This window comes from Saccoglossus kowalevskii, chromosome 15 (genome assembly GCF_978046115.1).
Source record: "Saccoglossus kowalevskii chromosome 15, keSacKowa6.1, whole genome shotgun sequence".
In the NCBI taxonomy this organism is placed as follows: domain Eukaryota; kingdom Metazoa; phylum Hemichordata; class Enteropneusta; family Harrimaniidae; genus Saccoglossus; species Saccoglossus kowalevskii.
The window spans coordinates 15,944,750-16,088,928 of NC_140655.1; the positions used below are offsets into that span (position 1 = coordinate 15,944,750).

The 144,179-nt window shown below is 36.7% G+C and overlaps 9 protein-coding genes and 3 long non-coding RNA genes across 13 annotated transcripts in view; 8 read left to right on the forward strand and 4 right to left on the reverse strand.

Moving 5' to 3' along the window:
• LOC146734014 (uncharacterized) overlaps window positions 1-6,821 on the reverse strand; it is a 7,982-nt gene extending 1,161 nt beyond the window's left edge. The window contains exons 1-3 of the mRNA XM_085490495.1: window positions 6,747-6,821; window positions 472-800; window positions 46-132 (exon numbers count right to left, since the gene is read on the reverse strand). Coding sequence (XP_085346621.1) covers window positions 46-132; window positions 472-795 — 411 coding nt within the window. The 5' untranslated portion in view covers window positions 796-800; window positions 6,747-6,821. The remainder of the gene's footprint in view (window positions 1-45; window positions 133-471; window positions 801-6,746) is intronic.
• On the forward strand, window positions 2,306-3,318 carry LOC146734015 (uncharacterized). Its single transcript, XR_014926573.1, has 2 exons — window positions 2,306-2,647; window positions 3,141-3,318. It is a non-coding gene; the product is annotated as an uncharacterized LOC146734015 (long non-coding RNA).
• Window positions 6,822-17,064: 10,243 nt separating the features above from the next.
• Window positions 17,065-19,626, forward strand: LOC144357012 (uncharacterized). Its single transcript, XR_013421615.1, has 4 exons — window positions 17,065-17,124; window positions 17,352-17,410; window positions 18,561-18,728; window positions 19,484-19,626. It is a non-coding gene; the product is annotated as an uncharacterized LOC144357012 (long non-coding RNA).
• Window positions 19,627-24,034: 4,408 nt separating this feature from the next.
• Window positions 24,035-26,449, forward strand: LOC102808763 (uncharacterized). Its single transcript, XR_438438.2, has 4 exons — window positions 24,035-24,117; window positions 24,774-24,832; window positions 25,655-25,822; window positions 26,301-26,449. It is a non-coding gene; the product is annotated as an uncharacterized LOC102808763 (long non-coding RNA).
• A 9,093-nt stretch (window positions 26,450-35,542) lies between these two features.
• Window positions 35,543-40,273, forward strand: LOC102809341 (beta-lactamase domain-containing protein 2-like). The gene is made up of 4 exons (XM_006819857.3): window positions 35,543-35,750; window positions 38,855-39,146; window positions 39,729-39,954; window positions 40,050-40,273. The coding sequence occupies exons 1-4, from the start codon at window positions 35,611-35,613 to the stop codon at window positions 40,271-40,273; spliced, it is 882 nt and encodes a 293-aa protein (XP_006819920.2). The 5' UTR covers window positions 35,543-35,610.
• A 355-nt stretch (window positions 40,274-40,628) lies between these two features.
• LOC146734016 (uncharacterized) lies at window positions 40,629-41,677 on the forward strand. The gene is made up of 2 exons (XM_085508476.1): window positions 40,629-40,871; window positions 41,031-41,677. Exons 1-2 carry the CDS (start codon window positions 40,629-40,631, stop codon window positions 41,220-41,222), a joined length of 435 nt encoding a protein of 144 aa, XP_085364602.1. The 3' UTR covers window positions 41,223-41,677.
• Window positions 41,678-45,123: 3,446 nt separating this feature from the next.
• On the forward strand, window positions 45,124-54,256 carry LOC102808877 (beta-lactamase domain-containing protein 2-like). The gene is made up of 7 exons (XM_085508306.1): window positions 45,124-45,335; window positions 48,682-48,973; window positions 50,702-50,927; window positions 51,376-51,566; window positions 52,064-52,312; window positions 53,489-53,677; window positions 53,840-54,256. Exons 1-6 carry the CDS (start codon window positions 45,196-45,198, stop codon window positions 53,675-53,677), a joined length of 1,287 nt encoding a protein of 428 aa, XP_085364432.1. The 5' UTR covers window positions 45,124-45,195; the 3' UTR covers window positions 53,840-54,256.
• Window positions 54,257-55,069: 813 nt separating this feature from the next.
• Window positions 55,070-64,308, forward strand: LOC146734017 (uncharacterized). Its single transcript, XM_085508477.1, has 15 exons — window positions 55,070-55,189; window positions 57,048-57,313; window positions 58,046-58,308; window positions 58,819-58,893; window positions 59,225-59,338; window positions 59,548-59,654; window positions 59,978-60,086; window positions 60,952-61,079; window positions 61,281-61,428; window positions 61,878-61,939; window positions 62,387-62,523; window positions 62,725-62,781; window positions 63,352-63,419; window positions 63,501-63,628; window positions 64,166-64,308. Exons 2-15 carry the CDS (start codon window positions 57,053-57,055, stop codon window positions 64,306-64,308), a joined length of 1,800 nt encoding a protein of 599 aa, XP_085364603.1. The 5' UTR covers window positions 55,070-55,189; window positions 57,048-57,052.
• Window positions 64,309-65,212: 904 nt separating this feature from the next.
• LOC100374883 (uncharacterized) lies at window positions 65,213-75,504 on the forward strand. Its single transcript, XM_085490496.1, has 24 exons — window positions 65,213-65,307; window positions 65,471-65,585; window positions 65,877-65,977; window positions 66,095-66,166; window positions 66,496-66,602; window positions 67,084-67,156; window positions 67,541-67,633; window positions 67,820-67,894; window positions 68,088-68,180; window positions 68,524-68,658; window positions 68,945-69,038; window positions 69,158-69,246; window positions 69,738-69,896; window positions 70,030-70,089; window positions 70,703-70,794; window positions 70,946-71,009; window positions 71,177-71,248; window positions 71,416-71,507; window positions 71,599-71,671; window positions 71,760-71,808; window positions 73,617-73,693; window positions 73,939-74,041; window positions 74,258-74,332; window positions 74,704-75,504. Exons 1-24 carry the CDS (start codon window positions 65,275-65,277, stop codon window positions 74,763-74,765), a joined length of 2,058 nt encoding a protein of 685 aa, XP_085346622.1. The 5' UTR covers window positions 65,213-65,274; the 3' UTR covers window positions 74,766-75,504.
• Window positions 75,340-93,618, reverse strand: LOC102809687 (sulfotransferase 1A1-like). The gene is made up of 7 exons (XM_085490497.1): window positions 93,418-93,618; window positions 91,674-91,800; window positions 88,300-88,405; window positions 87,384-87,513; window positions 83,819-83,913; window positions 78,171-78,345; window positions 75,340-76,393 (listed from the first exon to the last, which is right to left on the reverse strand). Exons 1-7 carry the CDS (start codon window positions 93,593-93,595, stop codon window positions 76,287-76,289), a joined length of 918 nt encoding a protein of 305 aa, XP_085346623.1. The 5' UTR covers window positions 93,596-93,618; the 3' UTR covers window positions 75,340-76,286.
• Window positions 93,619-96,391: 2,773 nt separating this feature from the next.
• LOC100375036 (mitochondrial inner membrane subdomain organizer 1-like) lies at window positions 96,392-101,828 on the reverse strand. Its single transcript, XM_002737490.4, has 5 exons — window positions 101,672-101,828; window positions 99,295-99,354; window positions 98,819-98,984; window positions 97,778-97,935; window positions 96,392-97,159 (listed from the first exon to the last, which is right to left on the reverse strand). Exons 1-5 carry the CDS (start codon window positions 101,822-101,824, stop codon window positions 96,836-96,838), a joined length of 861 nt encoding a protein of 286 aa, XP_002737536.1. The 5' UTR covers window positions 101,825-101,828; the 3' UTR covers window positions 96,392-96,835.
• Window positions 101,829-104,674: 2,846 nt separating this feature from the next.
• Window positions 104,675-141,122, reverse strand: LOC100374584 (alanine--glyoxylate aminotransferase-like). 2 transcript variants are annotated; one of them, XM_085490499.1, is made up of 13 exons: window positions 140,732-141,122; window positions 128,472-128,664; window positions 128,290-128,354; window positions 127,869-127,969; window positions 127,014-127,084; window positions 126,622-126,706; window positions 125,655-125,750; window positions 124,705-124,774; window positions 123,077-123,172; window positions 111,643-111,725; window positions 107,073-107,118; window positions 105,881-106,002; window positions 105,025-105,099 (listed from the first exon to the last, which is right to left on the reverse strand). In XM_085490499.1, exons 1-12 carry the CDS (start codon window positions 141,068-141,070, stop codon window positions 105,895-105,897), a joined length of 1,353 nt encoding a protein of 450 aa, XP_085346625.1. In that variant the 5' UTR covers window positions 141,071-141,122; the 3' UTR covers window positions 105,025-105,099; window positions 105,881-105,894. The 2 variants fall into 2 exon arrangements, with proteins under 2 accessions (XP_085346624.1, XP_085346625.1); XM_085490498.1 differs by lacking the exon at window positions 105,881-106,002 and having other exon boundaries at window positions 104,675-105,099; window positions 140,732-141,121.
• Between the last annotated feature and the right edge of the window lie 3,057 nt (window positions 141,123-144,179).

The window sequence follows — 144,179 nt, forward strand, 5'->3', positions numbered from 1 at the left end:
TTATGTACTGATATGTCCCCACGACTATAATCAACTGTCACTCACCACCATCTTACAAACTAGTTTACTCCATACATCCCCAATAAAAAGCTTACATCGGTCACAATTGACAGTTGGTACCCTCACAGTTTCCTGTAGGACAGAACATATAATCTAATAACGTTATATTGTTTTTTATACCTGAGTATCTATCAGGTAATTGTTCTTACTATCAGAAATTTACGACTAGTATAATACTCCATTTCTGAAATTATCATGAGTACAGATAATTCTTGCAACGTAGATTTTAAGAAGTTTTTTTGTTCATGTTTATATCAGGTACCAACCTTATATTCGGGTATTTAATACGCATGTGGCAGCAGAAAGTGCCTTAGAAAACCTAATATCGTAAAACCATCATTATCAAACATGTGTAAGTGATATATCATTAACTACTACTAAATTCAGAATAACGAATACAATGTATCATACTTTATTCCCTGCTTCATAGGAATCAATTTGAGACTCGGGTATTGAAATAAGCTCATAATGTCGTGTTCCTGGTGCGAATGCTGCATTCCCTAAATAAAATGTTCCACTGAACATGGCTGTTTTCCCATCTATGTCATTCTCAATATCTGCAATACCATCTGGGCACGCAACGTTTTCAGTGCATACAGTATGCCAGGCTCCATAGTCTAGCATGGTATCAGAACAATCCATGCACGTGCCATCAGCAGGGTGACCAGGATGCTGTTGACCTTTTGATGTAACCACTAACATGATAAGACCCCAAAATGAGCGTGTTGAATACATAGTATCTGTCGATAAATATACAAGAAATAGCAGACAGAAGACATACACCTCAACAATGTGTTATGTTTTCACTCGCAATGACTCAACTGATTTAAATTTTTATTTGATCTCCGCTAATTTGAAAACCAATTTAAAGTATAGTTCATTTATGGTGCTCCATGACTGTATATAGATATAAACAATTTGACGAGTATTGTTTTCATGCAAGGGTTCTATTTAGTGGGGAGTCGTTGCAATTCAACAGCATTTGCTTTTGCCAACAAATTATATCACAATTACGTGTTATTGGTTGGCGGATGAGAAGTGTTCAATTTGACTGTAACCTATATCCCTTGTATGTGTATAGCCATCAATTTACCAATTTTGAGTATAGGTATTAAAAAGCGGTAGTCGTTGCGCCACAAGCGAGAGATATATGTTCTCAAATAAACAAAGAGGACGACTTTGACTGTACAAACCAACGAGTACAAACTGAGACATTACTTTAATTAGGTGATTGAAATGTATCGTAGGAGTCACCAGCGGTAATTAGTGCAAGTAGCGCCCGTGATTTCCATTAGACGCGTGCATTGGATTGTAGGAAAATCAATGTTCAAACATCGTTACAGAAACAGATAGTCAAACAGAAGGTGCTAAAACAAGTTTTTCTATTACCGGTCCGGATCGACGATGTTTAATTTCTTGCAAGATGTCACTTTTGTTGAGCCAATCACCGCAGTTCGACTTAAGCAGAACAAAATTCATAATAAAATAATTCAAATTTCATAGGTATAATTGTAACAGATCCACGAAGTTTTTTTTAATCATTGTGTAATATGATTAAGATTGATGACATCAAAATATTTGTCTCATTGCCACAACAATTTCTTCTTTTTCGAGTTTTGATGACAAAAGATGTGTTAACGGCTAACTTTGAACGTCGTATTATTTAATGTATTTAACCAACACATTATATTTTCGGGTTTCTAAATATGCTTTGGCATATACCTTATAAGAGGATATAAGAGCATATTAATATATTAAATTGTAATTCTACCAATTATAATCATAACACGCAGATATTTTCTCATAGAATTTGCGTTTAGTCTTTTAAGATCCGCAGCTTCGTTATTTAGATTGACCTTGCGTGCACTCTACTACCAATTGTATTTCATTTTATTTAATAAATTACAATAATTTACAATATAGTAAAACTTGAAATTAAAGTGCAGAAAAAAAAGCATTTGATTATATTTTGTTGACGTTATATTAGTTCTATCACTTATTACCAGCATAAATGCTTATTTTTAATTTTTAATTATGTTGAGTGCACCCAAACCATGTTTGTCACAGGTGTGTCAGCAGTCATTTCTAGAAAAGTTTTCAAAACATTTCCATCATTTAGATCATCAGATCTTGGAATATTTTAAAAACTTGGAACGAAGTAATGCAAACGAAGGTGTAAAAATATCCAACAAAGCATATTCCTGTGAGGTAATTTGTATGAGTCAGTATATTGAATACCAATCTGATTAAAATCTGATGTAGTGTACGGGCTTTAATTATTTTGGCTATAAACTTATTTTAATTTTATGTTTTATTACTTTTGTTATTAATGCCTTTTTATTTTATTATTTTACTTTGATTTTGATTTTGTGATTTTTTTAAAATTCCGCCCTACATACATCTGAGCCGATGCCTATGTAACGAGATTTCAACGAGACCCACTGTCGACGATTTTAGTCAACGAATCACAGACCTTCTTCTATAGCGCACATGATGACGTCACTGGGCAGAGTCAGGTGGCAAACACACTCAAACATAAAATGGCGGATTATACCGACGTTAGGACCGAGAAGAACATGGCTTTTCGGTAAGTTTATCATTGTCAAATGCAACGAAAGTCATTTTTTTATGTTTATATTGTGGCTCGAATGGTTCGAGTTTAGATCGTTACTTTGCGTAGTTATTCTGGGAGTGACGATTTTGTTTCCACCGGTTCGACCGAACACCGGTGTCTTTTTCCAGTCGCTTGCCCTGGAGACGGGTGATGTTTTGTTGACGATCGGGTCAAAACCGTCTACGGTATTGAAGCCGTAGCTGTAAATATTCATCAAAATGTATCAACATTTTGTACATTATACAATAACTCTTTATCAAAGTAATTGAGCTGATTTGGACTGGAATAAAATATTTTTTATTTGGAACACATCGCAATTGATCAGGAAATATTTTATTGCTCCAATTTTCTGCGTCGATGCCGTGGGCCGGTGACCGTTATACAATTTAAAATTTGCATTGTTTACTATAGCTGTTTACAGTGTTCTAATCATTACGATTTACTTATTTTTTTGCTTCCATTCTAGATAATTATGCTCAGTGTTTGATGTAAAATTGAAGCGATGACTGAATAAACGAACCTTGGCTGGCGAAGATGTATCAGGAAGTGTACACATTTGTTGGAAGTGAACAAAATATTCAATGTAATGACAAAAATTGGAAAATGCTGTGGAATTTCTTTTGTAAATAAAAATATACTAGCAATTTTCTATTAATGGTTTATTCAAGTGGGCAAAATATAATGTACAGAAAGATTGCCCGTAGAGTATCGCTACACTGAAAAGTAAGCAACCGACAGCCTCTATAAAAGGGGGCCTGTGATTGGCTGTTACTTACGCGAGATTTGAACGGGACTTACGTAGGCGTCGGATCAGATGTATGTAGGGCGGAATTAAAAAAAATCAAAATCAAAGTAAAATAAAAAGGCATTAATAACAAAAGTAATAAAAAATAAAATTAAAATAAGTTTATAGCCAAAATAATTAAAGCCCGTACACTACATCAGATTTTAATCAGATTGATTGAATACTATCACCTAATACAAAACAACAACACATATAGTTGGGCCTCAACTCCCGTTCAAACATGTTGCACAATATCAGGGTTCGAAGCTTTTGTGACTAACCCTTCAGTGCCTGGCTCGCCGTTTAGAGGTTCATCACCTTTTTCTACCCTACACACATTGGCAACAAGAACATTTCCAGTGATTGCATGTCGTGATGCATGACACACTGGGTTCTTGGAATCACGCCAGATGACAATCTGATGCACAGATGACGAATGTCTACGCAACAAAACAACGTCATAGTATCTTGTAGTTGTAGAACAAAGTAGTAGTGGCAACAAGAACTTTTTCAGTGATTGCATGTTGCGATGCATGACACACTGGATTCTTGGAACCAAGTCCGAAACTAAAGTCATTGCGATGACTATCTGATACACAGACAGAAGACGGATGTCTGCAGAACAAAACAACGTTACAGTATCTCGTAGTAGTAGTGTGGTGTTAATACATAAAACAGACAATAATATACTTTTAAGGGTCAAACTAACCGGATTTATTGGGGTAATAATACACACGAGGGCAAGAGGTGACTAGTGTCCTGTCTCTGTTGTAAATGAGCTACTTAGAAAAAATTACAATTCGCAAAGACTACTATCATTTGCATAACAAGATAGGCCAGTACACTGTACAGATTAGACTGTCGACAGTTCTCGGGCCCAATGTAATTGTGTTTTCTAGACATTTGAACGCCGAGGGCGTTTGATGGGAAATGCGAAACATTTCACGCGAGGGACTTTAGTCCCGAGAGACTATCCCAGTCTGCAGGTTTCTAGTTGATGCTGACGTCTGAAATAAATATATCAACATAATGTATGCAAATTTATTCTAATTGACCCCCCTGAATGCGCTGGTTGTTCACGTTCACTCTGCATAAAAACATGGATGAGTTCAGGAAGAAATTTCAAAAAACTAAGTGAGAGTTATTGTAAAAGTCGCGGTAATTTTTCCCTAACAGATTGGCAACTGAAAGTGGGGGATCCCTGGTTTCGAAACGAGTTCTTTTTGACAAGACGAATGTCAACATGGCACGCTGACGAATACATCTCTCCTCTCTGTGTAGTTTGCAATATTGTCTCGCTGGTATTCTTTACAAGAAATATCATGGTAGTTTAAACGTGCCAGAACTTTTATAATGCATTCATGCATAATGCGTCAGGATTTGTTTGTGTCATGATATCAAAAACTCCTGTGAAAAGTGTCGCGATCGCGTAGAGTACATTCAAAACAAACTTCGCGTAAGTCGTGGGCGATCCTAGTAGCCTGCAACCCCTGACCCTTCTCACGATTGGCCACAATAAAATGATAGACATCTGCGAGAATATCATTTGCATATGGAAGAACCCATATCTGGTAAGAAATCTTACCAGCGAATTGCAGCACCGGATCCGGACAGTCGGTCGTGCACTCATGCTTCCTGTCCCGCCGTTCGCAATTTATTCACGCCTATTACGTTTATACATAACCTTTATTAATAATAACATAATAATTAGATACGACCTACGGTCGACAGTCTACGTACAGATGTCAACTAATTTATGGAGTGTAGCATATAAAAAAAAATGATTTATTGGAACACCAGCTAGAAGGCACACTCGCTAAGTGAAGCTTATCACTCGGCTACTCTACTGTAGTGATCTCAATATGAATGCCCAGGTGTCCTTACTATTATGTAACAATTGTTCATGTATATAAAGCCTGGACTTAAATAAACACGTGTCAGTATGCTCAGCCTTCAGTGTGTGTCGTGTCTCATCTCTTGCTATACGGACGTCTCAAGACATTACATTGGTGACGAGAATTGTGAGCCCAACAGCAACTACTATTTCTCAGTAGAAGACATCAGGTTGTACAAGCTCGTTTGCAAGTTTTCACTCGTATCTCGTTGGACTGTTTTGTATTATGGCAGCACAAGCAGGTTTCATGTTTTCCTAGTTATCTCCGTTTAACGTCCATGGAGACACCAGTACATTAGCACCACATTGAAAATGTTGGTTATCACGCTTTGAAAACAGCTGTGTAGCCTGGAAGATTACTGACCCAGAGCAGAAAAGAGCTATGCTTTTGAACCGGGGTGGCGACGACTTGTTCGAGATTTGCGATACGCTAACCATGCCTGTTGAACCTGAATATGACAACGCTTACAATAAACTGATTAAAGCATTAGAATACTACTTTCTTCCAAAAATTAACACTGAATTTGAAATTTATCAGTTTCGGCATGCCACTCAATACGACATTGAAAGCATTGGCCAGTTTGTAACTCGTTTACGGAAACTGATAAATAACTGGTACTGAAGACGCAGTAGCCAAAGACGCCGAAATTAAACACCAAATCATACAAGGTGGTTAGAATAAGAAGGTTCTCCGTCGTGTTTTGCAAGATGAAGTGTTTCTTGACAAGATAATCACCTTGGCTGAGACACTAGAAGTCTCAGAGCGTTAAGCACATGGTTTAGAATATGGTAATCCTGATTCCGTAAAGACATTTTGCTGTCAACGACGAAACTCCACTACCAACCGGACGACAGCACGCCCTACTAGAAAACGTCCTCAGAAAGCCTGTAGATCTCCGGACCAAGTACCAACGACGCAACGCTCTTGTTATAAATGTGGTCACGAATATCCAGTTAATTATGTAATTTAATAAAGTTAGGGAGAGATGTAGTGATCTCAATATGAATGGCCAGGTGTCCTTACTATTATGTAATTGTTCATGTATATAAAGCCTGGACTTGATATGTTATACGGACGTCTTAAGACATTACATCTACAATTAGCAAATAACTTAGGGAACTTCCCTGACAGACGCCATTGGACACATTAAAACTTTTTGAAACCACACTAGTTCAACATACACAAAAAAATAAAAATAAAAAATAGAACACGTCTACAAATTAGCCTATTAAATAATGTCATGTGGTTTACAAATCAAACACTTATATTGCGTATATTAATCAAGTACAAACTGAAGTCTAATGTCATTTTAAAGTTCTTCTTTCATGACGAAAATACACATGTCTTTTGAATGCTTGTTCGTGATACTACAATTACAAGAACGAATTCTAACCTTTAGTGTTGTCGTAGCTGATTCCAAAACTTGCTCGCTCAGTTAATGTCTGTTGCTCAGTGCTGCATCATCACTTGAATATTTTTAGGATTTGTATTGGTATTTAAGACTACCGGCATTTGCATAACAAGAGGGGCCAGTAAACTAATTTATGGAGTGGAGCGCATAAAACAGATGATTAATTGAAACACATTGGATATTGGGTCTATTACCAGCATAAATGATTTTTTCTAATTTTGAATTATATTGAGCGCAATCAAACCATGCTTGTCACAGGGGCGTCAGCAGTCATTCCTAGAAAAATATTTTCATCATTTAGATCATCATATCTTGGAATATTTCCAAAAATTTGAAGGAAGTAATGCAAACGATGTGTGAGAATATCCAACAAAACGTATTCCTGCGAGGTAATTTCTGTGAAAAGAATAACCTTATTTGTATGAGTCAGTATGTTGAATACTATCACCTAACACAAAACAATAACACATATAGTTGGGCATCACCTCCAGTTGACATGTTGCACTATATCAGGGTCCGATGCTTTTGTGACTACACCTTTAGTGCCTGTCTCGCTGTTTAAAGGTTCATCACCTTTTTCTATCATACACACATTGGCAACAAGAACATTTCCAGTGATTGCATGTCGCGATGCATGACACACTGGGTTCTTGGAATCAAGCCAGATGACAATCTGATGCACAGACGGAACAAAACAACGTCATAGTATCTCGTAGTTGTAGAACAAAGTAGTAGTGTCAATTTTTAGTGTGGTGTTAATACATGAAACAGACAATAATATGCTTTTGAGGGTCAACCTAACTGCATTCATTGGGGAATAATAAACAAAATGGCAAAAGGTGGTTAGTGTCCAGTCTATGTTGTAAATGTGCTACTTAGAATTAATTACAATTTGAAAAGACTACCAGTATTTGCATAACAAAAGGGGCCAGTATACTGTACAGATGTAAACTAATTTATGGAGCGGAGCGTATAAACAAATGATTTATTGGAACACCATCTGGAAGGCTTACTCGCTAAGTGAAGCTTATCATTCGGCTACTCTACTATTAGCAAATAACTGAGGGAACTCCCCTGACAGACGCCATTAGACACATTAAAATACTTGAAACCACAGTAGTCCAACGTACACAAAAAGGCAAGATAGAACACTTCTACAAATTGGCCTATAAAATAATGTCTAGTGGTTCATTAATCAACCATTTTAGTGAGGCTATAAAACAAGTACAAACTAGTCTAGTCTAGTGGCATTTTGAAAGTTATTCTTTCCTGACGAAAATACACATGTTTGTTGAATGTTTGCTCGTAAAACAAAATTTATGACATCTTGTAAATATATGCTTATTAGCAGTTGTATATATTCCACCATGGTAAAGGCACGGACAAACGTGATGGAGTGCATCAGTCGTAGTTGTAGAACAACGTAGTAGTGTGGTGTGAATACATGAAACAGACAATAATATACTTTTCAGGGTCAAACTAACCGCTTCTATACATTTATTTCATTCATGGGGGCACATGCCAGGGTGGCACCTTGCTACGTCCACTCTTTGCGCCTACTCCTTCGGCCTCCTCTGAGTAAGTTTCCAAGCCTGGGCACAGCCTATGTCCCATACCTCGCCAAGAAACCCGCTCATCTGCCTCATACCCGATGCTCAAGAGTACACCGGCCGGGATTCCGTGAAGACCGAATTTGGCTGGCAGAGGCGTTGAACACACGGTCTTGCCAGCGGTACCCAAGGATTCACCGCATGGAGGTTGTCACAAAGGTGTTTAGTTTTTGTCCCAGCCCCTTAGCAAGGGAATTGAAGACTCGGACCTTTACACCTCTACTCAGATATCGCAAACGCCACACACCTTTGTCCAACGATCTCATAGCACCCTGTGCAAGGCCAATACGTCTTGCGACCTCAGCCTCACAGCTGGCAGAGCTGCTGATCACGCTGCCGAGGTAGACAAACGAATCAGTGACATCTATGTTCCCACCCTTTGCAGAGACGGACCTGACAGAGTTATCGAAGCTGTCCCTGAAAGCCTGAATCTTGATCATAACCCATGACACATGGAAACCAGGCAGTTCTATTACCAGCATAAATAATTTTTTTCTAATTTTGAATTTTGTTGAGTGCAACCAAATCATGTTTGTCACAGGGGGTGTCAGCAGTCATTCCTAGAAAAGTTTTCAAAGCATTTTCATCATTTAGATCATACTATCTTGGAATATTTTGAAAGATTGGACCGGAGTAATGTGAATGAAGGTGTAAAAATATCCAACAAAATATATTCCTGCGAGGTAATTCCTGTGAAAAAAAATAACCTCATTTGTATGAGTCAATATGTTGAGTACTATCACCTAACACAAAAATATCATGGTTTGAAGCTTCTGTGACTACACATTCAGTGCCCACCTCGCCGTTCAAAGGTTCATCACCTTTTTCTACCTTACACACATTAGCAACAAGAACTTATCCAGTGATTGCATGTCGTGATGCATGACACACTGGGCCAGAAACCAAAGTCATAGAGATGACTATCAGATACACAAACAGAGAACGGACGTCTATAGAAGAAAACAACATCACAATATTTCGTAGTTGTAGAACGAAGTAGTTGTGTGGTGTCAATACATGAAACAGAAAATAATATACTTTTATTTATTGGGGTAATAATACACACGAGGGCAAGAGATGAATAGTGCCCTGTCTTTTTAGAATGTGTATTTGTATTCAAACTTTTAAGCATTGCATCTTTTGTCTAGTCTGACGATTCAGGTAAAATTATTTATACTCCAGTGTAAATAAAATATGTTATGGTAGAGAAACTTGTTAGTAGTTTTTTACTTAATATATATATTTTTAATTTAATATACTTCTACTATAATTAAAATATGTGGTAGTACGTTGGATTACAATGCTGAAAAAATACATTTGAATACATTTTTATGAGGGTATTGGCTCTATCACCAGCGTAAATGTTTTTTTGTCTAATTTTGAATTATGCTGAATGCAACTAAACCATGTTTGTCACAGGGGTGTCAGCAGTCATTCCTAGAAAGGCTTTCAAAGCATTTTCATCATTTGGATCATCATATATCAGCGTATTTTTAAAGAATGGAATGAATTAATGCAAACGAAGGTGTAAAAATATACAAAAAAACATATTCCTGCGAGGTAATTCCAGTGAAAAGAATAACTTATAACTCGCCTAACACAAAACAGCAACACATATAGTTGGGCATACCACCAGTTGAGTCATGTTGCACCATATCCGAAGATTTTGTTACTACACCTTTAGTGCCTGTCTCGCCGTTAAAAGGTTCATCCCCTTTTCCTACCTTACACACATTAGCAACAATAAACTTTTCAAGTGATTGCATGTCGCGATGCATGACACACTGAGTTCTTCTAACCAAGCCAGAAACTAAAGTCATAGCGATGACAATATGATACACGGACAATGAACGGATGTTTACATAACAAAACAACGTCACAGTATCTCGTACTGGTAGAACGAAGTAGTTGTGTGGTGTCAATACATGAAACAGACAATAATATACTTTTCATGGTCAAGCATTTATTGGGGTAATAATACACACGAGGGCAAGAGGTGAATAGTGTCCTGTCTCTGTTGTAAATGCGCTACTTAGAATTAATTACAATTTGAAAATACTACCAGCCTTTGCATAACAAAAGGGGCCAGTATACTGTACAGATGTAAACTAATTGATGGAGTGGAGCGTATAAAGCAAATGATTTTTTCGGAACACATTGGTTATTGGCTCTATTACCAGCATAAATGATTTTTCTAATTTTGAAATAATGCAAACGAAGGTGTAAAAATGTCCAACAAAACGTATTCCTGCGAGGTAATTCCTGTGAAAAAAATAACCTTACTTGTATGTGTCAGTATATTGAATACTATTACCTAACACAAAAACAACAACACATATAGTTGGGCCTCACCTCAAGTTGAGACATGTTGTACCATATCAGGGTCTGAAGCTAAGCTATACCTTTAGTGTCTGTCTCGCCGTTTAAAGGTTCATCACCTTTTTCTACTTTACACACATTGGCAACAAGAACTTTTCCAGTGATTGCATGTCGCGGTGCATGGCACGTTTCCATTATGCTATTATATGCATATTTGTAGAAGGGTTTTGAATCTGCTTTTGGCCAGCAGGTTTAGATGCGTGGAGCGATTCTTTCCAAGAAGTTTCATATTTCCGAGCTTCTTCATATGTATCAGATTTTTTAGCCAGATCTGTAATTGGAAGCGCATGACTTAAGAAACACTCTAATTTCGGGCGTGCAGCAAGTTAGTAGTTGTTCTTTCAAGACCAACTTCTTATGTATTATATGTCTTTGGAATGTTAAACATATCCACCGCCTGGTAATATAATTATCGAGACACACAAGTAACTGTGAGTGGCTTTCAGTAATTTAGAACGGTAACCCTCATTAGTAAGATTGTAGGCATTCAACAGGGTAGCCTTTACTATATCCCATTCCAGAGCCTGGTCACAACTTAGTGTGTTATAAACAGAAAGTGCATGACAAGACAAAAGTAACTAGAGTTTTCCCCCAATCACGATGGTCCCACTTTGCCTGTGTTGCATAAATTTCAAAGCGGGGAACATATTGGTTAAGATCTTCTCTCTCTTTATAATCTTGTGGTCTAGGTCTTTTATCTTTTATTGATTCTGATTAGCTCCTTTCTGTTTTAATCTTTCTAACTCACGTTCGTGTTTTTATGCTACTGGATTTGCCGATCGCCCAGGGCACCGTCATAACATCTGACTTCATGTATGCATACACTTCCATAGATTGAAGCAGTAGTTGATTTTCGTTGGGATTCACCCCCTTCCAAAATGATTATACAAACACACTTGGCACCGACCTGTGCACTGCTAAAGGTGTTCGGCTTTTTGGCATGATACAGTTTTGATGTATTCTCTTTGAACAAATCAACTCAATGAAAACTGTCATACATAAGCAAAATTCAGTATCAACATATGATTTAGAGAGACGAATTGCGCAGTTCGAATGTCCGAATGTAACTAATAAAAGATAGTGAGTCATGGATACCGTCGCGTATGATGCAGTACTGTCGCATGTCAAATGTAGGTGTACAATTCTGAAGCTTATTTTCTGTGCAGTAAATCTAAATTCATATTGTGTGTGTTGGAGAAGATTGAGGTAAAAAAGCCGTGTACTGTTCAATGCAAATTTGGCGCAAGGGAGCGCACAAGATGGTTTTCATAATCGAAGATATGGTAGCGATTTCTCCAAGGTTGCATCTTGCTTAAACTAGTCAAACCCCACCCACAATCGTGTTGATAGTCGTTGTATAAAGTAAAGAATTGGGTCATTATAACTTTTCTGTTGTAGTCAACGTTTACTGATGTGAATTTCTTCTTCTCTTTGCAATAGCATCTACAAAGCATAATTGTCGCACAAGAGGGAACATCATGTTATTTCTTCTTTGAAAGTAGAATAAACCACCGTGGAAGTATGGGATTGTATGGGTTTCCTGGCCGTAAAGCTGTAATACAAAACGAAAAAAGAGGGTGATTTTTACCTTCACATTAGTAGATGTGTTGAATTGACATGATCTTTTGGTGTAATTTGCATTGAATGAGACCTTGCCAGTTGTAAATGCTCCTTGTATTATCATCCACTGTCGCAGCTTATCCAGATTTGATGTTAGGCATCATGTCACTCGGGAGGCTCAGTATATCCCACCACCATGTGTTGGTTGAATCTTTCAGATTCGTGCAATCTGAAAAAAGTAGTGGGACAGGTATGACAAATCTGTTCTACTATCCGCCCATGTACAGAGTTAGAAGTAAAACTAGGGCCATTGGAAACAATAGCAGGTTTAACCATTGGTTCTACATCAACAATTTTTTCATCAATAACAAGTAGCTGCAGTATCGACAAAATACAAACCAGAGAAAAAATGACGACTGATCAGTTCATTCTGGATAAGACAATAACATGTTTACCCCCAAGGATTGCAACCAAACAACGTTATACTTCATTCCAGTTAATTGAGAGAAGCCCCCAAAGTAACCAACCCCCAGTCATTCTTTTATTTTCAGTATTTATTTTAGCATTTGATAATTTTTGATATATGTCAATTCAGTGCCACAGTTTTTAAAATCACTCTCACGTGCAATCTCCATTAATAGATCAAGGCATGGGCAAACCGTGCATGCTACTGTGTATTGTGTAACAGTGGTTCAATACAAATGGGGGTATAACTGGCCAGAAAGAGATCAGCCTTATCGAATGCCATGGCTGTAATGAAGGGGAGTTTTACAAGGTCGGATTGACTTTAATAAAACTCTTGATGGCTGAATACAATGTTTTAATATACTTCATACAGTTGTGTGCAAAGCCGAAAGCTTTTAATGCAAGCCATGATAACCCCAGTCAAATTGTGTTTTGCTGGTCTAACAAAAAATGGCAAATTGTTGGCCAGATTATAGTAACAAAACGTTGCGTAGCAGGTTAATATTGTCCGAAATATTACGATCTGTGACAGAATAACTCTGATCAATATGATTTATTTGATCGAGGACAATTCATAAACGGGTAGTGATATAAGTATCTTATATTCATTATAAAAATAAGTGAATATATCAATGATATATACATGAATAGGCTAGAATGTTTCGAAAAACTCACCTGATAGTTCTTTGCTTCTTAGAGAAGTATTGCTATTGAAGTGGTTAACCGTGTCAGTGAGCTTCTCAAATCCAATGAGCGAATAAAGCGTGTCTGGGGATTATTGTGAAGTCAGACAATTTGCGCCTCAGTGGAAACAATGTCAGGTTTATATATGCTTAGAAAGTCGTCGTGCCACGCATGCGTGAGATATATGGGTATCATATAAAGAAAGATGGCGACTTTGACTTTTGCGCATGTAGCCCCAGTCTCGTCAGGCCAGCTCAGGTGGGGTCAGGGAGAAAACAATTATATTAAAATCAATTTCGGGCTGCGGATAATGCTGGATTAAGTCAACTTCTCCACTGGGATTGTTCTTCCGATGCTGCACTGTCAGGATTGGCAAGCGTCATATACCAGTGATGAGGGCGCTATTCATACTAGATAAAACTAGCTATATAGGAAATACCACAGCAGCAATCACTAACAACGCCATATACCATATATGGCACACATACGCTCAGTCACTCATCACACATCAATCACCCACAGGCGGCGACAATACCATATATTAAGTTGAACTTATTATGTCAGGTTTATTAAATACACTGGACCCTCAAGCTATTAAATGGATAACATCAGTTTACTAGAGCAAAAAGAACAATGCAGTATTACCCATGTCAACAGTACTGGTATACAAGTCTTATCACAACACAGAATATTAATGCATTAACCTTATCAACCTAACGAGTAACTGACTAACTCTATTAGCTGTTCACAAATATTAATGCATCAACCTTATTAACCAAACAGATAACTGACTATCAACTATTCTGAAATATTACACTTTTAACCTAACAGATCACTGAATAAATCCATCAGCTGTTCAGAAATATTAATGTATTATCCTCATTACCCTAACAGGTCATTGACTAATTTAAAGCTTATTATTTGACGTTGTAAAAAAATCAAGGTTTAAAAATTAATTTACCTCGAATAACTTGATAACTATTCCACCATTACTGAACAGAACAATATCACTGATCTAGAATTTACAAAGGGTGGTATATAAAACACCCTTAGTAGGAAGTAGTCTGTGTTCATGTGTTACCACAGGTTACAAAACCAAAAGTCTGTCTTCTAATTCAACGGAGATCAATTTCAGTAACTTTAACAACAGGTCGTAAAATACTAGTATATATCGAAACTCACAACACTATCTGCGGGAATGCGAGTTTGCATGTGACGTATACGTATATGACCACCACTGTTTTCACAGCCACTAACTTTCTGTCTAACTAACTAACTGTCCCGTAAAATATTTGTTATGATGGAAACGAAACTAGACGAAATTCCATCACAATAAAGTATTACGATTGATAATAACCAGACATGATTCACAATCTTACCCGCTCATCCATGGGTAGTGCTGACTGTAACAACCACATGGGTTGTTACGTACATCATACTTAGAAGTGCTCATTGGATTGTTGAAAATCAATGTTTGTCAACACAAATGTCGCACATACGCAGCGCGAGCAATAATTTGAAAATTGGGGGGGGGATTCAAGTTGAGTAATCGTCTTAAGGTAGAAGCCTACTCATAATTTTTGAGAAAATTTGTCATAAATCGCATGACAATGTTTTTTTGTTTATTATGTAAAATCATGGAGCTATTGGCCCACGGCACCATGACATAGCATTATTTTGTGTGTTACAGTGATGTATTTTGAGAAACTGTTCCTATTATTTTGCAAAAAATGCTATTTTTAGAACAATTCCATAGAACACAGTGTTAAAGAAAAATTGCGTTTTTTTACACTTTTTAAAACCCAGAATTTTGAAATAATTTAGGGCAACACAAAGTACCCCATCATTGACAATATATAATTTTTTCAGCCTATTTCACCAGGTTACAATTTGAGATATGGCATGATATCTCTGCCATAGGAACCCATGGTAAAATCACTATAATACTGCCAAAATGGCCATTATCCACTAAAATAAAATCATTTTCGGGAAAATTAAGCTGGTGACCCCATTTTTGGCTTTCGTTCAGTTGTTTCAAACGAGATTTAATACCACCTTGTACCTGGGATTTAATGAGGGTTGTTACTTGTTCGTGTCCATATTGATTATTTGTTGAGTTTCTAAGCTCGCACTCGAAATTGATTTTAGCAGTATTGCTGTGAAAGGAGCTTTATATTTATATTTATTAAATTATTAAAAACACAGAGAAAAGTTGTTTCTTCTTTATTAATAGAATAAGTTATTTATGCCCGTTTCCTTTTAAGCGTATATGTGAATTATTATCGTCACAAAGAATAATCTCACGTGTTAATATTGATGGACACTTTTTTTAATTTCCAGGGAGTTAAAATTAAAGCATAACAGGATAAATTTTAAGTGACGAATAACCCTTAGGCTCAACCAGCAATACAAATGTGTAATATTAGGCAATAACCTTTTTACTCAATTAATAAATCTGGGTGATAATTTATGCTAATAAGACGGAGCAGAATTTGGTATTATCCGAGTATACACCTACCGACGACGGGTAACGACACTATAATTTGAATCACGGTCATGAGGTATTCAATACAAATATATATTGACTTTCGCCAGGCATTGATTTCCACCACGTTCCCGTTACCTTTGTAAATGTTACAATGCCTTTCCATTTATCAGTTGTATTAATTTATCGTAACGCAAGTTACACTGGAGTTCGGAAATACTCGGGTCGGAAATAAATGGATCTTTCTAAGTTTTTTTGGATAAACCTTGTCATCACAATTCTCTTTCTATACTACTTAGTAAAACATCTGTATTTTTGTTGCATCAATTCACGATATATTAAACCCATAGCATTAGTTGGATTGTATTCTGATAGATGCTCGATTAACCATTGACAATATACTCACTTGTATTTTACAACTTGACCGACAAATTTCTAATATGAAAACGCCTCGACCTCAAACAATCTAGTTTTTGGTAGACGATTATGTAATATCATCACTGTGACCGAGGTTCCTTGCATATTCACACCACCAAGACGCATCGTCGCTTGAGAGCTCTTTTACACGGGCTGTAATGCGTGGGTAATTGGGAGATGGAGTGACGTAAAAGACAGTTCACGATGAATACAAATAAATACATAATATAAATTACGGGCGCATTACAAACATATAAACACGCAACACGAGATGACATTTACGAGAACAGGACACGGTATACCATTGTTGTCAAATCGCATGTAAACGTGTGTTGATAGTAACAATAGACATTTTAGCATATATAAGTGAATTGCTCTGATAGTTGTTATTGAAACATTAGAAAACAGAAATTACATTCAGTCTGTTAATAACCCTTATTGTGAAGAGTCATTAAAAACTGTATGAAGCTATTAACTGTAGAATAATCTACTGATTCGCTTTGTGTCATTCAACAAACTCGTTTGAATCTGAAAACGATTCTACTGGTCACACAACGGTGATATAATAGTTTGTACTAAACAAAATTACGTCATTTGTACGCTTCACTTGTGCTTTGTGATTTAATGGGTATAACAAAATTTATATTTTTGACATTGTGTCATTTGTTCTTCTCTGTCACGGAATGAAGGTGTATAAATAGCGAGCCCATTTTGTCAGCGTATTACTCGTCAAACAGACTGGTTATCGAAGTTGTGTAAGGTAAGTGTTAGATCCTTCATTTCTGAATCATTATTACCAAATAGTTGGTTATAAATCATGCATATAATCAATTTCACATGTAAAGAGCGATCTCCGCACGTGAATGTGAACATCGTGACATCATGGTAAAACTGGTTCGTATATTATTCCCTAACGAATCAGTAATGTGTTGTATAGAATATTGATGGTAATAATATTGTAAAAATATATTTATTACTGTTCTCTAGCATGATGAAGTTCCTGTATTTGTTGGTATTATTTTGTGTTTTTGAAGAACGTGTTAACGGTGAGTAAATATATATATATACATAAAATCGGATGCGGATTAACCATCTGTAAATAGTAGCAAACTTATGTTCACGTGATGAATCAATTTGTAAAGAGCTCCGTAAATATATAAACATTGTGTTTGATGTGTTGTAAATGTTTGTTCTAAAGATTCACGTTTGATAACTAATGATGGAATATAAAATGGTAGTAACCAAATATTACACCGATATCTAACTACATAGGCATATGAGATTTTACAATTCCAAGAACACGCATGACAATAACTGATAAGCAAACAATCTCACAACACAAACTTTTGAATGTTAGAAATAGTCATGCTTAGCAAAAGCTTTAGTTTAATATGTTGAACGAAATAAAACGGATCCTAGTATGACAAGTAAGCTGTGAAGAGCATATCACATACATGAGATTCCTCACAGTAAGTTCCCTCATGTACCTGTTATTTGCATTGCGAGCAGCGCTGTCTCAAATAAAGCCTCATGTAATATATTCACACTTTTACATTGACGCCATTGCTATTTAAGTGTCATAGAGTGTGATTGATACTGTGATATAATTTAACTGCGTTTTGTGAGCACTGCGTACTAGTACAGATGGTATTGGATTTTGCGTGATGCTAGTTTATTTCTGACATGAAAACCCTCGTGAGAACTCAGCTCCGGATAAGTAATTTGGCTCTATTCTTGTTGGTCGAGGTAATACATAACTAAATAAATGAGCTAATAATTGTGAGATCGCCTCGTATATACGATTTCCCCGTATATATTTCTCCACTTATAAATATCTTGAAATTACCAGAGCGTCAGTATAATTCCGATAAAACGACTCAGCAAGCTAAATCACAATGTTACCCAATTAAATTGTGTGAACGTCAGAGGAGTTTTTGACACATATGAACGCTTTCCCAATCAATGAGGGGGCCACTAAAACACCATACATCATCTAAATATCTGAGTACGAAACGAATTGCTAAATTAGCCCAAATTTAGATCTTGTTTTGCGATTACTGTGTTTGAAGGTCTTTTCAACTATGATGCCATACAGAGACAAACTAAGTAGCGTTAAATTGTGAGTACTAATTCTGAGAGAGCTCGAATAATATTCATAAACTGCAACTGAAAATTGTTTTTTTTTTTTTTTTACAGGTGTTATTCAGTATAAAATGAATATAAACCTTGATTTAGACAGTGGTGACTGTGATGGAGCCTTGCAACTCATCAGTGGGATCACAGTACCCTCGCCTGCTGCATGCGGATGCGATTGGGTGTCTTGTACTGTAGGACAGGGAACTTGTCCACCTTGCTGTGTTCTTTGTACGTATTATCGGACTTGTAAAAGTACCATTGATATTTGCCAATTTTCATCAAAATATCAGTATTTTTTGTTATATGTGCACTCGGTGCTTGATGTGGACTGCGGGTATGAACATGGATGTTGTCTCGTATGCCGAAAGTCGGGCAAAATAGGCAAGAAGCCAGATATTTTTGAAAGATTAGGGTCATTACACAAACATTCCGTGATGTTGCGTCGTGTTTACGAGTTATCGTATAGTTATCTAAAAGTGATTAAATCGGAGCAACATCTCAGATTTTCCGTGAAATAATCATACATGGCTCTATCTAATTCGCTGTGCTGTGAAAGAAGTAAAAAACACAACCCACATTCACATCGACAAATAGCTATGTACACTTAAACAGACATGTGCGCTGTTGTGGGGAATTCCGGGGAACACTATAAATTGCAAGGGAAAACGTGACACACGCGTATTCAATTCATAGGAACCACATGAAAACGATCATCTTATCTATGATAATTTTCAAAAAATATTATTATTACCTATTGTTATTTTTGAACTGACGAGGACCTAATGCAGCATATGGTTCTCATGAAAACTCAAAACCTACTTATTACGTACGAACTTGATGGAAAACGTGAAGGTGTGACTGAGGATAGCCGAACCATGGCTGACATGGAAAGTTACTAATTATAATATATTCATTAGACAAACATGGAGTGATTTTCTTAAATGACAATACGATCTGATATCATGTTATATATTTTATTTCAGGTAACAAATGTTAGGAAAAGACATTGAAGTGAATATATCAGCGGGTATTTGGTGACGTCAATGTACATAATCGATCATGAATAGTCGGAGTCCAGTAGCAATTATAGTAAAATTATATATTGAATAAATCAGACTAAATCAAAGTACGGTTCGTGGTCTTATATTTAATTATTTGTATTTCTAGTGAAGATAGAAGAGTGTTCGATTGAAAACCCGTGTTACTTTGGAAGTTAATCTAAATAATTACTGCCAAAAACCCAAACGTATTTTACCGGAAGGTTTATGTGAGTAACGTTTATTGATCAAGAAAATATGTGGTTTGAAAACATTACCAATACTGATAGTATTCGTCTCATGTATGTAATTTTTCAAGAAGAAAAGAACAGTAACTTTTAGCCATCGGTGTTCCCTGTGGTCGGAATAACTGCACTCTCAAACTGCCACACTGTAAATCGTGGGGACACTTTCATTGTTTTCGATAAAACACATTGTTTTAATTCAAAAATAGGCATGTCTTATTGCAAAACATCTGTATTTTCAACAGAAACAAAATTCCCACACACATCAACATTGTCAGCAGCCATACTGTGCAAGCTATAAAGTCATCGATTTTAGTATTTTTAATAATAAACAGCTTCATATATACATGTATATTGCACGTGTTCAGTAACAGGTGAAATTCAACATGCATGGTATTGTTATCAATACTCGAGTTAATAAACTGGACGACGAAGCGCTGGACGGGCGTTGATTTACTGTAAACTAATCAATAAATGGAATTCACTTTATAGTTATTATTCTATTGCACGAGCCTCAATGTTGAACATACACACATGTGTGGATATGCATAGAATCTAAATAAGCTCTCCCAAGTCTATAATAATACATAACTAACTTGCGCATGCTCATTCAACGATTGGTTTATATTATTAGGAGCATGTATACCTCAATCCACTTCTCATTACGGAATTTGGCTGACAAATATTGTTACGTGCGCGAAGCAAGTAGGGCGTTCAGTGTTTATGTAATTCTGCGTTATAACTCCAAGTGAATAGGTATTTGTCACAAATTTTCCCTATGGAATCCACGCGCGCACATCAACCTTTTAGTGACAAAGTTGAAGTTCACAGCATGTGTTAAACTATGTAAGAAAAACAGTTGACATACATGGCCCTTGTATGATTTGCAAGACCTTGTCACATTTTGAAGTTAAAGAGTAATGTCACAGGGAAAAAAGCCTTCAGACTTGCAAAATTGTTCCCCGTGCGACTCGCAACACCTTTCGGGTCAAAGGTTGAGGTCACATTACAGATTTGTGTATGTTGTGTGTTTATTGGTATTGAGGAATAGCTAGGAACTTCAAACTTGGAAAACATGGTTGTAATGTAAGCCATATGGCAAGACAAATTACACTGATAAATGGACACAGATCGAGGTCACAGTGTGTGTTTGTGTACTAGTACGGAGGCGGCGGCACAGAGTTTTGCATGAGGGGGCAAGATATGCTAACCATTCAGATGCGCAACCTTGCTAGGGGGTCCAGGGGCATGCTCCCCCTTATTATTTTGAGGGACAAATCTTGCTGACACAAAAGGTTTCATCATGTATTTGGAGGGGTGACGCCCTCCCCAACTTTTTTTCGAGGAAGCGACCCCCCCCCATGTGCCGCCGCCATGGTAATAGCTAGGAACTTCAATACAAATTTTTGTGATCCCATACTATTTTAAGGTCAAAGATGAGGGTAACCGTATATATGTGTAGCAGGCCTGAACTGTGGCCCACGAAACTCATTTCTGCTTGTTTGGTGAATTTAAATTACAGCCAAAATTATCTAATTTATGGAAACAAATGACGTAATTCTCTCAATTGCTTGCTATTCATTAAATGCCATTCAAACACATTATTTGCATAAAAATAAATGATAAAAAATTTAACATTACTGCATTTTGATAAATAATACTTTTCCGATTAAAGGGGGAACACAAATGAATGGCACGGTGCCAGCCACCTGTTTATAGTGGATGGTAAACAGATAGAGGGCGTACTTGGTAGTTCCTGTTGATGTACATGAAGTTTGTGAATGGAACAGAGCCAGCGACGTGTTTATAGTGGATGGTAAACAGATAGAGGGCGTACTTGGTAGTGCCCGTTCATGTACATGAAGTTTATGAATGACACAGTGCCAGCCACCTGTTTATAGTGGATGGTAAACAGATAGAGGGCATACTTGGTAGTGCCCGTTCATGTACATGAAGTTTGTGAATGAAACAGTGCCAGCCACGTGTTTATAGTGGATGGTAAACAGATAAAGGGCGTACTTGGTAGTGCCCGTTGATGTACATGAAGTTTGGGAATGACAAAGTGCCAGCCACGTGTTTATAGTGGATGGTAAACAGATAGAGGGCATACTTGGTAGTGCCCGTTGATGTACATGAAGTTTGGGAATGACAAAGTGCCAGCCACGTGTTTATAGTGGATGGTAAACAGATAGAGGGCGTATTTGGTAGTGCATGTTGATGTACATGAAGTTTGTGAATGACAAAGTGCCAGCGAGCTGTTTATAGTGGAAGGTAACAAAATAGAGGGCCTCCTTGGTAGTGCATGTTGATGTACATGAAGTTCGTGAATGGCCGGTGCCAGCCACCTGTTCATAGTGGGCGGTAAACAGATAGAGGGCGTACTTGGTAGTGCCTGTTGATGTACATGAAGTTTGGGAATAACACAGTGCCAGCCACGTGTTTATAGTGGATGGTAAAAAGATAGAGGGCGTAGTGCCCGTTGATGTACATGAACCTGAATATAAAACATTACGAAACTGATTACCCAAGCAGTTGGTTATATATACTATTTCGTATGTGAAAAACTATAACATATAATAAGCATTAACATATCATATTCAACCTATTTCCATGATAAAAAAAAAACTAGGGCCACATTGACACCGATATGATGGCGGTCTGAGACATCAAACATAATTAAAAGAACATTTTTCATTTCCACCAACTTTTAACAACTGACATGTTTATTTTAAAATGTACTTTTCCTTTTTGTGTGATCTGGCGAAAACCTTACTCTGAATTGTGCAAGCATAAATGCCTGGGTTCTGTGCACTTAAATATTATCCGACAGAATTCTGAATAAAATTAAAAATAAGCACCATTATTAAAGTAAGCCGTGCAAACAAGGCTTTGAGTGATTATAGCAATGTTTATGTTTCATTTAGTGACTAGGCGCTATGACCTGGTTTTTGTCAAATGTAGACTAGCTTTAGTGCTTCAATATTTACACTATCATAGATAAGAAGGGTGAGCCTGTCACTTCCACTGGGTCTACCCATATCTCTGCATCTGACCGCTTAACTAGTTAAAATGGTACTATTATCTGATATCACTTGTCCGTAGTGCAGGTTGATGCGAGTAACTTCGTGGGATCTATAAATCTAGATATTAGATTTTTGAATGTTTGAATAATGACAATCACAGTTTCTTTGCGAGACAGTGTAAGCTGTGGATGTAATGTTACGTACAGCTACCACTGCGTGTATTTTACATCGGTTTTCGTGTACACTAGAGTTCAGAATTCGACCTTCTGATGGATAGTATGAATTTCTACTGTAGTCACATATTTAGTATAATTAGTACTTCTTCCTATTCCGCATTGTAAAACATTTGTATTCGTGTTGCACCAACTCACGATGCGTCAGGCTCATATTATTAGTTTAATTGTTTTCGGATAGATGCTTGATTAACCAATGAAAATAAACTTACCTCTATCATATAATAATGTATGACGACAGCCCTCTGAAACGAAAACGTCGCACCCTCTTACATTCAGACTCCCGAAAATTTATAAATCTCCTTTGATGGGCGATCACACAATGTCGATGTTGTGAACGCCGTTCTTTACATTCATTTAAGCGAAGACGCACCGTCGCTTGAGAGCTCAACAAAGAAGAGTGGAACATTGCATTATCCAAACTAACTCACGTGGTGCATACCACCATACATGGCTTGTGAAACGTGGTTAATCGAGTACTGATTGAACGTTAAAGACCGTTCACAGTGAATAAAAACGCATACCTAATATATATTATTTCGAACTTATTAACACGCAACGCGAGATGACATTTAAAAGAACAGGACACGAAATTACGTTGTTTTCAAATCACAAGTAAAATAATAATAAAAATATACCAGTGACAATAACTCTTGGGTATACGTAGGTGATTTGCTCTAGTAGTGTTCCTGTAAAACATGCCGAACACTGTGCTTTTCTAGTTGGTACCATGTAGCATAACTGAAACTACCAACTCTTGGATAATCCACTGATTCTAATTCAACAAAGGCGTTTGAATCTGAACCTTGATCTATTGGCCACATTACAGTGAATTAATAATAGTTTGTACTAAATACCCAAGAGCGTGCGTTCAGCCGCACTCAAAAAAACTGACGTCATTTGTACGCTACACTTATTTTGTGATTTATGGATATAACAATAAATATAGTTTTGTGACAATCATGTCTCATATGTGCTTTCCTGTCACGCAATGACAGTGTATAAGTAGTGAACCCTTTTTGTCAGGGTATTACTCGTCATACAGACTGGTCTTCTGAAGTTGTTGATAACCTGTACAGGTAGGTGTACTTCATTATAGGTTTGGCATAAAGTTAACAACGCCTGTGTTATCCATGTGTATTATTCTCTGTCTATCTGGCAAAAGTACTAGTAAGCTTCACATGTGCATATTGTTTGTAATTATACGATGATACACGTCCTATTCGGGTCCAACACTTTTCTTAATGTTAGTTACGCATTAGAGGGATTTCTAGAAAAAAAACTCCTATGTTCTAAAACATTAATAACAAAATTGCATGATAAATTACCTACACAAATTGTCACACTGTAACAGAAAAATTCTACTCTCCTCGGTCTTCCCCTTCATTGCTGGGGAGATGGCATGGAGTTCATAGTGTTATTATAATAACTTGTCCCTAAATTCAAGGTATTTTGCTGTAAAACACAGTTAGCCTCTCAGTATGATGATTTCATTTAAAAAACTGTGGCGGGTACAGTATTTCGTATTATAAAGTGGCACACTTTTCGATTATTTAGCAATTGACGCATTGCGTTGTAAGTATAACGTGAAAAGATTTGCTTCCGAGTAAACTACTAAACTACTGCGCACTAGGTAGCAGTGGATTATGACTCGCAGTTCAACTATAGGTGTATAAATGTACAACGGATGTTTAAAATTAAGTAAAATTAATGTTATATTTCTGTTCTAATTTAGTATCATGAAGTTCCTGTGTTTGTTGGTGTTATTCTGTGTTCTCGGTGAACGTGTTAACGGTGAGTGAAAGTACATAAATATATATATATATATATATATATATATATAGCAAACAGGCTGATGATTATTTATACATTATACAAATGTACACATAATGAATCGATTTGTAAAGTGTTCTGTACATGTTAATGCCTTGCGCATGGGTCAATGCAAATGGTGTTATAAAAATACGCGTTTGACACATATGACGGCATAATAAACTAATATTTGTATGCATAGTGAAAAAAACAATTCCAAAAGTCCAAGAATACAAAACGGACTGACATAAAGGAACCATTTAATATTATATACCAATCACCCGTATATATATTTCTCCACTTTTACATATCTTATAATTTCCAAAACCGCCAGTAAATGTCCGCTAAAACAACTTAGAAATCTTGGTCAAAATATTGCCCAATTAAATTGTTTGAGAGAACGTTGCTGAAATTGTTTATCGACGCCTTCGCAATCCATGACGAGATGACGGGAAAATGTTTCAGTTAGCTCAAATTGCTGAAAATTACCCGTATAACGACGGACGGTTTTTGCGACGAAACACATACTACCGGTCATCATCGGTTTAATCGCTTATATCACATAGAGAGACTGTAACAATGTGTTACATGTAAATAAACAAAAGATGTGATACTCGTTGATGTATTTGTACACTGTAACTATAATGATGCATTATGGGTTAACTGTGAATTCTAATTTTAAAAGGATACCTCGAATAATTTTCTTGAATTGCAACTAAAATTTATGATTTATAGGCAATGAAAGAAACGACGAATGATATTTGTTGATTAATCTATCTCAATTAATTTTAATTTTATTCACAGGTGTTATTGAGTATAAAATGAATATAAACCTTGATTTAGACAGTGGTGACTGTGATGGAGCCTTGCAACTCATCAGTGGAGTCACAGTACCCTCGCCTGCTGCATGTGGATGCGATTGGGTTTCTTGTACTGTAGGACAGGGAACTTGTGCACCTTGCTGTGTTCTTTGTACGTACTATCTGCATTATATTGTCTTATGTGCTTAGTGCTCGGTGTGGGGTGCCCGTAAGAATATGCATGCCCGTATGGTTATTCACACATGCCAAAATCGCACGTTCGTGATATTACGTCGTATTTACGATTCGGTGCGATATCTAAAAATTGCCCTGGTAAAAACCCTTCATTATACACTGTGCCAACTTATTCGGTATGCAGTTGGCATATAAAGATCACATAGCTAACTATTTATTGTTCATTCGAAATCGTGTGAATTAGAACTTGCAGCATAGGGTTCCCATGAAAATTCGAAACTTATTGATTACGTACCAAATTTAATGAATGAACAAAGGTGTGAATAATGATAGCCAAAGCAATAATTGACATGGAAATATACTGATTATATAATAATTATATTCATTGGGCAAACATGAGGTGATTTTATTAAATGACAATACGATCTGATATTATATTATATATTTTATTCCAGGTGGCACCTGTTAGGAAAAGACATTGAAGTGAATATATCAGCGGGTATTTGGTGACGTCAATGTACATAATCGATCATGAATAGTCGGAGTCCAGTAGCTTTCACACTTAAATTATATATTGAATAAATCAAACTACAAACAAATCAAAGTCTGGTTGGTGATCTAATATTGTATCTGTTTGTGTTTCTATGAAGAAGGGGATAGTGGTCGATTAAAAATCATTGTTACTTGGGTGATTATTTCAAAAATTTACAGCCAAAGAAAGTTATTACGAGGACATTTATGTGAATAACGTATATTGATAAAAAAAAATCAATTATGTAGTTAGGATATTATTTTAATCCAGTGTGGATTAAAATATTTTTTGGAAAAGACGGTTTTTGATGATTATAAGATATAATTGTTACCATCGGTCAGAATAACTACACTCTTCACTTACGGCAGGCAAGGTTGGGTACATTTATGAGTTTTCAATAACAGGTTTTCAATATAAACAGTTATATACCCGTATATCATTGAGGATTCCTCGAGTGTTAATTGTCAAGAATGCGGGCAAGGTCAAAGCGATATATGAATTGGTTATCTGTAGTCTTCCCGTCATTAAAGTTCAATTACACCTTTTGACACGACTAATATATATTGACAAAGTAATATTGTATTACTGACACAAAAAAATCCCAATTCTGAAATTGGTTTAATGGTGCAGAGACAAATTACTCGTCTTCAAACAATTTCAGCAATGTTCACTCGATCAATATTGGTTTATTATGTTTTCATATGTTACATGCTCTCTGCAAGTAATAAGCTCGCTTTGACTTTCACTTTCTATGAATTTCCGACAAATTTACAACAAAACGGCCTAGTATAAATAAAATGAATCTTATTCCAAAAATAACACGCAAATAGACTAGCTGAAAATGTTAAAACCCTTAGCAAAGCAATTAGATGTTCTTTAATTGGAAGAAAAAAAATACAGAAAATTAGAAATGCACAAATTCCTAATGAACTGTCATGCAACTCCTCGTCCTTGGACAGGTAAGAGACCCGGCTAACTTTTAGTTGGTCATACTGTCAAAGCTAAACATGACCAAAGTACGGATAGAACGAAACTCTACTGTGATAGTCATGGCAGAATTAAAAATTTACATTCGTGGAGAAAAAACAATTAATTTGAACGAAGATCTACTAGGATTAGAAAACTAAATATTAGGTAAGATTTTAATTATTGCAGACCCTGGGAGCTACTTATGTCATGGTTGTACAACCAATGCTTCAGCGTGTTTTCAGGGGTGGGTGATACCAAGGTGGAAAATTGTTGTACATATGGGGGTAATTCCTGGAATTACAATAGAGAGTGTTCAGGCTGAAATACAATATGTAGTGTTTTCATGTTTTGTCTGATATTTCTGTGGTATTCTGCTGTTGTAACTAATGCGAGATTTGTTCCTAAATTCAGTGCATTGTATGCACTCCAGGGTTATTTGTTTGTTGTTTTTTTGCTGAAAACACCCCTATTTTCTAATGACAGATTCGAACCAGTTTCACTCCCACTGGGAAATCTACATCGACGCTTAAGTGAGAGCTAATTAAACACATTTTCCAGACCATCGGAAGAGTATGTAACAGCCACTTTTAACAGCATAACACGTGGTTTTACTAAGAATATTTACGTTGAAAGAGGGTATTCCATTTTACGAAGGAATAATAGGGAGTAGAATATGTGCAATATATATCCTTCATTTGCATCGTTGAGCATTTCTGTTTTAGTATACTGGTTTGAAAATATTGAATTTGCATGCTTTGCGATGTTTTTTTTTTACCGAAACGCCCCTAATGGTTGAATCCCGGGTTTGAATGAGAATGTAACAGCGCACCACGTGATTCGTTTGAATACAATGGTGAAGAATTCAGTCGTCCGTAGGCCATCGTCGAAGTAACAACGTTCATTTTACAATCAGATAAAATAATTGCAGCGATTTCTTTACAGAATAGTCTTCAATAAAACATGGAAACATAATATAGTAACCGGCTCTAAAATTATGTCTATTGCAAAAACAAATCAACCGACAACCAGTTTGACGCCACAATTTCTTTCTACGCGTGATTGTATTGCGTTCAAAAATTTTCCATTTTAAACTGCGCATACACACAGTGGTTTATCGAAATGCATACGTATTAGGAAACTTGTCACTGCTAAAAGTTACTGAAAACATTTGAGCAATAGTACTAGAGTGAAATATATACGTTCCTCTGCATTCTTCTTGAATTTCGTGCCTTGCTATGATCACGGTAAATAAAAAACCTATGGTTACTTTCAACAGTTTAAATCAAAACTGTGTCTAAAAGCACTTTTACATTAGTTTTTCGTTTATTTATTCAGCTCGTAGCGATATAATCAGTCAATTTAAAGCTATTATGCGTGCTATCGGAAAGTATTTTGCTCTTGAATATTAATTTATTTATTTCAACCAATCGTGTCATGCAACTCCCCCCGGTAAAAGCAGTTATTTATTGAAATTGTCTCTTATGTTATATACTGTAACTAGCTAAACATTGTATTTTGACACAAACAATTGTGTCAAATTACACGTAAGCTCATTCGCTGCTAATAGAGAACATACGGTATCAAAATATTATTATTTAACATTGCTATATATGACAAATCTTTTCATTTTTTGCTACTTATTTTTCACTCATATCAGGATTATTATTACATATCCTCTCTGGCCTAATCTAATGAGTAACCTCTTAGACTTGTTTATCATTTTAAGTGGTATTGTCTTCCAATTTTTATCATATTTTTTGCCATCAAAAGCCAAGACAAAAGATCGGACTACAACATCAGCAAGTCTCTTCCGTGTTGCGTTCAATAATATTAACATATTTAAATGAGCTATGGTAATTTGAACACGTTGACATCATCCAGCTTTTTGATTGGTTAATTAGCGATTAGGTGAACTTATGCAAGGGAACGACCATAGAGTTTATCTGCGACCGGAATCGTTCGCTTACGATGAAACTAAGTTGAATTTTATTTGCATTTTATAACAATTCAACGAATTTATTTTGTGTACATTATTATAATCACTATTGAATTATATTCAACAATTATGGAACGACGATCATTTGCTGCTACGCAATGCAGTTGTGTTCGTTTTTATTTGAAACTTCGTTTAGAATATACATTCGTTACTCAAAAAAATAAAGAATAAAATCTCTCAGTCAATCAGAAACTCGGATTCACGCCTTCAGAGAAAGTCACGTTTGGACGCTCACGTCGATTTTGTTTTTCGTTCGGCCGAAAACCAAAACTGGTCGAACTTTTCGAGTAAGAATAAGTCCTCAGTTTCCGAAATTTTGGACGCCAACTTCATCGTTGTGCTGGTCATAAAATGATCCACGGTCTGATGCCTTCAGTGTAGCTTTTGCTTCTTCCGACACAGAAATCTTCTGGATCTTCTTTCTACCTCTCTTTCGTTTCACACTACGCATAATATAATGATAAAAATTAGGAAAGAACGCCGAGAAAATATAATGTTGGTTTGCTAGCGAACGAGAATTGATTTGAGAATAATTGCACATGCGCGTGATTGAATGTACTATGACTCGTACAATCTCAATGTGCATATTGTCAATCAAAAGTTCTGTTCTTTGCTTACTCGTGCAAATTAGGCAATTGCAAATTAAGCAATTGGACATAAACATTGCCACGTGTGAGTGTTTTTTTTTATTTTTAACCAGAAAATAACCAGCAATTTTAACGGTGTTCCAATAAAAATTCATTAGTCAATTTTTTAAAGAATGTTCTTCAGATAAAAATCAATATAAAAAGCGAAAAAAAACTATTTTTGATTGAAATTCACAAATAAACTGCAGCTCTACCATATCATTTTCTCTTTCAAAAAATATATTTTATAATATACAGTGTGCAGTATCTCACTTGAATTTACATAAGAAGATTCACTCAATCTTATTTTCAGTTTGAAGTCATATTTCAAATATTTATTCAATATTTTGTCAGTTGCGAACACTTTGCAAACTGTCGGTGTTAATCATTACTGTAAAAGATTTTTATTTTTCCACTCACAAATAAAATGTTACATTTAAAACTCTTAGTTCTTCATTATTTGTACTTGTATATGTGACTACTGATTAAAACTAACAATTGTCATACACAAATATACCTTTCGACCCTGAAAGGGCCTCTAAGTAATAACTGTGGAATAGTACTTCATTTTCACTAAAAACTTTTTTCCATTCCAGTGAAAATGCCATTTCCACAGCGCAGTGAAAATTAGGTTCACACGTAATGCCTGAAAACTTGTCAGCGTAAATAAATTAAGTGAAATTCTATGTGACTTCATGAGAGTTGGAAATGAACAAATTATATGACACTACCCCAAAACATCCTTTCACCAATGTATTCTATGTGACTTCAGGAGAAATAAACAAATTATATGACAACGAACGTAATTATAATTTCAGTCTCTAGTTCAGCACTGATTAAATAAACTACCTCGCCTTTATGCCAAGTTATCTATTGCCTACATCAGTGACTTCAAATCTATATATGTTTCAATCCAGGAATTTCACTTGCTATTAATTGCATGGGAGTGCCAGTCTTTTATTTTCCGCTGTAATGTCAATTTCTTGCGATTACTTGGAACATAAATCTGTAACCACAGTCCGTCTTGGTGCTGTAACTAAATCCTGGTATAAGCACAATTTAGACAGGCTTGAACTATGCATGTGAAGCCAGCTCAGGTGTATGTTCAATCTTATATATTTCTCATTGTTTGATAACTATTTGCTGCAAATGCAACAACACAAAACATTCACACAGCATTCTACATGTTACTTGTTCATAATTAGTCTTCGTTCACGCACGTTATGTGATGTGTTAAAGCTAGGTCACAATCATAACTAGTGTACTTAAATTACTGAACAACGAATTGTTAAATCAGGTCCCATAAACACAGCATACTCCAAAAAAGAATGTCTTGTGTGTCTTGTTGTAATGTCACAAATATGTGACTGGTAAAATGAGACAATGTAGCATATAGAGACGTAATTGGCTTTACTGAGAATATTGTTGATATGTGCACCAACGTTACGTTTGATTGTATAGTGACCCCAACAATGTTGAGGTCGGTAACCCATTTAATAATGTGGTCGTTACGCTTGATAATTGGAGATTGTGGCGCATTTGTTTTACAATCAGCGTGTATAACGTGACATTTATAATATTCAATAACATGTTCCTACCTTCACAAAAATAATTCAGAAGTCATCGGTCAATTAGTCATCAATTTTATGGTATATATTTATAATAGCTAAATAAACTGATGCATCAGCTATCGACACTTGGGTTCAAGAACATTTGCCCATAGGCTATCATATATTGTGGAATTAATCACGACTGTCGTTCTTTCAGAGTATTTAATCATACAGTGAACACTACGATAAAGAATTTCCGTTTTTAATATTGTGAAATTCTTACGTTTTTATGCAGAAAAATGCAGTACTTTTACCAAGTAAAAACATATCTATTAATTAAAAGTCGTTCTTCATACACGAGTTGTTGAACACACTACATAGTTTTTAATTTCATTAACTTTCTTTCAGTCATAATTCAAAACAAATAAAAGGCAAAAATATAGAGAATATAGCGAATATCCTTTGTTCTTTTGATAATCGTGTGCAATCGGTAATTATGAAAATTATCAATTTAGCGCATAGAGAATACGTTTCGTCATGAATTCTTAATATCTTACCGAATGTCGTAAATTTGTTATTTGTTAGTGTGATATATATTCTAATCGATTGGAATAGTTTTATTATCAACGCTATTTTTTTAATACTAGTACTTTCAATCATGTTTTTCACGTTGATGTGATCAGTCAGACCAGTCATGCTTGTGTGTATTAGTATATACATCTAGAATCAGAACATATACTACTTGCAATGTGATCTAGAATTATTATTATGCGTGTTCAAAGTAATGTTGCATATTCATGATGGTGAAATACATAATTAAAGTGACTGTCATATTTAGTCACAGGATTCAATGTACAAAATATTGTATTTTCATTTAGATTTGAAGAACTGAAGTGGTGGTTATTTCTATAATGACTGCTATTATGATTTAAATATCAAAATACAAAAGAAGTGCACTATCTGAACATATTCTTCTGTTGCTAGTAACACGGATGTTATACAAATGAAGACGAGTGACAATTGCTGGCAGGCAGATACGACTTTTATGTTATATTGATGATTGTATAGATAAGCGACATGCATTGTACTAATACAAAGCATAATGTCATTTGCCGTAATATATGGATTATTGTGTTTGTGTACGTCACCATGTTTTAAGTCTGTACACGCACGCAATTAAATTTAAAAACACGACAAGCGATTTCCACGTGTCATGTCAGCGTTTGGTGATCCAACGCCACTGAGTTTAGTGTTGATTACACTAGCGTTCACCACAGTTGTTGATGCGAGACATTACGATCAGTGTCATTCAGTGTCAGTGTTGAGATACAGGAATAACAAAACATAAATATCAACATTTGAAATGTGTAGTCAAACATGTATATGCGTATACTATACTTTCCCTTTTTACCTTGCCCGTACCATCAAAGATGGAAGGGAAAGGTATAATAAGGGAAAAAAATTGTCCGGCGTTGTCGTTGTTGTTGTTGTCGTCGTCGTTGTCGTTAATAATTGTTATTGTGTGCATAATAACTTTACTAATTCTATTCAAAACTTTATCAAACTTGGTAACCTTATTCATCAGTATAAAGTCTTCCCTGAGTTTGAACAACAGATGTCTTTTATGAAAATATCATGCAAAAATTGAGAAAATCTGATAAAATATTTTGACTGTTTCTACTTGACTGATCACTGGTGATACACATCAAAGGTCACGGATCTCAGTGGAAATATGCATTGTTGTATGTGTTCAATGAAGCAAATGATTTATCTTGTAATAATATCCTTGGTAATGTATCTCAGAATCCCATACTGGGTTTCAAAACCAACTCATGGAGAGATTGCACAGTCTGATACACATTTGCAAACCTACCAATAAAATCTTTACAGAAAACAAGATGTCAGAAAATCAATATAAGCACTCCTATGAACTGGGTGCCTAACTTTGATCAAGATCTGAAGCTAATAGAAAATCTGTTTAGTTCAAAGTTATCAAATCAAAAACAATACATAAAAAATATATTAAAAGCAAAACATTTCATCCACATTTTAAAAAGAAAATTATTCTAAAATATAAGTAATCTGTTTTTGACAAACAGTTCTTTCGACAAATGAAATCTCACAGGAATATGTTTCAGCTATTAAAACAGAATGATAGAGTTTTTATAATACTAGTTTATAAACGCACTTCAAAGATTGCAGTGTTTGTAGATTCTCAGGAGGCAACAGTACTGTTGACTTCTCCCTCCACTAGACACCAACTAACTATTTAAGTTGATTTGCATACAAAGCAGAGCTTGCAACATGATAGCTATTCATAAAGGGTGTTTTTTTTTACTTTTCATATAATACAGTAGTCACACAATGAGGCAGTTCATATTTGTCTCAGTGAATCATTAATTTTTGACAGACACCTGTACACAATACTTGGACTAAAGCCAGCTAAAATTTTCTGTTATATTGCACGTTTTATGAATCTATTCACATCTAAATGCAGCACTTTTTTTTTGCAATGAGACATTTGTTTTTATACTAAATATCTGAATTACTTTGAATAAAGCTATAAAATTATGTCCCTTAAAATAATTAAGCAAATAAGGCACCAATGTTTTTGTAAGATATTTACATCTTTTAAGGACATTCGGTAGACTGATTCTCCACTGTTGGTTCAATTCCAAAACTTGTTTGTATTCAAAATTAATTATGACAATGCATATTCATATTGAAATAAACTATGATAAAGGGAATTATATTATATAACAAAGGGCAAGGTCACCAGAGTTCAACTATGTTTAGTATTACTAACACATGGCTCACGGTGTACCATACATAGTTTATTATTTATGGCAATTCAGCGTTCATTATTTATAAATGGTCTTAGCATTTCCTCTACTCGACGACGAATTTTCATGCGTAATGTCCACATCAACATACATTAACATTTACACGCAAAATCAGTGAAAGTAGGGTATGTTATTTATTTATTTATTTATTTATTTATTTATTTATTTATTTATTTATTTATTTATTTATTTATTTATTTATTTATTTATTTGTCTGTCTGTCTGTCTTTCTGTCTGTCTGTCTGTCTATCTATCTATTTATTTATTTATTTATTTATTTATTTATTTATTTATTTATTTATTTATTAAATTTCGAGTGTCAATAAATACACAGCGATATTAATTTTTAATTTGCATAATTATAATAATTGTGTGAAGTTGCCATATATTATATTTAACAACCTACTATGAATATTGCATCGATAATTAAACAAGTTCCGGGGCCATTGATATGTATATATCGTAACCAGTATTTTGTAAAGGTCAGATTTACTTAAGAAGCTGTCAAACTAGAAATAAAAAATGTAGAAATTACAATTAAATAAATTAAAAATAAAATAAATATTGAGAATGAAAATTTACAAACATCGTTAAGTTTACAATGCGTTGTGACGATGTGAGCGTCTTGGTTCGGATTAGCATACTATTTCCGGTGGCCGTCTTGCCTCTATTTATAGTCACGGTTCCCCTTTAATGAATGAGTGTTATATATACGATAATTACGTGGGGCACTCATATAGTTGAAGTTTGGCCACCGTTTTGACCCCCCCCCCCCCCATTTTTACCGCCGAGTTGAAAATGTTGACTCCCATTATCAAGATTTTGTGTAATTTTGTTAGCGAAAAATTATTATTTTTTTATCGAAAAGCGTGCTCTAAAAGTCGAAATTTTTGGCTTCAGTTTTCCACTAACTGTGCGGCACCCAAAATCTAGGTGAGTACCCCCCCCCCCCCCCGATATATAGCTTGTAGGGGTACATGAAAGTCGATACTCAAAAATATACATAAACATATTCATTCCATATATGGTTGCTGATGGTCTGGTTTATAAAGTTGTCTATGTAATGGTCCATATGAATCCACTTTTGATGTGGGAGTGAGAGGCTTAATTGAAAAACTACGCTTCCGTAGAAAGATGACCCTTGACAACTACCAGCGTTGATTAGTGCGCCCTCAAGGGTGAGGGTATTAGTTGACCGGGAAGGTGGGGTCACGCCGTACTGTACTTGAAGTTTAACACTAGACCTAAAATGATCGTTGCATGTCTTATCAGTGCTCTTGTAACAACAGTGGTGATCATACTTCTGTCGAATATTGTCACGAAGAAGAAGCCACCAAGAGTGGACGGCCATGTTGACAGCGGATTTGAAGAAGTGTTCAGAGAATTCCGGTTAGTAGATGCTTACTAGATTTGAATTGCCAAATTCTGAAATCATGAAAAGTGGTATTGCAGACCTCGCTAATGGGTCATAGAGGTGTTTGGTGTTTCCGTTGTTTCAACTGTTCGCAGCAATTCCCCTCTGCAACTATGTAGTACTATGATACAATACGGTAACTGTGTTACCTTGTGTGTATGGTAGGGGGTGGTGCCACGCGTTACACTGCTAACTGTGTATGTGAAATGAGTCTCTTGTATATTGGAAGAAACAAAAATCAGTGACAAGGTCATTCGGAACGTCGCGGTTTGACCTCCGAACGCTGACCTTTTCAACATATGTAAACAGGTGTATGTGTACGCCATTATTTTGCTAAATAGCTATAGTTGTAGTCCGTAACATGGTTATAGGGGAAGAACACATAACAAAAATATAAATTGACTGTTGCATGTTTTATCATTTTCAAATAAATGCATACACACACACAACGAGCCATGTCGTAAGTCAAAACTACCTAACTATACATGCCGAACGTATGGTTGTCACCCGCAATCGAGCGTGGTTTTGGCATCACCCACATTTTACATGATTGCACAATGTATCTGTAAAACATATCAACCAAAATGTTTACGATCTTAATGATTGAATTCATGCCACCAAATATCACTGCCTCAAAAGTTGATGTCACCACCACTATGTAAGTGGCGATTTGATTGGTCAATGCAGCATTTATTCGGATTTATGTAACCAATGAACATTGATGTATTTTGTTGGTGGTGGTAGTAGTATGTTAGAGAAGCTACCTGGTGTGCCATTAGGACCATAATTAAAATATGACAATTTAAATTTTAAATATGAGTATTCAAATTAAAAATACGAACGTTTAAATTCAAAGTATGAGAAACTGAGGCTGAAATATGAACATTTAAATTTGAAATATTTGAGATGTTGAAAATAAAATATGAGAAATGCACTAATTGCCAGTTAGTTCATTCTTATTTTAAGTTTGTACGTAGGAAATTTGAACATAACTCTCAGATAGCGCTCTAATAATAACATAATAGATAATTTGAAATCACATCATAAACACGCCTTGGGTTACTGTGTTGACCGACTGTACAGCGCGCAATAGCACCAAGAGACGCTGAATTTTTCGAGTTACAAACACCGAGTTACAAAAATGACCACGCCCATATTTCAGAAACCACGCCAAAATTGTAACTCGATGTTCAATTAACAGTTACCGAGTACACTCTCGGATGATGTTTCTTGAAGTTGATCAGTGTCTGACATTACCCCGCCGGTATACTCGAGACGGGTAATTTTCCAGTCTGGCTGGACATCATTCAGACCTTTGTGATTTGGTGTTCTTGCAATAGGAAGTATTTTAAACTTATCTGTAATAACGGGCTAGTAACCTTCTGGAAGAGCTGGTGCTATTGTGAAGTTGCATACCCTGGTTTTGGGTACACACAACTCGCAAACACTGAGTTGATGTCATAATGTTTGTGATTCCTGATCAATATCGGCACGATATGGCACATTATTTTAATAAAACGATATCGCATGTATGTAGTCGCAGAATATCGATTCCCATAGAACGCCAAGGTTTACCATGTTTTAGAACCAGGTTGTAAAAATATTGGGATAACCACCCTGACTTTGCTAATATGCACATCGGTACTGAACGACATTATACAACACTGTCAACAATATCGGACAACATAACACAACGCACTCACTCCGGGGCTTAGTCTAAGAGAATGCCCATATACCCATAGACATCGTCTTTAACGTTATGTTTTATTTTTGAGATATGAATATGTTTATTATATAACCCGCATGTAATTATAATCTGTAATTTAACAGAATTGACGGGGGCTATCAATGATTCTACCCAAAAAATGTTCAACCGTTATTAAAATAAACTCACAACAATTTGATAGATACTTTGATGGAAATAATTGGAATACATGTAACATTGATAGCTATTTTATTTTTATAGATTACAGGAGTTAGATGAGCTTCTCTTTATGCACGTTGTATAGTGGTATGTCATTTATGTATCTGTCATATAATCTATATTAGGCATAAATGAAATTCACAACACCTAAATTAGGAATGCGTAGACCTGAACCACCCTAGCTGTGGTCCATATCACTCGTGTTTGTCAGTCGTCACTCTCATTTAATGAAAGTTGGACCATTGGAAACTCTGGGAGGAGCGATGTGAAAAAGGCCCACCCCCGTGGTAAGTAAAAAGAGGGGAAAAAACAGTTGGCTGTCGCACAGTTAGCATCAGAACCGCAGCTACACGCCTCGATACACAGCCACATGGATCGTGATTATGACGAACTGGATGTTTTTAAAAGCATGCAGTAACTTCGCTGTGATGCAGTGTAATGTTCTGTTACCCAAATTGGTTCTTTCTTTAATATTTAATATGTTTTCAATAACATTGGCGTATGTAGCATTAAATGGATAGGGTCCTATCCCAAGTCAGACGGGCGATCGCGCACGTCTTTGCGTTGGATTTTTACCCACTTATGGCCATCTTGAATACGGCTTTAAACTAAAAAAAAAAAGAGTTGAGAAACGGGGTTTTCAGATTCCTACAAATCGGGGAAAAATAAACTTTCACAGCCAAATGATCCGTTGGGGGTGCATTAGGCCAACCGTTAACGCAATCTGGCTGAATTCATAGCTTTTGAGAGGAACAACCCCTTGCATACGGACACCTTATTACATGAAGAACACTTAATTTCCAGGGTATTTAAATCCAAAATTATCGTTTAACTGCAAGACTGTCGCTGATTGTATCCTATACCTGAAATATTAAAAATAGACAGAGTATTGTCACTACGCACGTACATAAGAGTAACTAATAATTAAAGTAAATTTAAGAGATTATCATACCTGGGTTAGCAATTTTACTGCATTTACATCTTTTTGTCCACGATATTCAAATTAACTAGTAAATTAAGTAATTTTAATAATTGGGTTGTGTCACCGTCTTGAGGTTAGTTAAAAGTTATACATATTGTGAAGTTGCAATGTGGCATGATCCGTTTTTTGTAGGTTTATTGTTATTGCCAATCACTTTCACGCTTTCTTTTCAGGAGGTGCCATGAACAGAATTTAGATGTAGGTTCGGCCGTCGCTGTATATTACAAAGGAAAGAAAGTGGTGGATCTATGGGGTGGCTATGCAGATTACGAAGCAGAGGAACCATGGCAACAAAACACCATGACAATGGTCTTTTCCGCAACTAAGGGAGTGGCGGCGCTGTGTGTTGCAGTAGCTGTAGATCGAGGCTATCTGGACTATGATCAGAAAGTGTCCCACTATTGGCCAGATTTCGCACAGAATGGAAAAGAAAATATTACAGTACGACAAGTTGTCTGTCACGAGGTAAATCAGCCTCATTGAGAGTTAAGATCCGCAGTAAATGAAATGAGTTCGATTTTAGCTGTGGGGTCATACCTTTATCTATGTCGGTCTTTAGTCTTTATTATGACATAATAGTCAATTCTCGTATCTTTATTGTTCATAAAGTTGTTATTTCCAGATATTAGAATTCTTGTCGTCACAGAAAAGCTATTTTTCTTCCATAATATCGATTATTTTAGTTTTTAATTTTAATTAATTAGTTTGTTTTTATGGATTTATATTTGGGATACAAATTTGCGTCTCATGTTCAGTTTGTAGGATGAACCATTGCTCATATTTGTAAATGCCTAAAATACTATACCAAAAACTAAAGACCGGTACAACAAGAACTATGGACCCACAGCAAACGGGATTTGAATGCAGACTCAAATACGAGTTTGTTGGTTACGAGTTCTTGATAACAACTTAACAGTCCTATTTTACGTACTGTCGTTTTGTGGTATTCTTATATACGAGATTATTCATACATTATTAACATGAACACTGCAATTATGACGCGCGAATGTAGGTTGTATACTAGAACAACATATTTATACTTTCCAGGCTGGAATACCGATGACGGCTGAACCGCTGACGTTTTCTATGCTGGAGGACCAACACGCTCTCGGAGAAACACTAGCCTCAAGTAAATTACTATGGGAGCCAGGTACAAAGCATGGATACCATTCTGTTGCATACGGTCTTCTGCTCAGTCAGTTAATACAGCGATCGGACCCCAAGCATCGAACTATTGGTGAATTCTTTCGCGAGGAGATTAGCAAACCATACGGTTAGTCAATCGGCGTTGGTACATGTCATTCGGCAACAACCTCCCTATCTTATCGTAACGACACCTATAATTTGTAATTTTGTTATCCATTTCAGGAATAGATTTTCACATTGGACTACCGAAAAAGGAACATTATCGAGTTGCCCGTATATTAGTTCCATCTCCTTTCACATTGACGTTACATTTACTACAAATGTTGACCAGTTCTCGAAGCTATAAGTTTGCAATGGCGATGTTCAATCCACGCACTCTAACATCGAAGGTTCTTCGAAGCACAAATCATATTGTGTCTGTAAGTAAACCACAATCTTTCAGTTGAATGTAAATCCCAAATTAGTTTGTCTAAATTATATATAGAGGTATTTTAGTTTAATTGAAAACATTCTCAGTCTGATGAAGTACATTTGAACTACATGTTCTGGAGATTGTTTGTTTTGGGTACTACAGCTTTCTCAACAGGGGAATATGTCAAATTGTTGTGCAATGTATTTGCCTTCGAAGGGAGGAAAATATTGGGAATTGTTCAGTAGCAGTGAGATGAACATATATGAACATAAATTTATTCATTCAACAGGCGAATCGGGTTAATTGTTCTTTCCAGTAATTGTTCATCTTTTAAAGACACTGCTTGTTGGCTGCACCAACATCTACTGCTTATATTTCAGCTTCCAAAGATGAATTCGCTCAAGTTTCGATCGTTAGAAATTCCCTCTTTAAATGGCATTGGTACAGCCAGTGGATTGGCCAAGCTGTATGGCATTGTAGCAAACAGCGGCACACTGGGGAAGACTCTATTGTCCGAGGATACTATTGAGTTATTTACTTCAAAATGCACGCCCGTTAGAATGGATCAAATTATAATGTTACAAACTCAGTGGTGTCTAGGGTTACATCCTCATTTTGACACCATACCTCAGGTGCGTAACAAATAGTTTAACATATTGCAAAATCGACCTGGAAAATTATTTGGCCAAATATGGTCAAACAAATCATTTGTATTGAAAGGCATGCCTATGCAATTTAAAGTTTCAATTAAGACCCGTTCTGAAATAATTTTTGTCACAATTATCTTTCAGTTAAATTTGAAGGGTGTGTATGGCCACAATGGTTATGGTGGCCAGGGAACTTTCTTCGACAAGGCCAATAATTTGTCGTTCGCTTACGTCACCACAAAGTTGTCTGCCTATGGAATGGGAGAGGATCCTAGATACGTTGCCATGGTGACCGCAATTTATTCAAGTATAGAGAAGCTGAAGATGAATGACTAGATGCATTTGTTCGAATTTCATGTAAACAAACACGCGTTGTTTACGTCACTATGAGTCCCATGTCAAACACGACGCGGCGCGACAATCATCGCCCGTTAATTAGTTAATTGGTTAAATGCTAAACACGGTATACTGTTGTGCGGTGTGGCCTCGTTATTACGGTCACACAATGGCGCCTACAAACAGCCTTATTTCTGCTGGAGAAACTGGTCAAACATATTATACTATACACAAAGTGAAATGAAGTCTCTGTTGTACCCTCCATAGGTAGAAATATTATTCAAACTTTAACCATTATGCTACAATACTATTGGATAACATGTAACCTTTAAGTAGCTACATATAGCAAATAGGCCACGTGTTTTGCTTTTTTAATTTGTACTACCGGTGTATTAAGCATAATTTTGAAATTCTTTCAATAAAAATTTGCGTGGCGAAGTGTATTTAATCCCAAATGCCCGATACAATTGCAGATCTCTTGCGTGCGTGCGTGTTGGCGTTTAAATTCAAATAATTTAATTTAAATTGTCAGCACAATCTTCCATGATGCAGTATATAATAATATAATACCGTGCACTGCCTATTACGTCGTTTTTGAATCCCATGTGCGAAGCACATAATGGGAGTCTTTGCAGTTAGTGCGTGTGTGTGTATGTGTGTATGTGTGTATGTGTGTCCGACTGTTCCACTGCTATCTCAAGAACCATACATCGGTTTTTGATGAAACTTGGTGCATAGATGCTCTGGGCCAATGCGCAGATTTGATTCGTTTTGGTAAAAATCCATGCTCGTTAATTACCTAATTTGCATGATAATTAGCTAATTTTTAACTGTTCTATGACTGTTCCACTGATATCTAAAGAACCACTCATTGGATTTTGATGAAACTTGGTACATAGATGCTCTGAACATATGCGCAGATTTGTTTAGTTTTTGGTAAAAATCCGTGCATATTAATTACCTAATTTGCATGATAATTAGCTGATTTTTAGCTGTTCCATGATTGTTCCACTGATATCTAAACAACCACTCATTGGATTTTGATGAAACTTTGTACATACATGCTCTGAACTAATGCTAGGTTTTGATTAGTTTTTGGTAATAATCCGTCGATACTAATTACCTAATTTGCATAATGATTAGTCAATTTTCGGTTTTTCCACTGATATCTCAAGTTCTAATCATCACATTTCAATGAAACTTGGTACATAGATGTCATATGACACTGCACAGACCTGATAGTTTTTATGGTAATATCAGTACATATTAATTACCTAATTTGCATAATTAATTAATTTTCAGCATTTGATATAAGTAGTGAGCATTACATTTCAATGAAACTTGGTACTTACATACTCAAGGACTATGCAGAGATTGATTGTTTCCGATAAATATTTGTGCATATTAATCACCTAATTTGCATAATTAGTTAATTTTCAGCTTTTCTACGGGTATCTCAAGTACTAATCATCGCATTTCAATGAAACTTGGTACATAGATCCTTTAGGACTATGCAGAGACCTGATTAGTTTTAGGGAAAATAATTGTGCATATTAATTAACTAATTTGCATAATTAATTTTCAGCTTTTCTACTGATATCTAAAGTACTAATCATCACATTTCAATGAATCTAGAATTATGCAGACCCAATTAGTTTCCGGTAAATATTTGTGCATATTAATCACCTAAATTGTATAATTAACCAACTTTCACACTGATATCTCGGGTACTAAACATCACATATCAATGAATGTACATGGATGCTGCAGGACAATAGACAGACCTGGATAATTGTGGGTTAAAATCTGTACATATTAATTACCTAATTTGCATAATTAACCAATTTTAAGCTTTCACACTGATATCTAAAGTACTAATTATTCCATTTCAATGAAACTTAGTACAAAGATGCTCTAGGACAATGTACAAACCTAATTAGTTTGGGGTAAAAATCTGTTCATATTAATTCCCTAATAAGCATAATAATTCATATTTTTTTGGTTCTAATCACATTTCAATTAAACTTGGAAACATAGATTTTCTGTTACATTGCGCAGACCTCATTAGTTTTACACTCAAATCTGTTCATATTAAGTTTCTGATTTGCATAATTAGTTTTCAGCTAAGTAATTTTGAATTATATTTAATGTGTCTCCAATACTCTCAGCACATGGGAGTTCTTTCTAAGCTTTCTTTGATTCTCATTTTTTGGCCAGCGACTCGTGTAGCTCTGTTATCATACGATAACTCATCATCTGATTCACACGGTTTTGCGAGCTCGATGTAAACATCCTCACAAAGGATTCTACGAGAAGTCGCGTATTTCAATCCTGTAAAATGCATAGATATTTCAGATCAGATATGGCGTAACATAAATGTACCGTTGTCAGTTGGTTGAACTGTTTACGTAGACTATCACTTGGTCCGGTTACAATGCGTATTTGACGCAGGTCCAACAATCGATTCCACGTATATGTTACAGCACGGAACCCGACACCATAGCATTTCTATGGCATTGACGTACTGGCATGAATGGGCTCGATTATCAGTGTTCACTGAGGACATCCTTTGACTGACCCTCTAGAGGCGAAATGACGCCAGGAAAAGCGGACGTTTGTCGTCTGCTTCACAGCCCGTTTTATACCCGATATTTAGGGCATTTCGCAGCTTATACAAGTTGTTTTTATCGACAGAATTCATTCATAGATCTCAAATTTCATGTACAGAGTTTCAAAACCCACACCTCTGCTCCCCTTTAATATGAAAGGCGCACTTAAATAAACGTTGCCTATTTAGCATTGCCAAGGTGAGGCCATGGCCGAACAAACGAACCTTGGCTGTCGAAGATGACGATAACTCGGATTGAGGTCAATGAAAGAACATACAGACAAGTATGTGTTCGGCTCAGCCACGACAAATGTTTCTAAAAATTTGTACCGATCGTTTTAACACAAAACCCTACAAGATCCTTTAAAATAAAGAATTAGTTGTTATTTATATCTATATTATAACGTATGTCACTTGATAGTGAACGTTCTACGCGTGACTGATAAAAAACAAGCGCCTACAACGTCCGTATCACACTGTCGATTTATTCATTTTCAAGGTACAGCTGCACGTATATTCAATTTTTCAATATCTTGGGGTGTTTTAATTGAAATGAAAGTCTCCTTACTGCTCATTTTGCGTGACAACATGAACAGGGTTGTTCGTCCATTATTGAACATATCCCGTTCTTGCCCTGTTACCGTGCTATAATAGGCTATGCGTTGTTCTTTATTTACTAGGTAATTATTTGTTATTTCATGTATAGTTGTGATAAAGGGCATGCACTGCCCGTACCTTTGCTATCAGTATGCACCGTATCGGGTAGCGATGTCACTATTGATCGCATACTTATACGTTTATTTAAGTCAAATTTGCTATTGCGGGCAAAGCAGTTGCACTGGATGGTCTCGCTAAATCCCAAAACCTCGAAATATCTTTAGTGCCACCTTGTTTAACGGAGATGCGAAATCTGTTTATATTGGTCTTTTTAAAGGCATTCCTATCAATATGAGTTTAACTTGTAAAGACAACATTTATTTCCTTTCGCGTTCTAACAGATACAGATTGAATGCAATATTTGTGTCGATAAAGCATGATCGTCATCGCCTTGAGAACGGCGTATGATGGGGGCGTATGATGTACGTTTCAACTTGAAGGGTCTGTACGATTTCAGTTGTGTGTTGCAATCTAAACTTCCTAACGCCTGCCCTCATACACTTTCCTGTTCACGGAAACAAGCTTGATTCGCCCTTATACATGTTTGCTGGTAACCCTCACATTTGTGACGTGAACCGCCTCCCGTTTAATTGCTGAGTTAGGCGGTCCGTGCCCCTTATCTCCAATTGTTAAGTTGATATGACGGTCCAAAGTCTAAAAGTGAGGCACACCCATACACTGCAGCATCAGTAACGTTAGCGAGCAGAGATGTATACTCCAAGCGCCAATGTTATGCTAATGTGCATATTGCTGGGTTTAGGGGTTCCCTATCTGTTACAACCCAGGGCACCTGCACGAACAGAAGGATACGCTGAAAAACAATTCGAAGACGTCTCCCGGGTGTTCAGGTGAGTATAATGGAAATGATGTGCAGAGATGATAGAGCATCTTCCATTGTATGCATTGAGAACAACATTACTCTAATCTAGCATGTGTTATCTATCGTTGACCCGACACACTCCACGATACGAGTGACATCCCGCATTTTCACCAGACTATACTGTTTGCTTGTCATGTTTACTCTTTCATTTATTTTTAATTACAATTTTTTTTTTCAAATGAGTACTTACTATTAACAACGCGTAAAGATCCAATGACCCAATAGAGAGCGCGGCCTTCATTCTTGGCTAAACGCGCGCTTTGATGAATATAGCAGTACATTAATTCAAACACATCTCATTGTTTTCTGTCAAATAAAATTAGTTCTTATTATTTATAAAATTGAAGTACACATGTGTGGACAGCATATCATCTTATCACACAATTTATTACATAAGGAGATAATTAACATTTCCATTATCTCCATCATGCTATCAAATCAATGCGAATATTTAGACACGTAACAAAAAAGCTGTTAATCACTGTGGCTGCTGTGGTAGGCTTTTTATATTACTCGTATTTGATAGAGCTTATATGAATATGGCCGCCGAGCTATCGTTGATACTGAGAAAGTCACGCGTGATTTTGCTTCCCACCAATAGTGTTCCATTCTCTACTACCATCCACTGTTCCCAATACACTGATTACGTAGTCTGGGAAAGGTCATACATTTTTTGCTCAATGACACAGGATGAACAATTCACATAATGTTTTCACTTGTATTGCTAATGATTCGTTGCTAACAAGTCCGTGATATAGCCTATTTTATGTTTACTATTATTATACATCTGTCACTGTAACGCCATTAAGTTACAACGTGCCGTAATTTTGCGGTATTTTACGGGGTATTTTCATACTACCATATTAGGAAATGCGAATTCCAAATATGGAATAATTACGCGCGTAAGCGTCCTCTAATAATAAAAACAAACATGGCTGACATGGATTTGACCGGACTCCATATACAAAGAAGTTCGCTGCGGCGCGTCGGTCGATACTGCCGCTGTACTGTCTTCGTGCATACTTTGAGGTATCTTCGTAATAACCTTATATTATTATGGTGTCAAACGTTTGGTATGTAAACCAAAGTAAAGTAGTGGCTACTTAAATTTGTTGCAAATATATTCAATCAGTGTGTAACTTTCAGATTTCCGTTCAGATTTGACCGTAGCTACGATTATTTTTATTTCGATGATTAGTTGTTAGTATAGTGACACTGGTAAAATAGTATTGGTAATGATGGTAGTTAGTAATGTTATAAGATTGAGAAGGTCATGTCAATATGTGTAAGATTATGAAGCCATACGTACAAGGCCATACTCCAGTGGCGCATCTCGTTTTGTGGACTATAGAAGATAAGGTTCAAACTAGAAAAATACAATTGAGTCGAAGCATATATACAAGACAGAATTTGATACGTCGAACAAATCTGAAACAAACAAGCTGTTCCCTGATTGGTCTGACTCTAAGGTTTAGAATTGAGCAGCCAATCAGGCACAATCTTGTAAATAGCTTCGCATTAATTCGAACGATTAGATGATATATCTATACCTATTATAATAACTTGATGTCAACACTCATTTGTCGGGTTTCCAGCAAGACGACGTGCATATTATTGGGATTACAGAAAGCTCTAATTGTAATAATTCTTTATATTAGTAGCATTATTAGACAGCAATATTTATACCAATGCTGCTGTTAGGGTGCGTGGTTTGTGTTACACAGACACACAGACGATATATACCGATAAATATTACTCACGACGATAGAATAGTGTTATTTATTTAGTCTATTCTAATGGGTGAAATACATGACAATCTGTAATTTTTACTTTATTAATATTGATATTAATAAATATTAATAAAAAAATGCTAAGAGTAGTGCAATAAATTCTTATGATGACTGCAATGTAGCAATCCGTCGTTGAGCAACATTATTTCATGGTATACAATGCAAATTAGAGTAAATCATAACGAAGACGAAGAAAAACACCATCAACAATTATCCGTGTATTTTTATGAAAGGACAGTGGCCGTAGCGACGGATCTCTGTGATCTGTGACATATATGTGATCGGGCTATGTGCCCGGTTTACACTATACTGGCGCAGTCGAGGCGATTAATTTGTTTTTTGTAGTTTAAATAAAATTTAAAAAATTCGCGAAATGGAGGTGTTAGCGCGAAATCACACCGACTGGTTTATTCTGCAGGAAATTCATTGCTATTAAATATTCATGATTGCACGTATTATAATGAGGTGGGCGCGGAAATACGTGCATAATGAGGTCCTGCAGACCCAACATGGCGGCACGTTGAAATTCGAGTTTTTCGTAGTCGTCGTTTCTGATTCATCAAAATGTGTAAAAAAATAACTCGTACTAGTTGTAGAATGAAAAAAATCGGCTGCTACAATCAGCCGACGTCTTTTCGGTCAGAGGTCAGTTGAAGATACGTTGTGATTGGCCTAGATGATTGTCAATTAAAACACTCATTAACATAATTACTCGTTGAAAAATCGACGGGTTCCTGCAGTGTCGATAGAGGACCATGCAGAATAAACCAGTCGGGGTGATTTCGCAGTTACAGGAGATTTCGCGCTAACACCATTTCGCGATTTTTTTTATTGTATTTAAACTACAAAAACAAATTAATCGCCCCGAATGCGCCAGTCTAGGTTTACACCAACTGTTATCTTTGTTGTCTCGCTATCTTTTATTTTGCCCGAGACAGAGAACTGGGTACCAGTCATTTGTCTAGCGGACAAAAGTTCAATGACCGCATGAATATTTTATCAAGTATTCGTGAAATTCTCGGAAAAAAAATAATTGACAAACTTTAGTTTCAGCGTATTTTGTTGTATTCATTTACATAGCCACATCTCCAGTAAACTATCCCACTATTGGGCCGCTAAAAGTGTCGCAAGTGGGAAACACATACACCTTTTTTATAACAACGCGCCCTCTAGCGGTGGTTCATTTATATGACGCATGGTTGTCACCACACGAATGCCGTTCAAAAGTCGATGTCGTTTTGATCTGTAGTCGTCATTCAATAAAAAAAACATGTTTTTAAAATATTTTAATTTATTTCAGATGTCGAACGACTACACATTACATTGAATTATGGACGTACTAATAATTCAATTTCAAGTTCGCTATTTCATCAAACGGAACTCAGATTTTAGTTTTCGATAATTGTGATAAGGGGAATTGTTGAGCCTTGTGGTATCAATGATTGCTTTACGTCAGAGGCTATTAGACTATCACGTAACACTAGCTCAAACAACTTTTTACGTTCAAACTTTGTTCAATTTCAGTGAGATTCATCGAGATGGACTGGATGCCGGGTCTGCATTTGCTGTATATTACAAAAATAAAAAAGTAGTCGACTTATGGGGTGGATATACAAACACTAAGACTGAACAACCGTGGAAAGAAACTACAATTTCTATGTCATTCTCTGTCACCAACGTTATGGTGGCGCTGTGCATGGCCGTAGCGGTCGATCGAGGCTATGCCGATTACAATCACCCGGTGGCGCACTACTGGCCGGAGTTTTCACAACAAGGAAAAGGCAATATTACCATAAAACATATACTTAACCACGTGGTGAGTTGATCAAATCTATAGTCAATTGTGTATATGTTACCTAATCTGCTACGGCCATAAGATAGAAGTGAAACTCCGTAATTCAAATTCAAAACTGCGTCGCTGTTTAGATATCATGACAAAACTCACTGCACCTGTCATACTGTGGAATTATGGAGTTCGTCTCTTGTATTTCCCAATATAAACACATGCAATGACGTTCTAGCCGTTGCATATGAATAGTGCTAAGCAAGTGTGTACGTAACCATTTTTGTTTCTTTGAGCCGAATTACAGATTTAATCACGTTCGTATTACTTTCATTATCATTAGTTCATGCCATCAAGATCACAAAAAATGTAAAAAATAGATCCCAGGACATTTTTTTAAGAGCCCGGAATGTCATTGAATATGGTCAAAAATTGTCCTTTCACACTGGTTTCCACGGTGAAATTCTCTATACTCCAAAAATTTGCTTGGAAGAAAAAGTTATATATTATTATTAATGCGAATCTTAATAATGTTGAAACATTTTTTTTTTATCAAAAAAACGACATATAATTTAGCGACTTTTCAGTACGGTAATACATTTCTACATCTCCATACTTTGTAATATAATCCTGGTATTCTAATTCGTTCACGTAACTAGATAGCACTTTTGACATCAGGGCCGACACTGCAGTACGCAAATATCTCAATATTACATTATACTTCTTGTATTATTTATATAATATTAATCTTTTTGTTAGTTTCTAATGTTTTCTAATGTTATATCAAGTCGCGTATATTCACAACGTAATTACAAATTCTCCAACCTCAGCTCTCCCGCGCAGATAAATTCGTTTCACCCAAGTCTAGTGGCTATTTTTAATTCACGGATTTAAAAAAAACAAGGTTTGAATTGACTTAATACCTACAACTATTGTATTGTTTCTAAAAAATAACTATATTTTTCAATTGCAATAGGATAATAATGGTAATCTAAACAACCTGTGATAAAAAATGCATTAAACTAAAACTAAAAATGAATATATTCAAAGATAAAAGTAAATCACTGTCATAATGATTGGACAGAATGCAACAAACTAACATTTACAATTTGTTCAAACACGATTTCCATTTAAAGAAAATGGCTTAAATTTCGCCTAAATGATCTCAATTTGAACTTGGGAAATAGAAAAAATCTACAATTTTGACACAATTGACCATCATTTAACAGTTAGTCAGCAGGTTGTTTGAGCTTGTTTGAGCTTGCTATCACTGGTTTAGCCCGTAGATAGTTTCGATCATATCTTCATCTTCGTTTTAGAATACCACATGGTTCAGTACTCAGACCCATTCCAATTACCATCAACATATCACTACTAGGAAAGCTTCGACCCAACTTACAGTCCCATCAGTACGACAAACAGCTCTACCTTGAATTCTTCAAAGCTTCAGCTTAATGGTATAATATATACGAAGAATATGTACAAGGAAGAATTTGATTCGTCGAAAAAAAAGAAACAATTGCAAGCTGCTCTCCGATTGGCTGCTGGGTTTAGGATTGTCATCTTGATTATAATTTGTTGTGTCATGCGCATGCGTGCGATATGATTATAAGATGATATGCACAATATATGGAAACATGGAAGTGAATTGGCAATTATAGGAGTTATAGATGTTGTAATTGTTGCTCTTTCGTGGAATTGTACACACACAGTTTCCTATGTTAATATCTTCTTTCAAGATTTGTGTTTATTTCTATAAAGGCGGGCGTTCCAATGACGTCAGAACGTATGACCCTCGCGAAGGCTACCAATCAGGAAATATTAGTAAATATGCTGGAAACTACAAAACCCATGTGGCCTGCTGGTGAGTCACATGGGTTCCACGTTCTCACTATGGGTTGGATTATTGATCAAATTATTCGACGGGTGGATCCGTTGCACCGTAGTCTAGGACAATTTTTTGACGACGAGATAGCAAAGCCGTTTGGTGAGTAAACGCGATTGTCTCTCATTCATTCCTTTTATAAATAACAGTAAGAGCGCACAAAATACTCAACTGGAATGCGGACTTGGCAAAATATGATTTACAAAAAGAAATGGCCGCCGAGATCTCGTTAAGAGCGAGAGAGCTTGTTTTCGTCCCCTAAAATAGTGTTTCATTGTTTCCTGCCATGGCGTTCACTTTTCCACTGACATTGTATACACATATAGAACAGTGGACAGAAACAGAAACATTATTTGAGGGGCAAGTCTCGTGACTCTCTCGCACTCAACGAGATCTCGTCGGCCATTTGCATCTGAGGTCTGTTTCTTGGCATGCCACTGCTCTTTGATTAACAGGTAACATAATGAGTAAAGCTGTGTTAAATAAACGGAGAAAGTATATACAAGTGATGTGTCTTGTTTCTCAATAGTATGTGTTTTCTTTTCGCCAGATATTGACTTTTATATAGGTTTACCCGGGCATCTACATCAACACGTCGCTGACTTACAAAGTACGAACAATGTAGAACTGTTTTCTTTGCACCCATTACTTCAGTCGATATGGTCACGTACGTGGAAATCTTTGAGATACGAGGATATGGCGTCACAAGTATTTATTAAAGGAGGGGACATAATGTGGACGGTAAGCTTGTACAAATTCTCTATATATGGTTAAGTGGATATAGGAATCAATATTAGTGTTTTTTTCAGTTTCATTAAAGTCATGTCAGTATTCACGTCTTAGCTATTTGAAAAATAAATCCAGGAAATATTTTATCAGTAACCACAGGATATCAGATTTATCAAACAAGTGTAGCCTATGTTTTATCTTATCTAGGAATTTGACGAAGAAGACATATACCAGTTTAAGACTTTGACATTCTAAGGTCAAACAATTAGAAACACACTACTAACTCAGGGACGCATTTCGTGAGCGGGTATTCAAGACTCCGTAGAGCGTTCATTTGCATAAACGATCACGGTTCATAAACACCGATCACCAGAACATGTTTATTTTTGAACAATCAATATTTGAAGTTTTGGGGATGTGTTGTTCGAAAGATCAATCAGTTTGGGGTAAACTGAATCAGTGTTTGTGACTGTGGGGAAAAAAACAAAAAAGCATTTTTTTTTCAGTAGATATATAAAATGAATGGGGAGGAATACAGATCAACAGAGATTCCAGGGTTCAATGGCATTGGTTCGGCAAGATCGATAGCAAAACTACTAAATATACTAGTTAACGGTGGGAAATTCGAGGGGAAAACCCTGGTATCGCCGAGAGTATTATTAAATCTCACAACGTGCGGTGAGGAAGCGTTTGACGAAATCTTATTGGATAAGGCGAAATGGTGCACTGGTATGATGTCACATCCGGTTCTACAAGAGGTAGGTCAGAATTTGACTGCGTAAGTCGAACAGAATATGGTAATCTGTTTGGTAATGTTAATAAAAAACATATCGAATACTGAGGACGCGGCACGACGACTGCCGTTTAAGGTTGGTCGATACTTCATCACTGAAACATTATATATACCCAAGTTAACGCTCCAAATACAGATGGTAACTTTTCAAATAAACTCCGGAAATGTTATTGAATTAAGTCTTTGTTTTGCCAGTCTTTTGAAATTATCAAAAGGTTTACGTAGCCAAATCAGCTACCGTAGAGAACGTAAGAGCCATGGAAACACGAAATCGCGCTCTCTATCGGTAAATAAAGCACTGCAACAAGCAACACGCCAACAATTGGTTTTCTCAACCTTTTTGGAAGGTTAGTTCCCACTTGTACCATAGATTATTTCAACATTTCACATTTATTCACAGTTTGAGCATACTACAAACGTTTAAGAGTTAGAAACATAACGACCACGGTCACAATCGGGGGGGGGGGGTGCTCCAAGTCAGACCTGGTACCTATGCTTTATTTGTGAAATTATTCCCCTTTTCAAGTGCAGAAACTTAAAATAGATACCCTATATATATACTAAACTCCAAGTTTCCAAGTTGAGGTAGGATGAATTCATGAGATTTATTTTTTCAATACTTTATATTTTCACACTTATATATATAATTATAATATTCGGCCCTAAACACGGTACACGCATATACAGTCACATGACTAAATAACACCCCTTTTACGCAGATTTACTTCAGCTTGCGTACCATATTTTATTCAAAGATACCCCCCCCCCCGGGGGGCAACAATACATTTTTAGTGTATCGTGCGATTTCACATATTATTACCCTGACAACTTGAATACTCTCCAGTTGCGTTGAGTATTTAATTAGTTTAGATGTGACATACTACAATATCAATATGACACTCTTACTTACGCAAATATGATAATACATTTTATGAATCAAAATAATGATCATATGAGTGAATAACAACAACAATTAATATTTTGTGACTTGGAGATGTAATTACTGAGTCTCAGATCGATATCCAGCACTTTAATACGTCACTTAAACGTTAGTGTATTACATACCATCCCGCCAGATTGTGGATGTCCATGGTAGGGTAATTTACAACCAATGATCCACAAATTGTTATTTGTGTTACAGATTCCAATGAATCGCGTGATAGGCCACAGTGGATTTGGTGGACAAGAGGCCTACTTCGATTTAGACAATGACCTTTCATTTGCATACACAACAACGACGTTATCACCGTCAGACTTTGGTAAAGACAAGAGATACGTCTCGCTATTACGAGCAACGTACAACAGCATTGGACGGACCCCAGCTCGATAGGTAGGTGATTGTTTGAATATTAACGTCAGAAACATTTAACGGCACTTGCTATCACAGATCACAGATATAGAAAGAAAAAAATATAAAGTTTAATCTCACCAACTTTAGATTGTTTTTTCGTTTATTCTCTCGTATAAAATGATTTTTTTTTCTCACTTTCAGATTACTCTCACAAAAAACAGCTTTGCTAGCAATGGAAAAAAATGATGTCTTACACTAGAAGCATGCTTATATGTCAACCTATCGAATGGTTAAACTTTTTTGAAGACCTATACCGTAACATTTTACTAAGACTACATCTTGTTGAGCTGATGTAATGTATGTTGGATGTTCCTACTGTAAGCATTCAATACGAAGTGGCCAAGTTGGAATTAGTGACGATGACCCACAATGATGTCTTATTGTTGCTGTGTGGATAACTATGCCAGTAGTGTGACATTTTGCAATGAATAATTTCAATAGGTGTAATTCCTAACCACGTGTTACTGTTTTTGTTTAATTTGCTTTCCCGAGCAATTGTGTTATTATTGTTTTAATATATACTGCCATCTGAATAGTGAACATGCTTTCTTACCGAGATCAACATGTCGGACTGTGTTTGTTCAACAGACTTTATTCTCAAGTGGCCGCTGATATCTCGTTCAGAGCGAGAGTGCCACATGACTTATTTTGTTTCCTCCCCAAATAGTTCCCACAAATTCTCTCTCGCTATCGCGCTTACTGTTCCAAATACCGCGGCTAAATAGTTCAGTGAAACAGTGGTCGCGATGTCGGTAGTATGTCCATAGAATATCTCAGTTGACACTAAATATCAGCGAGTTAAAGGGAAACTATTTTCTCGATTGCATCGTCCACCTGCACGGTGTTGTTCCGTTCGGACATTCCTCCCTCGACATCCCAAGACAATACCATCTATTTGTTCCGGTTAGCAAATCGCAAGCATTCGACCATCTTTGATCAGTTGACAAAATAATTGTTGTGCAATCTAGGAATAAAGTTTGAAGGAATTGATCAAAGCATGGATACAATGTTGTCTGGAATAGAATTTGTCGCAAGCAAAACGTCCAAAAATGAACAACCCATGCCCGAAATCTGGTTCCGTGTCACTATACCTGATTTTAGTGTATTTTTTACAACAAGAATGGCCACCAATCAGCCATCATTGACTAAATCACGAAATCGTCGCAGGTGCATATAGGGTAGGTTTAGGTGTTAAGTATATGCAAGTTTGATGAGTCTTATATGCAGTTGAACAGAAACTAAAAAAAAAAAAAAAAAACAGAACCAGCGAATCTCATAGCGCCCTCTTGCACTTTGCTATATATTAATTTGGTACCTGCATAAACCAGACGGATTATAATCGGATTTTGCATTGAAACGAACAACACCCTTATCCCCAGGTAAAAAAAATGCAATACGCTCTTCCTATTGACTGAAAGAACATCGTTGTGCAGCAAAGGTCGTTTATACAAGTAACTAACAAGTTAATCACCAATTCAACTTTTCAGAAAGGTAAGTTCGCCTCCATTCAATGTTGTAATTGCTCCAATACACCTATTGTGTTTAACTCCGCGGTTTTGTCGCGCCTATCACTACACATCATCCGCCATTATTTATCCAGTGACGTGGTGTTATTATATTGATAATTTTGTTTCAATGAGTGGAAAGAAAACTGCACCTGTCTCCTATTTTAATGAAAAATGCAATACACATATTACTACTTACGATAACTAAATGAATTGTTATACTCAGTAAGACCAACAACGAAAACATATTTCTTTTTCCGATTTGTAACTAAAAATGGCTGCCCGTCACGTCAAACAGGTGTATTCAACTAAATTCGATGGCAACTAAACATAGCAATTACGGCAACAGCTAGAAGCTGAGGATACTTGTATGTTTTGAATCAGTGTTATTTGTGCGATTAATCATTTTCTTACTTTTTTTTAAAATCCACACTTCGGGATACGTAAATTGACCCATACATGCTGACTACAGTGACCGAATAAACGAATTTGTGGTACACTCTTTGTTTTGTTGGTCAATTTATGATGGACGAACCGACCGTGAATTATTATATCATTTCAATGGTGATTTGAATCTGCAAATGCTAGAGAAGGATTTCACCGTCACTGGATGTGTATTTTTATCGAAAATGTTTGAAAATAACAGTGTTTTGCATGTGCAACGTGATTGGTCATGTGTATATATAGGGGGAATTTGGAATAAATCTAAATACCATGGAGTTGGAATATGGAGAAAATGGTGCACAACCTGTCTATAGGTGGCGCCATTGTTTGTTGCTTCACAAATTTTCATTCTGATAATACATCTCCAGAAATGCAAGGCATTTGTTTTCTGACAATGAACTGACCATAGTTTAACTACCTAGCCTGAAAATTCTACAAGAACAGGAAAACTATGTAGTGTCTTTATTATACGCCCACGACACCTAGGACAGACAAACTGAATCGTCTTTCTAACTAACCTGAGCTCTGAATCTGCATTTGAAGACTGAAATATCTATTTCCATAGCACAAACAAGATTTATATTTTATAATGTCAATCAATTGTTCATCAATTTCCACGCGTACGTTGTAGCAGTACCTGTTGATCATACTGCCCTCAACGGTATATGCTATTATACATCGGGTAAGTGGCTCTCATGAGGCAAATTTATAGTAGCACAGCGGTAATACGCTGGAACCGTGTCTACGTGGAGCCTCACCCACAATCAAATCATCAACGTAATATACAAAATAATCTCGGGCACAGGGCAAGAATGTAAGATATGACATCATAAATCGGGACAGATTTTTAAACATACTGAAATTTAAACAGTGGCCAAAAAATAGATAGTGGAAAAAATACATGTACACAGCCTCGTTATAACGAACTCTTTGGACGGGGGACATACATTTAGTTTGTCATAGTGAAATGTTCACTATAATGAAGCACATAATACATTGGGGTTGTTGTGAGCGGGACATATGCTATGTGTTCATTATATCAGGAAATTCAGTATTAAGGTGTTCATTATATTGAGGTTACAGTGCATTTGTTTAGTGATAATTACTATTAAAGATGTGTGGTATTATTGGAAAGGTTTTGGTATGAATTTTTTTTTCGAGTGTGAAAAAGCTACGAGACTCGTTTTTTTTTTCTCATCAAATAGTGTTCCGTTCTCTCCTGTCATCGAATCTACTATTCTATAGGTCTGTGTGATATCGACATTTGGGACAGTGAACGCAATAACGGGGGTGTGAAACGCTATTTGAGGGACACAAACAAACCTCGTGGCTCTCTCGCGCTCAACGAGAACTCGGCGGCCATTTGCGTTTATTGAAATGTTCAATAATTCCTGTTGCAGAGAAAATGGTGATACTTTGGGCGGCAATCACGGTGATAGTGGCGTACATCGTGAAAACATTGTTATCAAGAGACAGAAAGAAACTCGATGGAATTTACTCTCAACGTGGGCGATGGTATGGCATAAAACGTGTGCTTGTATTCATTAGCCTCTGGTGGAACCGAAGAACCTCTCCATTCAAGGTAAAGGACGCCAAGTGTGCAGTCAGACCAAGCAAACACGTCGGACAATTTGAAAGTGTTCAAAATTTAGACAGCCATCCGGAGGTGAGTTGGTTCGAGTGTACGAGTTGTAGAATAAATCAGAATAGTATATATATAACGTATGACTTCTACAACAATCACTAATTTACAAAAAGCCCTGTGGATGACTTTGCGTGTTTTTGAGTATATTTTAATAATTTTGTTTTTATTTATAAAAAAACAAACATAGGGTCATTAATTTTCATGTAATAAAACCTTGTTTTAGCTGCAATATTCGTTCAAATTAAAATCTCTGACGCATATGTGCCAGGATTTATCTTTCCCAAGAGATTACTAAAAACTGGCGTTTTCGTTACTTCATCGAATGAATACTGCTACACCTGCAGCCAAAATATTACTTTTGTATTGTAGTGTACGATATAAATATGTATAAATTATGACGTACTGTTTTTTTTAAGCAAGACATAGTACCTAACATTCAAAAAAGCTAAAAAAAAAATACTGAGTTGTTTTGGGGTTGTAATGTATGTACAATAATGTTTTACAATAAACCTGTCCACCAAGAAGGCATGACAAGGCTGACAAGCGTGCAGGTGACGTACAAGCGTGCAGGTGACGTACAAGCGTGCAGGTGACGTACAAGCGTGCAGGTGACGTAAAAGTGACGTACAAGCGTGCAAGTGACGTACAAGCGTGCAAGTGACGTACAAGCGTGCGAGTGACGTACAAGCGTGCGAGTGACGTACAAGCGTGCAAGTGACGCACATCATGAGAATATATATTTGACATTTGCAGGCAATCGACGCCGTGCATTTCACTGGTGCTAATAAAGACGGGGCTGGGCTGATAGTTCGGATTGGAAATCGAAACGACCATATGACTGAAGTATGGTTTCTATTGAGTGTACCAGGTATAGGTGTATTACAGTTACCCGAACACCCAGACACTGTTGTGTACCGCCAGTCGGAAACTCCGAACATATTCACTGCTGCTGGTATTGAAGTAGAATCCTTGCAGCCTCTGAGAGTGTGGACGATTTCATTTAATGGTTTATGCAGGTATGGATTAGTAGGATTCCACGTGACAATTTCACAATTTTATTGACACACAAATTTGCATTTGAACTGTTTAATATGAACCCAGATTCGGACTAAAGAAGACAGTATATTAATGTGAATATTAATAGATAAATACAGCAACAAAGCAGGTGACACAAACCTTCCATTTATTCGTATTTATTTATCGCAATACGACGTAATATGTAATGAAATTACCCACGAAGTGCACTACAGCGATTTAGTGGCACACAGAAGAACTTTGTGTAAAAATGCGCCCTCTGGTGATACGTTGAATGCAATGTCGTTCAAATCAAGAATGGTGTCTGGTTGTGTAGACTTTTGTCAACGACAATATACTTAAATATCTCATAAACATAATCTTCATCGATTGAGGACTACATATTGTAACGATATAAACGATTCGTAGGACTCCCCCCTGTTCCCTTTGAAGTGTCGCTAGAGGGCGTGGGTCATGTGAATGGTATACTAGTATTTCATTTCTCTCTACAGAATAAACAAACCAAATAGTGACAGTGGTGGTGATAGTGAGGGCAGCGCAGATCTGCACGTAAAATGTTCATTTGTGTAAGTAACGTTTGAAAAAAAATATTTGATATTACCAGATATTATGTAATACATTATGTCTTGTAATTTCCTTTACGTTAGTTACTTTTAAATTACAATTACCACACTAACGAAAAATCAATTTTTATGGTGAGAAGCGAGGCGTTCATAGAAGTCATCACCTGAGCATGCGGCAGACGGCCATATCGTGTCATTGTTTTGAAACAAGCGTCTTCCCTACCGTCTTTGCGTTTTAGCATTTGCTGTTATCGTCGTTTAAGCTGTCAAGTTGTCCAGTTAAATCGCAATGTAGTATGCTATAGCTGTGAGTTAAGGTGTGTGTTTTTTTCAGATGGAAAGGATACACGCCAATCTTTGATTATGCTACTCATCAAGATTCCGGAATGGTTTCTGATTCTATAGCAAGGGAACACTGGACCAATGATCTGTGGAACCGATTGACAAGGTAATGTTCCTAAAAACTTTTCTTTTTTTGGATTAGAATGGTCTACATCGAAGTCGTATAATTTTACCAATTAACCTAATACACACTATTTAGGTTTTTCGAGATCACGCTAAAAACATGATTAAACCAGATGATTAATACAACACGAATCATTCATAATTTATAATTAATGTGGTTTATATTGTGCATGACGTCATTATGTTTTCCAGTATGCCTACCCACTATGAGCAATGGGGTCAAATTAATGGTAGTGTCTACGTGGAAGGATTCGATGAAAGACGTATATCTATGCGAGGGGTGAAGGAACGTACACATGGTATTATATTTGTAATATTACTTACAGTAAAGAACTGCTGATTTTGCTGACGCGGGACACAATCTTACATAGAAATAAAATGGATTTACTTAGATTTAATTTTGTTGATTTTTTTGTGTTGGATTTATCATAATGTTAGGATTTAAGTATTCTTTTAATTTTATAGATTATAAACTGAAAGGTTAAATGCAACCAAGCACGGAAATATTGCGAATGCTTCGACAAAGGTCCATTTATTTGTGTACATTTATTTCCAAATGTGTGTAGTATATAGGAAGTGGTATTAATACGTATTTCACTCTATATATGTTGTTTTCCGGTAGGTGTATATGACTGGAATTCATTTCATCGTCAAGTTCGCCACCGTGGAGTGATGGAAAATGGCTCAGTGTTCCATGTTGGCGCTATATCAATGCCCGAGTCAATCTCTAAGTATGCAGTTCTATACTCACATAGTTTTGCTATGCACATGTTCGGATTGGCGGCCCATGCACCTTTCACGTCGCGCTCTCTACCGACGAAGCAATAGTGACGTAAATGAGCTAAATGATGGCCGCTCACGTTAATTCATAGATACACTCGCCAACGCAAAATAATTGTTTTGAGAGTTTTACTAAATTGCCAATGACGAACGCCTACACAGTTAAACACAGCTTTTGCTACGGACGCCGATATTATCGGTGTCATTGTGACGTCAGACGCTGTCGCTGGAGAGCGCATATCGGATTAGTGTATGTTACGTATATTGCGTATATCATAAACGTTTCACAGAATTGCTTCTACACTGAACATGATTAAATATCTTGTCCCATAAAATATGATTAACTGAGGTAGTTTGCTACTATTAAAAACATACTCAGAAATCCCTGAAGGGGGTTGGGTTATTGTAACGTTCACAATTCAGAAATACAAATATAGGGTCACCGAACTAAGTTTTCCACAATACCAACTATGCTAAAAAAAAGTGATATGCATGCAGTGTTATTAGGGCTGTCACTAAAAATTGGGGAATTTTAAATATTAGTATGAGTTATCCATGGAATAATGTGTTTACATGGTATTCTATAGAAAATGTTCCAAAATGGAAGCTTTTTTGATTATTTTACATACGTTTTCTTGAAAACACGTCCTTCTTTCCCCGCAAAAACATTAAATATGAATGACGTGAATCATCAAACAATATTTTTTGAATGCTTTACTGTGATCAAATTCTCCATATTTTAATAGCGAACTATTGTAGGAATATCATGTCATTAATAATGAAATCATTTAGACCATTATTATTGCTTATTTTCAGTTTCCACTACGGCTACATGTTCAGACCAAGTGGTTCCCGGGTCCCAGTAACAGATATTACAACAAATCTGTTTGCACTAGGAAAAGATGATAAACCACCAAAGGAATACAAGTTAAACTTTGTTGCGGGTAAAACACAATAAAATGATAATGTTACTTAAAAAGTTTCAGTAGAAACACAGGCTTTTATTGTGGGTTATAATATTATTACATTAATAATGAATTGCAGTTGTGGAAAAATGTGCAAAATGGTATAAACATATTTGAATACATTGGTAACAAATGGTATTTTTTATAAATAAAAACGAATCGTTATATATTTGTTATCAGGCGGAGAATTATATCACCTACGAACCGACGTCCAATCTTCTGTTGCTTTGAATTGCGGAGTCAATTGGAGTATGACGTCACATGGAAGAATATGCAAATTCAATTTGAATGGTACGCTAGGATGGGGTGTGAGCGACTTTGCTTACAAGTGAGTACAATACAATCAAAGTGTTATAATGTGAGTTGATCTATGCTGGATATATCGTGAACCTTTCATTTTAATTGTATATTGACAATCCTAAAAAAAACAACTCATGAACTTTCCTAACATCTACCATACTATGCCTTATTCTTAATATACCTTAATGTAAATGGCCGCCGAAATCACGTTTAACGCGAGAGAGCCACGAGACTTGTGTTTGCCGCTCATATAGTGTTTCATTATGAGACTCCCCTGTCACTACCTCCACCGTTCGAAATACCATGGTTACATGGAACGAATGACGGAGAGAAATGGAAATCTATTTATGGTGGAAAACATGTCTCGTAGCTCGCCTCCTTCAACGACTCGGAGATCTCGGTGGCAATTTTCGTCAAAGGTCCAATAGCTGTAACGTTACATCACTAAATAAATGCCTCGTTTATTTACCTTGACAGAAGGACGTCCGTTGAAAATCACATTGAAAGACAAAAATCGTTGCCGCCTTATGTGACATCTTGTAAGTTGAATAAATACGTATTTCTGACTCCTTTCTCGTTGTGAAATTATAACTGCACTTAGTGCCGTCAGTTGTGTCTTTAAGAAGTGAAATATACATTGGGAATACAATGTACATTACGCTGTATTATTACAAGAGTGTTACTTTTGAGAATTATTGATACATTTTTTTTCTTCAAAATTCGTCCAATCACACACAGTCATATATAATAAAGTAGCGCTATTTAAAACATACACATTTAATGTCATGGATGTGGAAATGTACCAAAGCGAAATGAACATTCTGTAAACCCCTGTAACAGTATAAACACCCTGGTCCATATGTACATACCAACGTCGCTAGTTACGGATTACGATATTTGACGAATTTCATATGAGTTGTCATGGAGATTTGTATTTTTGCGATGACAGCTGATATTCTTATATGTGTTGATATTGATACGAGTAGGTGCACAGACGTCAGAAAAAGTCGACTTGATAGTTGTACCACTGAACTCTGCCGATTGTAAAGATAGGACACTGGTTGGGGACAAGGCATTTCAACTAGCATGGTTAACTGACCTTCAAGACATAAATGATAGCAAGGTTGAGCAATATAGCCACGTTACTATATTATGCATGCTCGTTACTCGCCATGAACAATTTAGTGATATAAAAAGTGGAAATTTGGAACTAGATGCATAAAGCCAAATGAGCTCAAAGATTACAGTATACTAGTAGTGACCCAGTAACACTGGAAAGCATGCAGTAAAACGTATATGTAACATAGTGCTTGTTTAATTTCAGTTCATTGTCCCAAAGGGAATATGTGTCACAACTTGTGCATTTGAAGCCCAGATTATGGTAGGTATACGACATGTAGGTCATGAAGCTAAGTAGTGGATTTTAACCCATTTGGTGCCCTATTTTTTCTTGTCAATAATATGGTGCAACATTTTGCCTAATGTTAGGTAATTTGTTTTGTACGTTTCGAGCAAATTACCATAATTAACCAGTTTCTGCAGATCTTAATTAATATTTTTTGGAATTTTTTTGCCTTTTTGCCATAAATTGGTCATGGCTTTCAATATCTTAAACGACCACACACTCGGCCACACCGAACGTAGGACTCGCATTCTACAAAATTTGTAGCGTTGGAAACCCCTTGGAATCAGCCGACGGAAATTAACACGCACTGTCAAATGTCGCAGGGTCGACCATGAACAAATAACGTGTGATTGGAAATATCCAAAAAATAGACAAAAAATACATACCATTATTACAAGTATAATGTATAGATATGTGTAGCTATCAAACATGAAGAATATACCACTCGGTGTTAAATTGAAATAAAACAGTATCACAATAGCTGTCTCGTGAAACTATTGAAAGTGCTCTATTATGTAATGCTATATTGAGATGTCTCTCTCTCAGGAATACAGTGAAGCTTTGAAACCGCTTGAAGACTTAGATATAGAAGATTTCAAAGTTGCTTCATTGAGGTATGTATATTATAATTAATCATAATTGTTTTGATTTACCCTCTTTACAAATATTCCAAAACCAATGTTTGTTTTTTTCAGGATCAAAGATAACATTTGTCGTGGGGAGATTTCTTCAATAATCAAAGAAAGTATTTCAGAAAATTTAGAAACCTTATTCGGAAACCAATTAGAAGAAACGGTCTTCGCTGTACGTTCTTCCGTATCAGGTAACTAATACTTGAATATTGACAACTCTCAACGAGTGAGACTGACTGAACCAGGCATATATACTCACAAAACATTGACCGTTTTCGCCGTTCACTGTCACTCTATTTATAAGCGCAACACGATTTACAGTACGTTGGGCGAGTGATTATGATACGATAATTCGTTATTATCCACACAAGTGTGTTATCGCCCGGGAAATATTTATTGTTTTGTTTTTACAAAGAGATATGCCAACAAGCCACAACGTAATGTTTGAAATAAACCAATTATATAAGCTTATTTTATTTTGAATATATGTGACCAACAAATCATAATTACCATTTTTATTCAGTTTACATTAATATATCTGGTGCAAATTCTCTGGTGAAAATCAGACAGTAGAATATAAACGATTACAGATATTTGTCTAAATCTTAATCTAAATCAAGAACTGGCATCTATATCATCTATATCTCACACAAAATAGTATGGCAATTCATTACATGCATTACATTACCAGTATTAGACTCGTGATATGTGTCAATTTTATTTTCCAGCAGACAAAACGAACGATGCCACGACTGGATTATATGAAACAGTTCTGAGTGTAGAAGGAACACAACAGGCAAGTATGGAGTCGAGCTTCATTCTTTCATTCATTCATTCATTCATTCATGCATTCATTCATTCATTCATCTAATCAACCATTTACACATTTATTTAATCATGCATTCATCATTTATTCAGATATTAGAAGCGGTCAAGCAATGTTGGGCGTCGCTTTTCTCATACCAAGCACTGGAGTGTAGGAGGTATACATGAATTTATTTTCGTTCTTTCGATTTACAAGAGTTCGCACGGTACCGTCAATCATACATCTGTATTTAAAAAAAAAGTATGTATAGTACCTGTCGACAGTCGCCGAATTTGAATGTCGATGCAGTCTCTTTACCGATTTGGGTGCAAAGTGCCTAGGGTACATACATTTTAGCATAAACACTATATTCAGTACCTTACACTATGTCTGCCTATCTTTCTATTATCATAGTAAGTATATTCGCTATCCTGACATCAGCCAGACCCGGTCAAACACAACCAAGGTTAGCTAAGGTTTTCCAAAGTTGTACCAATTTGTGAATTCATACCTCTATTATTATGTTGTTTTCTGTAGAAATCGAGGCCAGCCACTGAAATGCAATATGGGTGTTGTTATACAAGAAATGGTTAAATCAGAGATCTCAGGTTTGAAATCACTAAGAACACTACTGTTAACTCTGATGTGTTTCTTTGGCCAAATATTTTGGTAGAAATGTGGGTGTGTTTCTAGTAAAATTATAGGTGCTCTAGAGAAATTTGTGTCAATCATTTAGATTCGAATAAATATGTACATCTTCAGGTGGGGTTGCCCTTGAAAACAAATTCCAATCACTAACAGATTGGTTGAGATTTTCAACTCATCATCATATAATACAGTCATCGCAGACCGATCTGGTTAGCCAATCGTCATTGCTGTATAATCGTCCATCCCACACCTTAGCCAATCGCTATCGCTGTATCAATATCTAACGAACTGAACAACATTTATCACATTATCCTAATTATTTTTTTCTCATGTGTTGTAGGCGTGTTATATTCACGCCATCCCATTACCGGGCACCCTGGACAGATGATGATAGATGCATCGTATGGACTTGGAGAGGTATGCCTTCTGTCAGTATATATTATGTTTAGGTTGCCTATATCGCAGTACAATATACATGATACTAATACTTCATGTTCGTGTCTACGATATTCATATATACGTCAAAAGATGTCAATGCCATGTCTTCTTTTGATCAGAAATGTAACGTTTTCTTTTCCAGAGCGTTGTTTCTGGACTGTCAAAACCAGACACTGTAATACTAACAAGGAAACGAAACAATGAAATATCAGTATTGAATACATCACTTGCATACAAAAAACACCATAAATCTAAATGTGAGTAGAAATGTTTTGTATATCTTAATATTATCAGCCATCGCTTTTGATATCTTACTATATTGAAGCACATTAACAATTGAATTATTGACGTATTGTTCGCATTCTCTCTCAAATATAATATTGGACTGTTCAAATAGTGATGAATATGCTACAATAACAATTCAGCGACCAATAAGAATGATCCCTTTAATGACTTTTAAAACCACGTACCGATAACATGCATTTTGTCAGTAATATATTACGCTATGTGCTCAAATGGGGTTATTCAATAAGTATAGTGTGTCACAGCTAAACACAAGAAGACCCCGAAGATAGCAGCACTTGTAGAAAGTGTCAGAAGTTGTATCACGGATGAGTTATCGTTGGAACTCTGTGTTATTGCAGTTATTGTGAGTATACTCTTGCGAATATTACACGCCCACAGCACAATATTACAGTTTGTGTATTTGTCGGAATATCGCCTACCGTGTCACAATTTATCAATAATATATCAATCACATTCGCAGCTTGAATCAGCCTTCGGTTATCCATTAAACATCGAATGGGCAATTGAAAACGGAAATATAGCATTATTACAGGTAATGTCAAACATAATAATGCATTTATGTAGGAATTGTTTATTTTAACGAATTTGTGTAGGAATTGTTTATTCACTCCATATAAACGATTAATGCATGCATCAGAAACCCTTGTTTAGTAAATGTGATAGTTGAATACACATTATTTTTATTCGTCCTAGATACCAACCACACTGTAAGTGTACACTATAACTTACTAATGAAGATAAATGTTGTCTAAATATTAGATGTGGGACATATTGGGAATGATGCATAAATATTTTCTCGAGATTTATTATATGTTTGTGTATTTTTTTTTCGTATCGTAATGCTCCTATTTATAATTACAGTCAAGTCCTATAACAATAGTTGATGAAGACACAGATCGTGGATTACTAGATGAGTTTGACACAGCGTTGTCGTCTGACAACGAGTGGCTCGCAAATGCAAATATTGGGTAAATATGTCTCCAGTTACGGATTGAAACAATATACATTAGATGCAAATAACAGCCGAGATTTCGTTGAGACTGAGAGCGCCACGAGATTTGTTTTTGCTTCTCGAATTCTCTCTATGTAGCAACAATATATTATTCATTGCTAACTATTAGATTCGGCGAGCTAGCACTGGATGCTGTGGAATATATCAAATTACTGCACCTCATGCATAATTATATTAATGAGTGAATCAACAATATATAATCCTGAATCGGGTAAACCTGATACGATTAAACTCGGCCAACAACTGTGTGTATTAGTTGAATTATTTTCACATACGAGTTCCGATATCGCTGTGCACGTGACTTTTAATAGAGCTGTGGCTTGAAAGATGTCGTTAAATAGACAAGTTGTAGTTGTAGCAAATATCGATATAAACGATGGCAATAGAACAGGTCCTACAAACATTCATTAATTTATCATAATTGTGTTTTGTTTCAGAGACATCTTGCCATGTCCCATGACCCCATTAACGGTATCAACACTTGGTAGACAAATGGAAGTCGCACTACAGGTAGATAATTGTCCTTTTAATAGTGATACTTTTCAGACACATAAATAATATAATGAAATGAATTGTGTGATTTGTCGTAGATACATTGACTGAATATCGGAGAGTGATATGTGTAATTTTAGATTATGTGGTATATGTGTTATAATACAAAGTATCAGTATTACTACAATCACACATTCCGAAAAAGACAGCTCGAAGTAAACACGCCAAATTGTATTGATGTACAATCCAAATATCGGATATCACAAGTAAAGCCAAACGACGGCTCTTCGACATATGGCACTCTGATACGACTCAAACCCAATCCTACGCCACAATTTATATTAACCAAATTCTATGAATGTATGTTATTTAATGGTCATTTATTACTTCATACTTTTACAGAGTGCTACACTTGGTTGTGGATTATCAAACGAACTGTGGCCTGTCAATTCGTTAGTATCTATAAGCCATTCACGAGGGTTTTTCAGCATTCATGTAAGTACCAGCTGTATCATTTCCTTAGATTGGAACGTGGAATGTCAAAATCAGTTATTGTACTTTATTCATATGTTATGTTCGTAATAGTTGAATGCCTTCGAATATGTTTGTAGTGTAATATCTCCAAAAAATGTTGTTTTCCTTATTATTCCTTTTTCTAATATTTAAATGCACAAACAATAGGCACTGGATGGCATGTTTGTTCATGACAAGTACTTTATCAACAAAGACATTACTGAGCTGGCGCTCTTTGGGCAGGTAAGAGTAACTGTACAGTGTCCAAAATTGACTCTGCACAACGAATTAAGACAACTGTAAATATGAATAATCGAAATGGAAAAAAAAATAATCGACAGGAATTATGTTGAATGTTACTGACCGACAAATCAACAGGAATTATGATAAGACGTATATTAAGTTAATGTATTGCCAACGTTCATAATTTGTTTAGATCATTCATGACCTTACCCCGGATATCTTAGGAGAATATATCGGAAGACTGCCTTGGTGGAAAAGGTGTATTCATTTACTTTCAAATGCGAAGGTAACCCAAGTGTGTCGTTTTTGTTTATAATAATAATAATATTCGTGTGATACAACCAAGTATGCTTGTAATTTATCGTACCAATCTCTGACCAGGGATGGCTACATTATATCATATATAACACAAAGAGTATACTATGAAATAAACATAAGTGTTGTATCGCTTTGTCAGGAACATATGAATAATTATAATAATACTACATTAGCATTAGAGCACATGTTATTATTTACCAGAAATAAACTTATTTTCTGTAAGAAAATTGCATATTGGATATTTTAACCACAGACACTAAATGTGCATTTAAGAATCTGGCTTAAATTACAGCTATTTTGATTTTTTTCAGACCTTGCTCTATAATCAAGTAGATATTGATAAACTGCATCAAAACGCATATTCAAATGTATTCAGTGGAAAGAAAGGAGATATGTCGTGTCTGTATATGTATAATATCATCGACAATAAAATTGAATCAATAGAGGTATGTTGCTTGACATATGTATATATTCCTTCACTATTATACATGAATTGTATAATAAATTAATCAGTGTTATATTTTCGAGTGTTATGATCTTGTTTACAAAAGTTTATATACTGCAATTTAAAATTAGATTGCCTGAAGATTTCCTAAGTTGAACGTGAAACCTTGTAAAGAACAGCACGGAGCAACGTCAAAATAACTGCTGGTCAGATTCCGACAGCACAGTCTGTTTGAACTTAACTTAGAGATGTAAATATCACGTGTCTCGAACGATACTTTATTTCAGTCTCTCAATGCCATTGTGTCGACCACGTATACCAGTTTACTATGGTTGAATCTGTTCTCAGCCTTATTATCATCCACTATGCCAGACGACAAAGGTAAAAAGCAGTGTTTTTGATAACGTATTGTCAATTCCATACTTTGGCGGTCCAGCGTGCATCTACGCTCATTCACACAACTCAAGAACACGTGGTTAATTATTATTCTTTTTCGGCAGGTTCAAATCTTGAGCTTATTGTTGATATAGAAATGATACTTTCCAATTGCAATGATGACACAGTTGCTGAGGTGCCTGTAGCTATACAGGTAAATGCGTGTTCATTCATTTGTTAAAGATATTTAGTTTTCACCATCACGGGCCAGTCTGTCAAAAATAACACATTCTGTGATGTACTGTTTTTAAAGGGCGGTGATCTTCGCGCCACGCATGCTCAAGATATGGGAATCATATGAACAAAGATGACGGCGACTTTGACTGTTGCGCAGACCACCGAGTACAAACTGGGACGTTACTAAGCTTTAACTATGTAATTTATTTGGTAATTAAAAGGTATCGAAAGAGCACCGGCGGTAATTAGCCTTTGTCAAAACACGTACTCGTGATTTCCATTAGAAGAGTGCATTGGATTGTGGGAAAATCAATATTTAGCAACACACATGTCGCACATGCGCGGCGCGACGATCACTTCAACGATTCTCAATGTTTCTAAACCGAGATTGTATTTCGTGAGGAGTTGTTTCGGTGCATACTGAACTCTTAAGTTAAGTAATATACATATATTTGTTGTTGTGTGTAGAGAATTGCTGATACGATAAAGAAGTCTGGTAATGCAGACACATTTATGAACTTGGATTCTGAATCAGCATTGGAATGGTTGAACTCTACCGAAAGTGGAACAGCCAAGTCTGAATTCAATACATATCTCCAGCTGCATGGTAACTGGTGTCTGAGAGAGGTTGGTAAAACAATATATTTTCACGAACTAAATCCATTGTGCGTTCACGATATATCCACATACGAATAGTTAAATATGAGTACTTTGTGTTACCTACACATTATTTTTTTTTTTTCATTTTCTAACTTTACAGTATGAAATGAGAGTAGCTTCATGGACTGTGATACCACAACGGACTGTCAGAATTTTGCAGGTAACGTTATTAATGGCAATTTTGTGAAGTACTATCTCATGACTAATATATACATGGAATCGAATCGAATGTTGATACTGCGGATTGGTTAAATTAACCACAGAACGTGAATATGAGCGTCCTACTGAAATAAGTTACATACTCTCTGGGTTGGAAGGTTTTGTGGGTATATTTTTCAAAGAGGTAAAAACCTCCAGTACTTTCAAAATGAAATGAGTGGGAAGTGAGGCCAGGATATTTGCAAAATAGGAATGCAACTTTAAATATTCGTCTGCTAATAAACACAACGTGTAAGGGGTTGTGAATTTGATAAACGTATATATTTAAACAATATATTGTATTTTAGCAGACAAAATTACACAATATGTAAGACTAATTTTTCTGACTGTTGGTGTCTGCAATGCAAATTGCGTCCCAAGCATCATTTTATAGAATTAATAGACACGATGCATTCGTTGTATAGCGTGTCTGTAGGGACAATTACACATACATGTACTATTTATGTTCCCACCTCGGTGTTTTCACTATAATAATATTACTAGTATAATCCCACTTAACGATAACTTACCCATTCATGGCATATTTTCACAATGCGCAATTCTTCAATTTATAGTTGGCAGTATCAGCCAATAGCAGCAATGAACGCAAGGTGCTTACTGTAGAGAATACCATCGCACAACTCAAGAATACTACTCCCGTTGTCAGGTATTGTTTTAAGGATCTTCTTAATTCTATAACATTGAGAACACAATATTAATTAATCCAAAGAGAAAGTAGGCGAACTATTCTTGAAATATTTGCAGTGTGTCAGTTGAAAATTAGGAACTATTAATTACCTTATATTTCTGTACAACAGATACATTTTAAAAAGACTAATTCCAAAAGCACGAAAAGCTATGAAAAACTGGAAGGAAACTAGGGTAAGAATATCCGACATTCAGCATGATCAAATGCACAAAGCTCGATCTTTTATATATAGCAATGGCCCACATTGACATACGGCTGGTGTAACATGTTGACATTGATTTGATCATGGCAATTATTTCCATTAATAGTAGTGTGAATACAGTTATTTTTTGTCTTGTAGTCATTGGGACTGAAGGCATACCACATGATAAAACAAGCTTATTGGCAACTTGCCGAGTGTATGGTGAAGGAGGTAAGAGGCTTTACTTTCACAACATAAATTATCGATCAACTATTTTCATTTCCTTTATTCCCATATTATAACAATTATTCAAATTATATATACATATATAAACTGTGCATATTATGATGAACTGTCTTGCTCGGTGAAACATTTTTTTTATCATCTATTTATCTCAGGGGTATTTACCAGAGAGAGACTTGATATTTTTCCTGACACACCAGGAAATAGGCTGTGTATTGCACAGAACGAACCCTAAGCTTGTTACAAGGTAAGTGTATCATTAACATTACGTTGATACAAACCTGATGCTAAATGAACCTAATTTAATGAGATCATTTTCCAAATGTTTTGACCAACAGAGCAGCACGTCGTAGAAAAGTATACCCTAACTTGTTTGAATTGCGTTTTGATGATATAAGCATTGGGAAACCAGTAAGTATCAGTAGTCAAGTCAACTCTAGCAACAATTGTGATAACAAAGACATCTTTTCTTACAATTTGTCTTTCTTCAATTTGACAGAAACCTTTGAAAGACCCTGGTCCTGTACCACTCTCTTTAGAAATGAAAGGTAATGTATATATATTGAAAAAAACTATAGCAGTGGTGTTTCAATTTAATGTATATATATATACACAAGATATCTATATGGTATAGACGATACGCTACTCCCTGTTGATTTTAACTTAGAACCAGGACTTGCATGCACTGACCTCAAAAATTCAGCATCTCATTAATGGTTGTGCCCACGTAACCATCAATACAACAAGGTGTTTTATTATTAGACCAAAACAATTTGCACATAATTAGCGACTTCAGCATAGCTATTTTGTATTGTGTCAATATAATCAAACCATTATGTTCATATGGGTATCAAATACTATCACTTATCAAATATTCAATTATTAAAATCAGAATGGAAACAAAAACACCCACAACTACCGGACACCTTATTCATATATGCCTTGACATAATACAATACAAGCTTTACTTTCATCCAATCACGTGCAGCGTATATTGCAAAAGGCCTATCAGATTTCAAAACATTCTCTACAGGTCATTCAAATTAAACCTTGGTCAGTATGACAGTGGCTATTCGATATACATAATAAACAAAGACGCCAAAAATCAATGGGCCATTCCAGTTTATATCTGCACCCCCTGTTGATGAGCTTGAGTGTTTACATCATACAGGGTATAATTTCCATGGGTGTATAAGTCATACAAAGCTTTATTTCCAAATCACCATTCACCATACAGTAATGGAAATCCAAAACTATAGTTCCTACTTATGGTGTTGATGAGTTCCTTTGTGCCACCATACAGAGTAGGATTTCCAAATATAACTCATCATATTTCATCATATAATTTACCAAGTTCTAAATTTTATATTTGATAATGGAAATTCAAACTAGTCCTGATTCACGGTGTTGATGAGCTCATTCGTGCCACCATACTTATCTAATTTCAGTAATAACTATTTCATACTGGCCCAATTTTTTTACCATATACAGTCAGAATTCCAAGTTTTTTTAGTCATACTGATGGAAATCCAACCTCATCATCCGGTATGTGGCAAGATAAACTAGGCCATATTTTATTTAGTAGCCATAACTGCCTGGATTTCCAGGAATTTTTTTTCCATACTCGTCTGGAATTCCAGATTCTGTTTCTCCATATGCAGTTAGAATTCCGGTGTATTTTCCCCATCATACAGTGCTGGAAATCCGACCACATCAACAGGGGGGTGCAGATATAAACTGGAATGGCCCAATTCCAAAATTATTTAATAAATTAGAAGTTTAACAATAAAATCACATAAGTAATCGCTCTTACAAAAATCTCTGTAATACTGTTATTATTGTGCATCCTGTACGACGTGAAACCATTTTGACCATATAACGGTGAACAGAGATCAGAAATCAATTCATATTTCAAGCCAGGAACAATGAAACCACGATTGTTTGCACACAATGGCATGGATCAGTACCCAAAACCACATAGTGGCTGTCCCACTAAAAATACCAAAGTGTGAGCCACACAGTAAAAAGCTTTTGGAAACAGGTCATATGACTCTTTTGTTGCGTCATAATTCATCATAAACTGACAATTGAATTCATTTTAATACATACCAAACAGGCCAATCAGTAACCATGACTTTCGTAATAGCATCCTTAGTGTCGAGAAATGAAGAGGAAATAAAGAAACAGAATCTTAAGTATAGAGGGCCTCAATTACAATACAAAACTATATTTATAGAAAATGATTTGAAATATAAATATATATATATTACAATTCAAATAGAAATTGACTTCCCATACAAAACATGCAAGTTGAAAGTCACTGTCTTCACAAACGCATTGTCATTTATAAATATAGGTTTACCAATGTGTAAAAGGAAGGTATCTGGACGTGCAAGGGTGGCGAGAACGCTTGAAGAAGCTGATTCTATTAAGGTTAGTTTTAGGTAACGATTATAATATAGTAAAATTCTTCAAGATGATGAATATTATTATTCAAGGTTCAAAAAACCTGTTAATAACTTTAGAAATGTGTTTTGAACTTGTCCATTATGAGCATCAGTTGGTCATATTAACCATACATTTTAAAATTAAGTAAAACTCAGTTATTTTATTATAATTGTGATATAAATACAAAATTTCCAGACAACTTACATTGTACTTTTTACGTGTGTATGTAGGTGGGAGATGTCTTAGTTGTCCGAAGCCCGGATATTGCTTGGGTTCCATATTACGCAATCATTTCCGGTTTAGTAACAGAAATTGGAGGATTACTCTCACATGGTAAAGTAACTACATTATATTTTGAAATATCTACTTTGACAGCAGAATAATTATAATATTGCAGTACAAATAACGATAAAAAATATAGAGTTCATGATAAATTCACTATTTAATATTAGTGGGTATGAGGTATAATGATTTGGTAAACGCTGTTTCATTATCCCATAATCTAAATTCATAACTGTTTAGAAAATGACGGTATTGTTATTATTCCAGGTGCGATGATTGCCCAGGAATATGATATACCATGTGTTGTGAATGTAAAGGAAGCAACAACTAAGTTTGAATCAGGTAATTTATATCATGGATTCACAGTATGTGTAATGCAATACAACTATGTAGTAATCATACAGCAATGCTGTGTGCAATGTTGAATGTCATTCACTTTGTCCTACCATAATTGCAGTGATAATATAATAAATAATATAATGACTTATTTGTAACTTGTGTGGGATAAATCAAAGTTGATGTAAATAGCAGAGTAATGAACACTAGCTAAAGTATGATTGTTACATGCATTATGTGTCTTTAATTATCAAACATGAAGTGTAACTGACTGATACACATAATATACTCATATTAGTTATATTATTATATTATTATATCTAAATTTATATAATGTTAATGCAAACTATTATGATGTTTTATTTTTTTTTTTCCAGGAGACTATATCATGATTGATGGGCACACAGGAATTGTTCGAAAACTACAAACTGACTTTTGAAAAAAAAAAACAAAAAAAAAAACAAGAAGATTACAACACCCCAGCTCAGATATTTATTAAACGTAGTATTGTCCACATATCGTTGAGCAAGAGAGCCAAGCAACCTGTTTTTAATAGGTAGATTTAAATTTGAGCAATGTCTAAGGTGATAGCCAAATATTAGTGACATTACTGTCAAATGTATGAATAACAGTAGTTCAATATATACTGTAATAATCATTGCTTTGGTAGTAAGGTTTATTTATATTTTTGAAACAATTTTCAAGTTTAATTGTCCTGGAACTCAATCAGGAGAGTAACACCAAGTCAAAATCAAAAAGTTTCACCATTGTTTACAGAAAATTTCTGAACTGATCTGAATAGCTGAAGTCATTGGTATTATTTCACACATAATGGATGCTTTGGCCCACAGTTAGCGGATTAGGAAATTATACCTGGTAAACGATAGTCAACTTCATACAGCATATAAGGCTGTGTTTGATGATTTATTTACAGAAGTAAAAAGCTCCAAACGCATTCAACTATGATTTTCAATTACGATACCATATATGCATACAATGTCAACAAATAGCAATCTGGAATAAAAGTGAATCTCCTTTATTTTTTTCTTTTATGTGTTATGAACATAAAACTAAATATAAGTTGTTGAAGCACAAAACATTTAAACACTTGTTAGAGACAAACTAGTTATTGTGAATGTTATATTTATGAAATTAATTAAACTTGATTGTTACAATAATTTCAGTTATGAGTTCTTTATTTCTGCCTCAGTTGAAAATCAAAAGTTTCCTTAATATAATTAAATTGGTTTGAGAAACCCACAAGTCTCCCACAATAAAGATCCTGACTGCAACACTGCATCTTAGAAAACACTGCAAAAGTGTGATTTATCTAACGTAATCAAATTATATAGGCCAAAAAAATTAACAACACTGATTAGGTAAAATTAACGAAAATGTTATGAATCATGTGTCTTAAACTACCAATATAAAGTAAATATGCTAAAAAAATATTGTTGCTCTAATGATGTACAATAGTTTTACAAGAAACACTGGATTAACACTGGAAGATTATTCTATTAGGGTTATCATAATAATCAATATCAATAATAAAACGCCCGTCACCAACCTCGTTTTTAAGAAAATTGTTACAAAGTTTCAATAAGAAATAATTAATATCATCTAATTCTAATTCAATTCTAATAAAAAACATTGACATTTTTTCAAAACTTGAGGTAGAAAGGGGGTTCGTAGAGATCGCCTAACTCTTTTTGAGTGGTATTCACACCTAAATACTATGTGCTACACTAATACATGTGCGATAGAACATTTCTCGTGTAAAATTGATCTGGGTCAACTTGGATAGTTTGCATCGAAAACAAAATTACAATCACAGTATATATGAAGTATAGGTCATATTATTTTGCTTTGTATCCCAAATGTGAGACAGTATTGAACATCCTTTAACAATGAGATTGTAACCATTTTTTTTAGGATATTCACAAATCCAGCAGTTTCATTATCACCATTCAAATTCCAATCCACTGTTTTCAAGTTTTTCATGATAAATCTGTTCAAGTTCTTCATTTTGTGAAACTGTGAAATGATTTTTCCAGTCTCCAATGATACCTTATAAATAAATAAATAAAATAAATAAATAAAATAAATAAAATAAATAAAATAAATAAATAAATAATTAAATAAATAAATTCTCAAGTTTCTTTTTCTCCAAAATAGTTGTGGGAGCGTTTTTTAAATGTCATAAAACATGCACTTTAATTTTTATTTTATCATACAAATGAATTTTTGTAAAAACAAAACTGACTCACACAATGAATGTATTAAGTATGATTTTTTTCAAAAATGTTAAGATTTAATTTTGAATATAATCATTCCTGTGATAAACCATTAGAGCTACAGAACATATACATTAACCCCTTGAATGACATTGTCACCATCTACAAAATAATTTTCTGCAGTCTATTCTTTCCCACATAAAGTGTTGATAAAAATTAACAAACATTTAATCAAAACTAAAAGGAATAATTGAAATCCATTATCTGCATCAGTTTATTTCTAGAAATGTGATCATCTCACAATCTATGTGACTTAAATCACAGTCAGTTATTTCATAAATCTTTAATAATAATAATAACAAGTCATTGAAAATGACACAGTCCTCATTAAATTAAGTTCTCTTTGTGCTCGTCATATTAAAGCGGAGGGGTTGTAGCGAGCGTGTCCTTGAAACTTGAGTTCCAAGTGACATATACAGCAGATTGTTTATTTACATCAAAACACGTGTTCCGTGTAGTAGTAATAGGCCAAAAATAAAAACAGCCGTTAATCGGCCATCTTTGATCTGATTATGAAACACATTGATATGTATGATGTATGTGCCAAATACGAATGAAAATGGTACATAAATTGTGGAAATATAGTTGTAGGGCTAAAAGTCAGATGGCTGTCAATCGGCCATCCTTGACCAGATTTTGAAACAAATTGTCATGGACATGCATCCTAACATGTATAAAGTACATGTATGTGCCAAATTTGAATGAAAACTGACAGAGCACGTCCAAGATACCGCATAAAAAAACAAAACAAGATGCCTGCCAGTCGACCATCTTTGATCCAATTGCGAAATAAATCGTCATGGACATGTATCCTAACATGTATAATCTATGTACCAAGTTTGAATGACAACTGACAAAGCATGTCCAAAATGCAACATTTTCAACAACAAAAAAGATGGCTGCCAGTTGGCCATTTTGAATCGAATTGCTAAACCACTGCATGTGCATATGTCCCACATAAGGTACTAGGCACATGCAAAGAATGAACGGAAACGGTCCACAGGATTCTGAAATATGACTCTGGACAGACTGACGGACGGACAGACACACGGACAGACGGACGGATAGACTCAGGAACTCACGAACGGTCGGGGACATATATCCTAACATGTATGATCTATGTACTAAATTTGAGTGAAAACTGACAAAGCATGTCCAAAATATGACATTTTCAAAAAACAAGATGGCTCCCAGTCGGCCATCTTTGATGCAATTGTGAAATAAATTGTCATGGACATGTATCCTATCATGCATAATCTATGTACCAAGTTTGAATGAAAACTGACAAAGCATGTCCAAAATAAAACATTTTCAAAAAACAAAATGGCTGCCAGTCGGCCATTTTGAATCGAATCGCTAAACCACTGCATGTGCATATGTCCCACATAAAGTACTAGGCACATGCAAAGAATGAACGGAATCTGTCGAAGGGATTCTGAGATATTACTCCGGACGAACACACTTACGCACGGACGCACAGACGCACAGATGCACAGACGCACGGACGGAGACCGAATTATAAGTCCTCGTTTTCAGACTTCACGACTCACCTTTTCTCATAAATGGACTAATAGTGTTATCTACATCAGGAGCGTTTTCACGATTCACAGCTGGATTTTTCTTCATATTCTCAAAAGAGCAATAACTTGCAATGTTATTAACAGTCTCTCTGCTCAAGTCCTTCCCAAGGAATGATGCAATTTTCATAACAGCACCTATTTCATCCTGTAAATGCAGAAAAAAAATGAAAGTTTAGCCTTTTCACCACCAGACTATCTTGCTTAAATTTTTCTGCACTTTTTTCTTATATTATTCAATATTTCAGGAAATGAACTCTAATTTTGGAGCCAATAGACAAAATTTTAGTAAATTTTTAGTTTTTAATCAAAAAATTTGGTAATTTGTCCCAATTTTTTCTAGGAAATTACACACTACCAGTGTAGGAAATTCCCGCCCGTCCGCACGACCAAGTTCAAGGAATGGCTGGTCACCAAGGACACCAGCAATCATACGGTGTAGTGCCGTATCTGCCGGGCTATTTACGGGCCATTATCAAACCGCAAAATACCAGAGAAATACGGAAAGGGATCGTTTGTAACCGAATGTACCAACTTAAGACATAATGCCCTAACATGCCATGAGAGCAACAGTGACATAGACGTCTGAGATACACCATGTTCTGAATATGCATGTTCTCTACAGCTACTTTGTTGTTAAAATAAACCGTGCATAGTATCTGGTATGTACAACTTGTGTTTATTTGTGTGTGTGTGCACGAAAATAATTGAAAAAATTTGCAGGACTGGTAACATTTTAGCAGGGCTTGTAACTTTTAAAAGTTACCAGCCCTGATGTCTGGTATGTAATCTGGACAAGTTTGTGATGTGAATTTGTGATGAATAGAGAATCTGGTGGTGAAAAAGTTAAAAAGAAATGCTGAAAATTTTTCTATTTACTTATGCCTCTAAAATGAACTCATTTCTTAGATTTAATTGGTTGTCTTTGGGCTAATATAGAACGCAGAATTCCAAATCAACAAAATGGTTATGAAGTACGGCAACCGAGGTGGCTCACAACATGGCATTTTATAAAACCATTTTTACTATTCATTTTAATTTTATAATTCCTTTTTAAACACCATTTTCGGTTCTGAAATCGATTTTTAAAACCCACTTTCATTTCTGATATCTGTTTTCATTTTAAAAAACAATTGTTTAAATCCATTTTCATTTTCAAAATCCATTTTTAATTTCAAAATCCATTTTCGTTTTTAAAATCCATTTTCAAAATCCATTTTCATTTTTAAAATCTGTTTTCATTTTCAAAATCCATTTTCATTTTTAAAATCCATTTTCTTTTTTTAAATCCATTTTCATTTTTAAAATCCGCTTTTGTTTTTACCTGACTAATCCGTTTTTATTTGAAAAATCCATTTTCACTCTTTTGTTTACATTTGAAGTATAGGTATATACGTATTTTTCACGTTGAAGCAAATTTTCCACCAGAATTTACATAAAAATCGCTGTTGTTTCCCGCCTATTGCCTATTGTTTTTTCACTAAAGATTCTCATGTGTTTTGTATATCATTTCAACTTGACCTTATAGTGTTTTTTTTTTTATTGCCACCAGTGATGTTTCCTTGGTAAGGCTTCTTTACGTAAGTTATTCTTCAGGCTATAACTTTAGCCGTGGTTCCGCGGCGATTTTGGTCCATAAAGTGTTCTTGGCTTCATCGGTCGGCTTACACTTTGGCGTTGAATGCATTTGTATTCAGGCTTGTCCACTGACGACGCTGTCTTGTTTACCGACAAAACCCTACCCGGTACCAAAACGCAGCAAAACCACGGCTATAACTTATTCTAATCAACCTTGGAGCTCTCATTTTATCAGCTTTAACGTTGATACTCAGATTAGACGAAGTTATAGCTGTGGGTCTGCTGTGTTATCGTACCGGATAAGGTACTGTCAGTATACAAGGCAGCGCCATCTGTGTATGTACAGGCATTCCACGCCACAGCGTAAGCCGACAGATGAAGCTAAGAACCCTCTATGGATCCAAAAACGCCGTGGAACCACGGCCAAATAGGTTATAGTCAATATCATGGAAACGTCACTGGTGGAAATAACAAAAATGCCAGAATCCGAGTTATAATTCCTAGTCACGCAGTATGAGGTCAGAGGGCGAGGTCACAGGTCAAAAAGTGAAAATGAAAATGGATTTTGAAAATGAAAATGAATTTTAAAAATGAAAATGAAATTTGAAAACGAGATTTTAAAAATGAAAACAGATTTTAAAAACGAAAATGGATTTTGAAAATGAAAATGGATTTTAAAAATGAAAACGGATTCCAAAAATGAAAATGGATTTAAACAATTGGTTTTTAAAATAAAAACAGAAACCAGAAACGAAAGTGGGTTTTAAAAATCGATTCCATAACCGAAAATGGTGTTTAAAAAAGGATTATAATAAAATAAAAATGAGTTTTCAAAATGTAAATGAATTGTAAAAATGGTTTTATAAAATGCCATGTTGTGAGCCACCTGGGTTGCCGTAATGAAGACAATTTGTCAGAGTTATCCTAGGAACCAAAGGACCATTCAGCTAGTAACCCAATTTCCACTGGGGCCTAAAAAGCTGATCAACATACTGCTAATACATACTGCTAATACAGCTAATATGTAATATGGATGAAAGACAGTTTAATGAAGTTCCCATATTATCAACTGGCAGTTGCCATGGCAAATTAATTATTCCTAATATTATTAAACATTTACAGGACATAGTTAATGAGGTAATATTACCAGTGATTAAAGCCATCAATGACAAGTGGGTAACCAGCAGACAGTACTATGGAACCTAGGCGAGTGACACACAAAAACATGTTACCATTTTGTGTCTCACAGATTGTATCCCAACAATAAAATAAAGGTATACATTTGAACAAGACATAACGTGTCATAGTCCCTGTACAAAATCAACAATAGATTCAAAAATAAACTTAACACACAAAAAAGACAGTAGTGAGAAATTTTGAAATGCTTTTATTGAATTTGTTGCTCGTATTCAATGCTAAATTGCAGTAGAATACATACAGTGACCCCTTGCTAAGTCATGCCTCATAAGTCGTGGGTACATACTGTAAAACATGTTGAAAAAGCGGCATGCAATTTTAGCGAATTGTGGTAAAATGACGTAATAGCGAAATGTTGATTTAGCGAATCTCTCTTGTCATTGTTGATTTCTTTGTTTGGCGGCCATTTTGAATTGATAATAAAGTCATTAGCGACATCTTGAATTAGCAAATCAGTTCTCTCGCTAAATTCACAAAAAAAGACATGTTTTACAGTAGTTGGATGGCTCCTAAAAATTCTATTGTGTTTTGACTACAGTAAAAGAACTAATGTTTAGTTGCATCGTGTATTTAACAGCCTTCAGGAGACAACTTAGCACCTACTGTCCCGTAAATTACTGAGGTACGAAGGGTGGCGGCGACCTGACTCAAGGTATCGACGGGGCTGTCAAGTCGCGAATTTATGTACTTCTCAGCCATTCCCCCTATAAAACCTGCAACAATGAGTGAGCTTGTCTAAGACAAAGCTATCCAGTCTGTACGTACGTAAAAAACTTGCAGTGATCGACTTTGTCAAAAATGCTGAAACCAAGTCAAGCGTTGCACGTGATCTAGTAGTCGGAGTCCACTATTCGTGGATGGGTGAAAAATTAAGAAAAGCTAAGAAATTTTTTTTCAAAAATTACCAAGAGGCGGACTGAACAGAAAATGTACAAAATTATTCGACAATGATGACATTGATAAAGCTGTGACGCTGTGATGTTTCATAAACCCATGTATATGTGCTTTTTACCCTTTTTCAATGCATGAACCCCCTTTCACGAGGCCCCTTGGTGAGTCATCACCCTCGATAAGTTGCGACTTTTTTCTTGGATTCCGACACCCATGACTTAGTGAGAGGTTTAGTCACAACTAAATTGTCCCATATGAACAAAACAAGCAGCCTATCGGCTGAGATAGCTCCGCTGTTAGCAATGCACATTTCAATTAAAAAACTAAAGACATCATTAGAAAATGAACAATATATGTATAGTAGTATCAAAGCAATCGGATATACAGTTTTTAACAAGAAGTTGAAAATATCACTTTTTACCAAAAATTACAAAAATATTCACCAAAATTAGAGAATTGAAGATATCATCACAAAATGAACAAATCTGAGAGAAGTCCACATGTAGTACCTAAATATGTAATATCAAAGCAATCGGACTTACAGTTTTTAACAAGAAGTCGAAAGTATCACTTTTTACCAAAAATAACAAAATATTCACCAAAATTAGAGAATTGAAGATATCATCATGAAATAAACAAATCTGAGAAAGGTCTACATGTAGTATCTATATATGTAATATCAAAGCAATTGAACTTTTGGTTTTTAACAAGAAGTCGAAAATATCACTTTTTACCAAAAATGACAAAAATATTCACCAAAATTAGAGAATTGAAGATATCATCACGAAATGAACAAATCTGAGAGAGGTCCACATGTAGCACCTATATATGTAATATCAAAGCAATTGCACTTGCGGTTTTTAACAAGAAGTCGAAAATATCACTTTTTACCAAAAATGACAAAAATATTCACCAAAATTAGAGAATTGAAGATATCAACATGAAATGAATAAACCTAAGAGAGGTCTACCCAAGGTACATATACACCAAGTATCAAAGCATTCAGGCTTGTAGTTTTCAAGAAGAAGTCGAAAAAGTAAAACATTGACACGGACGACGACTGACAATCACTCATATGACAAGCTCCGCTCGACAAAGTCGACAGCGGAGCTAAAAACATCATTTTCACAACCATTTTTGCCCCAAAATAATCCCATAGTGCCCCAAAATAATCCCATACTACCTAAAAATGTATAGACCACATAAAGTGCCAGTAAAATACTGTGAAAAAACTGAAAACACATTATTTCACTCCCATTTTAGACCAAAAATGACCATATTGTGCCCAAAACATTACCTAAAAGTGAATGTATTACCATAATATGGCAGTAAAACAAGTATCCTATTACGATTTATATTTATATACATTTTAAGCATAAATGCATGATTGATGTCTCTCCAAATACCAGGAAAAATATTATTTTAAATATTCTATTTTTGACAAAATATGTTGATATCTCCCCAAATACCAGGAACAATATTATTTTAAATATTCTATTTTTGACAAAATATGACCATATTGTCATAGAACACAATCTAAAAGTATATCACAATATAACATCAATAAAATTATATCAAAAATTGCATTTGTATAAATTTTGAATTTGTATCAAAATACCATAGAAAACTTAAATTACACTCCTATTTTGACGGAAAAAAATTAATGTACTTACAGTATGTCAGAAATATGCACAGACTGACAGGCGTATGCGACAAGACACACAGAACCCAAATTATAAGACCCCTTTGGACTTTTCGAGGGGTAGGTAAAAATTATGGATTTGATACAATGAGGTATATACCTGTGCCATGCCTACTTGTCAGAACAGCAAGTGTGCATCCCATAATTCCAAACTCTATAAATACAGTGAATTTTACCAGAGAAAACACTGTCACTGTCAGATCATGCATACTTGTGTGAAATTATGGTAATGATATGCGTTCAAAAATCATACCTTTTTTACATTTTCATATTGAAGGAATAAAACATTGGGTTGGTAACTGTACTTCCACCAACCAAGCACGTGATCAAACCAGCTACCCCATGCCACTATCAAAACAAACACAAACAAAATAATTATTACCTGTGATTTTGAGGGTCAGGGAAAATGTTATACAATCATCACAATGCGAAAAATTCCTAGTAGGGCCAGACTTTTTATAAGGCAATTTTTTTTGAGGAGGGCAAAAAAAATAAATAAAATTAATTCTTTTTTTCCATTAGATTTGTGTGATTCTCAAAGAATTGTAAGTCATTGATCGGAGAAAAGAAATGAAATAAAATTTTATTCCATGTATAACCTTGTTTCTCATCTACGCGAGACTTCGATACTTTGATCATGATACTCCCACGAAAATGCAACTTGGATTTGGTATGCGGCGGGCGGTAAAAAAATGAAGATAAAAATAATATTCTTTTAGCAAGTCGGCGGGAGCGAGAAGTTACACTGAAATAAAATGTTATTTTTATTTCATTTTCGGCTCCTGTTAACTGGGCGAGTTCGCGAAACAAGGAATAATAAAAGTCTGGCCTAGCAAACATTAAATGATTTAAAAGGTCTATCAGGGATTTCATTAACCTCCAGTAACCAAAAAATAAAACATATGTACAAGTTGAGTTCTGGACATTTGTACAATCTGATTAACCCTTTGAGCGCCATAAGCTTTCTTAACATAAATTTTGGTAAACAATTTATCTGTTTTAATGTATTTTTCTATATTTTTGGTCCAAATGGATATAATTCGGCTACAAGTTTTAGAAATATTATGCGAATTTAAAATTTGTTTATGATGAAAAATAAAATTTGTTTATGATGAAAAATAAAATTTATTTATGATGAAAAAGAAAAGTTGTTTATGATGAAAAAGAAAATTTGTTTATGTTGAAAAAGAAAATTTGTTTATGACTTAGGTCTCAAAGGGTTAACATCTGATGTACTGGTAGATAGAGATTCTTGTTGTATTTAATAAATGGATACCAGTGTACACACCTCTAACTATACATACTATTTATTAAACTGTCAGAAACACTCCAATGTAATACACTCTAACAATCTAATAGTATATCATCTAATAAAAGGGTAATCAGAGCTAAATTGCAAGATATATATTTTACGAAATGAAATGATCAAAAATGACAACAATGATGACAATTGCTAGATGTTAGCAAATAAACACAAAATCTACAAACAAGTTGGAAAGATTACAAACTTGAACACTATCTCAAGTTAATTAAAGAAGCAATTACTAAATTAAAAATTTCAGGCGCGAGTTTTACAAGCACATCCTAGTAATGCAAAATAGCGATGAAAACCATTACACAATGAATTGCATACACAATGATTTCAGCAAATAGACAGCATTTCTGTTTACAAAATTACCAAAATTAGTTTGATAAACATATAGTCAAAGATGAAAACGTGCTAAAGACTCTAAGCTTATAAAATATTTTGCAAACTATGTATATTCTATTTTTAATATTGTTGATGGTCCTATTTAATAACCATATTGCTAAATAAATGTAATATGGTGCTGTGTCAATGAGTTATTATGTTAACAGAGACCAGAGATGTTACCTACTAGTACATCAGATTTTAATAATAATAATAATATTTTTATTTATTTACCCGGTACCCAATAATAATAATAACAATAAGAAACACTGAAAACAAAAAACAAACAAAAGTAAGCCATACAGAAAAACAAATGGTAAGAAAAATACACATATATATTGGGTAAAAAGGAAATCAGAAAATAGCTTACTGCTTGTCTAGTCTGATTTCCTACATACATTGGAAGTAAACTATAATGTATAAAGTAGAGGGCCAAAAATAAGTATATTAATATGAAGATTAACTTACCAAATTAATAAATAACTAAACAAATGAAAATGAAACTTAATACAAATCGGTGATGAATAAATATATAGCTTATTAATCAATAAGTGAATAAATATGTCTGTATAGCATCGCGATTTGCAACCAACAGCACTAAACACCGCAGGGCATCCGCGAAAGTGGTACCGCCAAAACTAACCTGATGCCATACAGAACTTCTAAGTCTAAGAAAATAAGTTTTGAAAAAATCAATCAGGTTAAAAAAAAATGAATAAATAAACAACTTGGCAAACAAATGTATCAAATGTATCTAGTTTTCTGTCAATAATAATTGTTTAATCATTTTTTTGAACGAACTGCGTCAGATAATTGACCTAATTTTATCCGGGATTTTATTCCATATTTTTGCACCTGAGTATGTCATCGTAAACTGGCCAAATGTTGTACGAATATATTCAACAAAAAGATTTTGATTGTGAAGTTGTCTGGTTTGATATGGATGATGGATAGGTTTGAAATACTCATTAATATTATGGGCAGAATTATGGTGGATTAAGTCACAGATGAAAGTACAGGTGACTAATTTGTGCATTTTATAGATATCAAGGATGTTTAATTTTTGGAATAAAGGAGCCGAGTGTTCAGTGAACGAACTAAACTAACATTTTCTGGGTCATATAAATGGTATTTAAGTGTGAGTGATATGTATTACCCCAAACCTCCAGACCATAAGAAATATTCGGCTGTATAAGGGAATTATAAAGCAATATTAAAATGTTAAGGGGACCAATTAAGATGTTTATCCATTAAAACACAAACAAATGAAACTACCCTAACTTCCTGAACACATTCTCCTCTGATGTTAATTGAGCCAGTTACATTAGACAAGTTTTGCTTGCTACTAAAAATAATATAATTCGTTTTCTTTTTATTTATGGAAAGTTTGTTGGCATCACACCATATCAGGACATCATTTAAATAGGAGGTTGCATCATGTAAATTGAGTATGCAATTTTTCTCATAAGTATGAAATAAGTTGGAGTCGTCAGCAAAGAGGCGAAAATTAATTTAAAAAAAATCTGATTCAGAATGTACTCTATACCAGAGATACATTACTTGGGGTTTGCAACTACGGTGACATGATACCAAGATCCTGTTTCAATCTCGCTCTCGCATAAGCGCTCCCAACTCAGAACAATGCGAATGCGCATGCCCAAGGTAACTAGGATACTGGGAGGTAAAGATGGATCAAAATAGCTGCTCACGATATGACTAATTACGAGAACTATATTTTCTGTACATTTTCAATGTATTACACTTTTTCACTATGATAGTGGTAAGACATGTTTTATTACAAACGTTAAACATCGATATATGTCATGTCAGAAGGTCGTAGCATCAGTCTCGCTATCTACGAGATGAGACTTGAATGGGATCTTGACATGATGTCGCCATACAGTACTATGCGCGTTGCAAACCCCAAGTAATGTACCTCTGTCTATACTGATTAAAATTAGATACATGTATATACATGCTTGTATTTGAATAAATATATTTGATTGTTATAACAAAATCATGATACGACTCAAATAGGAACTTTTGTCACGTCAATCCTCTTTAAATAAAATAAAATATGGCAAGGATCAAAAAGATGTTAATTGGTCGCAACATTAGCCATACCTACCATTGCCTTTAACAAACATTTCCAGGAATTGATCCCATGATCCTTTATAATAACCAAAATTTTCTACACTTCTATAAAAATGGAAATATGACACAGCATTGTCTTTAGGATTGCGACAAATGTAAATGATCTGAAGAAAAGAAATATAAAAATAACATAAATAGGGACACACATTACAATTTATTCATTGGTTACAATTTTTCCTTTTTTTTATTTACCAGTAATTGTAAATATTACTATTATTATTTCACATATTTTCTCAAGTCAGTGAAAAACATGTCGTCTTTTTGAATGTTATAAACTCAACAAACAATTACCCAGGTCAATAGCATAAAATGTAGAAGTGGATACTCAGGTCAATAGCATAAATGTAGAAGTGATTACTCAGGTCAATAGCATAAAATGTAGAAGTGGGTACTCAGGTCAATAGCATAAAATGTAGAAGTTGGTACCTAGGTCAATAACATAAAATGTAAAGTGAATACCCAGGTCAATAGCATAAAATCTAGAAGTGGTTACCCAGGTCAATAGCATAAAATGTAGAAGTTGGTACCCAGGTCAATAGCATAAAATGTAGAAGTTGGTACCCAGGTCAATAACATAAAATCTAGAAGTGGGTACTCAGGTCAATAACATAAAATCTAGAAGTGGGTACTCAGGTCAATAGCATAAAACATAGAAGTTGGTACCCAGGTCAATAACATAAAATGTAAAGTGAATACCCAAGTCAATAGCATAAAATCTAGAAGTGGTTACCCAGGTCAATAGCATAAAATCTAGAAGTGGTTACCCAGGTCAATAGCATAATATGTAGAAGTATGCATCTAAAAATATCACAGTACATACATACAACATCTATACATAACTCTTGGTTGTAATATATTATGCAAACTTTATCTTTGATTTCAATACTTACTTTGCTTTGCTTTTTTAAACCTTGAATGGGAAATAAGTGAGCAGGTAGATGCGTTTTTATAAGTCTTGGTGGTTCCAATGTCTTCATATTTTCAACATGATCTATCCTAGAATATGAACAAAATGTGTTATTACATTAATGGTGTAATGCTCTACTAGTATTGTAGTGTTTACACATTCATGTGACAGTCAAACCCTAAGTCAGTAGACAATTTTTCATTTGTCTCCCTGGTTGCCAGGTTACAGCAGGATGAATTGTACACCTGGTCATCCTGCAGCCCGTTTGCCTCAGTTTTTTTACAAGGTTAAAAAACTTGCATATTGTTTTCTAGAAATATCTTACAAAGGTACACGAATACCAAAATGATAAAAATATATTTTGTCTAACTTTATTATTCATGTATGAATGTAAAAATGTTATTCTATATTTTGTGAAAAGTTTGTAAAATTTTAAAAGTAATGTGAATGTCACACGCAACGTAATATTACCGTAATTGGTATAGTACAGGTGTGATGGTTCAAATACCAAAATGGCAACAGTAACATAAAGACTTCCCTGGCGGCGATGATAACATACGAACACGGAGTCAACAGAGGAGGTTTCAACTGGTACTGGTATTATTATACTCTGCAAACATCAAGTACAATAACTCGGTAAACTCCAAACCTCCAATAACTAGATACTTAAACTCCAACACAATTCAACGAGATCTCCGATCTGATCTCAGTGCTGAACAACTCCCCTATATATACCCACAGTGTTTATAAATAGACCATTACATCAGCATACATAATGAGTCTGGAACTTACTGCCAATTTCTAGAATGTTCCATTACCTTCTATTGCCTCCTACAGTGTCCTATAACCTATTCAACCAGTTTCTAAACAAAATCTAGAACATTCTCAGTCACACGGAAGTGGTAAACAAGTCGTATGCGACAGTGAACCTCTACAAAACAGAATCAACATGTTCAAAACTAAACTGAAGCTGGTATAGTCAAATATCTGTATTTCTGCTGATCAGACATGAATCTATGTTGACTCAACCCTCTTTCGCATGATAAATGGTAGCCAAGCAACCAGGAATCTAAAACTCGTCAATCAAGCATTTCAGACTAGAACAGAATATCATCAGAATAGGACAAATTAACTTGTGCAAATAAATTCTTTCCTTATGCCCCAAGGTAACAAAATTCGGTCATAATAGTATACACCTGTCTCGGTATCGCTGTAAGTTACATCATGACGAATATTGCAGTTTTGCACGAGACATTTGCATCCTACCATATTAGGAAAAAGTGATTTCCATATATGGAATGCAATATTTCAAAGATTTCAGCCATTTTGGAAAGTTCATAGCAAGAAAGTGATGCTAATTTCCACTATTCTGCTCAGATCTTGATAACACAAAGTACATCTATGCACTCAAATATGTGCATATTAACACTGTTAAATACTCCTACAGAGACAATACGTGATAACACTGGTGAACACTCCTACAGAGACAATACGTGATAACACTGTTAAATACTCCTACAGAGACAATACGTGATAACACTGGTGAACACTCCTACAGAGACAATACGTGATAACACTGTTAAATACTCCTACAGAGACAATACGTGGTAACACTGTTAAATACTCCTACAGAGACAATACGTGGTAACACTGTTAAATACTCCTACAGAGACAATACGTGATAACACTGGTGAACACTCCTACAGAGACAATACGTGATAACACTGGTGAACACTCCTGAATTAACAATACTGAATGTGGTAACACTGGTGAACACTCCTGAATTGACAACACTGAATGTGGTAACACTGCATATTAACACTGTTAAATACTCCTACAGAGACAATACGTGATAACACTGGTGAACACTCCTGAATCGACAATACTGAATGTGGTAACACTGCATATTAACACTGTTAAATACTCCTACAGAGACAATACGTGATAACACTGGTGAACACTCCTACAGAGACAATACGTGATAACACTGGTGAACACTCCTGAATCGACAATACTGAATGTGGTAACACTGGTGAACACTCCTGAATCGACAATACTGAATGTGGTAACACTGGTGAACACTCCTGAATCGACAATACTGAATGTGGTAACACTGGTGAACACTCCTGAATCGACAACACTGAATGTGGTAACACTGGTGAACACTCCTGAATCGACAACACTGAATGTGGTAACACTGGTGAACACTCCTGAATCGACAATACTGAATGTGGTAACACTGGTGAACACTCCTGAATCGACAACACTGAATGTGGTAACACTGGTGAACACTCCTGAATCAACAATACTGAATGTGGTAACACTGGTGAACACTCCTGAATCGACAACACTGAATGTGGTAATACTGGTGAACACTCCTGAATTGACAACACTGAATGTGGTAACACTGGTGAACACTCCTGAATCGACAATACTGAATGTGGCAACACTGGTGAACACTCCTGAATTGACAACACTGAATGTGGTAACACTGGTGAACACTCCTGAATCGACAATACTGAATGTGGTAACACTGGTGAACACTCCTGAATCGACAATACTGAATGTGGTAACACTGGTGAACACTCCTGAATCGACAATACGGAATGTGGTAACACTGGTGAACACTCCTGAATCGACAATACTGAATGTGGTAACACTGGTGAACACTCCTGAATCGACAATACGGAATGTGGTAACACTGGTGAACACTCCTGAATCGACAACACTGAATGTGGTAACACTGGAGAAAACACTCCTAAATCAACAATACTGAATGTGGTAACACTGGTGAACACTCCCGAATCGACAATACTGAATGTGGTAACACTGGTGAACACTCCTGAATCCACAATACTGAATGTGATAACACTGGTGAACACTCCTGAATCGACAATACTGAATGTGGTAACACTGGTGAACACTCCTGAATTGACAACACTAAATGTGGTAACACTGGTGAACACTCCTGAATCAACAATACTGAATGTGATAACACTGGTGAACACTCCTGAATCGACAATACTGAATGTGGTAACACTGGTGAACACTCCTGAATCGACAATACTGAATGTGGTAACACTGGTGAACACTCCAGAATTGACAACACTGAATGTGGTAACACTGGTGAACACTCCTGAATTGACAACACTGAATGTGGTAACATTGGTGAACACTCCTGAATCGACAACACTGAATGTGGTAACACTGGTGAACACTCCTGAATTGACAACACTGAATGTGGTAACATTGGTGAACACTCCTGAATCGACAACACTGAATGTGGCAACACTTGTCAACACTTCTGCAGTACTGAATCCTCCATGATATTCTCATATTATAACATAGTAAACTTACCCTCCATATTTATCATCATGAAATTCTAAAAATGGAATTCGTTTTTCTTGACCTCCCACATTACCCGTATCTGACATTTGCTCTGGGTGCAGTACAAGATTGGTCATCTCCAGCACCCATGTTGTACCTGCATAATTGAAAGTGTGATTATGTTACCATGGAAACAAGCTTAATTATCCACTTTGCTTACTAGATTTAAAATATACATAGATAGTGACATACATGTGGGCCGAAGAACCATTCAATATTCCATTCATTCATATGCTTTTGACACTATTATAACATTTTTACCATAGGTTCTTATGGCAGGGATATCATGCAATATCTAAAAATCAAGCATGGTGACATAGACTAAAAAAATCATATATTGGTGAGGATGAACATTGATTTAACATTGTGTTCAATGGAATTGTTCTAAAAACAGCAATTTTCAAGAAATATTAGGACATGTTTTTTTAAAAAAGTTTAACTGAAACACACAAAATAATGCTATTTAATTGTACTATGGGACATTAGCTTCATGATTGTACATAATAAACTAATGAACATTGTCATACTATTTATGACCAATTTTGTCAAAAATTATGACTAGGCTTCTACCTTAACAATGTTTATATCAAAAAGTACCGATACATTCACTTCATTATAAAAACAAAACTTTTCTGATGTAAATGTTACAAGTCAAGCTCAGTACTTATACCTATCACTCGAAAAATCACATCTTTTCCAAATGAAATGTGAATCCACCTGTGCCCTAATAGGTTTCACCACTGTAAAAAATTCTTCTATTCAAACAAATGTAAATTGCCAAAAATAAATACAGAAAATTAACATACTGAATGCCTTAATTATCCCAACACTCACTAGAACAAATATAAAATAATCAATTTCAACATCAAACAGGACCAAAGCTGATCAAGATATCATTACCATTTTCAAACATGATTATTAAAATTTAGAGCACATTTTACTGACTAAAGTACCCCTGACATCTATTTTCAACCGACTGGACTATGAATATGATTACACTCAGGCTTGATTCAACGTTTTTACCAAAATTTTTACTTTTGATCGGTTACTCTACTGTTTATTTTGTAATTTAAACGATAAAAAATACGTGTCAAAACAACAACTTTAGAAACATCTACTAGTATTGTATTATTAGTGTAGATTGTCAATGTTGGTTCTAATGACACACAAAGTTCACTGTCCAATTTTGAACATGTTTGTGCACATATACCGGTATATATAACAACCTGCACTATATATATAACATATATATATATTGCTGCAGTGTATGCAGCTGTCTTGGTCGTGGTATACGTTGCGGGGCGACCATGGCCGCTAGTAACGTAATATCAAAATAGCTTAAGCGGCCAATAAGAGCTTCGAAACTGCAGCAAATATATATATAGGGTAGACTGATCGGCGAAAACAAGTTTTGGAGATTTGGATATATTTCTATTATATAGACGTCCAAGTATTGACACGGATAGATAGTTAGGGTCCTGTGATTACATAGCTGCAGTGGGGATGACCCGATGAATTCGCCACCCCAGTTCAAATTATGAGCATAAACGAATATTATACAGTACAAGGATTGCTGCCGCTGCCCCGCGCGTTAGGTATTCCCCCCTGTTCGCCTCCGCGCGTGCCCGGACACTCCCTCGCGTGTCCGGGCGTTAAATAGTAGGACCCTAATCGTGTGCTTCAATTCAGAACTGCAGCTCGTGATTTACAGTACCTGATTTCGGATAGGAAACAACAAATACGTCATCATTATGACACTCGATTTGATCACACGAGTCTAAAACACTCTTCCGCACTGCTTTACTGAACATCACTCCTTCATATACATATCCCCCTGGAAGTCTGTGAGGTTCTTCGAGAATGGATTTTCCAACCATTTCAACTTCCGCCATTTTAATCAACACTAAATATCATACGCCCTAGCTACATGTTTATAAAATTATCTTGGTCCGCCTTCAAAGGACCCCTAGAACAGTCGCATTTCCAATCAAATAGCGCCCTCACCACTGTATATTGCGTGGACAATCTACTACGGGATTTGAATCGTTTGAGTGGAAATACGATTTTAAAGTCATTATTACTGAATTCAACCACTCTTCTGAATAACACTCCAAAAAACATGTTTTTAGTACACAGCGGACACCCGGGAGCGGACATCACTAAACGTTTGACCACGGGGGCGGAGCTACGTCACAAGACGTTCCTTCGTTGCTACGACGCGCACCACTGTACTGCATTTCTATTTCGCTGAACTGTGCGTCAGATAACGTGACCCGGCTTTGAGCTTGCGCGTAGAGGCGGGGACCAGCCAACATTTCTATGCGCGCTGCTGTGGAACGCCGGTCGAGCCGGTGAAAATTCGAGTAAACAACACAAACTCAACTTTGAAGTAATTCCGAACAACCAAATTTATACATGTTACACACTTAGGGCTAATCTTGTTACACTGTTCAGAGGAGTCTCAACAATCATCCCAAAGTACCGTTTTCTGCGAGTTTTGGACATTTGTTTTCACCGCCACAGGCATCGTCCGCCTGCACGGTGATGCTCCGTTCGAACATTCCTCCCTCCACAGTGGAGTGCTTCGCCGGAACATTCACCTTGAAAATTCATGATGCGCCGCAGGTTGCCAGGCTGGCTATTATGACATTACGTTGCGTCGCCCCGCAACGTATACCATAAATTGCAGAAAGATCGACATGTGTATGTTTATTCATTGCCCGCGATTTATATTTGCGAGTTTATTATATTGTCGCAAGAATTACCACAGGGAGCCCAGGAATTAGGAACTATAATCAACTATAATACACAGTCTCTATGAGCGGGGGGGGGGGGGTATCGGCTGGTATCTAGTGTAAGAAATAGACAAGGGATGAAGGCTCCAGCCAGCTCACATTTTTTAAACTCGAAAACACAGACGAAAAGAATGAAAAATAAAATCTAAAAAAAAATACCAGGTTGAAGAATATTAGTTGCTTCTTCAAATTTCGCCAAAGCTACCTACATTTTACCGATATCTGCAGAATAAATCAAGAAAAGTACACAAATTTACTCCATTTAGGAATTCCTAACGGTTTGCCCAAACGCATGGCACAGTTGGAGGTTATCAACAACCAATCACAAGACTGGTTACGAACCACATCGAGGTCACGACTCGGTTAGCCTTGCTCAACTGGTTGCCCAGGAACTCTCGGCTGGTGTCTAGTGTACGGCGTGATACCAGCCGATAACCCCAACTCCAACCCCGCTCATAGGAGTGCGTACAGTTGATTATAGTTCCCGGGCTCCCTGTTGTTCTTCTGCCATTTCACAGCGCTGTAGATGTCATGAGGTCGGAAATACTATAAATATATTTTTTTTTGTGGCGGTCAGCATAACAGTGATCATGACCCCTTGCCAGTCCATCATGTCTGATCATGATCTTATCCAAGTCCGTTTCCAGGTGAATTTAACCTTCAAACGAATAAACAGACTGGCAATGAGGGTATTTCTTTTGATCTAACGCATGTCTCGTGTTTTATTTTTGTGATAACGTTTTAATCTTTTAAACAACTGGGGGAGATTTGCTGCAGTTTAGCAGCTCTTATTGGCCGCTTAAGCTATTTTGATATTACGTTACGTTGTTGGTCGCCCCGCAACGTATACCACGACCAAGAGAGCTGCATAAACTGCAGCAAGGGGGAGATAAGAAATGTAATACAGGATTCATGGCAACTGCACCCTCTCTGAAGAAACACGTTTTCCTTACTGTGCCATCGACATAATTATTCACGAATATTCTGAAAACACCACATTGACAATTATATATAACACGGTAGCAACAATGCTTAAATCGTACAAACATGACAGGGAAACTATTATAGTCTTGCATTTTGGAAATGTTGCAAGGGGGAAAATAATGAACAGATCGAACATAATTGGGTCAATTGAGATAACATCCAAGTCTAAAATATCTCATTTTATGAAAACAAACAAATTTAAGAGAAGTCCACCAAAGGTAAATATACTTTCGCTAATGACTTTATTATAAATTCAAAATGGTCAAGGCTTGTAAATTTGTATACAGTAATTCGGAACATAAAAAATCTGGGGCGCTTCCTAATTACACTAGACAGTTTTTCTTTGTTTTTTTTATAGTATGGAGATGATAACTGCGCATTTGTTTTGGCACGCCACAGACAAGTATTGTGAAAACAGGAAATCAATAATGACAAGAGAGATTCGCTAAATCAATATTTCGCTATTACGTCATTTCACCACAATTCGCTAAAATTGCATGTAATTTTTTTAACATGTTTTTCAATATACTAATGACAGTAAACTGCACTGATCCATTACATCCGATTTCAATAATTAGGTCATAGTACACCAGTATTTATACCAGAACATCCTGTCTTTGACATTCAAAACGATAGAAGAAAGCAAGCTAGAAAGATAAAACACATTTTTAAATCTCAAAAATTATGCATGCATGGCAGTCCAATTTGTCAGCAGAACCAGATTACACACTTTTACATATGGTGTATCAGTTTGAAATAAATCTCATGCAAACTTTTTGCATAGTTGAGTTTATGGATGACGAACGACGGACACCAACTATACCTTGCTCTAAACTTTAGTTCAAGAGCAAGGCAAAAACACAATATCTCAGAGACAAACATTCAACAATAATAAAGAATTTTGACCAATTTCAAAAGTCGAATAATCTTCACTGCATTTTATTTGTAATTTTTTCATAGTACACCAATATGTGTCTTAATAGATTAAACACTTAACATTAACATTATTGATTACATAATTATGCCATCCAATTACCGGTAGTCCAAAGGATTTTGGGCATGATCCCCAGTGTTGTATTTGGAATGTTAATTTGATTTCAAACAAATTTGCTCAGGTGGTTTCACATCATAGACCTATTCACCAGACTGACACATGGATATTGTATGGTTTATAATCGACCTGAAAAGCATACAGAACAACAGATGGTGCATATAGACATGTGTTTATGGACAATTGTAAACTGTCTATGGTACGTTTCATAAATGTACTGTTTCCACTATGTCACGGCAAGTGCACCAACAAAACAGAGTAACACTAATACTAATATGTCCAATATGAAAGCCACTGATAAATCATATCTTGTTATCACCATTATCTTTCTTTGTAAACATCTTCTTTATACGTTGCCATAGAAACAATTTTGAATCATTGCCACGGCGACGCAGGCGTGTTGCTACATTAGCTGCTGTCATATGTATACTGTTTTTAAACATTTCCCATCTAGGTGGCTTTGTCCAAATTCCCTTGCCTTTCCTTTCTGCAGAAATCTCAGCCTTTATAAGTTTTTGTGATAGTTTTAAATATCTTTTGTGTTTAGTAATTCCTTCAATAGGAGTTGCCTTCCCAAGTCCTTCTTTAACAATTGCTTCATTAATGTTGATTCTTCTAAACCAGCCCTGTGAGAAAACAGAATCAAACAGTGCTACAATAATAGGAATACCAATCAGTATAAAATTAGATGATTAATTTTAAAATATGGCCACTGATATAAATCATCTCTAACTCCAGGTGACCTCCAGATTACCTATGCAAATCACATTCAAATCTCATACAATCACTTCCCAGTCATTACAAGTGTTACAACCCTTTCTTGAGTGACATGGCCTTTGAGTGGTTGAGAAATCCTATCCGAGATGAGCTCCCAAAATATGATTTACATAATTAGATCAGATGTAGTTAGAAGGCGATTCATACCATCGACCATCATATTAAAAACAAGAAGACCATTAATGTTAGCAGTAAATCAAACAATGCAATAAGATAACAATGTTTGAAGATAAAAAAGTCTATTGTTTAGAATAACTATACTGTATATGAATGTATGTGGACAATATTGACACCACTTACACAAATAAATTGCAAATTAATATGATCTATACAGGTACACAAGTCTACTCGGGTAAATACATGTACACACTACTCAGGATTACAAAAAACATTAAACCCTGAAAATTTATATCAGAAGTTATGTCATTGCTACTCTAAAAAGAAAACCACAGAATTATTGTATTTACCTTGCTGACTGTCACGGCACAGTCTACACTGCCCTCTGTGTTGAGTTTTAGTAAAACAAACCAGATGTGTTTCTTTTCAGCATTGAGTTGGAGAAATGGGACTGCACCTTCTAATAATTCCACACCTCCAATTTTAACAGGTAACAGACATTCTGAATCTAGAATAAAGATGGCACAAGTTAGGTTATATCACAAACGAGAAATCACATGTTGCCGATCTTCATTGGTAGTTGTTCTTCACTTTTTTGGACAAAATGTTTATTACAATCAAAATGTATAGATGCATTTCTCAACATTTTTTCTATAATTTCTGTGTTAATAATACTAGACATCATCTTGCCTGAAATTTTGGAAGAAATATGAAAAACATTATGTGATTTATTCAGTTAAAGGTAACATACGTTTACTTTGGATGTACTGGTACATCTAATATTGCCATAATGGTTCATAATCCCAGGGTGGGTACTCCAAGTCAGACTTGGTACCCATGCTGAAGTATAGCTTTTCAAAAAACCCTCTAAACACGTACTTATTTTTGTGAAACTCAAAATAGATACCCTATATACATACTAAAATCATACTGTTTCCAATATGAGGTATCATGAATTCCTTTTTTAACACTTTATATGTTCAACCTTAAACATGGTATATGTATCAAATAACTAAATAACACCCCTTTTACACATTTTGTTTACTTCAGCTTGCGTACCATATTTCATTCAGAGAACCCCCCCCCCCTTGGGTTCAAAACCCGCATTATTATTGTGTCAAACGCAAAACCATACTGAACAAAATTCTTATACATAGCCAAATCTTTATACAACCCCCAGAAATGTAAAAATTAAAGTATTGCATTTATGTCTTGTATAAATGGCAAAAGTACAAAATATGCTCTGTAATACTATACCAATATGAGACCAAAATCTCAAGTTGCTTTGTGACACGTATGCGCATCTGTAATTTGTTGCATATCCTGCCTTGTTTAAGGTGATAGCGAATCAGTCACTGTCATTGTTCATTTATATTTAGAGTATCTCTCACCTTGCTTAGTGACAGCACCCATCCATCGGAACCTCTTGACTTCAATAATAGGTATATGCTCCACATTTAAGTGTTCATTTGTAACTGATTTGACATAACCCCTCAGTCTCACATTCTTCTTAATGAATTCCTTGGGTATACCTCGGACATGGCGAAACTTGGAAAACTACATGAGAGAACTGAATATTTTATTATTTGAATCGTCATGCAATGTTTCAATAAAGTTATATGGCCTATTATAGCAAATACGAAAACAAATAGTTATCTCCGGTAGTTAGACTAGACTACTCGTACTATACATAAATTCACTTTTTATCTTCACTTGAATCATTTATTCATAATCACAATCCTATTATTCAATAGTAGATTTGTTGTTTACTGCGAGATTTCGCATAATGCCCGAAATGTATGGATTGTAAGATTTGCATATAAATAATAGATTCTTACCAGTTATTTGACTATACATATGTACTTACTGGCCGTGTACTCTTTATAATATATCCAACACCTATCAACGCGATGACTGTAGAGAGTGACTGCATAAAAAAAATTTAACAAATACAAACTCATGAATTGTAATATTCCACATGTAGCTTATCAAAATTGTATTATTCTTAGTCATCAGCACAGCGAAGACCATAGCAGTTACCTACATACACATATATTCACAAAATATTTTTATTTTAACTTTTTTTATTTCCTTTTAAGATAGCGAGACTATTATTTGTGTTAAAAATTCCGATTTTCACATTTATTTATTAATTGATGAAATGCACTATAAACTTTCATCTGACAAAGTCAACGTAACCTAGAATGTCATGTAAGTTGGTTAAAATGTGGATTTTCTGAAGGGAAGCAAGGCAGCTTCAGTAGTGTTTTCTAAAATCAACAACACATGTTTAATTTGTGTGCCTATAAGTTTCAAAGATTAACTCAAGACAAAGCAATGTTAGGATGTGTTATCAGTAGCTATCTGACACACAATGTGTGTTTCCAAACATTTGAGTGGTTTGTCTCTGCCCCTGTTTATTTCACAGATTAGTCATTTGCATATGAATGTGTCAGACACAAGGTCACACAGCCACTGAAAAAAAATCATTGATTTTAGTGTTTTCATCTGCCGTTTTATCGAACTATAGCTATCCCATTCCTTTAATTTGTTGGTTTCCAATAGCCTTACACATTTGGATGCCCCTACACATGTTAAAACAGACATTGATGGGAAAACAAATCACTTGTGCAGATAAACAAGCTTGAAAATCTTTGCTGTGACTTCGACGTTTTCTAGTTTATGTTTTTCAAAATACAAGGTCTTTAACAAAAAATAACGTATACTTATTTTCGTTGAATCAACACCAAATTTTCACAACGTTAAGGTGACAATGAGAGGAGCTTGAATGTGTCCAGACAAACTATTTCATGGATTATTTACCAATGTGTTGTAGTTTGAGTTGGGGTCAATGCGACTAAAACAGAAATTAAAATTCAGGACACTATTTTTCAAAACACGTTGCTTGAATAAAACTGACCAGACACATTCAATTTACCAGACTATTGAACAACTAGGAAAAGTGAAAATAAAACTTATTATCACCAGCATAAATGCGTAATTATTTTTTTTACAAAAAAAGTAATTTTTCACTTTTGATTAAGTAACTAACCGTAGAATGCAGATACGGGCATGGCAAACACACCTTTGAAAAGCTTGAAGTCTGGCGTATCCAAAAATATATACTTTCCTGGGTCTATTTGTAGTCGTTTGGTCCCAATTAGAAGATGAAAAAAGTATGCAAATAATAGTCCCGATACCTTAATTTAATTCAGGCAAATTTTATCTTCTATTTTGACACATTAGTGCTGTATACTTTCGTAAGTCAGTGTTTTATCAACAATTTGAAATTGCTGTAGTTTTAACAGCTCCAATCGTCATATGTTGGGATATGTTATAACCAAGAAGCTGCAGGTCCATGAGCAGAGAGGGGAAAAACAAATTGCACTGGTGATGCTTTTAGAATGCAGAGGCATTCGGGGGGGGGGGGTCGCTTGCGTTTACGTGGCACATTGGCCCATGCAAAATTTCGTTTCGCCGTCTCTATACAACTACCCCTCATGATATCAAATATTAGACATAGTATCAGCATGCTCGTTTTACCTTCCATGGTATCAGTCAGTTGAGTAGTAAATGTATTAGGGTTTGACTACTTCAAATCATGGAGGTGGAAGATGTGTAGCAAGAAAACTAGGCACCGAGAAAAAAATGCATACATGGTGTGGTTTCTAGACAACTGGACCCCAAGACAACTGGACCCCAGACAACTGGACCCCGAGACAACTATACGGGGGTCCATTTGTCTCGGGGTCCAGTTGTCTGGGGTCCAGTTGTCTCGGGGTCCAGTTGTCTGGGGTCCAGTTGTCTTGGGGTCCAGTTGTCCAGTTACCCATGGTGTTGGTGCAAGAAGAACTGTTGACAAAATTCAAGAAAAACAAAAAACTACGAAAAAATGACTTACAGGTCGTTATGTGGCTCAGAATAGTCCCTGAGCTGCTAAATACATGGTGTACAGCAAATATTTTAAACTTTAACGAATGGATAAGCCTTTTGTTTTTATTGATGAAAGCCTGGCGTGCTGGGCCCAAAGACGCAAATGGCGTCCCGCAAGTTAATTACGTGAATATTGGCGTGAATATTGTATGATTGAATGTATTATTAACCCATAGGTGTATTTATGCACGTTTCTGGTCATTTTAACCAATTACAGGTTCCTATTTCGCTCGCGGGAGGTATTTAGTAATTAGTTCACAAATATATGAACACCGTGACACACACACACAAATTTTTTTGTATTCACTTACCCTAAATGCTTGGATGTGATTGTCCACGAAATTAGTGGTACTCCGTAACAATATTCTGAATGACCATGGATAGTTATCGTCCACGGATGCACTGGTTGCAATATTTTGGTCTAAATTTGTAGAACTTGCATCACGCCGCCTGGGCGCCGCCATTATTATTATTGCGGTGAACATTGACCTCTCAGAAAACTATGCCTTTCTAGAGGGCGCTGTATATGACTCCCAACCGAAAGGATTACGGTTGACTTGGCCATACACCATTTTCCGGGTTCTTTTCCAACATTTTCGACCAATTAACACTATTTCTCGATTTCTACTAGTTTTTTTTTTCTATTTTGGATATGGAAAAATTAAGAGGGGCAATTTTTACACAAAAGTGACAAAATAATTCCGTATGATATTTTATCAAAGAAACAATTTTAGTACGATAAATCGTAAAATAAAAAATATTGTTATGGCAACAATCTGGTTAAAACAAGATCCTCGTTTGAGGTTTTGTTTTTTTTTGTAAAACTCTCATACTGTTCACTACTACTAAAACGAATTCTTGCAGACAAATTCTGACACAATATTGTCACTGCACTGCTGTATGCGCTAAAATAAATTTAACAAATCCCTGACTCTGATCTTATTTTAATCAGATTGAAAAGATTCGAAACACGTGCGTGTAGAGTTTATTATTACTAGATTGTTTAGTTTATTTGTATTAAGTTCCATTTTCTAATATTTTTTGTGTATTGCCCAATGCACGGAACGAACATAGAATGATTTCATTTTGAACTAGAATTTTGTTTTAAACCTCATTGGGTAATTTGGCGTTCAGATACCCCTATTCATTGAAATCGACAATCATCAAATGTGTATAACACATTACACGAGGAAATGCCACTCAAAACCTTCCACCACATCCATCAAATCTCGCTTGTTTGGACGTCATTGCAACGTTCCGACCTTTGTTTATTCTGTTGTTTCAACGCACAACTTTGAATCCCTCAATGAACGAAAAATAGTCAGAAGAAGCAGATTAAAACTTAATCTAACTATTAAAAAGTCTGGCGGCTAATATATTTATTATCTTCAACAGTGTAAATACTCCACGTATTGAAGTTTATACATGCATAATAAAAAAAGGTCTGTGGATAATACCGAACAACTTCTATGTACAATTTTGAGTGGTTCTTTCAAGCAATACCTGTCAAACTGCTTGGTAATATTAATTGGGAAGTGATAAGCGGTCGATTAAAAAGTAGGAAGCTGGGCGAAATGAGTACTGTAGTTCAAGTGATATTAGCGTATTTCTAATTTAGTTTTAACTCGTACAATATTTATTCACTCACTGTTTACTATAGCCAGAACACTGTACGAGTCTTCACTTTCAGGTTAACTTAGTTCTTCCGCCGATTTCTCGCAACCAACAACGCGATTCTTAATTTGGCATTTCGAAGAACTTAACATGAATCGTTATGGCATTTATACGCACACCACCTCGCCATGTTTCAACTTTTAAATTGTCAGTTAACAAGGTCTTTCATAGCACTTCTTTGGGATTGACGTACTGCCATGAATGGGTTCAATTATCAGTGTTCACTGATGACGTCATTTGACTGGTCCTCTAGAGGTGAAATGATGCCAGGCAAAGCGGACGTTTGTCGTCTACTTAACAACCCGTCTTTTACTCGATATTGAGGGCATTTCGCAGCATATACAAGTTGTTTTTATCGCCAGAATTGTTTCATAGATCTCAAATTTCATGTACAGAGTGACAAAAGCCAAACCTCTGTTCCCCTTTAAGCAAATTTGAATACAACCAAACAAAGTTTGAGGATTATCCCAAAACACCTATGCACCGAGTTTCATTGAAATCTGTTGATTCTCGCAAGATCAACTGAGAAAAGCTTAAACTTGGGCAATTATTAGGCAAATTAGATGGTTAATAGGCACAGATTTACGAAAAATTGGCTAATTAAAGTAAATGAAGTAATTAATATGCACCAACATCATGATTGAATCAGTCAACACTAATAAAGTAGTTATCAATTTTCATTGAATCTGATACATGTATATCTGAAAAACAGCCAGGTAGTATTATCTACCAAGTCTGATTGAAATCTGATGAATGTTTCAAGGACAGCTGAAAACTAAAAAATTATGCAAATCAAGTAATTAACAATCATGGATTCAACCAAACACGTATGTACATGCACTATTAGTTTCATTGAAATCTGACGATTAGTTCCTCAGATATCTGTGGAACAGACACACATGTACAATATACAGAGATAGAGTAAGCTTAACATGGAGTCAATAAAATATACGAAAACACAAAGACATACTGGATGACTAAAAATCCCACAATAATTCAACCAGCAAACCAGAATGTGTTTTATCAGTTTAATTACATTTAGTTCATCTCGCTATACATTGTAAATAATTGTTGATGTCTTATTTTTGTTTTGCAACACTAAAAACAGTGACATGTAAACTAGTTTTGTATTCTGCTTGTTGATACTCGGTGTAGCAATGCATCCTGAAACCTACTAAACAGGGAGTTGGTCAGAAGCAACAATGTGATTTTGTGCGTTTTGATATCACAAAGCAATAAATGTGCCAATCCAAACATGTTTACGTCTTGAATGCTGAGGTATGCATTAACACGACCTCTGAAGGTAAACTATTTTCATTTCAAATATATATTATATCTTATCCAAAATTAATAGGTTCATTGTGCTGAACACGTCATATGGATGTCAGCACCACCGCCGCCGCCGCCGCCACCACCACCACCACACAAGAAACCACCAAGAGTTGTTCCAAATAAAGCCATTAATACACTTAAATCTTTGTTATGATTTGGTCTCAAATAAGAAATAACTACACAAGGATATATTAAGTTTCAGCCTAAAAGCAAAAAATATGATGGTCAGTCATGATTTTTAGAAGCGCCATCACAGTGAAACAACTGCCATAACTGAAGTATGGTAAATGTAAACCAGCCCAAGCACCTTTTCGAGTTATATTAAACAGCCACTTTCACAACTACCCTGTTATGTGTCCATCCCTTTTGTTGGCAGTTCACAATCTATCCCGCTGAAGTATATTTTTTTGATTTAGTAATGAATTACATGTGTTACATTTTGTAATATGAATCTGCGGGAAGACAAATTTGAAAGCTTTGATATTCAAATTAAAATATTCATTTCAAAACTGATAATGACTGACATAAACAAATTAAGAAATGATGGAACGAAAATGAATTATAACATCGAAAAGATAAAAGTTGGAGTAAATCAGGGATTCAGATTTAATAAAAGTGTTCAAATTTATTTCCCTCCAGCCTTCACAGACTCAATTCCTTCTTTTAAAGCTTTCAGTACTCTCTCTACATTTTCCTTAGTGGCATTTTCACCCATCAGACCAATACGCCATACCTGGTGATAATAAGAACCAGACTGTTAATAAAGTGTTTTGTATACAACATGCTCAGACGAGGAACGATATATTGCTCTGGCAATTCATCACATGTGCATGTGAAGGTAAACTTGTTGAAAACTACAGATTAAGATAAATAAAACTGACAATAATTAACCATAATACAAATGTACTAGCATTTTGATTATATTTTCTAGCATATATTTTACAGTAATTTAAAAGTCTTATCATAAATCGAATCCTTATTACTAACTGCACACTCAATTAAGAGATCAAACTAAGAGTGCCCAAGAGAAGAAATTGACAAATCTATATAACAAATCACACCTATCCTTAAAGTTATGTATCATAATCAAGTTATGTATCATTCTCCATTGAATGACAACCATGACATAATTGTGTTTCTACGCAAGGTATTAACAAAAGTGTGATGAAATCTTCCTTCAATCAATCTAAATTAACAAGTTGGTAATTTTAATTCTATTTTTGTAAGGTTGTAACATAATAATATTAGTCGTTTTCATGATACACCAACAAAATGCTTAAACAAATGCTGACATCATTTTGAAATAGATACTATCTACACCTACTTTACACATGTACGGTAAGACCTGTCTATTCATGGTTCAATCTACTCATCTCGCATCTAGAAAGATAAATGTACTAACTGGTGGAAACAAAATGAATTAGGTAAATATAAAGTTTAAAAAATCTCAATATGCAGTCACATCACATATTTAAAAGATATCCCCTTGTAGCTCTGTTTCTATTCTTTCCTACCATGATCTTCTTCACTATAGCTTGGATTGTTTACTATAATCTATCCCTTCTTTTAAGGCTTTCAATACTCTGTGTACATTTTCTTTTGTACAGTTCTCTCCCATTAAACCTATGCGCCATACCTGGAAAACACAAAAATAAATGATTTTTGCTTTTAATAAAGAACAGAACAGCTTTTAAAGTTATTTATGCAATAATTCTCAGTATCTGGAATACGAGTGTGTTTGGAAAGCATCAACAGAGAAAATAAACATCAGAGGACAAATTCAAAATGTAATTTCAGTGCCTAAAACACAAACAGAATGACAGACCTAATGTAATAAGGCTGTTTATTATCTTTCTTGCAGTCCTTTACAGCAAAATAAGGTGCATGTTGAATAGTGAGATGTTAAATGTGTTGCCCCTGGAAGTCTGAAACTCGCATGATCACATCCAAATCAAATAAATGCACATACACTATTTGATAGTTGCACAGCACTCAAGATGTCTTCATTGTTTGAATCAATCAAAAGATAGGCGCACTGTATTCAAATACCGAGAATTAAAAGCCCAGAACTGAATATCAGGTAAAACGTGTGTTAAAACTATATTCACTAAATAAAACTTTAAAGAATGATTGAGCAGAAAAGAATGTATTTCCTATACATGTAGGCACCCATAAAACTTAAGTTCGTATTTTAAAATATTGTCATAATAAGTAAAGTAAATGAATAAAATGAAAATATACAAGAGCGGTAAAATGACAAAGGCTAATTTGCATCGAATAAATAATTTGGGATTCATTTGCATAAACTAAACTTTTCACTTACTCTAAAAACCAATGGACATGTTGGATTACTGAAACCACATAATTTTTTTTATTTTGTCTAATGCAATGTATGTATGTATGTACAATGATAACTATGTAGTCAAACTGACAACAAAGTTCACTTCAGTTCACAATCTCCAACTTATTTATTTAACTATTGTTTCTTTTGTTGTATTGAATAAACTCATGGTTTTCAATCAATAACATTAACTTTATTATTTCTAATTTTAAGTTATAAACATGTTAATATAATATTCATACCAATATTAATATAAGGATTATTTGTGTCCAGTGATATCTTTGTAGTCTACAAGTTGCACTGTCCTTTACACAACAATAATGACCACTAACATTATAGTGTACCTATTATGTATGGTCGCTTACCTTTCCTGCACTTGCTCCAAGCCCACCAGAGATTTCAATGGAATACCTGTCGAAACATCAAAATATCAAGGTTTAGAGCTGGTGAATGTGATATTTCAACAATTATGTCCACAACTTGTAATCTTAGTTGTTAATCGTTTACAATGCTCAGCTTTTATATTGTAGTTATTTCATTTCAATTAATTATTTTCAATTTTTACAAAATAAAACTGCATAGTCTTGAAAGCAATGGAAAATTATGTTCATTTGCATGGTTCAACATTAACAAAGAAAATATAGAGAAAAAAAATATATATATATAAATGCACTAACATATTGGAGGGAAAATTATAGCATTCAAATGACTATTGAATCAGTGTAATCGCAACAACTGCTATTGTCAACAATGACCTCTTCACTGTCATGGTCTCATTTGTGACAAAATAGTCCCTCTCAGAATCTAATCAATTCCATAATTGATGTTGGCAAAATTAAAATACAATCAATCAAAATCAATAAGATACATTATCATTTGCAGTATTTTATAAACATGCATACATAATCTGAATGTGCACAAATCTGTATCACAAATAGTATTTATAAAATCTATTTTGGGAAAAATAATAAATACATGTCTTTTAAGCTGACATGAGCTTCTAATCAAATAATGTTACAATTTGAAAAAATGTGTTTTTTTCTCAATTACAATAGAAATATTTGTTACCAAAATGTTTTGAATGTAATTGTGGCGTAATAATAAACTACAAACAAGCAGCCTGTCGGCTGAGATGGCTCCGCTTTTAGCAATGCACACACATTTCAATTAGAGAACTGAAATATCATTAGAAAAGGAACAATATGTATAGTATCAAAGCAAATCAGACTTGCTGCTTTCAACAAGAAATCGAAAATATCACTTTTTACCAAAAATGACAAAAATATTCATTAAAATTAGATAATTGAAGATATCATCCGGAAATGAACAAATATGAGAGAGGTCCACATGGTAGTACCTATATATGCAATATCAAAGCAATTGGACTTGCGGTTTTTAACAAGAAGTCGAAAATATCACTTTTTACCAAAAATGACAAAAATATTCACCAAAATTAGAGAATTGAAGATATCAACATGAAATGAACAAATCTGAGAGAGGTCTACCCAAGGTACATATACACCAAGTATCAAAGCATTCAGACTCGTAGTTTTCAAGAAGACAAAAAAGTAAAACATTGACACGGACGACGAACAATCACTTATATGATAAGCTCCGCTCGACAAAGTCGACAGTGAAGCTAAAAATTGAAGAAAAGAAACAAATACAAACACATGCAACCTATTGGCTGATATGAAATGAGGTAATCTGTTGAGATCTTCCCAAGGTAACTCCTTACAACATATTAAAGCAATCAAGTTTGCCAAATACAAGATGTCTGGTACAAAGGGTACTGTAAAATCTGTATTAGAAGCTGCGGCTTCTATTAAAATGATAGAATGCAACAGAGGGGATGTGGCTTCTATTAGAGCATCTACACATATGAGAAATGGTGAATTTTTGATTCTCAATTATTCAAAAACAATGGGTGCGACTTCTATTAGGGATCCGGCTTCTAATACAGATTTTACTGTAAGTATCAAAACTATATGGCTAACTTTTTCACGAAAGGGTAAATCACTAAAATACTACTATTTTTGGATCATAGAAAAATCTTATTTTATATAACAATTGACTACATATGGTACATATGTAGAATGCACAAGTCTGGTACATGTAGTACAGAGAACAAGTCTCAAAGTTCTCTTTGTGCTCGTCATATTAAAGCGGAGGGGTTGTCGCGAGTGTGTCCTTGAAACTTGAGTTCCAAGTGGCGTGTACAACAGATTGTTTATTTACATCAAAACACGTGTTTCGTGTCATAGTAATATGGCCAAAATAAAAACAGCCGTTATTCGGCCATCTTTGATCTGATTATGAAACACACTGATATGTATGATGTGCCAAATACGAATGAAAATGGTACATAAATTGTGGAAATATAGTAGTAAGGCCAAAAAGTCAGATGGCTGTCAATCGGCCATTCTTGACCAGATTTTGAAACAAATTGTCATGGACTCGCATTCTAACATGTATAAGGTATTTATTTATTTATTTATTTATTTATTTATTTATTAACACACAACATCCCCCGGAGGGGATGAAAAGGGTTACAAATCAGATATTAGTAAAAGAAAAATAACCACATAAAGAGTAAGGGAACAAAAAGGCATAAAAAAAAAAAAAAAAAAGATAATAAGTTGAATACAAGGAATGTATTACTGGCTTAGTTTATGTAGGTGCTGCTGTCTTGTATTAAAACAGTTTTTTAAATATTGCGCTAAAGGAATTGACATTTTCTCGTCACTTAGTAATGATATGAATTTATTTTCATTACTAAATTTGTCAAAATTTGGTATACGTTTATTAGCTACAATGTAAAGTTTTGATCTTATTTCATTGTAATGAGGACAATTTGTGACAAAATGTTGTTCATCTTCAACATGGTCATTGTCGCACATATTGCAGACTCTGTCTTTAAAATCCAATCCTGTATGCCGGCCTGTTTCAATTTTCAGACAGTGGTTGCCAAGTCTAAATTTTGTTAAGGATTTGCGAAGTTCACTGTTTTTCATAATTGTTAAGTAGTTTTCTTGTTCTATTTTGGTTTTAAAAAGTTTGTAGGTTCTTAGTTTATTTTTAGAATTTGATTTTTTCCTATTGTCATTATTTATTTCATTTTTCCACTCAGTTGTAAACTCTTCTTTTAATTTCTCATCAATTGTTTTTAATTTTGATAATGAGATAATATTTGTTTCATTTAAAAGATAAGAATGGTTAATATTATTTAATATCAGATCAAGTTTTTTAAACCATTTACTTTTAATAATTTTATTGACATAGTATGCTTCTTGAAGTAGAGTATTTGTGGAATTTGCAATACGATTGGCATATTTTATCATTTGTTTCTTAATAAAAGAGTCAAGAGGTAATTTTCCCAATTCACTATATATTGCCATGATTGGTGTATTTTTTGAGATACCAAGAATGTACCGATAGTATGTAAGCTGAACATCCTCTACAATTGATTTTGTAGAGCTTTCTTCTCCCCAAATGTCACTCCCATACACAATAACTGGTCTGATAAGTTACATGTATAAAGTTAAGTATAATAAGTTAAAATAAGTTAAGTATAAAGTACATGTATGTGCCAAATTTGAATGAAAACTGACAGAGCACGTCCAAGATACAGCATAAAAAAACAAAAACAAGATGCCTGCCAGTTGACCATCTTTGATCCAATTGTGAAATAAATGGTCATGGACATGTATCCTAACATGTATAATCTATGTACCAAGTTTGAATGACAACTGACAAAGCATGTCCAAAATACAACATTTTCAAAAAACAAGATGGCTGCCAGTCGGCCATTTTGAATCGAATCGCTAAACTACTGCATGTGCATATGTCCCACATAAGGTACTAAGCACATGCAAAGAATGAATGGAATTGGTCCACAGGATTCTAAAATATGACGGACAGACTGACGCACGGACAGATGGACACACGGACGGTCGGACGGACTCAGGAACTCACGGACGGTCGGGGACATGTATCCTAACATGTATGATCTATGTACTAAATTTGAATGAAAACTGACAAAGCATGTCCAAAATATTACATTTTCAAAAAACAAGATGGCTGCCAGTCGACCATCTTTGATCCAATTGTGAAATAAATCATCATGGACATGTATCCTAACATGTATAATCTATGTACCAAGTTTGAATGAAAACTGACAAAGCATGTCCAAAATACAACATTTTCAAAAAACAAGATGGCTGCCAGTCGGCCATTTTGAATCAAATTGCTAAACCACTGCATGTGCATATGTCCCACATAAAGTACTAGGCACATGCAAAGAATGAATGGAATCGGTCCAAGGGATTCTGAGATATGACTCCGGACGGACGCACGGACGCACAGACGCACAGACACACGGACGGACGGAGATCGAATTATAAGTCCCCGTTTTCGGACTTCGTCCGAACAGGGACTAAAAATGAGCCCTACTTCAAACCCTACATTTTCTAATATTATGGTTTTCCTCAGAAATATGTTGCCATGATTGTTCAGTCTTTAAAACATGTAATCTGACCGTATTGAAAGAAGGCAGATACTCAGATATCTAGTGCTAGACAACCTTTCAGGCTAGTGACATACCGGTAGATTATATACTTTATAATTAATAGGAATTAATAATTGAAATGTGGTATAGTATAAACTGGAAAATGTCTGCTTCCCAACAGAATTCTCTTCACTGTAAAAAAATGGGGGGGGGGGTGTCGAAGAAATCTCCCCCAGAGAGTTTGAAATGTAGTCAAGATGGGTTTCACTGAATCACATTGAATAAATAAAGACAAGTTTCATCTTCTTTGTGAGAGAAACTACAAAAATCAGATACTAATAGGAGATCTCATAAGGTGTTTATTATGTCTTTGTTTTGGGACTGCTATTATGACATAATGATATGCAAAGAATCTCTTTCTCACTTACTTGCTCATTACATACACAGTGACTGCTTTCCAGTCAACACCTTCTGGTACACACACAGTGTTAACGCAAGGTAGACGACAATCCTGTAAAATAAAGGAAATCAAGGTCAAATGATGAGCAAGGTGTTTTATACACTGAACAGTATCGTGACTGGTTAACATACAAAACACCACACCACTTGTCAACAGTTTTAGATATAAATCTGAACTGTGAAGAATACTCAAAATACAAATTAAATAAATAAGTTAAATAAAGTCCTTCTGCAATTCTTTGCATGTGTGTTTTCAACATAAGTGTGTTTCTATTCACATATTCACAAGTTATGATATTGTGAAAGCCTTTGAACGTTGATTGCATAAACTGAAAGATTGCTTGAAAAAGACTGGGTTCATTGCGATGAATATGAACATGTCAATCGCTTAATTGCTATCGAACTAGCCTCGATACTTTTGGGAAATATTGGCTATTATACAGCAACAGTCCTACATCATAGCTTATCCTTGAACCTGTAGCATGTAATCAATGATACTAGGCGTCATCATGACTCGCTTGGCCGAGCTGACCTGTATTTAAATTCGGGCATGGGTGGTTCAAAAATCTGTTTTGATACTTTGTTGACAATAACACACGCAACGCATGCTTGTCCAAATAAAATTCAAGTGCGTAAAATGCTGTCACACCCAGCGAGAGCATTGGATTTGAACATAGTTTGTGTGGGTACATTTATTCTGCAAGTATTATCGATGACTTTGTGCCAGACTGACTGTGTCATTGAAAATGCGCTTTGAGAGGAAAAACAGACCTGTATTTTTTTATGAATGAATCCTAAGTTTCACACGTATTGTTTTCTTGTGAACGACTTAAAAGTGTCTGGCCACATGGGGTTGTTGGTTTTGCATTTAAAGTACAAGTTACAATGTAAGTGCCGTCGTTAACACTCAATTGATGTAGTAAAGCATCATCATTTATTTCTAAAAATATGTGAAATGGGTATAAATAGAGGTAACATTGAATGACAAACCACTCGTCTTCAGAATCACTGGACACCACATCGATTTCCACTTGCTCCTGACTTTAATTTTCCAAGTATTTCTACCCAGTTTCATAACATGGCAAAAACAGTATATATAGAATGGCCAGCAAAAGATTTATGGAAACTAGAGTATGTCGTTGCTTCAAGGATCAAGACAAATGATTTTAGTGTCGGTGATAACGTACAAGTGAAGTATTAGAGTAAAGAGTTCAACGTACAAAGAAAAGATTATAAAGTTGCCTGGTAAGTGTGTAATTTTATTTCAAGTATATTATACGTTTGTAGTTTCTACCCAACAGAAACGTGTCTTTACTCTAGGAAATTTAATTTACAAGTAATACAATTTACCCCCGGTAATATTTTTTTATTTCACCTGGTATTTATACAGCAAAAGAAATCGCCTCTCTGCAAAACGTGTAGTGTTTATTTTTATTTTAATGTTTTTTTTTTATTATATATCTGCTTGAATTACAGGAGCTCACAATGTAGAAACTGACTGGGAATAGGATGTTGACGAGGAAGAGGAAGAGTCAACTGCCGTTAGCGCGACCACTGCAGACCACACAAAACCGTCCCACATATCTGACCTCCCTATCACTCCACCATCGAAGCTACCAAAACTTGATGAAAGTATTTTGAAAACTCTACCAGCAGCACCAGAATCATCACACAAGACAACCATCGCAATGCTGTCAAGACTATTAGCAAATCAAGAAGAAATGAAAGTGGACATCCTCAATATCAAAGAACAACTTGCAGTGCGACACTAATATCAAATACGGAAACAGATGACATTGCAGCACACACCCCACAACAACAGCATCAGCAACAACCACCTACAGTGCAGGAACATCACCAGCAACCACAAACCAGTATGTCAACCCCAGTACGACACCAGACCAAGACGCCAATACAACAGCACCCAACTACTAATATCCCGACACCAGGATCTCTACCATCAATGGCAGCATCACTGAGCAAAAACATATGTATTCCGCCAGTGTATGCAGCTGTTGTTGGTGAGGACATCACCCTGAGAAAAGCAGACAGTAGAGTCACAATGAAAAAAAGGACTATGACACATATATAGCTCAGTGCAAAGGAGCACAGTCACTTGTATTGAAGAAGATGGATGTGTTGTTCACCAAAACCGAGTTAGCAAACTCAAATTTACGAGGGGCGTTCAATAAGCAATGCCCCTGGACCCACTTCCAGTTGTCTGATCTAGATGAAATTGTGCATGTGTAATGATTCACATCTCTATGGGTTATGCTGCAAAAAACAGCTCTGAACTAATTGTGGTTTCTGATTTACAGGTGTTTGAACTGGGTCGGGTGTGAAATGAAGCCAGTTGAGTGTCGCGCAATAATCCGGTTTTGCATTTGAAAATACTTTTGATGAAATTAAAGAAACTTATGGTGATGATGCCCCATCATATGACCTTGTAAAACGCTGGCATCGTGAATTCAAACATGGCAGGAAGTCTGTGGAAACAGCTCCCAGACCTGGTCATCCCTCTTCTGCCACTGATGATGATCTGTCTGTCAAGTTGAGGCAGCCATTTTGAAAGATCGATGCATTACTGTTCACCAAATAGCCCAAGAGGTCAAGATTAGTACAGTGTCTGTGGAAAATATCATTCATGGTGTCTGCCAGATATATTCCCAGGTTGCTCACACCTTTCTAGAAGCAAGAACGCGTCAAGTGCTCGAGGATGAATTTGGAGATGTGCCAAGAAGATGAGTCAAAGTTTTTCAAAAGACTGATTTCACATGATGAAACTTGGGTCTATCACTATGATCCAGAGACGAAAGCCCTGTCAATGCAGTGGAAGCACTTGGACTCACCACCTCCAAAAAAGGCAAGGGTGCAGCCCTCCGCTGGCAAGGTCATGCTCACAGTCTTCTGGGACCAGGACTGAGTAGTGATGACAGATTTCTTGGCAAAGGGTACCACAATTACAGGAGCATATTACTCTTCACTTTTGATGAAATTAGGAGAAGCTATTAAAATCAAGAGGCGGGGCAAGATCAGCAAAGGTATCCCTCTCTTCCTCCTGCCGGACATCGCTCCAGTCCACAACTCTCATGTCGCCAGATCAGAAGCACGGGGTGTGGCTATGAAATCCTCCCCTATCCCCCCTTACTCTCCTGACCTTGCTGTAGACACCAAATTTGCCTACGAGTTGGCAGGTCGATAGGGCGCCACCACAGTTCATTTCATTTCTGAGTGGAGGTAACACAGGGTGAACAAACATGTCAGATTTAGGAAAGAGCAAAGGAAAACAGACGGCATGTTGGCGATTGATGATCTTTAGGCATGTTGGCGATTGGTGATCTTTAGGCCCTTGGACTTGTATGATTATTTTAAAAAACAATACAGAACAATGGCAGGGTTTATGAAGTTGTGAGTTGTCAAGTTGAAGCCTGCAAATAGCATGTATTAAAGATTGAAGTTTCTTAGTATTATTCGTGTTGTTGTATTTGCGTACACTCTGTTGTGTTGGAATCGTGCGAATATTGAAACATATTGACGGCTTTGCTGTGACGTAGCTGCAACTCGCCCTTTGTCAGATAACATACAGTGTCAAGCTCTATGTAGATGTAGCAGTGCAATCGCCAACCGGAATTAGTGCATCAACAATTGCATCCTCTGACTTTCATCTCTTCCCAGCCAATAAGTTGTTTTTAAAAGGAAAGCATTTCCCAGATGATGCAACCTTGTTTTCTAAAGTTACGACGTGGTTGGAGGACCAACCTGGGGTGTTCTACAAAAGCTCCCCGGAAAAATCATCGACATGCTGCGAATACAAGCACAGTTACAGTTTCCAGAGAAACTGACAACACCACTGTCTCGCTTACGAAAGGCCATCACTGGCACGAACATTATTTATTTTTACTCTGATTATTTGCTTTTTAACCCTTTTCCGGTCAGGGGAGTTTCATGCTATCAGGTTAAGTCGGTGAAAAACGGTCATGATTCAATGCACTCCAGTAGCCAGCATCTGTGCATGCTATCCTGCCAGACATTTTTGCAAAAATAGGCCATAGTTAACAGACTGTATCGACTACAGTTTTCACATTTTTTGCAATCTGTTCGCATAGACACTTCATTACCACCATGGACAACGATTTCTCATATAAAGAAAATCACCGTTTTATTTCAATACACATTTTTTACTGTCGTTAAGTAACGATGTTTTGCCTTTTGTACAGTCTCAATAAACACATTGAAATAAATATTGCTTAATTGAAAACACATTACAAGCAAGTACAAGGTCACTACATGAATGCAAGTTCGAAGTAAGAAGAAAAAAACCCCGTGAGTATGGGGATATTTGGGACATGTACGGGGGAAAACGTGTTTGACGTACTCGACCCGTCAGCGTACATTTCAAATTGCAACGTATATTCAACGACTTGAACTACATGTGTAACATATTACAACATACTTTCCGTGACTTGACTGATGTTATATTCAAGCTCTAACGTATATTAACCGACTTGACCGTACGAGCAAGTCCACACTTACAACGTATATTTAACGACTCAAACTGAGACTAAAACGAACGAGAACGTAACTGCAACGACTTGATCAGGGTTACCTTCACACGGCAACGTATATTCACCGACATGACCCGATTAACTAACTAAATATTTCAACGTATATTTAACGACTTGAAATAAAACGAACTAGCGAGAACGTAACTGCAGGGACTTGGCGTGTATATATACTCACGCAGAAACGTATTTCCACTGACTAGACCCGATGAACTATCCTGACATTAAAACGTATAAATACCGACTGAGCATGAAACTAAATTAACGATAACGTATTTTCACCAACTCAAACTATTGTACAGTTCGTGACGCTGTAACAAGTCCCAAATTCATTTGTTGTACGCCTTTCTTAGTCGTCCACCCCGGCGGGCTGCTCCCATGCGTCTGCCTGATGTCGAGGGCTGCTCTTCCGTACTTCGTGTTTGTGTTCCCACGGTGCGTTTTCCCCTCAGTGCCATGTTGTGATGAAAAGCAGCGAAACATTCGCCCGCATGAAGGTGAACTTTACAAATTGGGCATCCTTTTGATGTTTCTGATAATCGGCCACTAGCTGTTTTTCTCCTGTCCTTGTTGCACTGCTTACACAATTTTTGACGCCCGGATAGTCTGCATATTTCGTGCGAATCCATGTTTTCACTACAAATAAATGACGTGTAACTTGGAAGAGAGCCAACTTCTCTTATGGATTTTTGAATTCTACTCGAGTGTCCACCAATCAGTTGTTTACCTGTGTGGATATTGAAGAATTTGTGCGTTACTTTAGTCGTGCGATTCAATGTCTTGAAACATTCATAAGCATTGGCCAATGCGACATCTATGAGGTAACAGGCCATGTAGATTCACCAACGATTGTTTTTTCTGCCCGTGTGATAGTATTTTCGCCTTTGGTTAGAACGATCCACGCCACCCATGTGATGTCTGTAACATTGTAACGATACAGGCACGTGTCTCTCGTCATCTACTGCTTCTGCAGACGTAGCCAGTGGGGGATAGACTGTATTTAAAATCAATATTTGCACGCTGTCATCCTGGTATGCAGTAATATTGATAGTGTCGTCCGGTCTAGTTGCTGCTTTCATTTCACCAATTTTCAATTTCAGCTTCTTGCTTTTCCCCTCAGGAATTAATTGCGGCGGCATGGTTTTCCGATTTCGTCTGCTAAAACTACCGACCATGTACTCTTTCTCGTCTTGTAATTCAAGAGCTGTGTTAACTGACGTAAAAAGCGAATCGCAGAAAAGAATATGGTTTTTTTTCTGTGAAGGGCTGTAGCAACCGGTGTGTTGTCTTCTTGATTGTCCCAGTTTCTTTCTTTCTCCCCTCAATTGTAGTTTTATATTTCACCCCCAAATATGGTTCAAAGTTTGCAATGAGTCGCACACCTGCCATATTTTGAAGCCATCACGGTCGGGTTTGTGGGGCAATCTCTGCTTAAACTTGGACCGTCCCTTGAATCTAATCATACCCTCAATCGAAATTTCCTGTCCCATCTGGTAGTATCGCCGACAATTTTTGAGTACGGGTTTCAGCCACGGGTTGATTTTATACAACGGGTCGGCCTCTGATCATTGACGACGACGTTCAATGTCAGGATCCTGCCGTGGGTCATTTACTGGATCAGCTAAATGAAATTAATGCATTAGCATTTGAAATCTGGCCAGAGTCATTACTGACGCAATTCCCATATTCTGCAGAAAGGGGTTACTCGACCAATAATCGTCGATTGCTGATTCTGGTGGGATAAATTTGTAGAAATATTCCACCTCACGAGCATATGAAGGCAGTTCGAAAGTTGGTCCAGGTTCGTGTTCAAAAACTGGAATAGTAAATATATCGCCGTCTTCCTCCGTGGCCATTCTCCATTCACCAGTGCCGGAGGCAACATAATTGAATGTAGCACCAATTTCTGTGTCGGATTCAATTTCAATGTCGCTATCGAGTACAGGTGGGCAACGTTGCTCTAAAAAATCGTCATTCTCAGCACGATCTTCATCGATTTCTGAATCTGTATCGTCATCATTGGCAACTATGAAGTCATCTGGTATTTTGTGTCGTAGCTCACCTGTTTTTTCGTCCAATACAAGTTCATCATCACGCGTGTCCATTGGCGATGCGTGCATACACAACAAGTTTTTTAATAGTTTGTTTTTCGGGGAAACTCGCAAGTGTTGATTGTTCTGTATCGAATACATTTTCTTGTACCATTTCTTTGGTGACATCAACGTTTTGTTGCGTACTCGCTGGGTCGATATGGTCAGGCCCCTGCTTTTCTGCATTGGCAGTTGTGGCGGTTCCGAATCGCAAACATTGTCTTGCAAAAATTGTATCACATCTTCGACGGCACGTTGTATTTCAGCGTGACCAACTTCCGTTTCTTCGGCGTCTGCTTTGTCGGCAGCTGGCGATTCAACCACTTTACGGTTTGCTTTGGATTTCTTTCTTTTTCCACGCTTTGCTGGTGAAAAATCTGTTGTGTCAATGTCAAACTTATCACTCCCCGTACCACTGCACGCGTTTTCTTCAGTTTCCTTCTTGCCTTCATAAAACACTTCCTATCTGTATAGGACAGCATATTAACGTACGTGTCGGAAAGGAGGCACACAGCGAGTCTGGGCTTTATCTCACTTTCTTCGGCCATATTTATACTGAACGACCAGATGTCCACAAGACTGCATCTCCCCACAATTTGAATATTTATTGTTATGTAAATAAATATGTTATTTTTTCGAACACGGATTGGTTACAATTTGCATACACATAAAATTGCATATGCTAGCTCAGACGGTGAAATCACGAGGACTTGAATATTTCCCACCAGCTGTCCCGGTAATTTTACGTTAGTGATTGCCGACATTCCAAGCTCAATCGTTGGAATCCGTCATGCTATTCATTCTAAGTGCCAGGACTATTTGCCAAGCTGGTCAAAATACGTTACTACCGTTATAATCGTGAATCGTGTCGTTCAAATACGGTTGTAATGCTGCAGTTTGCAATGTGGTCAAGGCGTTTTTTTTTTTACGTTGTCGCAAACGTCGCGTTGTGACGGTAAAATAGTGAAATGAGCAGACAAGTGTATAGAATTACATTCTTTATTACTTGGTTAATTTATTTGACTTGACGGAATCGAAAACAAATTCTCTCCCTCCATAATTTCGCAAATGTAAAATATCAGGTTCCGTACAACGTATTATAAACGCTTGACCGTCTGAGCAACCTAAATAGCAGGCTGTTTTTCAACGGCTTAACCAGTTAGCTAGCTGGAGTGGTAACTTCTAGCATACCCATATTGACGGCAGTTTTTCACAGACTTGACCGGAAAAAGGGTTAATGTCTGTCCTTGTGTTGTATTGTATTGTATTGTGTTGTGTTGTAATAAAACAGTTTTAAACTTGAAAATTGACTTAAGGTAGCGAGAAGGGTTTTGTGACATTTTCGAATAAAACATTCTCTGTCTGTTGTGTTGTTCAGAAGAGTAATTTAGCTTATATATTTCAAAAGACTAAGTATAGAGGCACAATTTCGCACAAACTGGACAGTCGTTGTTTACATAATTATCACGTGACATCAAAAATGGCGAACCTTGTAAAAATGACTAAGTACGCGATTGCGAGAGCACACTGCGGAATTTCCTGGTGAAATTTACGTCATGCATTGTCCGTAATCAAGTCCATTGAAATGCGTCTCAGATAATCAAAAGACCTATTATTCCGATTTCTATGCAGGTTTGTTTTTTTGTCCTCAACTTATTTCATACTTGACACCTTTAACAGACTATTATTCTGTGACAAAGCATTTTCTTTAAAAACCCAGACATATTTTTCACCATCATTATCTATTGAACGATAACTGCGAGTTTGAATGTCCTAGTCCGAACGCACTTGATTTGGCGGCGGTCCCAATGAGTCGTACTCAATCGAAACTTCAATTCGAGAAAAACGCGAAAAACAGTTTTGGTTAATAAAACACTGTAGATTTGCAGCATTATTATAAATATTCACTAAAAATGGCCAAACATATTAACCACTGATATCATAGAGCTCATAAAGAGTGTCTGATAATGAATAATTTCATGCTCGAGCGTGAAAAATGAAGAAAACTGCTGGCATTTGAGTCCCCACTCCAGGAACGTTCGGGTTTCCATTGTTATGCAAACGAATAACGAGGGATAATCCTCTGACAAACATTACTGTCCCACTGTACACGCTGACAGTTTACAAACAAGCTAATCCTTCAAGTGTCTCTGATAAGTGATCTAATAAAACGGTTTTCATGGTGAAACAAAATGGCCGATGTTTGAAAACAAAATTGCTGTGTCAGAGTGTGACACTGAGTGGCAGATTTTTCTTTGCCTCATCTGTCAACGCTTTTTTTTCGCCACTGCGTTAGAAAACATGGTACAGTGTATTAGTAAAATAGAATATTGACTTGGAAAATAAAACGATTTAAAGGAAAGTTGCGCAAATTTACAGTACTCATTTTGCACTACCTCCCGCCCGCTCCCGCGTTCCAAACACCTTTTTTCTCGCTTTTTTGACCGCTTGTTGAATTGGACAATTATTTAGTTTTATTTTCGACCGCGCAAACCCCGAAATATCACCGCTCGCTCGCACGCATTTAAAATTCGGACTAACAGAAAAATTTCCGAGGTTCACATTGTCTTATAATTGTCTTTATGGTTTTTATAGATGTTGAACAGCTGACAAAAGTTATAAGCACGCAACCTGATCCTTTGGCCTCGATTTGGCTTGGACTGAATATTTTATTTTAAACAATATTCTGACGTGAAATACAAAATGTATTTCAACACAAGTACGACATGGTTGTCTGGGTTTTCTTTCCTGATTATTGAGTCTTCGCAATGTGTTTTGTATAATTATTGTTGTTTTCCTCCGAGGCGAAGACAAGCTGAAGGACTATGAAGCTAAATGGCAGTTCCATGCATGGGCTGACTGAAAGAATATATTTCTAAGCCTAAAATAAACCTAGTCTTTCGTTGATAATTTTGATTGTTTGGAATGTCTGTCGACCGTGTAATAAAGACATTATTCTCTATCAATAATCCGCCCAAAATAGGAACATTTCTACTAATCGACGTTTTTCGAAAAATCTGCGATTAGGCTGCGAAAGTAGAACATTCCGGGGGGGGTGAAGAGCATCGCCAGGCGATGGACGCGGAGTTCTTTGGCAACGACCGCAAACGTAATTGTGATCAGCCATTGGTTGGCCACAGAGGTCAAAATACGCGTTCTATTTTTATGCGTTAAGTTTGGCTCTTCCGTTTCACCGCCTCCGGAATGTTCTACTTTCGCAGCCGTGTGAATCTTGAGTTTCGAAATTGTTCATCGACTGGCCACCAAATATCTATGGCTATAACTAAATTTTTAAGCCCAATAAATTATTCATACATGTCAAGCTCTGTTCGATTTTTTCAGGGCCTGTGGCCGTTTTTAGTCGAAAATATTTTTTGTGGGAACAATTTTACGTATACGTATACGGTTTAGGCCGAAGTCATTCAATGATCGTGACCTAATTTTAAAAATTGAATGTCAAATTTTACCAGACATGGACCGACATGGATTCGGTATCGTTATTTTTGGAATTAATCATTAACATTTCCTCGTTTCTCTGCTCTGTCAAAATGAGTTACCTATGTTTTTTTTCACGTGATTGTCTCATTAAAATAAAATAACATATTACATTTAGAACAAGCACCCAAAACACGTAACAAGAGGTCCCAGTTCAGTTGCTTTCACGATACAAGTGTCATACAACTATTAGATTTGAAGTGCCGTTCAGAATTTAATAATAGTTAATACTAGTTAGTTGTACGTTCACACTTTACTATCAAAACCACCATTTCGACCACCCCTGCTGCGCCAGTGATCAGTGTTTGGACGAGCGGTCGGTGTTTTCAATGAGCGAGCGAGCCAAAAAAAAAAAAAAAAAAAAAACGCGATTAAAATGCGGTCGGTTTCCGGTCGGACAAGACCGCATGGTCGGAAATTAAGCGTTAAGCGGTCGATGTAAAAGCGGAAGGTTGGGCGAAATGAGTACTGTATGGCCATGTTTCTCCGACGAAGTCTTGACTAACAATAATGCTGACAATGGACGTTAGATAAACACTCATTGTTTGCAACTGGAAGCTTATCACCCGTTATATCAGAATCGTCAACAACGGAGTATACAGATAAGATGTTATCATTTAAACCCTTTCAAAGATAAACAATATGCAAACGGCAGTTGTAGTCTTTTCTGCTAGCGTTTTAAAACACTGATTTGAGCGACGTTATTTCGCAATTTCGATCTTTTGTAAACCTGGGATGATGTATCAAGGTCTAAAGTAAACGTTTTATCAATTTTTGAAAAATCAAGAAAAAAGTGAAAATTTCCCTTCTCGCTACCTTAATTGACTTAACTGACCTGATTGCCAATGGAATTAATTCCATTGTCATTTTTTCAAAAAAAGTTACATGTATGTTAAAGAATTACTTTGTTATGGATTCTAAGGGAACCACATATAAGTAATACAGCGAATCATTTAGCTTAATTTTTGTTCAGCCAATTGTCAATAAATTTAGCCTTGGGCGAATGGGTAGCGACAGCTAAATAACATTTTAACACTACATCATTACCATATTTGGAAATAGAATTCATGATTTTGACTACCTCCTTACCATATTTGGAAATAGAATCCTTGTGTTTGACAGACTCCTTACCATATTTGGGAGTAGATGCCATGATTTTGACTACCTCATTACCATATTTGGAAATAGAATCCATCTGTTTGACAGTCGCCTAACCATATTTGGCATTAGTTTCCATATTTTGACTACCTTCTTACCTTATTTGGAACAAGCATCTTCAAACCCATATCTTCAACACCTTTATAAAGTAGTTCAGCACATTCTTTGTGCCGTGCCCAAAATTTCTCTAAACCCTACAAAAAGTAGCAGAATTGTGAATATTTTGTTAAGATGGTCCTCAGAGTGCGTATGACTGTTATGTCCCCTTTATGATCATACCGTATTTATCCGGGTATAAGCCCAGGGTCTTGAACATGGAAAATTGCCAAAAAGAAGGGGTGGGCATTTGCCAGGAGATCCCGGCAAAAAAAAAGAAAATTCGCGAAAATTGACAACAGGCAGATCGAACTGCGGCAGGGGATAGAACGGCAAATGAAAACATGCAACGGAAATAAATGAACACTATGCAACACTAGAGGTAAAACAAAAATAATGTACTGCTTATAATGTGAATTTGAATTTGGATTTTCCCGCCGACAAACACGCCCAATACGCGTGAACTCAAAATGAATGAAAATGTCAGGGGTTAAACTGCGTAAAATGATTTTCGGTCTCGACAAATTACGAATCAACCGTCATGCAAGATCAATATTAATTTACAAATTTACACAGTAAAAATTATAAAAATTCATAGCTGTTTGAAAACATATCTCAGATCTTTATTTGTACGTTCTTTGCCATCTTCGTCAAACTCAAAACCCTCAAATGTCCAAGCCGGCGTCACTGTAGCCGTCGAACAAAATCCCTACAACTTATTCCTGAAGTTCGTCGATATCGTCCCACACAATTTGGACTTAGCACTTTTAATCCACGGATTTCAACCTTTCTCCCCGGTACGGGTTGCTACAATACTGCAACATTGTTTTCATTGTCGACGACGCTAAAGCCGAACAAGTGCGACACTTGCTTAGCGGCTCTTCTGGCCTCTTCTTATACGATTTGCTTGAATCGTTTCTAAGGAAGCACAAACCAAACGGCCACGACATATTTCAAAAAGAGAACTACCGTTTCTGCTTTAATATTTATTTTTATAGACTTGCTGACTGTTATGATTCTGAAAAAAATCAGCGGTGAACGTGCTGCCCTGAAGGCAGAAAGCTGTCACAGCTATTTTGCGTTCACTCCTTGTTTTACGCAATTAACAATTTTTATAAGTATCACGACTGACTTCAAGAAAGTCAACTATTAATACAACCACAGTCAACGAATAGAAAATAGTTTTGTTTTTGTTTTTTGTTTTGTGTAGAAAAAGACCCCCTGGGCGTGTGCCCGGATATGACTTCAACTTCTTTATTGTGTCAAAAGTGGGGGGTGGGCGTTTGTCCAGGCATGGGCTCTTACCCGAATAAGTACGGTAATTCTGCCCTCAGCACATGGTTTTTGTATATTTCAGTGGCATGCGAGAAGTCTGTTTAGCTAGTCAATACGAAATCTAGTGTATAGAATTTGTTGATACTTTTGCTTTAAATTTGTTAAAAATACCATAATTGCGCTATTAGAAGCACATAAAAAGTGCAGATATACATTTGTGCATGTACCAAAAATCACATTTGTTATATACTGGATCATTGAAACATCTTAGTATAATTTACATAAAGTGCAAGCGCTACTAATAGAGCAAATATGGTATATGTAATAATTCTTGCAGGTGGGTGCATGTCCTTACCTCTTCTGCCAGGAATGCCAATGATTCCCTGAGTGCATACATACTATTGATAGGTGCAGTGTGGTGATATCTAAATGGATAAATACAAATAAGTAGTTTAGAACTCAATGTAAGGTCATAGTGATGTCAAAATTGCCATGGAAATGTCACAATGGCCATAGGCATATCCGGAAGTGTCGCAAAGGCCATAGAAGAGTCACCACGGACAGAGAGATGTCATAGTTGCCATAGGAATGTCATAATGGTGCAATGGCTATAGAGATTTCACAATGACCACAGAAGTGACACAATGGCTATAGAAATATAATGGCCATAGAGATATGTATGGCCATAGAGATATCAGAGACACATGGCCACACATACATGTAATATATGGCAACACACGTCACTATGTCCACATACATAAAATATATGGCCACAAAGATTTCAGTATGACCACACTGGTATAGTGTATGGCCATATTGTCATAATGATGTCAGTATATGGTCATACAGATATAATGTATGGTCACAAAGAGTCAATATGTTCATATTTCCACACATACTACACAGAAAACCCTAACATTTGTCTTGTCGTCTTCTCTGCAAACTGAAAACAATATCCTGAAATTTCCCCACCATTACGTAAAAACGCAACTATTCACGAACTCTACATGTACTTGCATTTTATTAATATATTAGGAGAAGATTAGAAACAAATACTGGTGATAATAAACTATGCTAATGTATGCCGGAAGAAGCAGATACAGGCGATTCAAATAAAAATCATAGAAATTGAAAACCACCACACAAATTGAGTGCTGAAATGAGCCAAGATCAATGAGGAGAATCTGTGATTGAACACCACCAATAAATTACCGCTTGCATTCAATATGAGGCAAAAATTTCCTTTGTTTAAAACATTAATACTAAGAACACACACTTTTGAATGAGGAAAATGAGTATACTCACCTACGAGGACCTTCATCACATCCCCAGTAGTTTGCTAACCCTTCAAAGTCAAAGTAAAATGAAGGCACTCTGGTCTTTCTGTTTTTAATTTTCTCTCTGAAATAACAAAATTTCTGGCATCAGAATCAATGTAAGTCTTCAAATATAATTGTGAATTTATCAATTCCTTTAGAATTCTATTACAAGCAGTAATTTACGGAATAATGACTACATTGGTTTCAGATTTACCGGTATATGTAAATTCTTCACAGAGAATTCACCTCATTTGATGCAGTGTTTCTTCAAAGCAAATTTCACCTAATAACCATACAGTAATGGAAATCAAAAACTATAGTTCCTACTTATGGTGTTGATGAGTTCCATTGTGCCACCATACAGAGTAGGATTTCCAAATACAACTCTCATCATATGCTAATTTACCAAGTTCAAAATTTTATATTTGATAATGGAAAGCCAAACTGATTCACAGTGTTGATAAGCTCTAATTTCAGTAATAACTATTTCATACTGGCCCAATTTTTTTAGTCATACTGTTGGAAATCCAACCTCATCAACCGGTATGTGGCGAGACAAACTAGGTCATATTTTATTAAGTAGCCATAACTGCCTGGATTTCCAGGATTTTTTTTTCCATACTTGTCTGGATTTCCAGATTCTGTTTCTCCATATACAGTTGGAATTCCGGGGTATTTTCCCCATCATACAGTGTTGGAAATCCAACAACATCAACAGGGGGGGGTGCAGATATAAACTGGAATGGCCCAATGCATGACAACCCTATTTCAACTGATAATTTTGTTACATGTCAACATATGAAAAAATTTTAAAATTGTTGAGATGATAAAATTTTGTCATCAAGCTTGGTGAGGTTACTGAGCAGCTTAGTGAGGTCACCGAGTAAGTTGTTTGTAAATTTTGTTTAGACAGAGTGCTGATGTGTATACATTGATGGCTTGACTTGACTCACATTGCTCTGGGACCAAATGTTATTGGTGCTGTTCCAGGTGGTGCACTCAGGACCTTCTGAGAACCCGAGTAGACCAGATCAATATCTAGAGACAAGATACAATAGTCTCATATTAACATTAATGTGAAAAAACAAATTTCCATAAACTCGGACTAAAGGGTTTATCATTATAAATATGGTGGGGTGTTAGTTTTGTGGGGGGAGGGGGATGTAGACACTTTTTATTCTATCCGAAGAAACGTTATATACATTTTTTCAGCCACATGACTGTAGTTACGTTTACGCTGAGAGTAAAAACAATTTAAGTTTGTGTTTTGTTGAAATTTAGAATGTTGGATGTATTCGTTGCATAACATCTCTGGCTGGGATAACAAAACCTCATTTCTAATTACCTAATTCGTCTAGGAAGAATGGTACGCCACCAAGAGATGCCACAGTGTCAACTATCAGAATACAGTTGTATCTGAAAATAAATAAAATATCTGAAGACAGATAATCCAGTACGGAAAATCCCAATGCAATTCATGTTATAACAATCTACATGAAATATAGATTAGACCGAGCAGAGAAATGAATGAAAAATCAAATCGTTTTGTAAGCTTAAAGAAGTTAATGATGTAATGCCTTCAAAGCATGGTTGAACAATAAACATGCCAGGCATGGATGGAGACGTATTTTACAACAAAACGGCCACCAATTTGCCATCTTTGGTCAAAATGTTTCCCGGCGAAACTAGTGCAACCTTTCATCTGTTTTTATATATTTTTCTTAATTTTTTTTATATTTTAAAGAAATTATGAAAAAATTTAGTTGGTTCAAATTTTTGAATGGTAAAAAAAAAAAGTTACATTATGCAAATCAAATTTATCATGCCCTTGCTAGTGCTGACTAGTTTGCATACCAAGCCTCATTTTCAGGCCTGTAATGGTGCAATGTATACATGTACAATTCGTTGGCAATACATTGTGTCAATGTGAAATTGAAGCTTAGAGAGCAAATAGTCAACAATGTCCGTGGCGTGATAATAGCAAATTGTTGAATTGTTTTCATTTTACGGATAATCTTATACATACCAGAGTAAGAGACATTGAAATATATGTATATGAAAAATCTACTGAAACAGGGCCGCTAATCAGCCATTTTAGACCTTATTGGGCTTTAAGTATACATTCAATGTATCTGTGTAAAGAAATCAGTCCACACATCTTTAAGTTTTTCATTGATTTATTCTTTTTAAACTGTCTTACTTTTTACAGAGTGGTCCCATGCCTTCTAGAGGCTGTAGTATACCACTAGACGACTCGCTATGACACAAATACAATGCAGATGGTTTGTGTTCTTTAAGTCCCTGAAAACAAACATAAAAGTTCCTGGTTTTGTTAATTATTACTATACATTGCACAAGATGAAAAAAAAAAATCTTTTTCCCACATGAAAATATAACAAGACAACCACCAAACCATTATGTAATGTCATACTGACAACTGTAATTATGCGTCTTTGCAAAATAGAATAGAACAGATCCTGGAATGTTGTAATTGCTTGATTGAGAGTTTTCATTGTATTGATACAAGAACATATCTAGTCTTCCATATCTCAGCCTTGCATACATGTACATGCTAACTACATGGTACCCGACTAAGGAGAAACACTGAAAACATTACTTACCTTTTCAATATCATCAAGTGAAAAAACTTCACCTAGTGGTTTACTTATTCTTCTTACATCGGCACCTACAAGTAGAAATATGATGATACTAAACACGATAAACCAAAACATTTCTAACACAAACTATGGCTGTCTCACCATAACCTCATAACTGCATTTCAAAATGAGTCTACAAACCTAACCTAATCTATCTGCCAAGTCCGCAGCTCTTTCTCCCCATAGTCCCTTCACAGCTGACATAAAAACTTCTCCTCGTTCTATGATATTCATAAGAGCAGCTTCCATGCCAGCGTGTCCAGTACCACTAATAGCAAAGGTTACAGGATTCTTGGTTTGAAATGCATACTGCAATCCAGCCTTGATGTCATCCATTACCTAATAAGGAATAATTTATACCATTAATTACCTAATACGGAATAATTTATACCAGCTGTTACCTAATAAGGAATAATTTATACCAGCAATTACCTAATAAGGAATAATTTATACCAGCTGTTACCTAATAAGGAATAATTTATACCAGCAATTACCTAATAAGGAATAATTTATACCATCCATTACCTAATAAGGAATAATTTATACATGTACCAGCCATCACCTAATAAAGAATAATCATAACACCTACTTAGGACTAATTTATCGTACACAGACAACTTATTTAGAACGCAGACACCCTTTTGCCATACACGTAATTACATGTGCTACAAATAGACCAAACACTGTAACCTTGTTATAAAAACTCTTTGAGGACATAGCTTTAGTTTGTTATAGAGAAGTGTTCCCTATAATGAAGCACGTAATACACTAGATTTTATGAGCAGCAGAAATGCAATGTGTCAATTATATCAGGAACTTTCTTTAATATAAATGTTTGTTATAACGAGGTTGCTGAGTAGTTAAATAGTAATAATACCATAAGATGGAAAAAAACATTTTCTGAATTTTAGCATTCTGAAAAGTGGTAGTATTTTGTAGGAACCAGTATACAAAATCTCTAAATGATCAAGGAATATGGTTTTTGGAAAGACTTAAGTCCCCACCTCCCCAATCCCTAATCTAAACCCGAACACACCATCCCACATTGCAATTGTATATGTACCTCCAGATCCAGATAATTATAAATATACTGAAGAGGAGAATATACAATGAGATAGGGGGCACTGGAGAGGTAAGTTTAGGAATAGAGTTGGGAGTGAAGAAGCCCAAATTGAACTGTCATTATGGTTAATTTGATTGAAAAATATCTAGACATTTTACATAAATAGAACACAGTCAAGACATTATGCTCCAGTCGTTTCATCCCTGACTCAACTCACTCTGGGGAAGAGTGGGGTAAATGTTTCACTTCTGGGGCAAGTACATCAGGCAAATTTAGAACGCTATTCAATGGACTGATTTCAACAGAAAATTGTGACTACACATCTGTGGATATATAGCCCCCTGCCTGTGCTAAATATGCTGGTTATTGCCAGACTCCAGGTCAAAATGTTATAATGGTGATTACCCTCCACAGGGCTAAGTTTGGTAGTAAGCAAATAACACCGAATAAACGGCAAGGTAAAGACTATGTCTAATTATAGTAAATACGTACTGCGTGCGTGACTCGAACCGGCGCTCGCGTACGGCACCTAATCGCCTAGCTACACGCCACTACACGTCTTCCCCTCGGCCACCGGGCATCCCCAAAAAAGGATGCTTAATAACCGAGCTTATTACGTGCAGAGAACGTGAAACCCGTCCACGCGATACGCGCCACACAGCATGGCCAGAATGCGGCAAAGGCCTTCAGATCTGGCTGTAGTAGGATGGTGAAAGTAATGGTACAGCATTTTAACAGTGAATAAGTACTGAGAAATAATTTTTAAACTCATAGTTGCTGTCGACATAGGAAGTAAAGTAAGCAAATAACACCGAATAAACGGCAAGGTAAAGACTATGTCTAATTATAGTAAATACGTACTGCGTGCGTGACTCGAACCGGCGCTCGCGTACGGCACCTAATCGCCTAGCTACACGCCACTACACGTCTTCCCCTCGGCCACCGGGCATCCCCAAAAAAGGATGCTTAATAACCGAGCTTATTACGTGCAGAGAACGTGAAACCCGTCCACGCGATACGCGCCACACAGCATGGCCAGAATGCGGCAAAGGCCTTCAGATCTGGCTGTAGTAGGATGGTGAAAGTAATGGTACAGCATTTTAACAGTGAATAAGTACTGAGAAATAATTTTTAAACTCATAGTTGCTGTCGACATAGGAAGTAAAGTAAGCAAATAACACCGAATAAACGGCAAGGTAAAGACTATGTCTAATTATAGTAAATACGTACTGCGTGCGTGACTCGAACCGGCGCTCGCGTACGGCACCTAATCGCCTAGCTACACGCCACTACACGTCTTCCCCTCGGCCACCGGGCATCCCCAAAAAAGGATGCTTAATAACCGAGCTTATTACGTGCAGAGAACGTGAAACCCGTCCACGCGATACGCGCCACACAGCATGGCCAGAATGCGGCAAAGGCCTTCAGATCTGGCTGTAGTAGGATGGTGAAAGTAATGGTACAGCATTTTAACAGTGAATAAGTACTGAGAAATAATTTTTAAACTCATAGTTGCTGTCGACATAGGAAGTAAAGTAAGCAAATAACACCGAATAAACGGCAAGGTAAAGACTATGTCTAATTATAGTAAATACGTACTGCGTGCGTGACTCGAACCGGCGCTCGCGTACGGCACCTAATCGCCTAGCTACACGCCACTACACGTCTTCCCCTCGGCCACCGGGCATCCCCAAAAAAGGATGCTTAATAACCGAGCTTATTACGTGCAGAGAACGTGAAACCCGTCCACGCGATACGCGCCACACAGCATGGCCAGAATGCGGCAAAGGCCTTCAGATCTGGCTGTAGTAGGATGGTGAAAGTAATGGTACAGCATTTTAACAGTGAATAAGTACTGAGAAATAATTTTTAAACTCATAGTTGCTGTCGACATAGGAAGTAAAGTAAGCAAATAACACCGAATAAACGGCAAGGTAAAGACTATGTCTAATTATAGTAAATACGTACTGCGTGCGTGACTCGAACCGGCGCTCGCGTACGGCACCTAATCGCCTAGCTACACGCCACTACACGTCTTCCCCTCGGCCACCGGGCATCCCCAAAAAAGGATGCTTAATAACCGAGCTTATTACGTGCAGAGAACGTGAAACCCGTCCACGCGATACGCGCCGCACAGCATGGCCAGAATGCGGCAAAGGCCTTCAGATCTGGCTGTAGTAGGATGGTGAAAGTAATGGTACAGCATTTTAACAGTGAATAAGTACTGAGAAATAATTTTTAAACTCATAGTTGCTGTCGACATAGGAAGTAAAGTAAGCAAATAACACCGAATAAACGGCAAGGTAAAGACTATGTCTAATTATAGTAAATACGTACTGCGTGCGTGACTCGAACCGGCGCTCGCGTACGGCACCTAATCGCCTAGCTACACGCCACTACACGTCTTCCCCTCGGCCACCGGGCATCCCCAAAAAAGGATGCTTAATAACCGAGCTTATTACGTGCAGAGAACGTGAAACCCGTCCACGCGATACGCGCCACACAGCATGGCCAGAATGCGGCAAAGGCCTTCAGATCTGGCTGTAGTAGGATGGTGAAAGTAATGGTACAGCATTTTAACAGTGAATAAGTACTGAGAAATAATTTTTAAACTCATAGTTGCTGTCGACATAGGAAGTAAAGTAAGCAAATAACACCGAATAAACGGCAAGGTAAAGACTATGTCTAATTATAGTAAATACGTACTGCGTGCGTGACTCGAACCGGCGCTCGCGTACGGCACCTAATCGCCTAGCTACACGCCACTACACGTCTTCCCCTCGGCCACCGGGCATCCCCAAAAAAGGATGCTTAATAACCGAGCTTATTACGTGCAGAGAACGTGAAACCCGTCCACGCGATACGCGCCACACAGCATGGCCAGAATGCGGCAAAGGCCTTCAGATCTGGCTGTAGTAGGATGGTGAAAGTAATGGTACAGCATTTTAACAGTGAATAAGTACTGAGAAATAATTTTTAAACTCATAGTTGCTGTCGACATAGGAAGTAAAGTAAGCAAATAACACCGAATAAACGGCAAGGTAAAGACTATGTCTAATTATAGTAAATACGTACTGCGTGCGTGACTCGAACCGGCGCTCGCGTACGGCACCTAATCGCCTAGCTACACGCCACTACACGTCTTCCCCTCGGCCACCGGGCATCCCCAAAAAAGGATGCTTAATAACCGAGCTTATTACGTGCAGAGAACGTGAAACCCGTCCACGCGATACGCGCCACACAGCATGGCCAGAATGCGGCAAAGGCCTTCAGATCTGGCTGTAGTAGGATGGTGAAAGTAATGGTACAGCATTTTAACAGTGAATAAGTACTGAGAAATAATTTTTAAACTCATAGTTGCTGTCGACATAGGAAGTAAAGTAAGCAAATAACACCGAATAAACGGCAAGGTAAAGACTATGTCTAATTATAGTAAATACGTACTGCGTGCGTGACTCGAACCGGCGCTCGCGTACGGCACCTAATCGCCTAGCTACACGCCACTACACGTCTTCCCCTCGGCCACCGGGCATCCCCAAAAAAGGATGCTTAATAACCGAGCTTATTACGTGCAGAGAACGTGAAACCCGTCCACGCGATACGCGCCACACAGCATGGCCAGAATGCGGCAAAGGCCTTCAGATCTGGCTGTAGTAGGATGGTGAAAGTAATGGTACAGCATTTTAACAGTGAATAAGTACTGAGAAATAATTTTTAAATTCATAGTTGCTGTCGACATAGGAAGTAAAGTAAGCAAATAACACCGAATAAACGGCAAGGTAAAGACTATGTCTAATTATAGTAAATACGTACTGCGTGCGTGACTCGAACCGGCGCTCGCGTACGGCACCTAATCGCCTAGCTACACGCCACTACACGTCTTCCCCTCGGCCACCGGGCATCCCCAAAAAAGGATGCTTAATAACCGAGCTTATTACGTGCAGAGAACGTGAAACCCGTCCACGCGATACGCGCCACACAGCATGGCCAGAATGCGGCAAAGGCCTTCAGATCTGGCTGTAGTAGGATGGTGAAAGTAATGGTACAGCATTTTAACAGTGAATAAGTACTGAGAAATAATTTTTAAACTCATAGTTGCTGTCGACATAGGAAGTAAAGTAAGCAAATAACACCGAATAAACGGCAAGGTAAAGACTATGTCTAATTATAGTAAATACGTACTGCGTGCGTGACTCGAACCGGCGCTCGCGTACGGCACCTAATCGCCTAGCTACACGCCACTACACGTCTTCCCCTCGGCCACCGGGCATCCCCAAAAAAGGATGCTTAATAACCGAGCTTATTACGTGCAGAGAACGTGAAACCCGTCCACGCGATACGCGCCACACAGCATGGCCAGAATGCGGCAAAGGCCTTCAGATCTGGCTGTAGTAGGATGGTGAAAGTAATGGTACAGCATTTTAACAGTGAATAAGTACTGAGAAATAATTTTTAAACTCATAGTTGCTGTCGACATAGGAAGTAAAGTAAGCAAATAACACCGAATAAACGGCAAGGTAAAGACTATGTCTAATTATAGTAAATACGTACTGCGTGCGTGACTCGAACCGGCGCTCGCGTACGGCACCTAATCGCCTAGCTACACGCCACTACACGTCTTCCCCTCGGCCACCGGGCATCCCCAAAAAAGGATGCTTAATAACCGAGCTTATTACGTGCAGAGAACGTGAAACCCGTCCACGCGATACGCGCCACACAGCATGGCCAGAATGCGGCAAAGGCCTTCAGATCTGGCTGTAGTAGGATGGTGAAAGTAATGGTACAGCATTTTAACAGTGAATAAGTACTGAGAAATAATTTTTAAACTCATAGTTGCTGTCGACATAGGAAGTAAAGTAAGCAAATAACACCGAATAAACGGCAAGGTAAAGACTATGTCTAATTATAGTAAATACGTACTGCGTGCGTGACTCGAACCGGCGCTCGCGTACGGCACCTAATCGCCTAGCTACACGCCACTACACGTCTTCCCCTCGGCCACCGGGCATCCCCAAAAAAGGATGCTTAATAACCGAGCTTATTACGTGCAGAGAACGTGAAACCCGTCCACGCGATACGCGCCACACAGCATGGCCAGAATGCGGCAAAGGCCTTCAGATCTGGCTGTAGTAGGATGGTGAAAGTAATGGTACAGCATTTTAACAGTGAATAAGTACTGAGAAATAATTTTTAAACTCATAGTTGCTGTCGACATAGGAAGTAAAGTAAGCAAATAACACCGAATAAACGGCAAGGTAAAGACTATGTCTAATTATAGTAAATACGTACTGCGTGCGTGACTCGAACCGGCGCTCGCGTACGGCACCTAATCGCCTAGCTACACGCCACTACACGTCTTCCCCTCGGCCACCGGGCATCCCCAAAAAAGGATGCTTAATAACCGAGCTTATTACGTGCAGAGAACGTGAAACCCGTCCACGCGATACGCGCCACACAGCATGGCCAGAATGCGGCAAAGGCCTTCAGATCTGGCTGTAGTAGGATGGTGAAAGTAATGGTACAGCATTTTAACAGTGAATAAGTACTGAGAAATAATTTTTAAATTCATAGTTGCTGTCGACATAGGAAGTAAAGTAAGCAAATAACACCGAATAAACGGCAAGGTAAAGACTATGTCTAATTATAGTAAATACGTACTGCGTGCGTGACTCGAACCGGCGCTCGCGTACGGCACCTAATCGCCTAGCTACACGCCACTACACGTCTTCCCCTCGGCCACCGGGCATCCCCAAAAAAGGATGCTTAATAACCGAACTTATTACGTGCAGAGAACGTGAAACCCGTCCACGCGATACGCGCCACACAGCATGGCCAGAATGCGGCAAAGGCCTTCAGATCTGGCTGTAGTAGGATGGTGAAAGTAATGGTACAGCATTTTAACAGTGAATAAGTACTGAGAAATAATTTTTAAACTCATAGTTGCTGTCGACATAGGAAGTAAAGTAAGCAAATAACACCGAATAAACGGCAAGGTAAAGACTATGTCTAATTATAGTAAATACGTACTGCGTGCGTGACTCGAACCGGCGCTCGCGTACGGCACCTAATCGCCTAGCTACACGCCACTACACGTCTTCCCCTCGGCCACCGGGCATCCCCAAAAAAGGATGCTTAATAACCGAGCTTATTACGTGCAGAGAACGTGAAACCCGTCCACGCGATACGCGCCACACAGCATGGCCAGAATGCGGCAAAGGCCTTCAGATCTGGCTGTAGTAGGATGGTGAAAGTAATGGTACAGCATTTTAACAGTGAATAAGTACTGAGAAATAATTTTTAAACTCATAGTTGCTGTCGACATAGGAAGTAAAGTAAGCAAATAACACCGAATAAACGGCAAGGTAAAGACTATGTCTAATTATAGTAAATACGTACTGCGTGCGTGACTCGAACCGGCGCTCGCGTACGGCACCTAATCGCCTAGCTACACGCCACTACACGTCTTCCCCTCGGCCACCGGGCATCCCCAAAAAAGGATGCTTAATAACCGAGCTTATTACGTGCAGAGAACGTGAAACCCGTCCACGCGATACGCGCCACACAGCATGGCCAGAATGCGGCAAAGGCCTTCAGATCTGGCTGTAGTAGGATGGTGAAAGTAATGGTACAGCATTTTAACAGTGAATAAGTACTGAGAAATAATTTTTAAACTCATAGTTGCTGTCGACATAGGAAGTAAAGTAAGCAAATAACACCGAATAAACGGCAAGGTAAAGACTATGTCTAATTATAGTAAATACGTACTGCGTGCGTGACTCGAACCGGCGCTCGCGTACGGCACCTAATCGCCTAGCTACACGCCACTACACGTCTTCCCCTCGGCCACCGGGCATCCCCAAAAAAGGATGCTTAATAACCGAGCTTATTACGTGCAGAGAACGTGAAACCCGTCCACGCGATACGCGCCACACAGCATGGCCAGAATGCGGCAAAGGCCTTCAGATCTGGCTGTAGTAGGATGGTGAAAGTAATGGTACAGCATTTTAACAGTGAATAAGTACTGAGAAATAATTTTTAAACTCATAGTTGCTGTCGACATAGGAAGTAAAGTAAGCAAATAACACCGAATAAACGGCAAGGTAAAGACTATGTCTAATTATAGTAAATACGTACTGCGTGCGTGACTCGAACCGGCGCTCGCGTACGGCACCTAATCGCCTAGCTACACGCCACTACACGTCTTCCCCTCGGCCACCGGGCATCCCCAAAAAAGGATGCTTAATAACCGAGCTTATTACGTGCAGAGAACGTGAAACCCGTCCACGCGATACGCGCCACACAGCATGGCCAGAATGCGGCAAAGGCCTTCAGATCTGGCCATAGTTGCCATTACTTTCACCATCCTACTACAGCCAGATCTGAAGGCCTTTGCCGCATTCTGGCCATGCTGTGTGGCGCGTATCGCGTGGACGGGTTTCACGTTCTCTGCACGTAATAAGCTCGGTTATTAAGCATCCTTTTTTGGGGATGCCCGGTGGCCGAGGGGAAGACGTGTAGTGGCGTGTAGCTAGGCGATTAGGTGCCGTACGCGAGCGCCGGTTCGAGTCACGCACGCAGTACGTATTTACTATAATTAGACATAGTCTTTACCTTGCTGTTTATTCGGTGTTATTTGCTTACTTTACTTCCTATGTCGACAGCAACTATGAGTTTAAAAATTATTTCTCAGTACTTATTCACTGTTAAAATGCTGTACCATTACTTTCACCATCCTACTACAGCCAGATCTGAAGGCCTTTGCCGCATTCTGGCCATGCTGTGTGGCGCGTATCGCGTGGACGGGTTTCACGTTCTCTGCACGTAATAAGCTCGGTTATTAAGCATCCTTTTTTGGGGATGCCCGGTGGCCGAGGGGAAGACGTGTAGTGGCGTGTAGCTAGGCGATTAGGTGCCGTACGCGAGCGCCGGTTCGAGTCACGCACGCAGTACGTATTTACTATAATTAGACATAGTCTTTACCTTGCCGTTTATTCGGTGTTATTTGCTTACTTTACTTCCTATGTCGACAGCAACTATGAGTTTAAGTTTGGTAGTGATTGCCCTACCACAGGGCTAAGTTTGGTAGTGATTGCCCTACCACAGGGCTAAGTTTGGTAGTGATTGCCCTACCACAGGGCTAAGTTTGGTAGTGATTGCCCTACCACAGGGCTAAGTTTGGTAGTGATTGCCCTACCACAGGGCTAAGTTTGGTAGTGATTGCCCTACCACAGGGCTAAGTTTGGTAGTGATTGCCCTACCACAGGGCTAAGTTTGGTAGTGATTGCCCTACCACAGGGCTAAGTTTGGTAGTGATTGCCCTACCACAGGGCTAAGTTTGGTAGTGATTGCCCTACCACAGGGCTAAGTTTGGTAGTGATTACCTTCCACAGGGCTAAGTTTGGTAGTGATTGCCCTACCACAGGGCTAAGTTTGGTAGTGATTGCCCTACCACAGGGCTAAGTTTGGTAGTGATTGCCCTCCACAGGGCTAAGTTTGGTAGTGATTGCCCTACCACAGGGCTAAGTTTGGTAGTGATTGCCCTACCACAGGGCTAAGTTTGGTAGTGATTGCCCTACCACAGGGCTAAGTTTGGTAGTGATTGCCCTACCACAGCGCTAAGTTTGGTAGTGATTGCCCTACCACAGGGCTAAGTTTGGTAGTGATTGCCCTACCACAGGGCTAAGTTTGGTAGTGATTGCCCTACCACAGGGCTAAGTTTGGTAGTGATTGCCCTACCACAGGGCTAAGTTTGGTAGTGATTGCCCTACCACAGGGCTAAGTTTGGTAGTGATTACCTTCCACAGGGCTAAGTTTGGTAGTGATTGCCCTACCACAGGACTAAGTTTGGTAGTGATTGCCCTACCACAGGGATAAGTTTGGTAGTGATTGCCCTACCACAGGGCTAAGTTTGGTAGTGATTACCTTCCACAGGGCTAAGTTTGGTAGTGATTGCCCTACCACAGGGCTAAGTTTGGTAGTGATTGCCCTACCACAGGGCTAAGTTTGGTAGTGATTGCCCTACCACAGGGCTAAGTTTGGTAGTGATTGCCCTACCACAGGGCTAAGTTTGGTAGTGATTGCCCTACCACAGGGCTAAGTTTGGTAGTGATTGCCCTACCACAGGGCTAAGTTTGGTAGTGATTGCCCTACCACAGGGCTAAGTTTGGTAGTGATTGCCCTACCACAGGGCTAAGTTTGGTAGTGATTGCCCTACCACAGGGCTAAGTTTGGTAGTGATTGCCCTACCACAGGGCTAAGTTTGGTAGTGATTGCCCTACCACAGGGATAAGTTAGGTAGTGATTGCCCTACCACAGGGCTAAGTTTGGTAGTGATTGCCCTACCACAGGGATAAGTTTGGTAGTGATTGCCCTACCATAGGGATAAGTTTGGTAGTGATTGCCCTACCACAGGGCTAAGTTTGGTAGTGATTGCCCTACCACAGGGCTAAGTTTGGTAGTGATTGCCCTACCACAGGGCTAAGTTTGGTAGTGATTGCCCTACCACAGGGATAAGTTTGGTAGTGATTGCCCTACCACAGGGCTAAGTTTGGTAGTGATTGCCCTACCACAGGGATAAGTTTGGTAGTGATTGCCCTACCACAGGGATAAGTTTGGTAGTGATTGCCCTACCACAGGGCTAAGTTTGGTAGTGATTGCCCTACCACAGGGCTAAGTTTGGTAGTGATTGCCCTACCACAGGGCTAAGTTTGGTAGTGATTGCCCTACCACAGGGCTAAGTTTGGTAGTGATTACCTTCCACAGGGCTAAGTTTGGTAGTGATTGCCCTACCACAGGACTAAGTTTGGTAGTGATTGCCCTACCACAGGGATAAGTTTGGTAGTGATTGCCCTACCACAGGGCTAAGTTTGGTAGTGATTACCTTCCACAGGGCTAAGTTTGGTAGTGATTGCCCTACCACAGGGCTAAGTTTGGTAGTGATTGCCCTACCACAGGGCTAAGTTTGGTAGTGATTGCCCTACCACAGGGCTAAGTTTGGTAGTGATTGCCCTACCACAGGGCTAAGTTTGGTAGTGATTGCCCTACCACAGGGCTAAGTTTGGTAGTGATTGCCCTACCACAGGGCTAAGTTTGGTAGTGATTGCCCTACCACAGGGCTAAGTTTGGTAGTGATTGCCCTACCACAGGGCTAAGTTTGGTAGTGATTGCCCTACCACAGGGCTAAGTTTGGTAGTGATTGCCCTACCACAGGGCTAAGTTTGGTAGTGATTGCCCTACCACAGGGATAAGTTAGGTAGTGATTGCCCTACCACAGGGCTAAGTTTGGTAGTGATTGCCCTACCACAGGGATAAGTTTGGTAGTGATTGCCCTACCATAGGGATAAGTTTGGTAGTGATTGCCCTACCACAGGGCTAAGTTTGGTAGTGATTGCCCTACCACAGGGCTAAGTTTGGTAGTGATTGCCCTACCACAGGGCTAAGTTTGGTAGTGATTGCCCTACCACAGGGATAAGTTTGGTAGTGATTGCCCTACCACAGGGCTAAGTTTGGTAGTGATTGCCCTACCACAGGGATAAGTTTGGTAGTGATTGCCCTACCACAGGGATAAGTTTGGTAGTGATTGCCCTACCACAGGGCTAAGTTTGGTAGTGATTGCCCTACCACAGGGCTAAGTTTGGTAGTGATTGCCCTACCACAGGGCTAAGTTTGGTAGTGATTGCCCTACCACAGGGCTAAGTTTGGTAGTGATTGCCCTACCACAGGGCTAAGTTTGGTAGTGATTGCCCTACCACAGGGCTAAGTTTGGTAGTGATTGCCCTACCACAGGGCTAAGTTTGGTAGTGATTGCCCTACCACAGGGCTAAGTTTGGTAGTGATTGCCCTACCACAGGGCTAAGTTTGATTGCCCCACCTCAAAGCTTAATTTGATGGTTATTGCCCTGGGCAAATTTGATGGTGAAACCTATCTAATCTAACATCTGCTTCGTCTTATCGCCTGTAAAAGAGAGGGGTGACATTGACTGTTCAGAGCATTATTTGATTTTTGATAATTCAATCAAGATAGAAAATATTGATACCTATTCATATATTTGCATTGAAGTAGGAGTTCGCTTTAGTTTAATAGGGCAATCGTACGCCTACATATTACCCTTCGCAAAGGCGGAGGGGCGGAGCTAGACTAATGGCTTAAACGTGTATTAATTAAAGAATACAGTCCACTAAAGAACAAGGATTGTTCGCATGACTCGCCATGCGGTGTTGACTGGTTTCACTAATGTAGGTCGAGGCAAACTGAGGTCGGGCAAAAGGCAATAAACAACATAAATCGATAGGTCAACACACTTAATATGAAATCATGGTGGAAACGTGGACTACTGACTATACCTTGCAGAACTCCGGGTGCAAATGCCCAAGAATTGGCAGTGCGCTTGCTTTCAGTACTCTATCAGACGCATTCGACGGTCCTGGTCCCATCAATGTCTTTGGTGGCACGTGGATGGGCTTCAGCAATTCCTGGGACGGCGGTGTGATGCTGTAAGTCGCCATCGTGCGTTTCGGTTTTTGATTAATCGGAGTGAACGAGGGGTCAAAAGTCGTACCCACAATGCAACAAACAGTCGACAAGTTTCGACAACTTGTAGTGTTTTTAACTTGTTGAAACTGAAGGGCAGTTCTTAGATTTGAACGAAGTGAAACTGTGCGTCGCAGCAGCCCAGGTAACATAGTTGTTTACACGCACGGCACAGCAGTGTCAACCTTATCAACTAATCTGGCGAGATCTGGTTTTCAAGGTTATCTTATTGCGCCCTCTGGTGGTCGCATTAATGATGTTCTTTTGTATCATACTAGTATTTTGTTTATTATGGGTTCTTGTCATCAGAAAACCGAAAATGGAAAAAAAAAGGTCCCGGACAACTTTTCGAAACACAAGAGTCTAAAATGTCCTAGAAAATGGTTAAAAATGGCATTTTGCATTGGTTCTATGGCGAGCTTTTTTTTCATATCTTAGAATGTTGCCCCGTGATATGGAATAAAAAAAATCATGTTATTTTTGACACGTGTCCTAATTTTTTTTTTTATATTTCCACAAAAAAAAATAGCACTATAATAGTTTTCCATTATTTGCAATGGTAGTCATCACCCATAATGCATTGCGTACGTGTTCAGGAACATGCCCAGTCAAAAATTTAAAGCGGGGGAGTCGTCACCTGCGCATGCGTCAGATGGCCATAGTTTGTCATTGTTTACAAACAAGCGCATGCCCATGAGCCTTTGCGTTTTTAGCGTGTGTTGTTATCGTCACTTGGAACTCAACTCCCGCGCGTGCGCAGGTGACGATCCTCCCGCTTTAAATTCGTCTGAAACTTTTACATAGTTTCAACATGGACGTATTAACAAGTCATGGTTTTACCATTTACTATATACATTCACACATTTCTTACGTAAACAAATTATATCATTGAACGATTTTTATGCCTTAGCACCGGTAATGAAATGATGTTGATTGATATTTTACAACTATTGTTTTTCAACCACGTCAAACTCGGGACTATGAGATGAGACAGTCAATGTTATTGGTCAAAATCGGTGACAAGATAGTTTGAAAAATACTGATATCGTCCTCTCCCAGTGTACTTCTTGTCTCTTACGTCATCGTGTGTATTACTGACCTCTTATATGTATTAACATCCGGGACACTTGTTGTTGGAAGCGATAAAAGTGTGAATGACGTTTTATATAACAAGAGGTCTAATTTTGATTTTATACAGTTTACGTTTTGGCTTACAGTTTTACCTTGCTTACTGCATCGTTGTTCTCGTTCGGGATCATATCATAAAACAGTTATCATAGACTCTATGTTGCTAACTCCAGCTCCCAGCTCAATATTCATGCTGCCATATGCGTAGCGAAGGAACATGTTCTCTACCTAAGCAAACGATAGAAGGATTACGTAGTATCTAGGTCTGGAATCTCATTGGTAAATAAATAGCCTTACGAATGATTATTACAGTGTATAAATCCTGGTGTTACTGTTCGACAGGATATACGCCCTTAAAGCGGAAGGGTCGTCACCTGCGCACGCGCGGGAATTGAGTCCCAAGCGATGATAACAACGCACGCTAAGAACGCAAAGCCTCACGGGTAAACACTTGGTCCTACATTCTAAAATTGAATAACACGCCTTTATTACATTTTAGATGACTGATCATGTCGATTTTAGTATTTATAATTTAATGATACAGATGTGCATATGTTTGAAAATTATCAAATGCGTCGTGTTTTACTTGAAAAATAAGATTTCTTATATTATACACTTACTATTCTAGAAGACTCAAGAAACAGTATAACGCAACGACTACATGCATATAATGTGGGACGTTTATCTATCGTTTTCTAGGCAGGAAAAAATCATTTTTGAATAAATAATTCAAATAATCAAAACTTATTCCAAAAAACTGCTTGACAACAAGTTTTAGAAAATACTTTATTATTATTATTTTCATAACTTCACAAATGTATATGTTTAGAAATTGCATGTCATAGTCAAGCCATAGGCTAGAATTTTCCAAATTTAGATGGCTTAATGACGGCGAAGATATTTTAAACCACGCTCGTCCAACTCGATCATAAAATCAATTTAGTGTTTCTAAATATTCAACAGCAGATGTGGTATTCTGGGGTGGACCCGTAGCAAAAGCATGCACATACACAGTGCAATGACAAGACACAAACACGACCAAGGCTTATAGAATACTGACTACATTTTATTGAATTACATTTCTTTTATGGCAGCGCATGCCAGATGTACTGGTATACCAGGTGTACATTTAATTAGCATATCAATAGTGTGTACAAATCACTACAGCAGATAAAAAAAATCAGCATGTTTATGGTATTCTACAAGAATGAATGAAAATGTTCGGAACAGCATATATCTGTTATTTCAGATTTAACGACGTGTTGTTTTGGATTATGAAAACCTGCATTGTCTCAAACGAAATTCGTTACAGTATTTTGTTACCATCCGCACTTGATGGGGGAAGGGGTAGTATTTAACGAAAACGAATTTAATGACCTGTACTTTTTTGAAGTGAGACAGGGAGGGGGAATCTTAGATTTTTGCACAGGTCAAAACAATTTATTTCCCATTAAATATTTAAATAATCCAAAAATACCACTGATATTAAAACACATAAACATTTGGGATTCCCAATTGTAAATTGTTGTGAGCGCCAAAGGTTACTTTCGTTACCATTCACATTCACAAAATAGCGTACGTTATATTTACACAGATTTTTTCCAAAATTTTGATCAATATTTGTAGTTAATAGAAAATTATATCCATTTTGTCCAAAATGATCAAACATATTATGAACAAATACTTAAAAATAAACAAAAGGCTGCAGCAAAATTTTGGTTGGAAAAATTATGGCGCACAAAGGGTTAAATGTTCATATTGTACTACAAAGTTAGAGGCTTATGTTGATTTGATATCGCCACGATTCAAAGTTATTTTCAAATGCGTTATGTTTGGTCAACTAGGACCAGCGTTTATGTTTTACTTCTCTCTGTAGATGTTTTAAGGATGTATCCATTTTGAATTGCCAAATATGTAAAACTACCGTATTGCTCTAAGGAAACTATTAAAAATCGTCCGCGAAGTCTCAACCTTGCGTGAAAACTGCCATGGCGTCGTGTTATCAATTCCACTGAGGGGGGGGGGACACAATGGATTACGTAAAGCCGATGACATATTCATACAGTTATATAAACATAGCGATCGCCATTACCTTCCCTCAAACCTTTAAACAAATACTTTGTATGACGCAGT

Excerpts from the sequence above, each read along its gene's own strand:
- LOC100375036 (XM_002737490.4), bottom strand. The coding sequence starts at position 101,824 with ATGGCGGCGCCCAGGCGGCGTGATGCAAGTTCTACAAATTTAGACCAA. Across the intron at positions 98,985-99,294 it reads TTATAAAGAGTACACGGCCA|TTTTCCAAGTTTCGCCATGT; the intron begins GTAAGTACATAT and ends TCTCTCATGTAG. Across the intron at positions 97,160-97,777 it reads GTGCCGTGACAGTCAGCAAG|GGCTGGTTTAGAAGAATCAA; the intron begins GTAAATACAATA and ends GTTTTCTCACAG.
- LOC102809687 (XM_085490497.1), bottom strand. The coding sequence starts at position 93,595 with ATGGCGGAAGTTGAAATGGTTGGAAAATCCATTCTCGAAGAACCTCAC. Across the intron at positions 87,514-88,299 it reads GTTTAAAAAAGCAAAGCAAA|ATCATTTACATTTGTCGCAA; the intron begins GTAAGTATTGAA and ends TCTTTTCTTCAG. Across the intron at positions 76,394-78,170 it reads TAGTCCATTTATGAGAAAAG|GTATCATTGGAGACTGGAAA; the intron begins GTGAGTCGTGAA and ends TTTATTTATAAG.
- LOC146734016 (XM_085508476.1), top strand. The coding sequence starts at position 40,629 with ATGAATTCGCTCAAGTTTCGATCGTTAGAAATTCCCTCTTTAAATGGC. Across the intron at positions 40,872-41,030 it reads ATTTTGACACCATACCTCAG|TTAAATTTGAAGGGTGTGTA; the intron begins GTGCGTAACAAA and ends ATTATCTTTCAG.
- LOC100374883 (XM_085490496.1), top strand. The coding sequence starts at position 65,275 with ATGATGATAGATGCATCGTATGGACTTGGAGAG. Across the intron at positions 67,895-68,087 it reads AGCTGGCGCTCTTTGGGCAG|ATCATTCATGACCTTACCCC; the intron begins GTAAGAGTAACT and ends TAATTTGTTTAG. Across the intron at positions 70,795-70,945 it reads AATACTACTCCCGTTGTCAG|ATACATTTTAAAAAGACTAA; the intron begins GTATTGTTTTAA and ends TCTGTACAACAG.
- LOC100374584 (XM_085490498.1), bottom strand. The coding sequence starts at position 141,070 with ATGTTACCTGGGCTGCTGCGACGCACAGTTTCACTTCGTTCAAATCTA. Across the intron at positions 126,707-127,013 it reads ATTCTTCCTAGACGAATTAG|ATATTGATCTGGTCTACTCG; the intron begins GTAATTAGAAAT and ends TCTTGTCTCTAG. Across the intron at positions 105,100-107,072 it reads TTGGAGCAAGTGCAGGAAAG|GTATGGCGTATTGGTCTGAT; the intron begins GTAAGCGACCAT and ends TATTATCACCAG.
- LOC146734017 (XM_085508477.1), top strand. The coding sequence starts at position 57,053 with ATGGTGATACTTTGGGCGGCAATCACGGTGATAGTGGCGTACATCGTG. Across the intron at positions 58,309-58,818 it reads TCATTTAATGGTTTATGCAG|AATAAACAAACCAAATAGTG; the intron begins GTATGGATTAGT and ends TTCTCTCTACAG. Across the intron at positions 61,940-62,386 it reads GCCGCCTTATGTGACATCTT|GTGCACAGACGTCAGAAAAA; the intron begins GTAAGTTGAATA and ends TGATACGAGTAG.
- LOC102808877 (XM_085508306.1), top strand. The coding sequence starts at position 45,196 with ATGTATACTCCAAGCGCCAATGTTATGCTAATGTGCATATTGCTGGGT. Across the intron at positions 45,336-48,681 it reads GACGTCTCCCGGGTGTTCAG|TGAGATTCATCGAGATGGAC; the intron begins GTGAGTATAATG and ends GTTCAATTTCAG. Across the intron at positions 51,567-52,063 it reads GAGGGGACATAATGTGGACG|ATATATAAAATGAATGGGGA; the intron begins GTAAGCTTGTAC and ends TTTTTTCAGTAG.
- LOC102809341 (XM_006819857.3), top strand. The coding sequence starts at position 35,611 with ATGATCGTTGCATGTCTTATCAGTGCTCTTGTAACAACAGTGGTGATC. Across the intron at positions 39,147-39,728 it reads GACAAGTTGTCTGTCACGAG|GCTGGAATACCGATGACGGC; the intron begins GTAAATCAGCCT and ends TATACTTTCCAG. Across the intron at positions 39,955-40,049 it reads GGAGATTAGCAAACCATACG|GAATAGATTTTCACATTGGA; the intron begins GTTAGTCAATCG and ends TATCCATTTCAG.